This window comes from Anomaloglossus baeobatrachus, chromosome 2 (genome assembly GCF_048569485.1).
Source record: "Anomaloglossus baeobatrachus isolate aAnoBae1 chromosome 2, aAnoBae1.hap1, whole genome shotgun sequence".
In the NCBI taxonomy this organism is placed as follows: domain Eukaryota; kingdom Metazoa; phylum Chordata; class Amphibia; order Anura; family Aromobatidae; genus Anomaloglossus; species Anomaloglossus baeobatrachus.
Genome location: NC_134354.1, coordinates 159563199 through 159707377, shown reverse-complemented (window position 1 = coordinate 159707377; position 144179 = coordinate 159563199). Strand labels below are relative to the sequence as shown.

The window sequence follows — 144179 nt, the reverse complement described above, 5'->3', positions numbered from 1 at the left end:
CAACTTTTTAACTCACAATGCTTAATGACGCACTCCAGAAAAATGCTCTTTGCCTATAAAGTGCAGCATAAGTATTGATTAAAGAATTATGTAGCGGTTTGTATGTACCTTGTGTATAAATGCATTAATGAGAATCTGTCAGTAGTTTTTTCTTTCTATGTAGTTTCAGAGCAGCATGATGTAGGGGTAGAGTGCCTGATTCTAGTGATATTTCACTTACTGGATGACTTGGAACAGTTTTGATAGAATCCCTGTTTTCTTTGATATAGATATAGCAGTTCTCAGAATGCTAAAGGGTGCTTTACACGCTGCGACATCGCTAGCAATTGCTAGCGATGTCGCGAGCGATGGCACCCGCCCCCATCGTTGGTGCGATATGTGGTGATCGCTGCCGTAGCAATAATGTTCGCTACGGCTGTGTCACACGCACATACCTGTTCAGCGACGTCGCTTTTGCTGCAAAACAATCCCTCCTTCAAGGGGTAGGTGCGTTCGGCGTCACAGCAACATCACAAAACGGCCGTCCAATAGCAGAGGAGGGGCAGAGATGAGCGTCCGGAACATTCCGTCCACCTCCTTCCTTTCTCATTGCTGGTGGACGCAGGTTAGGAGATGTTCGTCGTTCCTGCGGTGCCACACATAGCGATCTGTGATGCCGCAGGAACGTCGATCAACCAGCGTCATGCACCACCAACGATATTATGAAAAGGAGCGATGAGTCAACAATGAACGATTTTTGACGTTTTTGCGATCGTTGATCGTCGCTCCTAGCTGTCACATGCTGCGATGTTGCTAACAACGCCGGATGTGTGTCACAAACACCGTCACCCCGACGATATATCATTAGCGATGTCGCAGCGTGTAGAGCACCATTTAGTTATATATAACCATGCCCACACCCCTGATTGGCAAGCTTCTTGTGCACACTAGATGCTTGCTGGCAATCTACAATCAGTGGTGGAGCAGAGTTACACAGATTAGCTTGACTGTCTTGCCATTGACACCAAGTCCATCAGTGATCAACTCCTGCTGATAAACCACTCATTTTATTGAAGAAACATCAAGCTGTTGAGCAAGTGACACATCCCTGGAATCAGGATCTCAGTCCCTTTAGTATTGTGCTCTTAGATTGAATAGCAAAAACCTGCTGACAGATTCCCTTTAAGTCATGTTTCATTGTTAGGTTGTTTGCCATCCTAATTCCTATATCTGTCACGCTGGTGACTAGGATGTGACTGGATAGGGACTAAGCTGGCCCTCAGACTAGGTAGCACCTTGAGCTGACCCTAAATCCAGAGGTACTTTTGATGGTAGTGAGGTCTGAGCCACCAGCATGTGCCTATTTGGTGTCCATAGCCCTGATGTAACACCCTCCACATCCACCACCCATGGGCCGGACCAAAACAGAAGTCACAACCCCCCCCCCCCCCCCAAAAAAAAACAACACAGACAGGGGAGACAACAAAACGTACGTGCACCAAAAAAGAAACACCAAGAGGGCTATAAGATGGTGCACAAAAGGTAAATGAGGTAAGGAGAAGGTAATTGAACAACAGGGTGACTTCCACACCACACAACTGAAGACAGCAGTAGCAAACACTTCCTTCACGCTCCAGAGCAAGCTCCAGAAAGAAACTGCTCCAATCTACTGGCAGTCAGTGAAGAATTAGCAGCTAGATCAACTGTTGATATATACTGCAAAGCCATTCAATATACCCATAAAAAATGATGAGGCAGATTTATAAAACCAAGTTTTACTTATAGTATAGTCATATGAAAAAGTTTGGGCAAACCTATTAATGTTAACCTTTTTTCTTTATAACAATTTGGGGTTTTGCAACAGCTATTTCAGTTTCATATATCTAATAACTGATGGACTGAGTAATATTTCTGGATTGAAATGAGGTTTATTGTACTAACAGAAAATGTGCAATCCGCATTTAAACAAAATTTGACCGCTGCAAAAGTATGGGCACCCTTATCAATTTCTTGATTTGAACACTCCTAACTTTTTTTTACTGACTTACTAAAGCACTAAATTGGTTTTGTAACCTCATTAAGCTTTGAACTTTATAGGCAGGTGTATCCAATCATGAGAAAAGGTATTTAAGGTGGCCACTTGCAAATTGTTCTCCTATTTGAATCTCCTATGAAGAGTGGCATCATGGGCTCCTCAAAACAACTCTCAAATGATCTGAAAACAAAGATTATACAACATAGTTGTTCAGAGGAAGGATACAAAAAATTGTCTCAGAGGTTTAAACTGTCAGTTTCCACTGTGAGGAACATAGTAAGGAAATGGAAGAACACAAGTACAGTTCTTGTTAAGCCCAGAAGTGGCAGGCCAAGAAAAATATCAGAATGGCAGAGAAGAAGAATGGTGAGAACAGTCAAGGACAATCCACAGACCACCTCCAAAGACCTGCAGCATCATCTTGCTACAGATGGTGTCAAGCCAAAAGCCGTTTCTGCAAGCACGCCACAAACAGAGCCGCCTGAGGTATGCAAAAGCACTTTTGGACAAGCCAGTTACATTTTGGAAGGAGGTCCTGTGGACTGATGAAACAAAGATTGAGTTGTTTGGTCATACAAAAAGGCGTTATGCATGGAGGCAAAAAAACACGGCATTCCAAGAAAAGCACTTGCTACCCACAGTAAAATTTGGTGGAGGTTCCATCATGCTTTGGGGCTGTGTGGCCAATGCCGGCACCGGGAATCTTGTTAAAGTTGAGGGTCGCATGGATTCAACTCAGTATCAGCAGATTCTTGACAATAATGTGCAAGAATCAGTGACGAAGTTGATGTTACACAGTGGATGGATATTTCAGCAAGACAATGATCCAAAACACCGCTCCAAATCTACTCAGGTATTCATGCAGAGGAACAATTACAATGTTCTGGAATGGCCATCCCAGTCTCCAGACCTGAATATCATTGAAAATCTGTGGGATGATTTGAAGCGTGCTGTCCATGCTTGGTGACCATCAAACTTAACTGAACTGGAATTGTTTTGTAAACAGGAATGGTCAAATATACCTTCATCCAGGATCCAGGAACTCATTAAAAGCTACAGGAAGCGACTAGAGGCTGTTATATTTGCAAAAGGAGGATCTACAAAATATTAATGTCACTTTTATGTTGAGGTGCCCATACTTTTGCATCGGTCAAATTTTGTTTAAATGCGGATTGCACATTTTCTGTTAGTACAATAAAGCTCATTTCAATCCAGAAATATGACTCAGTCCATCAGTTATTAGATATATGAAACGGAAATAGCTGTTGCAAAAACCCAAATTGTTATCAAGAAAAAAGGTTAACATTAATAGGGGTGCCCAAACTTTTTCGTATGACTGTATATGTACTTCGTTTTACAGAGTGATCTCAGGCATTTTCTTGCCAAACTCCAGTTAGCTGTACATAATAGATAATGGATAATTTTATGCCCAATACCTATTTCTACTAGAACCCAACAGACCAAAATATAAGGGCGGCGTCACACGCTACGATATATCGGGCGATATGTCGTCGGGGTCACGGATTCCGTGACACACATCCAGCATCGTTTGAGATATTGTAGTGTGTGACAGCTACGAACGACTGTGAATGAGCAAAAATACTCACCTCATCGTTGCTCGTTGACACGTCGTTCATTTTCATAAAGTTGTTCCTCCTTCTGAGCGCCGGTTGTTCGTCGTTCCCGAGGCAGCACACATCGCTCCGTGTGACACCCCGGGAATGACGAACACAGCTTACCTGTGTCCCGTCGGCAATGCGGAAGGAAGGAGGTGGGCGGGATGTTACGTCCCGCTCATCTCCGCCCCTCCGCTTCTATTGGGTGGCAGCTGTGTGACGTCACTGTGACGCCGAACGTTCCTCCCTTTACAGGAAGAGGATGTTCGCCCCCATAGCGTGGTCGTTTGGAAGGTAAGTCCATGTGACAGGGTAAATGACTTTGCGCGCCACGGGCAACAAATTGCCCGTGACGCACAAACGACGGGGGTGGGTGCGATCGCTCATGCGATCTCACGATAAATCGTCTCGTGTAACGCCACCCTAAGGCAATAAAGTCTTTCGGGGACACTCAATGTCCGTCATATGATCCAGCACTCTGTTACTAACTTTTTTGCTCTTATAAAATATAAGAAAGCTTACTAAGTATAAACAGATAAATAGGGTAATATTGGAGAAACAAAACTTACTTCTCAGTTTACAGGTTTTGTTAAGTGTGTTACATAGCAAAGTATTATATTACCAATCAGACAAGTGTGTTTGCACATGTAAACCCTGTTATCTGATCATCAAAGACTTTAGAAGAAATCTGTAAGAAACAAAAACATCTACGATTGTATTTTACATCATTTCATCACATAACAACACTTGTTTAGTCAATTCCTTGTTTTATCTTCGTAACTGAAATGAGCCCTCGCCCTTCCTGTCTCAGAGGTATAGAGCCGTCACAGCTTCCTGAGCTGGCACAGTGGCAACTTTCTTGTCTTCTATATATGCTATATACGGTAAGAATAATTTTAAAAAGCACAAAGATACTAGTTCATTTATTCTGACAAATAGGACTCTTTCAACAAGACCTCAGTGTATTAGTGGACAGCAAAGTCAACTTTAGTGACCAGTGGCAGGCAGCAAGGTAAATAAAATCATTGGATGCATGAGAAGGGACGGCTCATGATAAGAGTTTTGCCTTTTTCCGAGTTCTTAGTCAGGCCACACTTAAACCTCAGTGTATTAGAAGCATGTAAAATCATACTGTAGCTGAACTATGGAGGGTGCAAAGAAGAGCATCAAAGGTAATACAGCAGAGGTGAATATAGGTTTTCCTTCGCAATAGGCAAAAAATCAGTCTGGCACCCCTCCTCTACATAGCTTAAGGGGTTTTCCAGGGAGATAAAAAAATAATTTTAAAGACCATGTCCTAATTACTATAAGGATGAGATCTAGCTGTTCCCCAACCTCACAGTACCTGCAATTCAATATAGTGCTGGAGCTACTCCTTGGTGCTCCCCCTACTTCTGGGACATTACATCACCTGCCTGCTCCTCATGTCTAGTAACAGCCAGTCCACTGATAATATATGTTTCCCTGCAGTCTGCCATGCCCCACTATGCCCACTATTCTCAGACTTCAGAGAAACAGATAACAGTCAGGAAACACAGGTCGCTTATGAAAACAATGTTGTCAGAGTATTATACCACTTTGACTTGCGGTCCCTCACCTATTTGTGATAATGCAATGTGAAATACCGTGGCAGCTGACATGAGTAGGGGTGCACAGGTAGGGTCAAAACCTTAATAATAGAAGAGAAAGCCAGGCACTCCCAATATTCTATTTAATTAGGTGAGATTTTATTTGTGCAGCAAGTCCAGTAAATGGAGCAAAATGAAAGACGTTTTGGTCTTGAGCCAGACTTTCATCAATTTAATGTACTGCCGTTAGTGAAATTGCCTGCATTTGTGGTGTGGAGAAATGTCAGCAGTATCCACCGCTGCTGTACAGTGACAGATACCATTGACATCTCTCCACGCCAGCAATTACCTGACTGCCGGAGTGTCAGATTGCCGGACACGGTGGCACAGCAGCCTGACAGTCCTATAGCTGTGAGACTCGGAAACCTTAAAGGAGCCTTTATGGGAACCTTCTCAGTTGCTGGGACATCTGGAAGCTGTGAACCGTTACCAGAGTTCACAGCCTCCAGGTGTTCCAACAGCTATGAACTACAAGAACCTTAACACTAGAACTACTGAGGTAGTCATTTTGACTACTTTGCACCATGTATTTCTATATAGGTGTCACGAGTCCAGTAGTTCTAGTGTTAAAGGCTCTCTTAAAAACTAATTTAAGGTATCTTGGCCTCACAACTGCTGGGAGACCCCATGGTTGGGAGCTCCAGTAACCTTTTAGGTCACCAGAGCTCACAGCGAACACGTTTTGCAGCAGCTGTCAACCCGGTATCTTTAACCCCTTTACGACCGCCGATACGCCTTTTAACGGCGGCATATTAGGGTACTTTTTCCGATCCGCCGCTTTTTAACGGCGGTCGGAAAAAAGGGTCTAGCGCCCCCCAGAGTCAGAAAATTTCCGGGGTCTCAGCTGCCGGGGGTAGCTGAGACCCTGGAGATCATGATTCGTGCCGGTTTTTCCGGTCCCCAGTCACGTGATGACCGGTATACACCGTATACCGATCATCAAGTTATAGTAAATGACCGCGCCGGTAAAAAATGATTTATCTCCCATCTGGCATGATCAAACATGCCAGATGGGAGATAAATCTTTTTCCCGGTTCCCTCCGGTCCCCTCGGTATCCCCAAAGTGCCCCCCCCGACCCCCAACCCCCTCCCGAAAATCCAAGATGGCCGCGCGCACCGCCGAGCACAGCAGCGCGCCGGCCGCATTTACACTGTTCCTATGGTTTCTGTCGTATGTGCCATAACACATACGACAGAAACCTGCTCCCCAGGCCCCGCCGGGTCCCCCCCTACCCCCCCCCTGGTGTTCCCCGGTGTCATACATACCGCTGATCCCCCGCGGCCCCCTCCTCCGGCTCCTTCTCAGCAGACGCCGGTCACATGTGCCGAGCAGCTGACAGCTTCCTGTGCTGTGAGACGCTGGCTGCTGCTGCTGCTCGCACACTGCAGCTGTGACCCAGGGAGGGTGGGTGCAGATTCTTTGCACCCACTCTCCTCAAATGGAGGGTCTGCCCTACTAGAAAATGGGGGATACGTTCCCTGAACGTGTCCCCCATATTCTAGAAGGTCCAGAGTCGACGTGGGACGTCCAAATGGATTATAGTGGATTTTTTTTTTCTTTTCAATAAATTGGTCAATCAGGGAATGTTTTGGGGAGTGTTTTTTCAAATAAATTATTTTTTGTTGTCAATTTTTTTTTTTATTACTGTCAATTAGTTATGTCGGGTATCTGATAGACGCCGTGACATAACTAATTGCTGGGCTTGATGCCAGGTGACATTACACACCTGGTATCAACCCCATTCATTACCCCGTTAGCCAACGCACCAGGGCGCGGGATGAGCTGGGGCGAAGCGCCAGAATTGGCGCATCTAATGGATGCGCCACTTCTGGGGCGGCTGCGGCCTGCTATTTTTAGGCTGGGAAGAGTCCAATAACCATGGCTCTTCCCATCCTGAGAATACCAGACCCCAGCTGTCAGCTTCACCTTGGCTGGTGATCTAATTTGGGGGGACCCCACGTTTGTTTGTTTTTTTAATTATTTATTTATAAATAAAAAAAAAAAACAGCTTGGGGAGCCCTCCAAATTGATCACCAGATAAGATGAAGCTGTCAGCTGTGGTTTGCAGGCTATAGCTGTCTGCTTTACCCTAGCTGGCTATCAAAAATAGGGGGGACCCCACGTCATTTATTTTAATTCTTTTTTTTTTTTTGGGCTAAATACAAGGCTAGGCATCCTTTAGTGTCACATGAAAGGCACTAAAGGGCGCCAGCTTAGAATATGAAGGGGGGCGGGACGTTATATATGTTTGACATCTATCCATTCATCCATTGTAGCATTTTACGCTGTGTGCCCACAATCAGGGTTTGCAACGTTTTGGGCGCAGAGTGTTTTCCCTGCGTCCATAACGCTGCGTTGTGCAGTAGAAGCACAGTGGCAGGATTTTTAGAAATCCCGTTCCCACTGTGTTTCTTTTCTCCGCAGCATAAATCGACCTGTGGCGCAGCTTCCCGAGCCTCAGCATGTCAATTTATGCTGCGGAGATGAGTGTTCTTTGCAGGTAGAATAGAACTAAAGTCCACAGCAGCCTGAACCCAAATTGTGGGCATGGGCAGCTGCGTTCTCCCGTGGACAACACTCACATTTCTGCAGGAGGCTGACACTGGGTACTAGACGCCGTGTCGCTGGATCATGGCCACATAGCCTAAAGGCTACTTTACACGCTGCGATATCGGTCCCGATATCGCTAGCGTGGGTACCCGCCCCCATCTGTTGTGCGACACGGGCAAATCGCTGCCCGTGCCGCACAACATCGCGCAGACGCGTCACACATACTTACCTGCCCGGCGACGTCGCTGTGACCGGCGAACCGCCTCCTTTCTAAGGGGGCGGTCCGTGTGGCGTCACAGTGACGTCACTGAGCGGCCGCCCAATAGAAGCGGAGGGGCGGAGATGAGTGGCCGGAACATCCCGCCCACCTCCTTCCTTCCTCATAGCGGCCGGGAGGCAGGTAAGGAGAGGCTCCTCGTTCCTGCGGCGTCACACATAGCGATGTGTGCTGCCGCAGGAGCGACGAAGTACATCGTTACTGCTGCAGTAACGATAATCGAGAATGGACCCCCATGTCACCGATGAGCGATTTTGCACGTTTTTGCAACGATGCAAAATTGCTCATCGGTGTCACACGCAACGGCATCGCTAATGCAGCCGGATGTGCGTCACTAATTCCGTGACCCTAACGACTCCGCATTAGCGATGTCGCAGCGTGTAAAGCCCCCTTAACAGTGAGAAATTTGTTGCTACAGCAACATTTTTGTGAAGTACCTGTGGATTCAAAATGCTTACTATACTCCTGAATAAAATCCTTGAGGGGTCCAGTTTCCAAAATGAGGTCACTTGTGGGGGGTTTCTGATGTATAGGTGCCCAAGGGGCCCTGCTAATGTGACATGGTGCGCGCAATTTACTTCAACTTTTCCAAAATTCAAATAGTACTCCTTCCATTCCAAGCCCTCCCATTTATCCAAACAAAGGTTTTTGGCCACATGTGGGGTATCCCTGCGCTCACAAGAAATTAGATAACAACCTGTGGGGTACACGTTTTGTTGTTGCCTCTTGAAAAAGTGAAAAATGTGTCGCTAAATCAACATTTTTGTGAAAAAAATGAAAATTTCAATATGGCAACCTAAGCTTATCAAATTCTGTGAAGTATTCGTGGATTCAAAATGCTCAATATACACCTAGATTAAAGCCTTGAGGGGTCTTATTTCCAGAATGGGGTCACTTGTGGTGGACCTCCACTGCTTAGGCACCTCAGGGGCTCTCCTAATGCAACATGGCGTCCGCTATTGATTCCAGCCAATTTTGCAGTCAAATTGCACTCCTTCTCTTCTGAGCCCTGTAGTGTGCCCAAACAGTTGATTTCCACCACATATAAGATATCAACAAACTCAGGAGAAATTGCGCAATAAATTTCATGGTGATTTTTTTCCTGTTACCCTTGTGAAAAAAAAAGCTACCTGGTTGAAGTAACAATTTTGTGGTAAAATTTTATTTTTTTATTTTCATGGCTCAACGTTATAAACTTTTGTAAAGCTCCTGGGGGTTCAGGGTACTCACCAAACATCTAGATAAATTCCTTGAGGGGCCTAGTTTCCAATATGGGGTCACTTGTGGTGTTTTTTTGCTGTTTACGTACCTTAGGGGTCCTCCAAATGTGACATGGTGCCCGCAATCTTTTTCAGCCAAATTTCCTTTCCAAAATTCAAATATTGCTCCTTCCGTTCCAAGCCCTCCCATTTCTCCAAACAAAGGTTTCAGACCACAAGTGAGGTATCACCGCGCTCATAAAAAAGTGGGTAACAAACATTGGGGTCAAATTTTTGGAATTACCTCTTGAAAAAGTGAAAAAATTGATGCTAAAGCAACATTTTTGAGAAAAAAATGAAAATTTTCAATGTGACAACGTAACGTTATCAAAATCTGTGAAGTACCTGTGGATCCAAAATGCTCACTATACCCCTAGATAGAAGTCTTAAGGGGTCTAGTTTCCAAAATGGTGTCACTTGTGAGGGGTTTCTGCTGTTTAGGTACCTTAGCGGACATGTAAATGCAACATGGTGCCCGCAATCTATTTCAGCCAAATTTGCTTTCCAAAATTCAAATATTGCTCCTTCTGTTCCGAGCCCTCCCATTTGTCCAAACAAAGGTTTCTGACCACATGTGAGGTATTGGCGCGTTCATAAGAAAGTGGGTAACAAGTTTTGGGGTTCATTTTGTTGTGTTATTTCTTCTAAAAGTGAATAAATTTGGGGTAGAGCAACATTTTAGGTAAAATTTTATTTTTTGCTTTTTTTCATTCCACTTTTCTTTAGTTCCTGTGAAGCACCTGAAGGGTTAATAAACTTCTTGGATGTGGTTTTGAGTACTTTGAGGGGTGCTGTTTTGAGAATGGTGTCACTTTTGGGTATTTTCTGTCACCCAGGCCTCTCAAAGTCACTTCAAATGTGATGTGGTCCCTAAAAAAATGGTTTTGTGAATTTTGTTGAAAAAATGGGAAATTGCAGATGAACTTTGACCCCTTCTAACTTCCTAACCCCAAAACATTTTGTTTCAGAAATTGCGCTAATGTAAAGTAGACATGTGGGAAATGTTATTTATTAACTGTTTTGTGTGACATAACTCTCTGGGTTAAGAGCATAAAAATTAAAAGTTTGAAAATTGCAACATTTTCAAAATTTTCATCAAATTTCCGATTTTTTCACAAATTAAAGCAAAAAATATCGTTCTAAATTTATAACTATCATGAAGTACAATATGTCACGAAAAAACAATGTCAGAATCACCGGGATCCGTTGAAGCGTTCCAGAGTTATGACCTCATAAAGTGACACTGGTCAGAATTGCAAAAAATGGCCTGGGCATTAAGTACAAAACTGGCTTCGTCCTTAAGGGGTTAAGGGTGCAGGTGAAAGATACACACTTCATTATAGTGTGTGCCTTTCACCTGCCTGTCGTCCGTCCGTTCCCTGTGACCTTGTATCCTGCCTGAACCCGAACCCGTCCTGCTTGCCTGAACCCGACCCTGTCCAGTCTGAACCAAATATTCTAATATGCTATATATTATTTATACTGCACTTTGAATTCTGACTGATAATGCTATTAATTTGTATCTAAGAGGTTATAGATGCCTCTTATTTTTGTAGGTACCTTAGGTACCTATATGTGTACCAGGGTATATGGGTACCTATATGTGGCCACTTAAGTGAGGGTTTTAGACAACATTTTAAGGATTCTTGGGGCCTCATATAAAACATCAGAAAGGCCTTTTTTTGCTGTCTGCACTCTATTTCTTATACAGTATATGAATAAGGATTCATTATCTTGGGACATTAGATAATACTTTGTGCACTGAGCGCACTTTGCACTTTGTATGATATTGCCATCAATTATGCGGGCGTTACACGGTACGATCTATCGTGCGATCGTACGAGTGATCGTACCCGCCCCCTTCGTTTGTGCGTCACGGGCAAATCGCTGCGCGTGTCGCACAAAGTCAAACCGCCATCACACGTACTTACCTACTTACCTGCTGAGCGACCTCGCTGTGGGCGGCGAACATCCTCTTCCTGAAGGGGGAGGGATGTTCAGCGTCACAGCCACGTCACACTGCCGCCGGCCAATAGAAGCGGAGGGGCGAAGATGAGCAGGACGTAAACATCCCACCCACCTCCTTCGTTCCGCATAGCCGGTGGGTGACGCAGGACGCAGGTAAGCTGTGTTTATCATTCCTGGGGTGTCACACGGAGTGATGTGTGCTGCCCCGGGTACGATGAACAACCGGCGCCATGAAAAATAAAGATTTTTTAAAAATAAGCGACGTGTACACGACTCACGATTTGTGACCGATTCAGCGTCATTCGGAGGTGTCACACGAAACGACGTCGCAAACGATGTCGGATGTGCGTCACGAAAACCGTGAAGCTGGCGATGCATCACACGATAGATCGTCTTGTGTGACGCCCGCATTACACTTTATACTCTGTATTGCATTCAGCCATTCAGACAGAAATGATAGTTGTTTATTGTTTGAGGGACCTGATCATTTGGGCGGACATCATCCAGCGGTATCCAGATAGTTGCAGAATTTTGAATAGGCTCATTAACACCATCTGTACTTTTTTCTTTATATAATATTTATCTTGTTCTTCCCTCCCCATCCTATATCCTTATACCTTATTCCTTTTCTTTTATCTAAGAATAGGGACACTAGAGGGGCAGTGAGGATGAGCCGATGTTGAACGGGGGCACTGCATATTGTTCATCTATAGGGTGCCAACCTCCGCGGTCAGGTAGTAACAAATATCACGATACCAGTTTGTGGAAATTCACCTTTCTTTATTTCATTGCCTGGTTAGCCCTTGGGTGGATATTTATGAGTAATTCCATCTTTTTGTAATGCAGCACCCTGGGATATGCTACCCCAGTGATATGCTGGATCCTAAGGCTTTCTGGAACACCCTATGCTGACAACCCACACCTCACACACAGGTAGGGGAACATTCCCTGAGACCTGGGCGCAGCATGTAGACGGTTAACAGTGCTCAGATGTGAGAACCAATCCCTTAGCTGTTAGCCTGGGAAAGGGGTGTGGCTTGTGGGAAGCAACAGGTGTTGCTAGGCAGAGTTGGCAGAGAGGAAAAACGACAGTTGAAGGAGTGACAGTTGAAAGGAGCCAGTGAGTGAGAGGGGTGTGAGGATTGTGAGGAGACCCCCAAAAGGCGACTAGGAGGTAGTAGCCTGAGGGTAGACAGGTCCCAGGCTCTATGCACGAGGGGGTACTGGACCCCAGAGTAGACAACAGCTCCAAGCGGTCTGCTGATCCAGCCGTGTGTGGTGACTTCCAGGGTACCACACCACCCAAAGGCTCAGGGACACAGCCTCATATATAGGACCCGGGAGAGGGAACAGAGAAGTAGCCTACTGCACAAGGGACCGCGAGGCCTGTCATACTGGGCCCAGAAAACAAAGGAGCGGAGCGCCGCAGGTCACCAACAGCTTCAGGCAAGGGGACCATCAGCTCTGCATGTGCACGGCAGGCAGAAACCGCAGGATAACATCAGGGACTATGCCCTGAGACTCCAAGCAGCAATAAGGACATTAAAACATGTCGATCCTCTCAGTGCCAGAGAGGAAAACCGGATGCTAACAGAGCAGTTCATACAGGGCCTGTTGTCATCAGAGGACCGCAAGCAACTGCGCCTGTGGTCCCTTGAACATGCTGATGCGGACTTTGCAACTCTAAAAGATCGGGCTATCAAGGCGTTGCAGCCCCTGGCAACCTCAGACTCTACCCTGACGGTGCTACCTGCCAGTGTCCCTTCCTTGGAAGTGGAACCTGCCTCCACTACTGCAGCAAAGGCCAATGGGCAGGTTGCGACCCCTAGTGCACCAGAGGACCTGCGTTACCAAGTGCAGCGACTCAGCGAGGACGTAGCAAAGATCCTCAAAGCCATGCAGCTTGGTCCAGAGCCCAAGCCACCAGACCGTATCCTGCTTGCTGACTGCCCTGAGGACGTCCCGTGGATGAGGAACCGGAGGAGTCCCCCACTACGAGGAAGACCCACCGATCGCTTTTGTTCTTCAGGACAACCCATCTGCCGGCATTGCGGTAAAACAGGCCATCTTGCAAGAAGGTGTCCTTTAAATATGCAACCCCTGGGGCCAAGGGGACAAGGCCCAATGGAATGGCGTGACCGGTATGTGGGTGGACGTCCGATTCTGTCCATTACCTTGGACGGGATCCCCACTTCTGCACTGTTGGACACCGGTTCACAGGTACCCACCATTCCCTATGAGCTGTACTGCCATTACTGGTGTGATGAAGAACTCACCCGACCTGATCCAAGCCTCACCATATATGCTGTAAACGGGTTACCGGTAGAGCAGATAGGATTTAACGAAGTAACCATAAAGGTGGGGAGGGTGGAGCTTAGGGGTCAGGGATTGATTGTTGTTAAAACTGATGCAAATGATACAAATCCCCATGTGATCCTAGGTACCAATGTCATTGAAAATTGTTTGGGAGAAGTATTGTTCTTGCTCCAACAGATCGCCAAGACTGCTGATGCCAGGCAGCAGAGGGTCCTGCAGAAGGAGATTAAAGTCCTCTTGCTAAAACAACAGGTAAACCAGTCTGGTGGAGAACTGGGTAGTGTGCGGGTAATGGATTCTAACCCCATTGTGTTACCTCCAAGAAGTGAAATGATGGTGTGGTGTCGGGCATCCATAGGTCCTAGAGGGTGAGATTACCAGGCAGTGGTAGAGCCAGTGTACTCAGGGGACTGGTCCACAATCCTGACAGCCAGGGGGGTAGTCAATGTACACAAAGGGAGAGTTCCTGTACGTATATTAAATTGTGGGGATGAGGAAGCCAAATTGCCCAGGTACACTACCATTGGTAAATTGTTTACCGTCACTGAAAATGCCATTCAAGCAGCAGAACCACTTGCCCCAACAGACCTGGCAGATGAGCAATTAGCAAACTGGTGCCAGGAACTCCATGTTGGTACCGACTCCACGCCTTCTTACCAGAAGCAAGGAGTATACCGGGTTGTGCAGGAATATGAACCAGTCTTCAGTAAGCATCCATTGGCTTTTGGGAGAATTAAAGGGGTACAACACCATATCCCCACTGGGAACCATCCTCCCATCAGAGAGCGATACAGACCTGTACCACCAAAACACTATCAGAGGGCCAAAGAAATGCTACATGACATGAAGGAGGCTGGGGTTATCCGAGATAGTTGTAGCCCTTGGGCAGCTCCACTAGTCTTAGTGAGAAAAAAAGATGGCACCATGCGGATGTGTGTAGATTACAGGCAGATAAATCGCATTACACATAAGGATGCTTACCCATTACCCCGCATAGAAGAGTCATTAGCTGCACTCAAGACTGCTAACTACTTTTCCACCTTAGACCTTACTAGTGGGTATTGGCAGGTCTCTGTAGCAGAGGAAGACCGGGAGAAGACTGCGTTTGCCACCCCGATGGGCCTGTGTGAGTTCAATAGAATGCCGTTTGGACTCTGTAACGCACCTGGAACCTTCCAGCGCCTGATGGACTGTTGTCTGGGGCATCTGAACTTTGAAACTGTACTACTCTATTTAGATGACGTCATTGTGTTCTCCAAGTCCTACGAAGACCATCTGGAACATCTGGCAGCAGTGTTTGAAGCACTATCCAAGTACGGCATGAAGCTGAAACCATCCAAGTGCCATCTCCTTAAACCCAAGGTTCAGTATCTGGGACACGTAGTCAATGCTGAGGGAGTCGCGCCAGATCCAGACAAGATAACAGTCATCAAGAGCTGGCCAAGACCAACTACTATCAAAGAGGTACGTCAGTTCCTGGGCCTGGTAGGATACTACCGAAGATTCATCAAAGGTTACACCAAGATGGCTGCCCCCTTGCAAGACCTGGTTGTTCAACCCAAGAAAGGCAAGAAGTCTGATCCTCCATTCGAATGGGGCGAAAAAGAAGAAAGTTCCTTCAAACAAATGAAGTCGGCTCTGACGGGGGAAGAAATTCTTGCTTATCCAGACTACAACTTACCCTTTGTGCTGTACACAGATGCCAGCAACGTTGGATTAGGAGCAGTGTTGTCACAGGTCCAGAATGGGAGAGAGCAAATAATTTCCTACGCTAGCAGGAAGCTTCGGCCTACTGAGAGAAATCCGGAAAATTACAGCTCCTTCAAGTTGGAGTTGCTGGCCATGGTCTGGGCTATCACCGAGAGGTTCAAGCACTATCTAGCAGCCACTAAGTTTACAGTCTTCACTGACAATAATCCTCTTACACATCTAGACACAGCAAAGTTGGGCGCATTAGAACAACGCTGGGCAGCTCGGTTATCCACCTATGACTTTACCATCAAATACAGAGCTAGACGTAAGAACGCAAATGCAGATGCGCTGTCAAGAATGCCCCATTTGCAAGAAGAGGGAGAAGACATAGATGAGCTAGAAAAAATAGAGTAACCTGCCTTCCATCGCAAGAGAACATGCCAATGTCAACAAACTGGTTATAGACCAAAAGAGGCAACCTTGAAACCCTTATCACATTTTAGTTGGAAAGAGACACAGGACAGTGATCCCGCTGTCAGCTTAATCAAGAGATTGGTAAGCCAAACCGATTCTCGTCTTGCACCAGAGGCTCCACAAGAAGCCCAACATCTGTGGAAAAACAGAAATAAGTTGTTTCTCCACCGGGGAACACTCTGTAAATGATTCATCAATCCAAAAACTCACGAGATGAGGTGGCAAGTGATAATACCAAAAAGAGACGTCCCAATAGTGTTAGAAGCGTACCACAACGACGCCGGACACTTCGGTTGGAAGAAACTTGAGATATTACTCCGTGAAAGATTCTACTGGGTTGGAATGAGATCTTTTATCGAAAACTGGTGTAGAAATTGTGGTCCATGTGCTTTGAGAAGAAAAGACAAAGATAGTCAAAGAGCACCACTGCAGCCTATTGTTAGCAAACAGCCTCTAGAACTAGTCGCCTTAGACCATGTGAAGTTAACACCGAGTACCAAAGGTTATACTTATGCCCTTACCATTGTAGACCACTATTCAAGATTCCTTGTAGTAGTACCAGTCAAGGACCTAACAGCACAAACAGCAGTAAAAGCGTTTCAAGCCTACTTCTGCAGACCTCATGGTTATCCAGGGCAAGTAATTGCAGATCAAGGTCCAGCGTTTGAAGCAGAAGTTTTTCAAGAGTTCTGTAATATGTATGGTTGTAAAAAGATTCGTACAACATCCTATCACCCTCAAGGAAATGGAATGTGTGAGAAAATGAATCAGATCGCCATTGATATGCTAAAGACCCTACCACTGGAATATAGGAAGAAATGGCCAGAAAAATTGCCTGACCTAGTGGATATGTATAACAACATCCCCGTAGGGTCTACAAACTTCACCCCAGCTTATCTTATGCGAGAAAGACCAGGAAGATTACCCGTTGACTTAGACCTGGGAGTCCTAAACCCTGAAGACCATCCACAAAGTGATTGGAATACAGCTCGTCAAGCTCAATACAAGAAGGTTCAAGAGTGTGTTGAAAGGAATTTAGACCAAAGTAGGGAAAAGCAAGAAAGAGATTACAACAAAAACGCAAAAGCTGTACCATTGACAACTGGAGAAAGAGTGATAAAAAGAAAAAGAAGACTTCACAAACTTGATGATCAATGGGAAGAAGAACCTTTCATTGTCCAAACAACTTTGACAACAAAAAAGTCTGTATTATTAGCAAAGATGAAGGAAAAACATCAACAGCTGTTTCTAGAGACCATTTAAAGAAATGCCCAGAACAGTTAGCACCAAAAGAAAATACAGAAAGAATTGTAAATCTACCTCAACCTGAGCCAAAGAAGAAAATGATCCATACTGTATTAGGAGATTTCCCAGAAGATTGGCCACAATACAATGGAGCTATAGTCAAACCTTGTATCACCTTTCCACAAGTACCAGAAGAACCTGTACCAAGACAAGAAGAACTTGTACCAGTACAAGAACCAAAGAAATCTCAGGGGAAGTTGAACCAGAATGTTCTGCAAACATTGACCTTGTCAATCCTACAGTAAGGGTAAGAACACGTAGATACTTACCAAGTCAACCTACTGTACCAAGTGTAGTACAAAACACAGACAACATTGACACACCAGAGTTGCGTAGGTCAAACAGAAGCAACATTGGTCATCCCCCATCCAGACTAGGAGAGTGGGAATACTACTAAAGATGGTCATTAAATACATATTAACTGTATGTAAAATGTAAATAATGTATATTAAGCATGTTGACCCTACAGAGACCGACCTGTATGGACTTTTGGGTCACTAACAACTGTTTGTAATATTTAAGAACTGTGCCTCCCTTTGGGAAGAATCCAGGTTTTTCCCCATCCTTTGTTTTTATGGACCTACGCCACAGGACTGGCGTGGCACAAAAACATTTGTATATAGTTGCACACGTGGTGCTTTTCATTGGTATTACCCAGGAACTGAACTGAACCCTAAAAGGAGAGCCGGAAGTCACAGGGAAGGTCTGCAGCGGAGCAGGCTGAGACCCCCATCACCATCATAACCGGTGATGTGCTCCCTAGGACAGTCCCCACAGTGAACAGTCACCAGGATGTTCGGAGAGGTCCACCGGATAGTGGCCTCAGAGACTGTGGGTGGTGGGAAGAAAAGTGTACGGAGTACTAAACTGTTACAAATGTATATTTGTTATTTATTGCCATTCTAAAAATAATATATATTTTGCAGATTTTCTTGTTTTGCAGCCCGCGGACGTGCTGGTCTTAACCAAGGGGGAATGCAGCACCCTGGGATATGCTACCCCAGTGATCTGCAGGATCCTAAGGCTTTCTGGAACACCCTATGCTGACAACCCACACCTCACACACAGGTAGGGGAACATTCCCTGAGACCTGGGCGCAGCATGTAGACGGTTAACAATGCTCAGATGTGAGAACCAATCCCTTAGCTGTTAGCCTGGGAAAGGGGTGTGGCTTGTGGGAAGCAACAGGTGTTGCTAGGCAGAGTTGGCAGAGAGGAAAAACGACAGTTGAAGGAGTGACAGTTGAAAGGAGCCAGTGAGTGAGAGGGGTGTGAGGGTTGTGAGGAGACCCCCAAAAGGTGACTAGGAGGTAGTAGCCTGAGGGTAGACAGATCCCAGGCACTATGCACGAGGGGGTACTGGACCCCAGAGTAGACAACAGCTCCAAGCGGTCTGCTGATCCAGCCGTGTGTGGTGACTTCCAGGGTACCACACCACCCATAGGCTCAGGGACACAGCCTCATATATAGGACCCGGGAGAGGGAACAGAGAAGTAGCCTACTCCACAAGGGACCGCGAGACCTGTCATACTGGGCCCAGAAAACAAAGGAGCGGAGCACCGCAGGTCACCAACAGCTTCAGGCAAAGGGACCATCAGCTCTGCATGTGCACGGAGGGCTCAACTGGGACTCCTGTCAGCACCGGGACAAAGGAAAGTCAGTTGACCAGCCGTGCCAAACTGCACTTGCAACATCTGTGAGTAAATTACTAGTTAATCTGCAAGAACTGTGTCGTGTTTATTACTGGTGCACCACAAGGCGCAGCACACCTATATGGGACTTAAGCCCCTACTGGCGGAGGGTGCGAACACACTTGCTGCTATACTATCTGTCCCTAAAACCACAGCAGCGGCGAGATATCTTATTACCGCAACCCGCCAGTGGCGTCACAAGTGACATATAAAATAACCCTGTTACCGAGCACCCCCAGGTAATGGAACCGGGCACGGCCACCTGTGACGGTGATCCCCATTATCCACCACCCGGAATCGAGTATCCCAAGGGCCTGGGGTGTGGCAGCGCTCTGCAGTAATATACCACTATATGCACTTTATCACGGGGAGTTTAGTGTTGTGTATTTTTAACATCTATATATATAATTGCCTTATTCTGTCTGTCTGTCTGTCTGTCTGTCATGCTCCAAAATTGTGTCCTTACGGTGACATTGTGTCCTTACGGTGACACAAAGCTGATTGGCCGCTGGGCTCGCCATGGCCCCCCCCCCCACGGATTGGCCGCTCGCCCAGGCTGCGCCCCCACACGGATTGGCCAGCCGCTCGCCCAGGCTCCGCACCCCCACAGATTGGCCTCTCGCCCCGGCACCCTGCAGGCATTGGCAACTCGCCCACGCCACGCCCCCCTCACGCAATGCACGCTAGCTCTGGCCCCGCCCCCCCCCGCGCATTCACCGAACTGACACGGTCACGGAACTACGACTCCCAGGTGAGTACTGTACTCCCCCCCCCCTAACGGGAGCCCGCATCAGCGTACGCCGCCAACCCAGCCGACACTGACCCTCGCATTGCTGGCCTTGCCGCCGTATGCTGGTGTGGGCTCCCGTGCGAGCGGGGGACGGGATACGTTGGTAACCATGCTAGCATGGTTACCAGCTCATCAAGGTCCTGCAGCGGCGGAAGATCCACACGCACACACATAACAGCACACACACACACATACACACACATCAGATCACACTCACTCTCACAAACACCTCACACACACCTCACACACACATCGCATCCACACACTCACAGCATCCGGCGATATCGCTTGCTTCTCGGCCTCGATACTGTGCTGTGACCTTCCAGGACCTGACAGAGGATCACATGGGCAGAAGCATGTGGTTTCTCCGGATGTTGTGAGTATGAGCGCATATGTGCAATATCGTCAATGTGTGTGTGCGTGAGTGTATGCCATCGGGTGTGTGTGAGTGTATGCGATTGGGTGTGTGTGAGTGTATGCCATCGGGTGTGCGTGAGTGTATGCCATCGGGTGTGCGTGAGTGTATGCCATCGGGTGTGTGTGAGTGTATGCCATCGGGTGTGTGTGAGTGTATGCCATCGGGTGTGTGAGTGTCGGCAGAGGAGCACGGCATGCTGGAGGAGGCTGGGAGCAGAGAGGCTGATCTTGGGGAAGGCTGGGAGGGGGAGGCTGATGCTGAGGGAGGCTGGGAGGAAGGAGGCTGGGAGGAGAGAGGCTGATCCTGGGGAAGGCTGGGAAGGGGAGGCTGATGCTGAGGGAGGCTGGAAGGAGAGAGGCTGATGCTGGGGGAGGCTGGAAGGAGAGAGGCTGATGCTGGGGGAGGCTGGAAGGAGAGAGGTTGAGGCTGGGAGGAGAGAGGCTGATGCTGGGGAAGGCTGATGCTGAGGGAGGCTGGGAGGGGAAAGCTGATGCTGGGGAAGGCTGGGAGGACGAAGGCTGGGAGGAGAGAGGCTGATCCTGGGGAAGGCTGGGAGAGGGAGGCTGATGCTGAGGGAAGCTGGAAGGAGAGAGGCTGATGCTGGGGGAGGCTGGAAGGAGAGAGGCTGATGCTGGGGGAGGCTGATGCTGGGGGAGGCTGGGAGGAGAGAGGCTGGGAGGAGAGAGGCTGATGCTGGGGGAGGCTGATGCTGGGGGAGGATGGGAGGAGAGAGGCTGGGATGAGAGAGGCTGATGCTGTGGAAGGCTGGGAGGAGAGAGGCTGATGCTGGGGACAGAGAGGAGAGGCTGATGCTGGGATGAGAGAGGCTGATGCTGGGAGGAGAGAGGCTGATGCTGGGGGAGGCTGGGAGGGGGAGGCTGATGCTGGGGGAGGCTGGGACGAGGGAGGCTGGGAGGAGAGAGGCTGATGCTGGGGGAGGCTGGAAGGAGAGAGGCTGATGCTGGTGGAGGCTGATGCTTAGGGAGGCTGATGCTGGGGGAGACTGGGAGGGGAAGGCTGATGCTGAGGGAGGCTGGGAGGGGGAGGCTGGGAGGAAGGAGGCTGGGAGGAGAGAGGCTGATCCTGGAGAAGGCTGGGAAGGGGAGGCTGATGCTGAGGGAGGCTGGAAGGAGAGAGGCTGATGCTGGGGGAGGCAGGAAGGAGAGAGGCTGAGGCTGGGAGGAGAGAGGCTGATGCTGGGGAAGGCTGATGCTGAGGGAGGCTGGGAGGGGAAAGCTGATGCTGGGGAAGGCTGGGAGGACGGAGGCTGGGAGGAGAGAGGCTGATCCTGGGGAAGGCTGGGAGAGGGAGGCTGATGCTGGGGGAGGCTGGAAGGAGAGAGGCTGATGCTGGGGGAGGCTGGAAGGAGAGAGGCTGATGCTGGGGGAGGCTGATGCTGGGGGAGGCTGTGATGCTGGGGGAGGCTGGGAGGGGGAGGCTGATGCTGGGGGAGGCTGGGACGAGGGAGGCTGGGAGGAGAGAGGCTGATGCTGGGGGAGGCTGATGCTGGGGGAGGCTGGAAGGAGAGAGGCTGATGCTGGTGGAGGCTGATGCTTGGGGAGGCTGATGCTGGGGGAGACTGGGAGGGGAAGGCTGATGCTGAGGGAGGCTGGGAGGGGGAGGCTGGGAGGAAGGAGGCTGGGAGGAGAGAGGCTGATCCTGAGGAAGGCTGGGAAGGGGAGGCTGATACTGAGGGAGGCTGGAAGGAGAGAGGTTGATGCTGGGGGAGGCTGGAAGGAGAGAGGCTGAGGCTGGGAGGAGAGAGGCTGATGCTGGGGAAGGCTGATGCTGAGGGAGGCTGGGAAGGGAAAGCTGATGCTGGGGAAGGCTGGGAGGACGGAGGCTGGGAGGAGAGAGGCTGATCCTGGGGAAGTCTGGGAGAGGGAGGCTGATGCTGGGGGAGGCTGGAAGGAGAGAGGCTGATGCTGGGGGAGGCTGGAAGGAGAGAGGCTGATGCTGGGGACAGAGAGGCTGATGCTGGGGACAGAGAGGCTGATGCTGGGGACAGAGAGGCTGATGCTGCGGGGAGAGAGGCTGATGCTGCGGGCAGAGAGGCTGATGCTGCGGGTAGAGAGGCTGATGCTGGCGCAGCATGGCGGATGGAGCACGTTTGGGAGTGCGCAGCATGGGAGATGGAGCACGATGGGGGGTGCGCAGCATAGGGGATGGAGCACGATGGGGAGTGCGCTGCATGGGGGATGGAGCACGATGGGGAGTGCGGAGTATGGCGGATGGTGCACGTTTGGGAGTGCGCAGCATGGCGGATGGAGCACGTTTGGGAGTGCGCAGCATGGCGGATGGAGCACGTTTGGGAGTGCGCAGCATGGGAGATGGAGCACGATGGGGAGTGCGCAGCATGGCGGATGGAGCACGTTTGGGAGTGCGCAGCATGGGGGATGGAGCACGTTTGGGAGTGCGCAGCATGGGGGATGGAGCACGAAAGGGAGTGCGCAGCATGGCGGATGGAGCACGTTTGGGAGTGCGCAGCATGGGGGATGGAGCACGATGGGGAGTGCGCTGCATGGCGGATGGAGCACGTTTGGGAGTGCGCAGGATGGGAGATGGAGCAGGATGGGGGGTGCGCAGCATAGGGGATGGAGCACGATGGGGAGTGCGCTGCATGGGGGATGGAGCACGATGGGAAGTGCACACCTCCCCCCAACACACACACACACGCGCGCGCACTGCACAACACACCACACACACACACACACTGGGAACCACAAACAACTGCCCTACACAGACACCCACACACAGACAACGCTGCACACACAAATATACGCACATACCGCACAACACACACATTGCACAAAACATACCTCCCCCCAAAACACACCACACTCACACAAACCGCGCAACACACACACAACGCTACAGACACACAGCGCTCCACAAACAACGCAACACACAAACAACACCGCTCTCACCCCCCATCACACCCAGACAACACCCAGAACATGTACAGCGCCCTACACAAACACTTGGTAACTACACACAACAACATATATATATATATATATATATATATATATATATATATATATATATATATATAACAAAAATCATACATGAACTACACAATACGTAAATTCTAGAATACCTGATGCGTAGAATCGGGCCACCTTCTAGTATATTTATAAAAGCAGTATTTTTTAAGTTTTTAAGTAGAACTGTGTATGATACATTTTTAAATTTCTTTTCCCTACATTATTTCAATACTCTTCATAATCCTGTAAAGACCAACAATTTAGGGAGCGAAATTCCTAGAAACTACTTTAAGCTATACTTTTTTGAGGACAACCACACAAACCCCCGCAGCCTTAAGACCTTTGCTTCCTTTTTGGCCTGATCAATAGTCATCAAAAGACCCTTTTTGACAGACTTTAATAAAGAAAGAGTGAAAATTGTATCCTCCCCTGGAACGAAGGATTGCAAACCAGAAAAATTCCCCAAAAATGGATGAAAACCCCTATACCAAAATAAAGACATAGGTAGGTACAAGTATTTAAAAGAATATCAGCAAGGGGCAACATTTTCACACAGCCTTCCTGATTTTATGAAACAAAACACCTCATATATTGCTCAATTTCTTAGTTCATCCTCTCAGTCTGTTCATTAGTCTCAGGATAGTACCTTGAGGAAAATTATAATGTGATGATCTGGAACAGAAACTACACCAAAAATCTAATAAACAACTGGACTCCGGAAATAATGTTTTTGGGAACACCATGTAATTTAATGATATCAGAAATGAACAACATAGCTAAGTTCTTAGCAGTAGGTAATTTTAGAAGAGCAACCAAATGTACATCTTGCTGAACAAATCCACCACCACCCACACAAGAATAAATCAGTGACAAAGTCCATGGACAAGTGGGTCCAGTGCTGTGACATTATCTCATTAGGCAGGAGATAATCTTCTGGGGTCTGACAAGACATTTTAGACTGGACACAGACTCTGCATTTATGAACATACAGTTAGGTCCAGAAATATTTGGACAGTGACACAATTTTCGCGAGTTGGGCTCTGCATGCCACCACATTGGATTTGAAATGAAACCTCTACAACAGAATTCAAGTGCAGATTGTAACGTTTAATTTGAAGGTTTGAGCAAAAATATCTGATAGAAATTGTAGGAATTGTACACATTTCTTTACAAACACTCCACATTTTAGGAGGTCAAAAGTAATTGGACAAATAAACCAAACCCAAACAAAATATTTTTATTTTCAATATTTTGTTGCGAATCCTTTGGAGGCAATCACTGCCTTAAGTCTGGAACCCATGGACATCACCAAACGCTGGGTTTCCTCCTTCTTAATGCTTTGCCAGGCCTTTACAGCCGCAGCCTTCAGGTCTTGCTTGTTTGTGGGTCTTTCCGTCTTAAGTCTGGATTTGAGCAAGTGAAATGCTCAATTGGGTTAAGATCTGGTGATTGACTTGGTAATTGCAGAATGTTCCACTTTTTTGCACTCATGAACTCCTGGGTAGCTTTGGCTGTATGCTTGAGGTCATTGTCCATCTGTACTATGAAGCGCCGTCCGATGAACTTTGCGGCATTTGGCTGAATCTGGGCTGAAAGTATATCCCGGTACACTTCAGAATTCATCCGGCTACTCTTGTCTGCTGTTATGTCATCAATAAACACAAGTGACCCAGTGCCATTGAAAGCCATGCATGCCCATGCCATGACGTTGCCTCCACCATGTTTTACAGAGGATGTGGTGTGCCTTGGATCATGTGCCGTTCCCTTTCTTCTCCAAACTTTTTTCTTCCATCATTCTGGTACAGGTTGATCTTGGTCTCATCTGTCCATAGAATACTTTTCCAGAACTGAGCTGGCTTCATGAGGTGTTTTTCAGCAAATTTAACTCTGGCCTGTCTATTTTTGGAATTGATGAATGGTTTGCATCTAGATGTGAACCCTTTGTATTTACTTTCATGGAGTCTTCTCTTTACTGTTGACTTAGAGACAGATACACCTACTTCACTGAGAGTGTTCTGGACTTCAGTTGATGTTGTGAACGGGTTCTTCTTCACCAAAGAAAGTATGCGGCGATCATCCACCACTATTGTCATCCGTGGACGCCCAGGCCTTTTTGAGTTCCCAAGCTCACCAGTCAATTCCTTTTTTCTCAGAATGTACCCGACTGTTGATTTTGCTACTTCAAGCATGTCTGCTATCTCTCTGATGGATTATTTCTTTTTTTTCAGCCTCAGGATGTTCTGCTTCACCTCAATTGAGAGTTCCTTAGACCGCATGTTGTCTGGTCACAGCAACAGCTTCCAAATGCAAAACCACACACCTGTAATCAACCCCAGACCTTTTAACTACTTCATTGATTACAGGTTAACGAGGGAGACGCCTTCAGAGTTAATTGCAGCCCTTAGAGTCCCTTGTCCAATTACTTTTGGTCCCTTGAAAAAGAGGAGGCTATGCATTACAGAGCTATGATTCCTAAACCCTTTCTCCGATTTGGATGTGAAAACTCTCATATTGCAGCTGGGAGTGTGCACTTTCAGCCCATATTATATATATAATTGTATTTCTGAACATGTTTTTGTAAACAGCTAAAATAACAAAACTTGTGTCACTGTCCAAATATTTCTGGACCTAACTGTACATATCAACATCCTTTCAAGCATTCTGCCACAAAAAAGACATAGAAAGAGATCTCCAGAAGAGTCCAGATGCCCAGCCAAAACGGAATAAAGCACCTCCTCAATAAGACCTATGTGTAAGGCCCGTTTCACACGTCAGTGAAAAACACAGACGTTTTTCACTGGCGTGTAAAACACGCACATGTCCCTGCGTGTGCCGTGAATCTCGGCACACGTGGGTTGTCTAAGTGCAATCCGGGCTCCGTTCTCCGTGGCCCGTGATTGCACTTAGAGATTCACTCACCTGCGCCCGCTCCCGCTGTCCATGGTGCTGATCGCTCCCGCGACGCAGCATCCGGCCGGCGGTGACCCCCGCAGCAGCTGCTTCCGGATCGGCTGTGTCGCGCATAATGAATATGCGCGACAGTAATCAGCCGGCTTAGAAGCAGCAGGGAGAACGGGCTGCAGAGGACATCGCTGGACGCCGGGTGAGTTAAAATGTTTTTTATTTTAAAAGCACGTTTTTTTCTGGCACGTGTTTCACGGACCACACCACTGCGTGGTCCGTGGAACATCAGTAATGCGAGAAAAAAATGGACATGTCTCCGTGCAGTAATCACGCACACGCGGGTACGCTGCACGGAGACACGAGCAGTGAAAAATCACTGACGTGTGAGCAGACCCATTCATTATAATGGGTCTGCGTATGTCAGTGATTCTGGTACGTTTAAAAAAAAGCACAAACGTACCAGAATCAGTGACGTGTGAAAGGGGCCTAAAGGGGGAAGGATAATACACCTTGTTTTCAGGCAAACCTACCGGTGTACTGTCCTGAACATCCTGAATGTGCTGTCTGAGATCAATCCCAAGCGCACCCACCACCACCCCCTCACTTAGAATCTTAACAGTGATTTCGTACCTCAACTCTGGAACAAAACTACGAGACAGAGCATCAACTTTAAAATTCTTAGATCTGGGAAGATAAGTCAGAAAGAAATTAAACCGAGCAAAGAAAATATTCCACCGGGCCTGTCTGGTGTTCAGACATTTCGCAGCATTGATGTACAAAAGGATTTTATGATTTGTAAAGACTGTTACCTTATGTTTAGCCCTCTCCAATCAGTGTTTTCATTCCTCAAACGTTCTTTTAACTGCCAAAAGCTTATGATTTAGCTTTTGAGAACTTCTGAGAAAAAAAGGTAAATGGATCAGACAATGATTCTTTTTTTGTGAAAGAACAATCCCTTTCCCTAAAATGCCAAATAAACTGTGTAAACATTCATATAGAGAATCAAGTACCCATAAAAGTCACTACGGCTCTCCTCCAGAGTCATTGCGTAAGGGCAGACTTGCAAGCTCATTTTAGAGAACACTCACTCTTACCAATGGAGTGCTGTCAATAAAGACAAAAGACTACCTTTAATATGTAAATAGGAGGGCATAGCGGTGCACCAAGATATAGGCCACGGCAAGGGTGCACATAAAAAATTTTAGTGAATAACCGTGACTAAAGGCCCCGTCACATGCAGCGATATCGCTAACGATATCGCTAGCAAGCGTACCCGCCCCCGCCGTTTGTGCGTCATGGGCAAATTGCTGCTCGTGGCGCACAATATCGTTTGGAGCCGTCACGCGGACTTACCTGCCTAGGGACATCGCTGTTGCCGGCGAACCGCCTCCTTTCTAAGGGGGCAGTTTGGGCACTAAGCGGCCTCCCAATAGAAGCGGAGCGGCGAAGATGAGCGGCCAGAACATCCCACCCACCTCCTTCCTTCCTCATTGCCGGCGGCCGCAGGTAAGCTGTAGTTAAGTCATTCCCGAGGTGTCACACATAGCGATGTGAGCTGCTTTGGGAACGACAAACAACCTGCGACCTTAACAATCAAAGATTTTTTTGAAAACGAACGACGTGTCAACGATGGAAGATTTGATGAGTATTTTCCATCGTTAATGGTTGCTCGTTGGTGTCACACGCAACGTCGTCGCTAATGATGCCGGATGTGCGTCACGGAATCCGTGACCCCGGCGATATATCGTTAGATACGTCGTTGTGTGTGACAGAGCCTTTAGTCTTGATTCTCCTTGTTTACTTTGGAGCATTTGAATTTCCTACAGATGCTTCCTTTGGGCGCTTGAACCTATATACCTCATATATGTTTACATATTTCATCTTTCTGCAGAAGCAACATTACATTTACTATTTCGTAGTGGTCTTGTACTGTACATACAGCAGCACTTGGACTTTGTCCAATATATTGTATCTGTGGTTTTTCACACTGACTGGTTGATGCATTAAATTTATTTATTCACTGATCCTTGTAGGAAATTTCTCCACTGTGTATTCGTTGATGATCCTATTTGCATTCTACCAATATAAACAGTTTATTATTATCCTCTTCACTATTTTACAGTCTTTATACCCCTTGTACATGCATATTCCATAGTCTAATTACTATAGCTGTGTTTTATTTCTAATTCTTGTAGAGGCTTCCTCTGTAGATTTAGCCTTTTTTGACATTTTCCCTTGTATTTTAAGATTTTTAATCCATTATTTGTTCAGTAAAGATTTATTTTATTCATTTTGGCCACACTCCCAAGTTTTTGTAGGATTTTTGGCTGAGATCGGAGGGCTTTTAATGTTGATGGGCTATCACATATCAAGGTTTCGCCTATGTGACCTTGTTTGCATATTAAATAAAAATAGATTTTTCTGCAAATACTAAACAACACTCCTGGTGACTTTTTTTTCTCCTAAACCTATGTAAATGTTAGTGCAGTGTCAGTGTGTTATACTCACCCATCGCTGTCTTCTCCAGTATCCAGTGCCACTTATTCCAAGAGCCTTATATCAAGGATGACACTAGGAGCAAAAAGCAGCTGAGACCAGGTGAACTGGACCCGCGGGGATCAAGGAAGGTAAGCATTATTTTATTTCAATCAATTGTGATGCATCTATTCTTTGGAACATCTCCCTCAATAGTTACTCCTAAAATCACAATGTGGTATAATTATGCACACATATATTTATTTATTTGTGCCAATGTAACTCATTAAATTTGGGCTGTTTTACACATATCACACCATAATGATGGCCATCCAGGATCCATTTACCCTCTAGTTGCCATTTGATTCTTACCATTGTAGTTCCTCTGCGTCTGGTTGATCTAAAACAGAGCAATATCTCATCTGGCTTCCTACATAGCTCTGCTATGCTTCCAGCATGGACATAAAATGTTTTCTAAGTTTAGAATACAATCAATGCTTTTGTACATTGTATTGTCTCGTGTAACATGGCATAGGGTGGTAGCCGTGGGCAAGGTACTCACCTCCAACGCCACTGCACGTTACATGAAGGTGGGGGTCCTGGTTGAGTTTGGGAACCTGTGTTATGGGGTGTTACGCCCTTCCAGGTCACATGATGCCAGTGATTTTGGATGGTGAGGACCTGATATTGGACAGTTCAATGAGAGAGACCACCCCTTAAAAATAAACTCTTTACTGAGTAAAATCTCTGTAGGGATTATGTACAGTAGATAGCGGGGTGATATCTTCACACATGTTTCCTTTACAACATGGATCATTTTCATACATTCTTTTTACTTTTCCACACGCAATCTCTTTTCTTCTTCAAGTCTACTGTGCTTTAATAAATCTCAACTACTTCACAACAGCCCAACTCAGTACTACAATCCAGTTAGTGACCGTACTATTCTCAACCCACTGTTCCACGTCTTCATCCTTTTATAGCAGTTAGTATACCAATATGGCCAGACTTAGCTTTTCTACTTTTGACGCTTTAAAAACTCCCGCCCAGGACACTCTTTTTGTCTCAGATTCTGTTATGTTCTGGCCCATTATCTCTCTGAGTTATAAACTTGGGGCTTGGTGCATGCTAGGCGTCCTATTCCAAGACCTGTCTCCAGTCAATCACCTCTGTGCTTTGGTCAATTCTCTCTCTTCTTTCTGGATCACGCTATCAACTGTCCAGGTCTCTTCTCACATCAGGGATACCCTATTCATGTGGCTCAGCTCACTAGTCAGACCATAGTTTTTCTTTTACTACACACTGGAACCTATCTGATTTCCTGAGAGAAAACAGTCTCTGTAGCCTCTCCCATTCTGGACTAGTCCCAAACATTAACCTCAACTCTCTCTACTGTCAGGCAAAATTCAGTCTATAACTAATAATGCATGTAACAATACACATTACACATCATAACAGAACTTGTATCTTCAAAGGGGAACATGGGCAGTATGTCCATCTTCTTACACATGCACAGTGTTGGACTGCTATGAAAAGGGCCCACCAGTAAAATTGTCTGTGGTGGACTATCAGAACATATTACTTGATCCTCATTTAAAAACTTTACTATGCTTCTATATAATAATGCACCAGATAGTTTGTTAAATAAATGATGAGATGTTGAGATGTTGCATGTGTTGGCAGGTAATGAAGCACATGTATACTTCTCATATACGGTGGAGAGGGGGGAATCACCCTTGACCCTGTAGGCCTAGTCTTGCACACAGCTTTGCTTGACCAGTTATATCTTCTGCCATATACATCAATATAGCTGTAATTCTCATAGAACATACACTGAGTGCAGAATTATTAGGTAAGTTGTATTTTAGAGGATTTTTTTATTATTGATCAATAACTATGTTCTCAATCAACCCAAAAGACTCATAAATATCAAAGATTAATATTTTTGGAAGTTGGAGTGTTTTTTTTTTAGATTTGGCTATCTTAGGAGGATATCTGTTTGTGCAGGTAACTATGACTGTGCAGAATTATTAGGCAACTTAATAAAAACCAAATATATTCCCATCTCACTTGTTCATTTTCACCAGGTAAACCAATATAACTGCACAAAATTTAGAAATAAACATTTCTGACATGCAAAAACAAAACCCCCAAAAAGTAGTGACCAATATAGCCACCTTTCTTTATGATGACACTCAACAGCCTACCATCCATAGATTCTGTCAGTTGCTTGATCTGTTAACGATCAACATTGTGTGCAGCAGCCACCACAGCCTCCCAGACTTTGTTCCGAGAGGTGTACTGTTTTCCCTCCCTGTAGATCTCACATTTTATGAGGGACCACAGGTTCTTTATGGGGTTCAGATCAATTGAACAAGGGGGCCATGTCATTATTTTTAGGTCTGGGAGTTGAGCTTCACTCCATCCTCAACCCAAAAAGGTCCCACAAGTTCATCTTTGATGATACCAGCCCATACCAGTACCACACCTCCACCTTGCTGGCGTCTGAGTCGGAGTGGAGCTCTCTGTCCTTTACTGATCCAGCCTCTGGCCCATCCATCTGGCCCATCAAGAGTCACTCTCATTTCATCAGTCCATAAAACCTTTGAAAAATTAGTCTTAAGATATTTTTTGGCCCAGTCTTGACGTTTTATCTTATATTTCTTGTTCAAAGGTGGTCGTTTTTCAGCCTTCCTTACCTTGGCCATGTCCCTGAGTATGGCACACCTTGTGCTTTTTGATACTCCAGTAATGTTGCAGCTCTGAAATATGGCCAAACTGGTGGCAAATGGCATCTTGGCAGCTTCACGCTTGATTTTCCTCAATTCATGGGCAGTTATTTTTGCGCCTTTTTTGCCCAACACACTTCTTGTGACCCTGTTGGCTATTTGACATGAAACACTTGTTTGTTCGGTGATCACGCTTCAAAAGTTTGGCAATTTCAAGACTCCTGCATCTCTCTGCAAGACATCTCACAATTTTGGACTTTTCAGAGCCCGTCAAATCTCTCTTCTGACCCATTTTGCAAAAGGAAAGGAAGTTGCCTAATAATTAAGCACACCTTATATAGGGTATTGATGTCATTACACCACACCCCTCTTCATTACAGAGATGCTTATCACCTGATTTACTTAATTGATAGTTGGCTCTCCAGCCTATACAGCTTGAAGTAGGACAACATGTATAAAAATTATCATGTGATCAAAATACTCATTTGCCTCATAATTCTACACCCAGTGTAGATCTATTAGACTGGCTCCAGTAGAGCTCAGCTGTACTACACATTGCTCAGTTTTTACTACACAATGGAACTTGATCACAGCCACCAGAGAAGCTATAGGGTAAAGTGTCAGAATCTGAAATATGAACATAGCCCGATGCCGCCATGACAGTTGGTGACGTTTGTGCAGTACCCCTCCCTCTAAGACCCTCAAGACCTGATCTCCCAGGATGGAGATGATGAAATGACTTAATCAGATGCTCCTCTGCATGGATATCTGAGTCAGGTATCCAAGTCCTCTCCTCAGGACCATTACCTTGCCAAAGAACCAAGTACTGTAATGAACGGTGAACAAAATGAGAATCAATGATATTAGATTTCTGAAATTCCAATGACCCATCAGCTAAGACTGGAGGCAGTGGTAAAAGAAGAGAGTTTCCCAAACCCACAATTTTCTGTAACAAAGTTTTGTGGAAAAACATTATGAATCTTGTAAGATGCCGGTAACGCCAGGTGGAAAGCCAGTGGATTAATGACTGCAGTGATTCTGAACGGACTAATAAACTGAGGTCCTAACTTAAGTGAACTTAAGTGAAGGCACCTTAAACTTGAGGTTTGTTGTAGATGACCACACCAGATCACCCATACACAAGTTTGGACCAGGCACATGTCTACAATCAGCTGCACGCTTATAATTACAACACATGTTATGCAAATGCTGCTAAACCCTCTCCCATATACAGTCATGGCCAAAAGTTTTGAGAATGACATCAAAATTATATTTTCACATGATCTGTTGCCCTCTGTTTTTTAATTGTGTTTGTCTGATGCTTACATCACATACAGAAATATAATTGCAATCATATTATGAGTACCAAAAGGTTATATTGACAGTTAGAATGAGTTAATGCAGCAAGTCAATATTTGCAGTGTTGACCCTTCTTCTTCAGGACCTCGGCAATTCTCCCTGGCATGCTGTCAATCATCTTCTGGACCAAATCCTGACTGATAGCTGTCCATTCTTGCATAAGCAATGCTTGCATTTTACCAGAATTTGTTGGTTTTTGTTTGTCCACCCGTCTCTTGATGATTGCCCACAAGTTCTCAATGGGATTAAGATCTGGGGAGTTTCCAGGCCATGGACCCAAAATCTCTATGTTTTGTTCCATGAGCCATTTAGTGATCACCTTTGCTTTATGGCAAGGTGCTCCATCATGCTGGAAAAGGCATTGTTGGGCACCAAACTGCTCTTGGACAGTTGGGAGAAGTTGCTCTTGGAGGATATTCTGGTACCATTCTTTATTCATGGCTGTGTTTTTAGGCAAGACTGTGAGTGAGCCGATTCCCTTGGCTGAGAAGCAACCCCACACATTAATCATTTCAGGATGCTTAACAGTTGGCATGAGACAAGACTGGTGGTAGCGCTCACCTCTTCTTCTCCTAATAAGCTGTTTTCCAGATGTCCCAAACAATCAAAAAGGGGATTCATCTGAGAAAATGACTTTACCCCAGTCCTCAGCAGTCCACTCCCTGTACCTTTTGCAGAATATCAGTCGGTCCCTGATGTTTTTTCTGGAGAGAAGTGGCTTCTTTGCTGCCCTCCTTGAAACCAGGCCTTGCTCAAACAGTCTCCGCCTCACAGTGCATGCAGAAGCACTCACACCAGCCTGCTGCCAAGGCTGAGCTAGCTCGGCACTGCTGGTAGTCCGATCCCACAGCTGAAACAATTTTAAGATACGGTCCTGGCGTTTGCTGGTCCTTCTTGGGCGCCCTGGAGCCTTTTTTGGCAACAATGGAAGCTCTCTCCTTGAAGTTCTTGATGATGCGATAGATTGTTGACTGAGGTGCAATCTTTGTAGCTGCGATACTTTTCCCTGTTAGGCCATTTTTGTGCAGAGCAATGATGGCTGCACGTGTTTCTTTAGAAATATCCATGGTTAACTGAAGAGAAACAATGATACCAAGCACCAGCCTCCTTTTAAAGTGTCCAGTGGTGTCATTCTTACTTAATCATGACTGATTGATCGCCAGCCCTGTCCTCATCAACATCCACACCTGTGTTAATGGAACAATCACTAAAACAATGTTAGCTGCTCCTTTTAAGGTAGGAATGCAATGATGTTGAAATGTGTTTTGGGGGTTAAAGTTCATTTTCTTAGCCAATATTGACTTTGCAAGTAATTGTTGTTAAGCTGATCACTCTTTATGACATTCTGGAGTATATGCAAATTGCCATTAGAAAAACTTAAGCAGTAGACTTTGTAAAAATTAATATTCGTAGCATTCTCAAAACTTTTGCCCATGACTGTAGACAATTATTGTGAGACTAATTAGTTCTCCCCAGGTACCCCTGATGAATGCTACTACTGAAACGTACAGAACTGGGGATGATAACATAGACACAAAAAAAGAAGATATACCAGAAGATTCATGGCGGTGAAAAAAAGGCATCAAAACCGCATTAAAACGCATGTGGTTTTGAAGCATTACTTTGCCAGGAGGCCAGGAGATACAGATTTGGTGCAGGAATATGGTGTATAAATTTAAATACCAAATCTGCATCTCTTGGCAAAAAATGAAAAAAGAAATGGTTATGACGCCGTTTCAGTGCGATTTTCTGCCAGGAGGTGAAAATTTGCTGCTGAAATCTGGTGTTGTCATTTCAACACCAAATTTGCACCTCCTGGCCGAAAACCGCGGTTTTCTGCCAGGAGATGCAGGTCTGTGAACTGAGTGACCTCACCTGAGGCGAGGTTACTGAGTTAATGAGGTCACCTGAGATCAGTTCACCTGCGGTCACAGCTGGGGTACCATTAGAACCTCAAGCTATGACTGCAGATAAACTGAGTGACGTCACCACTTATCACTGCGGCTCAGTCATTCTCTGCCTGAAGCCCACAGCATGCCGTTATATTCTGTGCCCACGCACTGTGTCTACAGTATACAGAGCTTGAATCGTCATAGGACCTTGTGTGGATCAGAACTGGGTGTTTCTGAGGTTGATAAAGGGGAGAAAGATGGTATTTTTTGTATTTTATTTCAAATAAAGGATTTTTTCTGTCTTTTGTGCGTTATTTCTTTTCACTTACAGATTAGTAATGGGGAATTCCTAGACGCGAGCTGTGAGCTTTTTTTAAACCCTTATTACTTTGATTGCCACCACACCAGGGCAATCAGGACGAGCAGGGTAAAGTTCCTAATGGATCTAATGCATCTAATGGATGCAACAATCCTGGGCAGCTGCGGACTGCTATTTATGGGGCTGGGTTGGGCAAATAACCATGCACCTCCCCTGCCTGAGAACACCAGCCCCCAGCTTCAGGCTTTATCATGACTGGCTATTAAAATTGGGGGGCACTGCGCACCGTGTTTCAAAATTATTTACTTAAATAATTTTAAAACAGCCATATGGGGAGCCTCTTGTTTTTATACACAGCCAAAATAAGCACTCAGCCTGGGTCTACAGCCTGTAGCCGTATGCTTTTTATGTGCTGGGTATCGTAATATGGAGGGACCCTCTGCCAATTGTTTAATTTATTTTTACACTATAGGTACGCACACAGCATCTGTGATTGAAAGCAGTCACACATGCTGTCAAACAGAATGTCTGACTGCAAACAATCAGAGATGCTGGGACTGCCAATGGGCGGGCGAAGCAGTACATGTGCATGAGGTTAATGAGCAGCCCTGGAAGGTAGAGTTACAGCTGGGAGTGAGACCAATAAGTATAACGCACTTGCTCTAATCCCCCTATCATTTCTACCACCATTTCAAAGCCCTGGATTCGGGTCTCCATAGACTTATATGGGGACCTATGTCTGGGCAGATATCTAGGATCCATTCTGGGCAGGAACTGGGTTTTGTTAACCCCTTCAGCCCCCGGGCACTTTCCGTTTTTGCGTTTTTGTTTTTTGCTCTTTTTCTTCCGAGAGTCGTAACTTTTTTATTATTCTGTCAATCTTGCCATATGAGGGCTTGTTTTTTGCGGGACGAGTTGTACTTTTAAATGAAATCATAAGTTTTACCATATAGTGTACTGGAAAACGGCAAAAAAATTCCAAGTGCGGAAAAATTGCAAAAAAAGTGGGATCGTACAATAGTTTTTGGGATATTTTATTCACCGTGTTCACTGTATGATAAAACTGATGTATCTATGTGATGCCTCAGGTCGGTGCGAGTTTGTAGACACCAAACATGTATAGGTTTACTTGTATCTAAGGGGTTAAAAAAAATTCACAAGTCTGTCCAATAAAAGTGGCGCACATTTTGCGCCATTTTCCGAAACACGTAGCGTTCTTATTTTTTGGGATCTATGGCTCAGTGATGGCTTATTTTTTGCGTCTCGAGCTGACGTTTATAATGGTACCATTTTTGCGCAGATGCTACGTTTTGATCGCCTATTATTGCATTTTGCGTAAAACTTGCGGCGACCAAAAAACGTAATTTTGGCGTTTGGAATTTTTTTGCCACTACGCCGTTTACCAATCAGATTAATTGATTTTATATTTTGATAGATCGGGCATTTCTGAACGCGGCAATACCAAATATGTGTATATTTATTTATTTTTTAACCCTTGAATTTTCAATGGGGGGAAAGGGGGGTGATTTGAACTTTTAGGTTTTTTGTTTTTTTTTTTATTTTCTAAAACTTTTTTTTTACTTTTTTTTTATTTCACTAGTCCCCCTAGGGGGCTATAGCAATCAGCAATCCGATCGCTGATCGCTATCTGCTGATCACAGCAATACAGCTGTAAACAGCAGATTCAGTCACTTTGGTTTTCCCTCTGCTCTCGGCCGAGGGAAAACGAAAGTGAAACATCATAGCAGCAGGCGTCATCACATGACCCTGTGCTACGATGGCAACCACCGATAGTCACGTGATAACACATGTGACTTCCGGTGGGGGCGGCGGTAAGTAACAAACATGGCCGCGCGCATTTAAATCTTGCTGCCAGATTTTGGCAGCAAGATTTAAGGGGTTAATGGCCGCGGGTGAAAGCGATTCCACCCGCGGCTAGCAGGCACACATGTCAGCTGTTGAAAACAGCTGATATGTGTGCCGATCCACGCCGCCTGCCCGCGGCAGGGGGCGGGGCTTAACGGGACACGATCCTGGACGGATAGATCCGTCCAAGGTTGTGAAGGGGTTAAAAATCCTTTTGTACCCGACGATCCCGGGTATCTGTGGGTCCGCTCATGACTAATCCTAAATCATACAACAAGGGTCGTTGAAGGATTAATTTTGACTTTTAAGGCCCCGTCACACACAACGAGATCACAAACAAGATCGCTAACAAGTGAGTGTGTGACACCTACCAGCGATCAGGCCCCTGCTGTGAGATCGCTAGTCATTGCTGAATGGTTGGAACCATTTTCTTCAAAGGCGATGTCCTGCTGGGCAGGACGCATCGCTGTGTTTGACGCCTACCAACGATCTCCTACCACAGTCCCAACGCCCGCCGAGATCGTTATACAGGTCGCTGATCGTTACTGCGTCATTGGTAAGATCTGACTGTGTGACATCTCACCAGCGACCTCCCAGCGACTTACCAGCGATCCTTATCAGGTCACATCGCTTTCGGGATCGCTGGTAAGTCGTTAAATGTGACGGGGGCTTTCAGATTGCTACTTCCAATATGTGGCACTAGAGTTTGTCTTCTTGCTCCCTGAAGAGACAATTTGCATATTTTGGAGAGAAGCATTACAGCTATAAGTCTCCTCATTACTGAGATACTGGGTTGGTGTTTTCGACTACTTTTGGGTTGTTGTTTTTTTTACTAATGCCATCAACATGTTAGGGCCACGTGGACGGGCAGACCCAGGAGGTGGATCCACTGGGCCGAACACCTTAATGAAGGCAAGGGGTCCGGTAGCCGGAGCACTACGGGTAGCAGGACAGTCCGTGCAGAAGAGTGGAATGGAGAAGTCCCTGGGACCACGGAGTCACTGATGGTAGTCCGGGTGACGGAGCTCAGGTTCGGAGGCCGGGATGTGGTCAGGCAGAGTCCAGAACCGATGGAGCGAGAGGACGGATCACCACAGGGATCAGAGATGGTACAGACTGACGAGATGGCAGATAGTCAGCGTTCGGGGTTCGGGAATCAGCAGGACCGGATGGCGAGGCAGGAGCGGCTCTAGAAGAGAGATAGGTGAGTATATCACAGAGACACAAGGAGACCTGACTCCTAGCTTAGGAAACACGAAGAACAGGCCCCGCCCACTCGGACATTACACCCCTTTAAACCCTGTACCTGTGTGATCAATATCCTGTCTGTGGACGCTGGCCCTTTAAGAAAGGGTCAATGACCGCGCGCGCGCCCTAACGCGCATGCGCGAGGCCCGGGTGCCAGAAGCCAGTGCAGGGAGCGGCGAACAGGAGGCAGGGGAGCCGGGCTGGAGCGAAGCTGCCGGCGGACGCTGGGAGCGGGGACCGGGACGCCTGGGGATCCTAGGTGAGGAGGCCTAGAGGCTGTGGAGCGGGGAACGCCGGACAGAGGAGCCGGGGAGCGAGCCAGGGAAGCCGGGGAGCGTGGCAGGGGAGCCGGGGAGCTGGACAGGGGACCCGGGGAGCGTGACAGTACCCCCCCCACGCCCCCCTCCCCGCAACCGGGATAGGAAGGCACGTATCAGAGGAGTACCCACATTCTCCCGGGGTTCCCAGGACCTATCCTCAGGACCATACCTCGCCCAGTCCACCAAGAAGAACTGCCGGCCCCGTACGGTTTTCATGGCCACGATATCCCTTACCGCATAGATGTCGTCATCGGCAATAGGAGGAGGAGCCGAACTGGCAGCAGCGGAGAAGGAACCAAGGACAACCGGCTTGAGCAGGGAGACGTGGAAGGAGTTGGGTATCCTCATCGTGGCCGGGAGCTGCAGCTTGTAGGAGACCTCATTTATTCTGCTGAGGACTTTAAACGGCCCGATGTAGCGAGGGCCCAGCTTGTAAGATGGTATCTTCAATCGGACATACTTGGAGGCAAGCCAGACTAGATCTCCTGGAGAGAAACATGGGGGATCCAGACGCCTCTTGTCTGCGTGTCTCTTCATCCGAAGGGAAGCACGTCCAAGGGACGTCTTGACAGAGTTCCAAATTGTTGCAAAGTCACGTGCTACAGCATCAGCAGCAGGGACATCCGAGGAAGAGGATACAGGCAATGGGACGGAAGGCTGAAGCCCGTAAACAACATGGAAGGGAGAGCTAGAGGAGGACTCACTGACGTGGTGGTTATGGGAGAATTCAACCCAAGGAAGAAGCGTGGACCAGTCGCCGTGATGGGCGTTGACGTAGTGACGTAAGAAGGAGGTCAAGATCTGATTGACTCGTTCCACTTGGCCATTCGACTGAGGATGGTAGGCTGAAGAAAAGTCCAGAGTCACTCCCAGATGTTTGCAGAGAGCCCTCCAGAAGCGGGAGGTGAACTGAGTTCCTCTGTCGGACACAATGTGGGATGGAAAGCCATGCAGCCGGAAGATGTGCTGTATGTAAGCGTCAGCGAGTTCCTGGGCAGAGGGGAGTCCAGCCATAGGGACGAAATGAGCCATTTTGGAGAAACGGTCCACCACGACCCATATGACTGTGTGACCGGAGGACAGGGGCAAGTCCGTAATGAAGTCCATTGCAATGTGTTGCCACGGAACAGAGGGTATAGGCAGAGGCAGAAGACGGCCATATGGCAGATGTTTGGGCGTCTTATTCCTGGCACAAGAGGAGCAGGCTGAGACAAAAGAAGCGACGTCTGTGCGAAGGGATGGCCACCAGTAGTGACGCACAATTGTACTCCATGTTCTCTTCTGACCAGCATGGCCGGCTGTTTTCGAGGCATGGCCCCAGTGCAACACTTTTTGCCTGTCGGTCTCAGAGACATAGGTCTTCCCAGGCGGTATCTGGGCCAGAGTGACCGGAGCCACCGGAATGATTTTACTAGGGCAGATGATGGGCTGAGATGTCTCCTCCTCCTGCTCCAGGGGCAAGAATGACCTGGACAAGGCATCTGCGCGTACATTCTTATCCGCGGGTCGGAAATGGAGCTGGAAGTCGAACCTGGCAAAGAACAAGGACCATCTGGCTTGCCGTGGGTTCAGTCGCTGAGCAGACCGCAGGTATTCCAGGTTCTTGTGGTCCGTGTAAATGATCACGGGGTACACTGCTCCCTCCAGAACGTAGCGCCATTCCTCCAGAGCCAGTTTGACTGCCAATAGCTCTCGGTCACCGATGGTGTAGTTGCGTTCAGGCGCTGAGAAGCTCTTGGAGAAGAAACCGCAAGTCACCATCTTCCCGGAGGAGGACTTCTGCATGAGCACTGCTCCGGCTCCCGAGGAGGAGGCATCCACCTCCAAGGTGAACTGTCGGTTTAACTCCGGACGGTGGAGCACAGGGGAGGAAGCAAATGCCCGCTTCAGGGAGCCAAACGCGGCGTCGGCCGCAGGTGACCAGTCCTTTGGATTAGCCCCCTTCTTGGTCAAGGCGGAGAGAGGTGCAGTCAGAGCAGAGAAGTGAGGGATGAACTGATGGTAATAGTTTGCGAATCCCAGAAAGCGTTGGATTGCCTTCAGTCCAGAAGGAGGGGGCCAGTTGAGAATGGCAGAGACCTTCTCCGGATCCATCTGCAGACCGGTATCGGAGATCACGTAACCCAGGAAGGGAAGAGAAGACTGCTCGAAGACACACTTCTCGTACTTGGCGTACAGACGATTCTCCCTCAGTCTTTGAAGTACCAGCTGCACGTTCTCTCTGTGGGTCTGGAGGTCCGGAGAAAAGACCAGGATGTCATCAAGGTACACCACCACACAGACGTAGAGAAGGTCTCGAAACACGTCATTCACCAATTCCTGGAAGACTGCTGGTGCGTTACACAGGCCGAAGGGCATCACACAGTATTCATAGTGCCCATCGCGAGTATAGAACGCGGTCTTCCATTCGTCCCCTGAGCGGATGCGGACCAGGTTGTAGGCACCCCGAAGATCCAACTTGGTGAACACACGAGCTCCTCTAAACCGATCAAACAATTCGGGGATGAGCGGCAGGGGGTACTTATTTTTCACGGTGATTTGGTTCAATCCCCGGTAGTCTATGCATGGGCGTAGGTCGCCTTCTTTCTTCTTAACGAAGAAGAAGCCTGCTCCAGCAGGAGAGGAGGATCTCCGAATGAATCCCCTTGCCAGGTTCTCTGTGATGTAGGTAGACATGGCCCTTGTTTCGGCAGGAGACAGCGGATATATCCGTCCTCGAGGTGGTGTAGTTCCCGGGAGCAGGTCGATGGCACAATCGTAAGGACGATGTGGTGGAAGTACCTCTGATTCCTTTTTGTCAAAGACGTCCGCGAAGGACCAATAGGCCGAGGGCAGTCCCGGTAGGGACTCTGGAACCGGAGGTCGTCGGATGGGTTGTATAGTCTTCAAACAGTTCTCGTGGCAAGAGGAGCCCCATCGGGTGATTTCACCAGTGCCCCAGCTGACTGACGGGTCGTGTGTCCGTAACCAGGGGAGTCCCAGCAGGATTTGATTGGACATGTGTGGGAGGACGTAGAGAGCGATGTTCTCGGTGTGCAGGGCACTGATACGCAATTCCACCGGCTTGGTGATCCACGAGATGGTGTCAGAGAGGGGTCTCCCATCCACAGAGGCAATCACGAGGGGTTTGTCAAGTGGAGTAACAGGCACCTGGTACTTGTCCACCGTGGCCTGCTGGATGCAATTGCCTGCTGCCCCGGAATCGAGGTACGCCTCGGCCGTGAACCGCGTCTCTCCCGTTGTCACTTGAACAGTCCACGTAACTGGGTCTGAGAGAGTCCCAGCACCTAGGGTGGCCTCTCCTACCAACCCTAGGCTTTGGAGTTTCCCAGCCTCTCTGGACAGGAGCGTAGAAGGTGTGTGCTCTCTCCGCAGTAGAAGCAGAGGCCCTTGGCGAGCCGTTCTGCTCGGCGTTGTTCAGACTGCCGCAAACGGTCGATCTGCATGGGCTCGTGGACGGAGACACCAGATGAAGTTGACTGAAGTACGGCGGGCTTCTGCGGAGGAGAGGAATGCCGTATCGGACGTCTCTCACGGGACTCCTCTTTGGAACGTTCCTGAAAACGAATGTCCACTCGAGTTGCTAGGGTAATCAGGGCATCCAGGGTGGACGGCACGTCACGACCAGCCAGCTCGTCTTTAATTCGACCCGAGAGACCTTCCCAGAAGGCGGCGGTTAGAGCCTCATTGTTCCACCTGAGTTCCGAAGCCAAGGTGCGAAAACGGATGGCATACTGCCCCACCGTCATGGTGCCCTGACGTAGCCTGAGGAGAGATGAGGCAGACGCAGAGGCGCGTCCGGGCTCGTCAAAGGTGCCACGAAATGCCTGCAGGAACTCCTGGATGTTGGTGGTCACCGGATCCTCCTTCTCCCACAAGGGGTTCATCCAGGCCAGCGCCTCACCCTCTAGATGGGACATCATAAACGCGACCTTGGCTTGGTCAGAGGGAAAAAGGTGCGGCAGCAGCTTGAAATGGAGAGAGCATTGGTTGATGAAACCCCTGCAGGTCTTGGGATCTCCGGCGTACCGGGGTGGTGAGGCCAAACGAAGTCTGGAAGCATCCGAGGAGGCTGCCACGGGAGCTGTGGCCGTGGATTGTACAGTGGAAGCTCGAGATGCCGAGGATGTGACCGACGCTTGCAGCGTGTTCAGACGGGCGTCCACAGAAGTCATGAAGTTCAGCATGCGGGTCTGGGTCTCACGCTGGCGTGTGAGTTCTTCCTGCAAGGCCGCTAGTGCTTCGGCGGGATCCATGGCCTGTTCTTACTGTTAGGGCCAGGTGGACGGGCAGACCCAGGAGGTGGATCCACTGGGCCGAACACCTTAATGAAGGCAAGGGGTCCGGTAGCCGGAGCACTACGGGTAGCAGGACAGTCCGTGCAGAAGAGTGGAATGGAGAAGTCCCTGGGACCACGGAGTCACTGATGGTAGTCCGGGTGACGGAGCTCAGGTTCGGAGGCCGGGATGTGGTCAGGCAGAGTCCAGAACCGATGGAGCGAGAGGACGGGTCACCACAGGGATCAGAGATGGTACAGACTGACGAGATGGCAGATAGTCAGCGTTCGGGGTTCGGGAATCAGCAGGACCGGATGGCAAGGCAGGAGCGGCTCTAGAAGAGAGATAGGTGAGTATATCACAGAGACACAAGGAGACCTGACTCCTAGCTTAGGAAACACGAAGAACAGGCCCCGCCCACTTGGACATTACACCCCTTTAAACCCTGTACCTGTGTGATCAATATCCTGTCTGTGGACGCTGGCCCTTTAAGAAAGGGTCAATGACCGCGCGCGCGCCCTAACGCGCATGCGCGAGGCCCGGGTGCCAGAAGCCAGTGCAGGGAGCGGCGAACAGGAGGCAGGGGAGCCGGGCTGGAGCGAAGCTGCCGGCGGACGCTGTGAGCGGGGACCGGGACGCCTGGGGATCCTAGGTGAGGAGGCCTGGAGGCTGTGGAGCGGGGAACGCCGGACAGAGGAGCCGGGGAGCGAGCCAGGGAAGCCGGGGAGCGTGGCAGGGGAGCCGGGGAGCTGGACAGGGGTCCCGGGGAGCGTGACACAACAACAAGGCTTAGGAAAATGAAACAACAAAAAAAACAAATACTTCTTAGCTATGGTGCACAGATTTAGGTATGTTTCTGTATTTCATGTAACCCTATTTATACTCTGGACCAGAAAATATCCATATCTATTTATATTTAGAATTGGTTAATAAAGAGAAATAATGCCAACGACACAGGTTACAAGAAATTAGTTGTAGTAAAACGATAACAAGAAGACAGTAAATGGGCGTCAGTGCAAAATTTGTAACCGGAATGCCACCTACGTACTCATTATACTGTACAATGACTGTATGGCTTTACCTTATGCGGCAGAGGTCGCAGAGATCGGGGTTAGTGCTAGCTCTTTAGTATTATTAAGTATTAACTTTGTTAAAAAATATATAATTTCATTGTATTGCATATTTTTTGTTTTCACAATGCTTATTAATTAACGTATAGATTTTTAGAAATACCCTTTTTTGCAATGCCCTTTTAAAAACCTAAGGTTTGTGGCTAAACTGTTTCCTGTTACAGTACTATGAGTATTAAAGATAGTCTAGCCCTCGATGCAAAGCGTAACTGAACACACAAATCTTCAGTTACGTCTTCCTTTCTCAGACCCCACCTCTAGAGCTGCAATAGCTGAGAACAATTCAGTTGCAAAAAAATAATTTAATTTCCTGTCCTTCCTATTTTTTTCTGCTCTTACTTTGTGACAAGATGACAAGACCGTCTGACCCACTACGGAGTGACAGAGCTGGTAAGCATTGGCTGGCACATGATAACTGATGAGCTTTATTATCTCCACTTTCTCGCTTTTATATTTCTTTCTGTTTTATCTCTGGTTTCATCATTGGTTGCGATGCCACTAGCTACAAAAATGTATTAAGAAGCAAGGCATTTGTCAAGTTTGGTAGAAGAGATATGTATATAATGCAGCTGGGAATATTCTGTAATATTCTAGCAGTTTGTAGTCGTAAATTATTCATTGTAAAATTACATTATAATACGTCTACTCTTTAGGAACTTGGTACTGCATTCCTGCCTTGTTAGTGTCTTCAGGTTCATACATTACTGTATATACTCCCCAATGTGTCTCCATAGGAAACCCATAATTGCATTTGTCTATCTGACCATGTGTATACATGCTGTATAATGTTTGTAGTTATTTTTGACCATTTTGAGCTGTATGCTGAGACACATTTTTGACAGACTATATTAACATTGCCCAACAACACATATTACGGTCAGACTGAAATGCCTGTACATAGGTGAGCAATCACATACCTACAACCCTTTGCTGTGGAATTTGCAACAATAAAAATAATGCTTTATAATGTATATATATATATATATATATATATATATATATATATATATATACACAGTATATTACTAGCTGTAGTACCCGCCGTTGCCCGGGATAGTAACTGTATCTCTATCTCTCTCCCAGTCCCTGTCTGTCTCCCTCTCTATCTTTCTATCTCTTTCCCTGTCTGTCTCTCTATCTTTTCCCTATCTGTCTCTCTATCTCTCTTTCCCTGTCTGTCTCTCTATCTTTTCCCTATCTGTCTCTCTATCTCTCTTTCCCTGTCTGTCTCTTGCCCTGTCTATTTCCTGTCTCTTTCTTCCCTGTCTCTTTGTCTGTCTATATTATATCTAGATAGATAGATATATACAACCCTACATTATCACTCATACAAATATATAATATATAATTTATTTTTCACAACTTGATTTATATATATATATATATATATATATATAAAATATATAAAGCTGAGTGTATGTGTGTGTGTATGGATGTGTGTATGTCTGCTAAAGGAATCCGCACCGTCGTTTTTACAATCACGAAATTTTGCACAGACACTCCATGTGACTCAAGGAACGTCATAGACTATGTTTGGGCGGCAAAATTTAACTCCGCGCTTTACAATTACTCTCCAAAAATCCTGCTGCCATTAAACTGAATGGAGGTGGGAGCTATAGTTATTAATAGCAACTGTCAGTGGTTGCTATAGGAACAAAATAAACTGTTAGTATAAAAAGCTTATGTGTGAGAGAGAGACAGAAAAACACAGAGACAGACGGGGAAAGAGACCGAGATAGAGACAGAAAGAGACAGCCCTGGAAAGAGACAGCTGGGCAAAGAGACAGCTGGGCAAAGAGACAGCCGAGCAAAGAGACAGCAATGGAAAGAGACAGCCCTGGAAAGAGACAGCCCTGGAAAGACAGATGGGCAAAGAGATAGACAGTCAAAGAGACAGACGGGCAAAGAGACAGACGGACAAAGAGACAGACGGGCAAAGAGCTTAGAAAGAAACAGACCTAGAAAGAGACAGATGGGCAAAGAGACCGACGGTCAAAGAGACAGCCCTGGAATGGATAGACGGGGAAAGAGACAGACTGGAAACAGAAAGCCGGGGAAAGAGACAGCCAGGCAAAGAGACAGCCCTGGAAAGAGACAGCCCTGGAAAGAGACAGCCCTGGAAAGAGACAAACGGGCAAAGTGACAGACGGGCAAAGAGACAGACGGGCAAAGAGACAGACGGGCAAAGAGACAGACCTAGAAAGAAACTGACCTGCAAAGAGACCGACGGTCAAACAGACAGACATCAAAGAGACAGACCGGGAAAAAAACAGACCGGGAAAAAGACAGACCGGGAAAGAGACATGCAGGCTTTACACGATACGAGCTATCGTGCGATTGCACGAGCGATCGTACCCACCCTCGTCGTTTGTGCGTCACGGGCAATTAGTTGCCCATGGCGCACAAAGTCGTTAAACCGCCATCACACGTACTTACCTGGTGAGCGACCTCGCTGTGGGCGGCGAACATCCACTTCCTGAAGGGGGAGGGACGTTCGTCGTCACAGCGACGTCACACAGCAGCCGTTCAATAGAAGCGGAGGGGCGGAGATGAGTGGGACGTAGACATCCCGCCCACCTCCTTCCTTCAGCATAGCCGGCGGGTGTCGCGGGACGCAGGTAAGCTTTGTTCATCGTTCCCGGGGTGTCACACGAAGCGATGTGTGCTGCCCCGGGTACGATGAACAACCGGCGCCATGTTAAATAAACAATTTTTAACAACTCAGCGACAAGTACACGACTCATGATTTGTGAGTGATTCTGCATCGCTCAGAGGTGTCACACGAGACGACGTCGTGAACGATGCCGGATGTGCATTACGAAAACCGTGACCCCGGCGATGCATCGCACAATAGCTCGTCTCGTGTAAAGCCCGCAATAAACCGGGAAAGAGACAGATCGGGAAAGAGACAGCTCTGGAAAGAGACAGCCCTGGAAAGAGAAAGCCGGGCAAAGAGAAAGCCGGGCAAAGAGACAGCTTGGAAAAGAGACAGACCTGGAAAGAGACAGATGGGCAAAGAGACAGATGGGGAAAGAGACAGATGGGGAAAGAGAGAGACAGACAGACACACACATAGAGACGACACAGAGATTAGACAGATAGACTGATACAAATACAGAGAAATAGACAGACAGAGACATAGACACAGACAGACAAGGAAAGAGACAGACAGAGCGACAGAAAGACAGCGACACACATACAGAGACTGGGAGAGAGACAGTTTATATACATATAAATTAGATAGTGAGCAATAACTTACGGTATATATTATATCTAGAAAGATAGATAGCTAGCTCCAACCATATGAATATGTAGTATATTATTTATTTCCATTTCTTTATATATATATTAGTTAAAATAAATTATTTATTATATTTTTGCATGTGTGATGGTTGTATCTATCTGTCTGTCTATCTATCTGTAATCAATCGTATCCAGATTTCCAGAATTTTAGGGTTAATAATCATACATGAAAATATTATCAAACTGTTCTCATTTCCACTTTTCACCTTAAGACAAACAAAATGATCTGAAAATAATTTCCCGGATTTCCGAATCGGCTGGCCTGATATATCATAAATGAAAGTTCACAGATAAATCATATATCATTGTTCTCTATGGTTTTGGCTAAAATGTGAACTCAAAATAGTAGGAGTTATGACACATATTGGACCAGTATTAGTAAGAAGACAATTTTTAATTATTTTATTTTTGCATTCTTTGTACATTCTCCTAAGTTAATACCAAACTTTGTTGTCCGGCAATTATTTTTATTCTAGATGTTTAAAATAAGAAATGCAGCATTGCCACTCCGGGGGCTATTGATGTCCTATAGTCATTGCTCTATTCTTTGTTTACTATATGTACCGGTAGTTATGATATCAAAACAACAGAGCAGGTAACCGCTGCAGCCAATCACTGGGCTCCGGGGCTTGTGCCGTCTACATAGCAATTAGTGTTGACTTAGTGATTGGCCTAAAATCGGAATATTCTGCTTTCAAGAGTCTGCTCTTTATTAATATCATACACATCTATTCTTTTTGATTCTTAACATGGTTCTTATTTTTGAACTATAAGTCTACCTCCATTATTCTTTATTAAATTTGCCTATTAAGTCTTTTAAAGAGAATGTGTAGCAGGCACTACTGCCAAAGAGGAAGCCAAATGTTTTGGTAGTGTACAGCAGCTGCAGCAAGGTAATGTTTCGCACTGTGTTACTCCCCCTCAGGCCTCTTTCCTGTTATCCATGCGCATTCACACGTGTGACCCTGTCATTCACTCACAGTGATTAGGTTGGTTTTTGGGACTTTTTGGGGAGATGTCATTTTTCTTGACCAAAAGCACGGTGGGTCAATTAAATGACTATCCATACACTTACTTATTAAAAATGCATGCTGACCAATATTTTTATATGTTTTTGATTCAGTTTTAATACTCAATAACTCAGAAACTTGGTAAGAAAGACCCAGGGCCTTTGTATATTTAGATGTGTTGGTGTACAGCACCGCATTCACCCTGGGAGATGGTAATCCCATGTCATATAGCATCTGCTAGAAAATGCATTGATTCTTGTACAGGCAAGTGGTAGGGAGTATTACTATGCAGGAGAGTGGTAGGGAGTGTTACTGTGCAGGAGAGTGGTAGAGAGTATTACTGTGCAGGCACAAGGGATACAGTATAACTGTGCAGGCAGGTTTTAGGGAGTATTACTGTGCAGGAGGGTGGTAGGGAGTATTACTGTGCAGGAGGGTGGTAGGGAGTATTACTGTGCAAGAGGGTGGTAGGGAGTATTACTGTGCAGGCAGGAGGTATACAGTATAACTGTGCAGGAGAGTGGTAGGGAGTATTACTGTGCAGGCATGAGGGATAGAGTATAACTGTGCAGGCAGGTTTTAGGGAGTATTACTGTGCAAGAGGGTGGTAGGGAGTATTACTGTGCAAGAGGGTGATAGGGAGTATAACTGTGCAGACAAGTGTTAGGGAGTTTACTGTGCAGGCAGGTGGTATAGAGTGTTAGTGTGTAGGCAGGTAGGAGGACATATTATTGTGGTGGGCAGTATTACTGTGCAGGGAGGTGGTAGAGAGTATTACTATACAGGCAGGTATAGGGATTATTACTATACAGGCAGGTGTAGGGAGTTATACTGTAGTAGCAGGTGGTAGGGAGTATTACTGTGAAGGCAGGAGGTATAGAGTGTTACTGTCATAACCTACAAATTTCAGAAAAGGAGAGGTCCAAAATAAAGGTATATCCAGAATTTGCATGTATCTGGGCTGGATAGAGTTTTTCTGTTTTGCCACCATTGTGCACCTGTTCACTTTTGTATTAATAAATATCTTTGTATTTTACAATGTATCTTTTTGGTCCTTTTTTCTGAGTGGTTCCCTCTATCAATATATCTATTTCAATAGGTTACCACTTGTTTTGGTCTTCTTATAGAGTGTTAGTGTGTAGGCAGGTAGGAGGAAGTAGTACTGTGGTAGCAGGTGGTAGGAAGTATTACTGTGCAGGTAGGGGAAATGTAGTATTACTGTGCAGGCAGGTGGTAGGGAGTAGTAGGGTGCTGGCAGGTGGTATGGAGTATTACTGTGTAATGTGCATTTTTTCCGCATTTGTTATGCATTTTTTATGCATTTTTTACATGCATTTTCAGTACATCCTATAATCTAAAATAGCCTGTCCCCTAAATTCAAAGTTTGCATACCTTAGCGCATTAGAGTGCAGTTGTATATATTTTATGTTCAATTTGCAACTGGTCGCACTTGTCTGTTAGGAAGTGCAGACAATTTTTTTGTTTTATGTTGGCTAATTGTGCCTCCTAAAACTTCGGCCAACAGTGTGTCTGTTTATGCTAGAGAATGAAATTCATTGTACAGTGTTGTGGGGACCCTGACCACTACTCCTCTATTTATTGCTATCAGAGTCTGAGTGGGGATGTGCTGAAGAGCAGGAGTTTGGGCAGGCGGAATTGGGTTACACACACTACCACACTAAGTGATGTGTTAGTGAGCAGAGTGGTAATGTAGGTAGATTGCTCATCATTGATTGCTTCAAATTCTCATTGCAGATTCCATAGGCAACTTTATCCCATATTAGTAGAGTGTTGAAAGGAACACTTACTGACTCTGAACTTGTGAACGTAGTACTAGAGAAAAAGTTCCTCTAGCACCTCAAATATACAGTGCATTGAAAAAGTATTCCTACCCCATGAACGTTTCAACTTTTTTTGTTACACACAAACTTAAATATATTTTATTAGCATTTTATGTGATATACTGTACCAATACAAAGTAGCAAATATATGTGAGAGAAACTGCGGAGAATACAATTGTAGTCCTGTGGACAGATTCTCCCTTCTGGGCTGTAGATCTTTGCAGTTCCTCCAGAGTGACCATGAGCATCTTGCCTGCTTTTCTTATTAGTGTTCTCCTTGCTTGGGATTAAACAGTGCTACATGCCACGATCAGAGCTTGGGCTACTTTTTTAGAACTTAATCCTGTTTTAGAATTCTTTACAAAGTAATCCCTGACCTGTCCGGTGTGTTCCTTGGTTTTCATGATGCTGTTTGATCCCTAATTTTTTTAAACAAACTGAGGCCTTCACAGAACAGTTGTAGTTAAACTGAAAATAAATTACACATAAGTGGACTCAATTTACTAATTAGGTGACTTCTGGAGGCAATTACGGTAGTTACTCCGGACTTTATTTAGGGGTATCAGACCACAAGGGCCTGAATACAAATGCAAGTCACAATTTTCAGATTAATATTGTTAAATAATTTAGAAAACCATATATCATGTTAGCTAATACTGGCTATCTTGTCTGGGTATATCACATAAAAGGACAATAAAAAACATTTAAGTTTCTGGGTGTAACGTGATAAAATATGGAAAAGTTCATAGGGTATGACTATTTATTCAAAAGACTAAAATCAAATTCCTTCTGTATTGAAATCAATTAAAACATAGTACATTAATCCATGCCAGTAGTGGACAACCCCGTTAATTACATAAAAGTGACCACAAAACTAACATTCACTGGGCTGATTATTTCAAGCACAGCATGAGCGTAATGCAGCCCCCCCCCGTAGAGACACAGCATATATTATCAGTGTACACATCACTGACAAGCTGTGTGAGACCATACCAGTGGTAATGCTAAACACGCCTGACCTATATTGTCGCAGAGGAGCGCACTGCAGTGCAGCATGTATGCCAGTTACTGTGGAGCGCCAGCAGAGAACTATGAACAGCTTTGCACAATGCGTGACAAAGGTGGACCTTTTTTAATAGTGCTGTGACATTTGCCACTTCAACTCTCAATATAGGGCATATCAAAAAAAGTTGGGTTCAAAGCTGTTCACCCTCCATTGGGCTCCATCTGTAAAACTATCTTCACATCTTCAAATGATCTGTTGTACAAAGTCTCCAGGGTATGTCTGTGCTACAGAAAGAACAATCATGTAGGCTGTCTGACTGAATAGCTGATTACGGTCAAAAAGACTGCAAAAAAAAAAAGTACACTATATTCATACAGTCAGATGATGCGCACATGTGGCTGGTGCCATAGGAAGCCTCCAAGCACAGATCATCATACGGTTCCAGAGTGTTGGAGCCTTCAGACATTTGGCTTGTCCCTAAGAAAACACCAACCCTAATGTAATTGTATCTTTTCCCCAATATGTGCCCCTAGGACTGACAACATTTAAAGGGACATTTCGTGTAAAACAAGTCATTCTAACTACAGTGTATCTTTTGTTTAAAGTGACGCAAGGGCATTTCTTAGCCTGCGGGAGGGTTTTCTTAACACTTTTTGTTTAGAACAGTGCTGTTTTTCCTTCTTATCCAGACAGCGCTGGTACTGTTCCTTCTCACCATATGCTAAGATTCATTTTTTATTGATTTTAAAGAAGAAAAATAAGTGGCTATATATTAGTAAGTCAGAAGGGAGTGTTGTAGCCAGAGTACAGTAATAGTGTTTCCAAAAATGATTGCAATTGTTCCAAAAAGTAGCATTTTGTATTCTTCTTGTATATCTCATGTCACTTATGCCAAATATCCATAGCACTTACACTAGATCTGTCTCTATGCAATGTGTTTTTGGTGTTTATAATGACATTATACATTAGTAGACTTTTGTTTGTAGTCTGGAATAATGCATCCATCTACTGTATGTTGTTACATACAAATAGTAAAAATATATATATATACATTATATTGTGCAGTATACAGTAGTTATTTATTATAATAGGATTCTAATAATAGTAATCTTTATACAGCACCAACATATTCTGCAGCAAGTTACAATTTGTAGGTTACATCAATTGGCAAAATCAGACATTATATAGTAACTAATTAACAAGGCAAAATATATCACAAGATCTTACAATCTATGAGGAAATATTTTATGTTAAGTTGGCAAGTTTTTGTATTACTATATTTTTCCCCTACTCCCAATTGCCCCTACCTGCAATAGCAACTATGTACTCTGCAAACCCCCAATCCAGCCCTAAAAAGTAACTCAACAAGAAATATGGTGGTGTCACAATGTGACTGCAGGATAGCGAGGGACAGGCGGCTCCCATACTATCCCTCATGACACGACCACTCCAGGGCCGGGGGTACTCGGAACCGGGCCAGACTAGTCCGGGGACGTCAGTGGTGGCAGGGTTAGGCTCCGTGACGCTGGTGGTGTCTTTAAAGAAAGGAGATGATGATTGTATCATATCATACCCCTTTCACATGTAAAGCGCCATAGAATAAATGGCGCTGTAATTATTATTATTAATAATAATAATAATAATAATAATATATTTACAGTGGAATAAAGTCCGTGATGCCACCTGTGTTTTTTGCGGCTATGTGAGCCGCTGCTGCACAGTATGTTTCCCGGAGCAGGTGATGAGGGCACAGCTGAGGTGTTTTACTCCCCACAGGTAGAGTGAGGCCCCGAGATAACCGTTGATTAAATGAAAGGTCTATGAGGGCAGGCTGTGACGCAGGAGGAATGGCGGCGACACTGTGGCTTTGCAATAACAGTCTTTTACTCACTGTACCGATTCTCAGTTTACAGCCAGATTAGTCCACCACGGTATGCTTGGATCCTCAGTGATGGGCAACCACTGATCTCGAATAAGTCCGAGGCCAGTACCAGTTCTCCATTTTGTTTGCCTTTCTTGGCCGCCTCTCTGCGCTGACTTTCACCCTCCTGTCGGACCTCTAGTGGGAGTGTTGCCTGCATGGCTCCCTCCGGGAACCTTTAAAGGGATTTCTGCCTGCCTGGCTCTCGGGTCCTCTGTGACCCCCTTCCAACAGATTCGTGTGCTTCTTGTGGCCCAAAAGTGTATACAGCCACCCTGGCCTCCGGTGTTACTAGTATCACAGTGTTGAAGTATCGTCCTAACCTAGAGATTGGGACCCCGCTTGCGACCAATCCCTCAACTTAAGCTGTTGCTTGTCAAATACAATTATAGGGGGTCTGACCCACTCTGCCCCTAAGTCGCTTGGTTTCTCTCTTTAGTCTCCTCAGAGCCGAGCAGGACCCCAAGGGTCCCCACTCCTCGTCAGTCTCCTCCCTCCCTCTGACTGTCAACGGTCAACTGTCAACTTTCAAACTTAGCTCCGCCCATTTTACCTCAGACTGCTCACCCACTAAGCTCCTCCCCCTCTTCCCTGGTTCTAGATCTAGTGCACGGGGATTAAGTGCCATAACCAGATTACTAGTCGCAATGCATTATGGGACCTGCCCCAGCCTTGATCTAATGTGTGAGCTAATAATTGGGTGTCTGCAGGTCTTTTGGTATGTGAACCGGTAGATGACCTCTTTCTTATCCAGAATGGGGCACCACACTTCTAACTGAGGTGCAGTACCTCTGTGGCGACGGCAGCCTCAGGGGTGCCACAGTCACGCTAAAGGACCCAAGGCTATCCTTAACCTCAGGGTTGCTCTTCATGGTGAGGATGCCTGAGTCTCATTCCTGGCTATTCTCCTGACCAGGACTAATCTGTTCCCCCTCCCTGGAAAGAAGGTGCAAGACAGCAATGGCACCAGCGATAAAGATAGACAGGGAAAAAACAAATCTTAGACACACTGCAAACTCAAAGGAACAAGCAGTAAGAGAATAAGGAGAAAAGCAAGAGAAGTAAGGCAGCAACAAATGGACAACAAGGGTTAACACCACAACCTTTCACAGCAACAAAGTACTACAACCACCAGTAAGTCTGGCTCATACTACCTCTCCAGACCAGTATAGACTAGCTATAGCTGGCACTAATAGAATTGTTCAACCAGTATATATATCAGAGTAGAGAATGTGACTACCTACCTCTCAGCATGCAATTAAGAAGCAGGGAGTAACTCTTCCTAGCCTGTTTATGAACTACAAGTATGTGGGTCAACGCCCGAGTATTCCTGCACTCATCAGAGAATCAGAGAAGTTAGAAGTGTTAGAATCTGTTGTCTTCACAGATCCTGATGCCACCATGACAGTTGGCGATGCCTGCAAAAACCTCGTTGTGACAGGTGTTGAATCCAACTAATACATTTGTACGCATTACAACCACATTAAATGAGATATACTTTTGTAAGTAACATGCAAAATATGGTCAAACTTTGGTTGAAGGTTGAATTATAATTTTGGCTACTATGTTCTTGTGTAATGCGAGTACGGCATCTCCCCAAAGATCATGAAAAGTGCATCAACTAGTACTAATTAACAAATGTTGTTAATTATGTAGATGCCGTTTCATACTGAACAGTGGAGTAGTTTCACATAAGAACCAATCAGATTCCTCAACTCATGTGCCAGAGACGCTGTGAAATGTCATAGCTGAAATTGGTTAAAATGACCTACTACCCCTCTTTTGTTTTTTTTTTTTTACAGCAGCAGTGTTGATACATTTCATTCTTAATTTCTTTGTTCACACAGGAAACTGGATTTAGTTGATCATGAAATTATGATTTCACATCTATATTTTATAGTTGTATATAAACGCATCTTTTTAGGGCGGCCTCTCACACTCCCTAGCCGAACTAATTTCACCTAATCCCTCCACAACTTATCAGAAAATAACCCCACGTCAAACTCCATGGCACCCAAATGCATCTCAAGGCTCTGGCCAACTGGTCCAGGAAGCCATTATCTATCCCACATTTCCTTGAGATGGCTGGATTGTCATTGTAAATAAGCACTTGTACCTTGCCCCCACCATCTCATTATAGATTGTAAGCTCTCACGAGCAGGGTTGCCTTTTTTTCCTTTAAATATTGTATCTTCTATAACTGTTACTTGTTTGTATATGATCCTCCTGAATTGTAAAGCGCTGCGGAATATGTTGGCGCTATAGAAATAAATATTATTATTATTATCATGGTCTTTTAATGTTTAATGCTTGATTAGATTTGCATATTGTGCCACTTGGAAATAGAGATTGAAAACAGTTCACGGAAATTTTTGAAGTTAACATTTTCAGCAGGTTTTTACATACGGAAATACCTGTATGGATAAAAAAAAGATATAGAGATGATCTGATGTACCAGTCACGAAAAATCTAGAGTAGGAGTTATATGCAAATCAGTCCTGAAGTGCACTGGTGGGAGTCATTGCACCTGGAAAACATGTATAAGGGCTTATCCAGGACTTTATTTTTTTCCTATGGGGCTGAGAACTTATCAGCAAGTAGTTGCCAAATATCTGTCTGTTCTGCTGCTCTTGGCAGCGAGTCTCCAACTTCCTGTGATGTCACGTTAACAGAGCAGTTCCTTCTCTTCCGCTCTGTACTGTCACCGCCAACGTTGTGTTGACTGACAGCTCTAATCCACTGTGTTAGGCTGAGAAGGAATGACACTGTCAACATAACAACACAGTAAGTAGGAGAATCGCTACCCAAAGTCTATAACCACTCTGAGCTGTTCGCACAGCAGAAAAGGCAGGTAGTTAGCAGCTACCTGCTGATAAGTGCATAGCTAAATAGAAAACAAAAAGTCCTGGATAACCCCTTTAACACTAGAAGTCCCAGAAATTTTGAGTTACCCACTGAAGTCCCGAAAGAGGGTCAAATGACCCTTAGTCCAAACTGAATAGAACTAACTAGAAACTAAATGGCTAAACTCAATGGAAAACAACAACCTCCTGTGGTGTGACAGTAATGGCCTTAATTACAGAACAAAAGACGGTGATTATAGGATGTTAGCTAAAATCCTTCAGGTCATTCGACCCATCTCTGGATTCCAAAGGAAGAAATGTTAAATGACCCCTCTCTGGGACTTCTAGTGTTAAGTGCATAAGCACACCCTCAGTGCAATTCTACTCTGTTTTGCATATGACTTCTTTGGGAAATTTTTCATTGCACGTTGGATTTCTCTATATATTGGCATACATGAGCCTATATAGCCATTCCACTACAAATGTAGTAAATGTACTGATTGGTTATCGTTAAATAGTTTCTGTCACCAAGAGAAGCTATTTACTTTAAGTAATAAGTATAGTATAACCTGCAAAGGGATGGATGTGAGTGCACCCATAAGAGTAGCTCTCCAATCATAATCATATGCTCTCAATTCTCATTACGGAATAACACCTACAAGCTCCTTTTTAGGCCCCCTTCACATGTCAGTGATTCCGGTGCGTATGACGTCTGTTTTCATATGTACCGGAGACACAGACATATGCAGACCCATTAAAATGAATGGGCCTGGGCACACATCTGTTTTCACAAGGACTGTGAGTGCATTTTTCTCCGGCAGCACTGATGTCACATGGACCACACACTACTGTGATCCGTGTGACATGTACTGGAGATAACACGTGTCTTTGAATTAAAATGATTTTCTATACTCATAGCGCTGCTGTCTTCGGCGCTGCTGTCAGGTGCTTCCAGGTCTGCTCATTATGCTTACGAATATTCACTGCACCGCGGACCTGAAAGCATTAGTGCCGGAGACTCCAGCAGCGAGGACAGAAGTGAGTAAAAAGTTCCAGCTCTCCATCTGCTATTACAGATAGCACACAGTGATTACTAGTGTACCGAAATCACGGCACACGGATGGCCATACGCACATTCAACATGGCCGTGAAAAACATGATCGTTTTTGATGGACATGTGAAAGTGGCCTTGAGGAGGCTGGAAATAGAGGACTCAGACTAGTTTATTTATTCTTAATAAAAACAGACACCCAATTATAATATTTGATTTGTTTTTCGACTACATATACAAGGGAAATCATTTTTTTATTACAAACTCAGAAGATAAGAAGTTTTATATCAATTGGAATTTCTACTTTTTCTCCAGAAAACTAACAGTGTAAGTAAAGCCCGTGTCACGCTTGTGCCCGCGGTACACATGATTTATGTTGGTTAGCCATCCTGCGTATTTTGTAACCAGGGCACAAGACATCCTGTTTGTACTTCAACAAACCTTGCAAAATGATTGTCACACGCGCAGCTGCCTCAAGTTCCTGATTACTTTCCACATCTGAATATGTCACGTGTTCTTGACCTTGAAACTTCTGATTTCAATTACTGAAGTGTGAACAGTCATCTAACTCTAACTGTATTCTGTGCAGGTGTTCGTGACAGAAATATACTTTCCACTGATGATAAAACAGACAACTGCAAGAACAGAATCAAAAGAACAATGCTAAAATAAAGGTAAATACGCCATTGCATAATATGATTCCTTATAATAAAATCAGAGCATGTGATATTTTTAGCACACAGATTTGTAGCACAAGTACAAAGGGGGTAATGTTTCTTTAAGGGAACCTGTCAGGTCCAATATCCATCCAGAACCACGAGCAGTTCTGGGTGTATATTGCTAATCTCTGCCTAACTGTCCCAGTATATACTAGCATACAGTACATAAAAAGATCTTTAGAAAAAGTATTTCTAAAGATCCTTTATGATATGCTAATGAGGTCGAGGGCTAGTCGCAAGGGCGTTATTTCTCCAAACTAGTCCGCCCTCTTTGCATTTTAGCACGCCCACAGGGGTATGCTAACAGGCTATTCAATGCCCAGCTGTGAAACGCGTACCTGTCTCCATTGTCACCACCTCAGACGCCAGGTCTAGGCTCAGTGCACATGATCAGAAATCCTGGCCCTTTTGGTTATGCGCCCTAGAGCTCTCTGATTTTATTTTCCTCAAGCCAAATACTGCTGAGAAAAAAAAATTGCAGATCTACACTGACTCACTGACTAATATTGGTCCAAGTGCATTTACTTTTTTCTCACACTGCACTCGTCAGAGTTATAGGGCAGTGTGGGCGAACCCTAATCTCAATCATGTTCTCAAAGCAGAAGGGCTCTCAGTGTGGAGGCCAGGAGTCAGAATGCTATTAACCTGCAGATGAACCCCATATCTACAGGTTTATAGCGGTTTTTTTACATGATATGTTCCCTTTTTAGGTTATGTTCCCACGATTAATATTTGGTGAGGTTTTTGTGTTTTGTTGAGTTGTTTTTTTGGGTTAATGGGTAACAATTCCCAAAGAAGGGGTTAAGACATAAATTATTATGCTTAAAGAGAACCAATCACCAGGATTTTTGTATATAACCTAAAGCCAGTGCTATACTGGCACTATCAGGCTGATTCTCTACATACCTGTAGTGGTCAGCTCAGATGTATAGGTTTTGAAATCCAAGAAAGTAAAGTTTATAAAATCACTAGGTCATACCCATGTGACCAGAAAGGGCGGGGCCTCAGCCAACAAAGCTGATACCAAGTTATATGGGTATGACCTCACACAGGTCCTGTTAGTGAAAAGTTAAATCAATTGTATAATACTTATGCTAATTCTAACAGGGGGAGGGGATAAGTATGAATACCCCCCAGATATTATCTGATCCTCGGCTGCTGTCACTCAAGAAGCTGGTGATTTTATAAACTTTACTTTCTTGGATTTCAAAACCTAAACATCCAAGCTGACCACCACAGGTATGTAGAGAATCAGCCTGATAGTGCCAGTATAGCACTGGCTTTAGGTTATACACGAAAATCCTGGTGATTGGTTCCCTTTAGGAGGTTGGTGAATATATTGCAATTTAGTACCAAAATTGAAAACAAACAACCATTAACAACTAATTACTACAGGTACACATACATATAATATAAAGAAAAAAAAAGTCAACTAAGCCTATTTTACCCTAAAATAAGTACTATGCTTACCAATATTTGTAAAATTTGGTGAATTATTGATGTTGCAGATTTTTTGAAGCATTTCTTCTCCTATTAGCTAAATGATTTTACTTGCAATTTTTCCATGCATTGTTGAGTATGTTTTTAGTATGCAGTTTTATCACATTTTTTTACACTGTGATCCTTGCCTCTTTTGATACTTTCTGGTATTTGGCTTTGACAAAACTTTATTGGTAAATTCCTGCGTAGACTATAACACCTGGCGCTCCCCACACCCTCCCTCGCGCATCATACAACACCACTATTCTAGCCAAAGTAGTAAAAACGTAGAAGAAAAGCATTAGTGCAACTACAGTTACCGAACACGGCTGAACATTGGCGATTTTTGAGACAAGTGCTCGCGGTTTTGAAAACGAATCCGAATGGACAAGGCTTGTGCCGAATTTGAGATTGGTGAACATTTTTTGAACAAGTTGGCTCATCTCTAATTTGGACTTACTTTGTAACTAATCCTAACCTGATTTAAATCAAGATATGTTTATGGTTTCATCACTTGGCAGTTAATCTGTAGCAACTGTCTGATGTAATGTCACTGTTCCTCTTAAGCACTGGCTTTCTTACTTATTGAAACCGTCAGGCAGTGTGCTAATATCTGTTTGGACAATAGTAAACGTTTTTGTAATTACACAGAGTAAATTATATCTTGGCTTTGTACCCAATATTTACATGGTTTCTGTTTATAACAGAAGTCATAACACGGGATCCACTTTATGGGGAACCTGAGTTTCATTGGACAAAGTCTAATTTATAAATACTGTGTAATAGATGGAGTCATAAGAGCCTGGATATAAAGAAATTGCCCCCAGTATAGAGATCAGGCAGTGACATCTATAGTGATGAGGCCTTAAGCGGGCTTTACACGCTACGATATATCTAACAAGATGTAGGCGGGGTCACGTCGTTAGTGACGCACATCCGGCATCGTTAGTGATATCGTAGCGTGTGACAGCTACGTGTGACGGTGAACGAGCAGAACTACTCACCTTCTCGTTCATCGTTGACACGTCGCTCATTTTAAAAAAATCGAGCGTCCAGTTGTTCATTGTTCCCGAGGCAGCACACATCGCTCCGTGTGACACCCTAGGAACGATGAACTGCAGCTTACCTGCGTCCCGCCGGCAATGCGGAAAGAAGGAAGTGGGCGGGATGTTTACGTCCCGCTCATCTCCGCCCCTCCGCTTCTATTGGCCGGCCGCTGTGTGACGTCGCTGTGACGCCGAACATCCCTCCCCCTTCAGGAAGTGGATGTTCGCCGCCCACAGCGAGGTCGTTTGGAAGGTAAGTACGTGTGACAGGGGGTTACAGCATTATGCGACACGGGCAACAAATGCGATTGCACGATTAATTGTAACGTGTAAAGCAGGCTTAAGTTTAAGGATGGTAGACCACTCACATAATTGAACATACAGTATATAGAAAAGTGAGTACACACCTCATATTTTTGTAAATATTTTATTATATCTTTTCATGGGACAACATACTGATACTGACACTGAAACAATGTAGTCAGTGTACAGCTTGTGTAACAGTGTAAATTTGGCGTGGCCTCTAACTCAACACATAACCATTAATAAATATATAACCCACTGGCAACAAAAGTGAGTACACCACTAAGTGAAAATGGCCAAATTGTGCTCAATTAGCTATTTTCCCTTCCCGGTGTCATGTTACTCATTAGTGTTACAAGGTCTCAGATGTGAATGGGGAGCAGCTGGGTTATGTTTGGTGGTATCTCTCACACACTCTCTCATACTGGTAACTGGAAGTTCAACATGGCTCCTAATGGCAAAGAATTCTCTGAGGATCTAAAAAGAAGAATTGTTGCTTTACATAAAAATGGCCTATGCTATAAGAAGAATATCAACACCCTGAAACTGAGCTGAAGAATGGTGGCTAAGACCATACAATGGTTTAACAGGACAGGTTCCACACAGAACATGGTTGACCAAAGAGGTTGGATGCAGCATCATATCCAGAGGTTTTCTATCCAAAATAGATGTATGAGTTCTGCCAGCATTGCTGCAGAGGTTAAGGTGGTGGGGGGGTCAGCCTGTCAGTGCTCAGATCATGTGCCACACACCGCATCAAATGGGTCTGCAAGACTGTCATCCCAGAAGAAAGCTTCCTTTAAAGATGATGCACAAAAAAGCCCACAATTTGCTGATGACAAGCAGACTAAGGACATGGATTACTGGAACCATATCTTGTGGTCTGATGACACCAAGATAAACTTATTTGGTTCAGATGGTGTCAAGCAGGTGAGGACTACAAAGACAAGTGTGTTCTGCCTACAGTCAAACATGGTGGTGGGAGTATAATGGTTTGGGGCTGCATGAGTGCTGCTAGCTTTGGGAAGCTACAAGTCATTGAGGGAACCATGAATGCCAACATGTACTGTGACATACTGAAGCAGAGCATGATTCTTTTCCTATGGAAACTGCTCCCCAAGGTAGTATTACAATCTAATAATGACCCCAAACATACCTTCAATATGACCAATGCCTTGCTATAGAAACTGAGGTTAAAGGTGCTGGACTGGCCAAGCATGTCTCCAGACCCAAACCATATTGAGCATCTGTGGGTCATAATCAAACTGAAAGTGGATGAGCAAGGTCTCTAACTTCCACCAATTCCGTGATATCGCCATGGAGGATGGAAAAGAATTCAGTGGCTCCTGTGAAGCTCTAGTGACCTTGATTCCCAAGAGAGTTAAGGCAGTGCTTGAAAATTATGGTGGGCACACATAATTTTGAGACTTAGGGCACAATTTGGCCATTTTCACTTAGGGGTGTAGGCACTTTTGTTGCCAGTGATTTAGACATTAATGGCTGTGTTTTGAGTATTTAGAGGGAATAACAAATTAACACTGTTACACAAGCTGTACACTGACTACTTTGCATTGTATCAAAGTCTCATATCTTTAGTGTTGCCCCATGAAAATATGTAATAAAATAAATTTTTAGAAAAATGTGAGGGGTGTACTCACTTTTGTGATTTATTTTTTTTAATATATATATAAAATGATTGAATTACTCAAAAGGTCAAAAATGCTTGAGACACATGTTGTTGCTGTCTAAAGCAGTCTTAACTGGAGTAAGGGGTACTTTATACCCTGCGACATCGCATCCGGAATATCGTCGGGGTCACGTCGTTCGTGACATACATCCGGCGCCGGTAACGACATCGCAACGTGTAAATCCTAGATGCGCCGATAAATGATCGCAAAAGTGTTGAAAATCAATGATCTGTGTAGCGTCTGACATTTTCATAATGTCGGGTCGACCGCAGGTACGATGTTGTTTATCGCTCCTGCGGCAGCACACATCGCTGTGTGTAAACCCGCAGGAGCGACAAACATCTCCTTACCTGCTTCCCGACGGCAATGCGGAAGGGAGAAGGTGGTGGGATGTTATGTCCCGCTCATCTCCGCCCCTCCTCTTCTATTGGCCGGCCAATTAATGACGTCGCGGTGATGTCGCTGTGACGCCAAACGCACCTCCCCCTTGAAGGAGGAATAGTTCGGCAGTCAGAGCGACGTCGCCGAGCAGGTATGTGCGTGTGAAGCTGCCGTAGCGATAATGTTCGCATGTGCGACGGGGGCGGGTACTATCGCGCTCGGCATCGCTAGTCGATGCTAGTGATGTTGCAACGTGCAAAGTACCCCTAAGATTTGTAGCGAGACACATACAGAGGTGTGCGCCTCTTAATGAATCAGGTGCATTGTCGCCTGCCTATGTTTGGTCAGCATCAAAAAGAGGACGAAATACACACCTTCAATAAAATCTCTCTTGTGCTTTGGCCTCTAATAGATCCACAAGTGAAAATTAAAAAAGTTGAAATAAAAAAAAAAAAAGTTTTTTTCTGCTCTGCAACCACTAACATATTCTATGACCAGTTCAACATGAAATATTTGGTGAGAAGTCCTCTTTAGGCCTCCGACACACATCCGTTAAAAACGTGCGTGTTTTGTCCGTTTCCGTATATACAGGAGACACGGACAAACGTGCACCAATGTTAATCTATGTTTGTAGTCAAACTTGCGTTTTTCATCATGTCCGTGTGTCCGTGTCCATGATCCGTATGTGTTTCCGTTTTTCACGGCAGCATGTCCGTTTCCTGCACGGAACACGCACACATGGACACCATGAAAGTCAATGGTTTGGTGCGCACAAGTATGTGACACGGATGCATCTCTGTATGCTCCGTGTATGTTTTGTGCTTTTTTGTAGTGATGTCGGCTATTCTTTCTTTTTCTGTCTATGTTGGTCAATCTCCCTCAGTCCGTCGGTCGGTCTCTCTCTGTCTGTCGGTCGGTCTCTCTGTCTTGTTCTTCCCTCTCTCTGTCTGTTGGTCAGTCTCCCTCCTCTTTCATACTTACCGATCCCCGATCACCGGCGTGGCGCTGCACGACGTTCACACTGCTCCGGCGGCTTTAACTATTTTGAAAAAGCCGGCCGCTCATTAATCAATCTCGTATTCCCTGCTTTCCCCGCCCACCGGCGCCTATGATTGGTTGCATTGAGACACGCCCCCACGCTGAGTGACAGCTGTCTTACTGCAACCAATCACAGCCGCTGGTGGGCGGTCTATACTGTGCAGTAAAATAAATAAATAAATAATTAAAAAAAAACGACGTGCGGTTCCCCCCCATTTTGATACCAGCCAGGGTAAAGTCACACGGCTGAAGGCTGGTATTCTCAGGAAGGGGAACTCCACGTCATGGGGAACCCCCCAGCCTAACAACATCAGCCAGCAGCCGCCTAGAAATGCCGCATCCATTAGATGTGACAGTTCTGGGACTCTACCCGGCTTTTCCTAAATTGCCCTAGTGCGTTGGCAATCGGGGTAATAGCTGCCACTAAGTCCAAGATTAATCATGTCCGGCGTCTCCCCGAGATACCTTCCATGATTAATCTGTATGTTACAGTAAATAAACACACACAATGAAAAATCCTTTATTTTCAATAAAAAACAATAACCAATACCCTCGTTCACCAATTTATTAAGCCCCAAATACCCATCCATGTCCGGCATAATCCACAGAGGTCCCGCGTCGCTTCCAGGTCTGCTACATGAAGGTGACAGGAACTGCAGAAGAACCCCGCCGCTCCTGGCAGCACCATGCAGCAACTGATGTAAGTATCGCGATCAGCTGTGCTGTCACTCAGGTTACTCGCGGCCACCGCTGGAACCTCCAACTGTGACAGCAAGTCACCCGAGTGACAGCGATGAAGTCACAGGTGAGTTGCGGTCACGGGTGGAGGATCCAGCTAGCCGCGGGTAACCTGAGTGACGGCAGCGCTAATCACGCTGCTCACTTCAGTCACTCAGAGGATTAGCGGTCACCGGTGAGTCCTGCACAGGTGACCGCTAATCAGTATGTGACACAGACATAGCCGCGGTATGACAATGAAGTCGGGTGAAGTTCACCCAAGTTCATTCTCAGCGCGCTACTCTGTCTGCTGTCTGCGGGTATTCATCAACGACATTTTACATCACACACACAGACATTTCACACAGAAAACACATTCACACGTCAGTTTCAAATCTCACGCACACACGCGCATTACACACGCACACACGGCTAGCATACGCCGGTCACACAGATGCCACACGGACCATAAAAACGGACACAAAAACGGGACACGGACCCGAAAAATGGACCGTAACACACGTGCGTGCATTTTCACGGATGTGTGTCGGAGGCCTTAAGTTAAGTCTCCTAAGTGGTTTCTTGGTTTATGAGTCACTTGAGATATATTGAGTGGAGACTAGAGTAACCACAAAAATTTATATTCTTAGCTATACACAAAGAAGACTGAGAAATCCACCTAATAAAAATAAGACAGTGTGAAGTGCAATATAGAACAGTTCACATTTTGCAATTGAGTCCAATATCTTATATTTCTCGAAAAGTTGCTTTAACACTGCGTTCCTCTCCCCATTCAATGGTCCCGTTGGGACTTCCATCCAAATCCCCCGCAAAACGGGATTCAGATGTATGTGCCAATGGGGCTACTGACTATAATGCAGCAGACAGAGTCACCATGAGCTCTGTTGTGCACCATTTTTGGGGGTAAACGCTTACTGGAGGTGGACACCCAGACGTAGTAGACTACGTCTGAGTGTCCACCTCTAGTAATTGCATACCCTCAAAAATGGTGCATGATAGAGCACATGGCAGCTCCGTCTGCTCCTTTATACTCAGTGGCCCTATTGGCGCATACATCCAAATCCCATTTTGCGGGGGATTCTAATGGAAGCCCCGACTGGAACAGTGAATGGGAAGAGGAACGCAGCGTGAAAGCACCCTAAGGAGATGGAAGACAGTTACAGATGGAGATAAAAGAAAACATAAGCAGGGTACTATCTGCCGTCAAATCTACTGGAACTAGGCACGTGAATATTAGTCATGTCTATAAATACTGACACGCATATAATGCATGTATACAGAGAAAGTGGTATGCAAGGTTACAGAGTTAAAGGCTATGGAAACTATTTTTTTTCTTTTGCTTCCTAAATGCAAAATGAGGAACCTGTTAGTACATGACTTATGGAAGTAGTGTTAAAAGGAACCTGTCACCAGTTTTTTCCCATATAAACTGTGGCCACCACCATAAGCCTCTATATACAGCATTCTAGAATACTGTACATTAGTCCCCAAGCCATCCTGTATAACATAAAAAAGAGCTTTTATTATACTCACCTATGGGGCAGTCCAGTCCATCTTACATCGCTTCCTCTCTGCTTGTGATCGACATTCTCCTTCCCAGCTCCATGTGGATGACGCATCCTATGTCATTCACACAGTGTCCTCCATTACGCTCCTGCGCATGCACACTTCTCTCTACTCTGATGATATTGTAGTGTGTATGTGCGGGAGTTGTTTGACCACACCTATGCATTGCAATGCTTTGCTCTGCCCTGAGGCATTATCTACATGAAGAAGAGAAAGAGAATGTCGATTGCAAGAAGAGAGGAGGCACCGGATCAAGACCAGTGACACGGAATGGATCGGACTGCCCAACACAGGTGAATATAATAAAATGTCTTTTTTCTGTTTTACAGATTGGTCTGGGCACTTATATACAGTATTCTGGAATTATATATATATATATATACAGTTAGGTCCAGAAATATTTGGACAGTGACACAAGTTTTGTTATTTTAGCTGTTTACAAAAACATGTTCAGAAATACAATTATATATATAATATGGGCTGAAAGTGCACACTCCCAGCTGCAATATGAGAGTTTTCACATCCAAATTGGAGAAAGGGTTTAGGAATCATAGCTCTGTAATTCATAGCCTCCTCTTTTTCAAGGGACCAAAAGTAATTGGACAAGGGACTCTAAGGGCTGCAATTAACTCTGAAGGCGTCTCCCTCGTTAACCTGTAATCAATGAAGTAGTTAAAAGGTCTGGGGTTGATTACAGGTGTGTGGTTTTGCATTTGGAAGCTGTTGCTGTGATCAGACAACATGCAGTCTAAGGAACTCTCAATTGAGGTGAAGCAGAACATCCCGAGGCTGAAAAAAAAGAAAAAATCCAACAGAGAGATAGCAGACATGCTTGGAGTAGCAAAATCAACAGTTGGGTACATTCTGAGAAAAAAGGAATTGACTGGTGAGCTTGGGAACTCAAAAAGGCCTGGGCGTCCACGGATGACAACAGTGGTGGATGATCGCTGCATACTTTCTTTGGTGAAGAAGAACCCGTTCACAACATCAACTGAAGTCCAGAACACTCTCAGTGAAGTAGGTGTATCTGTCTCTAAGTCAACAGTAAAGAGAAGACTCCATGAAAGTAAATACAAAGGGTTCACATCTAGATGCAAACCATTCATCAATTCCAAAAATAGACAGGCCAGAGTTAAATTTGCTGAAAACACCTCATGAAGCCAGCTCAGTTCTAGAAAAGTATTCTATGGACAGATGAGACAAAGATCAACCTGTACCAGAATGATGGGAAGAAAAAAGTTTGGAGAAGAAAAGGAACGGCACATGATCCAAGGCACACCACATCCTCTGTAAAACATGGTGGAGGCAACGTGATGGCATGGGCATGCATGGCTTTCAATGGCACTGGGTCACTTGTGTTTATTGATGACATAACAGCAGACAAGAGTAGCCGGATGAATTCTGAAGTGTACCGGGATATACTTTCAGCCCAGATTCAGCCAAATGCCGCAAAGTTGATCGGACGGCGCTTCATAGTACAGATGGACAATGACCTCAAGCATACAGCCAAAGCTACCCAGGAGTTCATGAGTGCAAAAAAGTGGAACCTTCTGCAATGGCCAAGTCAATCACCAGATCTTAACCCAATTGAGCATGCATTTCACTTGCTCAAATCCAGACTTAAGACGGAAAGACCCACAAACAAGCAAGACCTAAAGGCTGCGGCTGTAAAGGCCTGGCAAAGCATTAAGAAGGAGGAAACCCAGCGTTTGGTGATGTCCATGGGTTCCAGACTTAAGGCAGTGATTGCCTCCAAAGGATTCGCAACAAACAAACAATTTCTATCAGATATTTTTGTTCAAACCTTCAAATTAAATGTTACAATCTGCACTTGAATCTGTTGTCGAGATTTCATTTCAAATCCAATGTGGTGGCATGCAGAGCCCAACTCGCGAAAATTGTGTCACTGTCCAAATATTTCTGGACCTAACTGTGTATATATATATATATATATATATGGGTTACAGTTGTGGCTGCACTGTATATGGAAAAAACCTGGTGACAGGATCTCTTAAAGGCTGTAAAGGTGCATGTCCCCAATAAAAATTCCACCTTAGTGGCAACCTGTCAGGTGCAATATGCACCCAGAACCACGAGTAGTTCTAGGTGCATATTGCTAATCGCTACCGAGCTGTCCCTGTACCTAGTAGTGACTCGCCCACCCCAGGGCTATGGGACACCCGGTGCCAGGCCGGACTAGTCCGGGGGTCATCAGTGGTGGCTGGGCCCGACTCCATACCCTGGTGGGGTCAATTAATATGGCTGGTGACTTGGGGGTGATTAAAGTTTATAATTCGTGACGCCACCTGTGGTTTGCGGCTATAAAGCCGCCGCTGCTGTATGAGGCCTCCGGGGCTGGTGGAATGGCAGCTTGGATGGTCCTGCTCCCCACAGGTGGAGCGGTGCCCCGGGGACACTGTTGGTGCTTGTAAGTGTCGATGTAGTTGCGGTGTAAGTGCAGGGCCGACAGGGCGGTGAAAGGACCGGACACAAACAACAGTCTCTTTACCTTTTCCTCTTTTACTTGGTAAACGGTTAGTCCTGGGAGACCGTTACAGGTGGTAGAAGGCTCCGGCCGGCCTGGAAGTAACTGGGGTGCTCTTTTTGGCCAGCTGAGTATGAGGCCTACTCCCTGTTCTTCCTTTGCTCTCATAGGACCCTGCACTCTGAATTAGCAATGGCCCTCTTGCTGCTGGGACTGGTGGTATGTCCATCTCCCTGTGTGGTAGGCTGCGCAGGTCCTCTCTGGTGCTTCTCTGCTGGAGTCCACACCGGGCCCTGGTAATGCAGCTGTACCTTCAGGTTGCTTATGGGCCAGGTGCTTGCAGCTCTCCTGCCCTTCGGATTCGGCTACCAGGGAAGGGTTTTACACCCTGGCAACCACAGACTCCGATGTCTAATTGTCTTCTTTGCCTCTCTGCCAATCCTGCTTTGCTGGGCCAAGCTATTCCAGCTCCAGGCCCCAGTCCACAGGACAGCACTACTCTGCGTCTTCACTCTCCAAACTTTCCTCTCAGACTGAACACTAACTCCTCCCTCAGGTCAGGCTTGAGGAATGCTCCCTGGAACTCCAGGTTCAGAGCTCCCTCTGCTGGCCTGAGGGAGAAACTGCGTTGGATGTTGGTACCTACTGGCCAATGATTTCCCCAATTACCTCCAGGCTCAGCATTAACCCTTTGGAGGGGCAATGCTGTTGTGGTGACCAGGTCCTGGGGCGCCACACTCCCCCTTAGTTAAAACCAGTACTCCCGGACTGAGGAAACAAAAACAAGAATATTTGAACATTTCATCCCATGGTGGGAGGCACATTTTCTTAAACATTACAACTTAAATAACAACTATAATGAGTCTAGTGTGGCTCCCTGCCGGGTGTCCATACACTGCTCCATGGGGGACCCGCCGCGATAAAACCCCCAACGTAGGCTCTGGGCGTGCGTCAGAGCATGGATGACCCCCCTCTATACACGCCGGACGGGTTTTTCTTCAGGGATGCTGAGCACACTGGTGCTAACTATGTACAATTAAAGTGTTGGCCACCCATAGTCCAGTGACCCAATTGTCCATTTACTTAATTAACCTAAAATAAAAAGCATTTTATACGAGACATTTCAAATAACTATATACACTCTGTTAGGTATTCTATTTTCTACGTTCTATACCTTGGAGGGGGCTGTCCCCGAGTGCTACGTTGGGACCTGCGTAGCTCTGGTGTCTGTCCCTGACTACTTTGAGTGTCTGCTACCTCAGTGCTACTGGTAGGCCTAACCCTGATAGGTATGCGTGATGGTTGCCTACGGAGTCTTAGATTCGCCAAGGGTACGACAGGTTTACCACTGGCAGGGGGTTGATTCTCCTGTTCCAACTGCTGGCGTGACATCTATTGTTGAGACCGACTTGTCTTCAGGTGGATCCGGGACCTCTTCTGCTGCTGGTTCGACCATTTGCGGGAATGTCAATACTGGTACCACTATAGCATTATTTATTTGGGTCCATGTTTTAGGGAATTTTCCAAGTATTGTTTGGATCATTTCTTCCTCTTTTTCTTGAATTTGGGGACTTTCTTGCACTTTTTCTACTTCCTTTTGGATTTTGCACCGTTCAGGTCACACTTTCAGGCGGTCTCTAGAAACTGCTTGATAGGTCTTGCCTTCATCTTTGCTTATGAGACACACTTTACTATTGTCAAAATTGGAGGGAATAATGGTGTAGGGTTCATTCTCCCACTGATCATCTAATTTATGCGTTCTCCGCTTTTTCTTGAGGACCTGTTCTCCAGGTGCTAAGGGAGTTGCTGGGGCTGTTTGATTGTAGTTCTTTTCTTGTCTCATTCTGGCTTGGGACAGGTTCTTTTCCACGCATTCCTGAACTTTGCAGTACTGTTGTTGTCGCTCTGTATCCCAATCTTCTATCTCTTGACACTCTTCAGGTGACACAGTTCCCATTTCAAAGTCTACAGGTAACTTGCCAGGTCTTGCTCACATTAGGTAAGCAGGGCTTCAGTTGGTCGAGTTTACTGGGATATTATTGTACAAGTCCACTAGATCTGGTAACTTCTCTGGCCATTGGTTTCTTTCTTCCAGAGTTAAAGTCTTGAGCATATCAGTAACCACATGGTTCATCTTCTCGCATAATCCATTGGTTTGGGGGTGGTACGGTGTTGTTCTTATTTTCTTACAGCCGTACATGTTACAGAACTCTTGGAACACTTCTGCCTCGAATGCAGGGCCTTGATCAGTCAGTACCCTTTCAGGATAACCGTGAGGCCGACAAAAGTATGCTTGAAATGCTCGAGCTGCTGTTCTGACTGTTTGGTCTTTCACAGGCACTACTACCAGGAAACGAGAGTAATGGTCCACTATGGTAAGGGCGTAGACAACATAGCCTGACCGGCTTGGTGTTAGTTTCATGTGGTCCAGGGCCACCAACTCTAGGGGCTGCTTCATGACAATTGGCTGTAGGGGAGACCTCTGGCTGGTATCATCCTTCCGCCTCAGGTTACATGGACCACAGTCTCTGCACCACTTCTCGACTGCCTTTCTCATGTGCACCCAGTAGAACCGATCACGGAGTAGGACCTTCAACTTCTTCCACCCGATGTGTCCTGCTCTGTCATGGTAAGCTGCTAGGACCATTGGAGCATCCCTATGTGGGACCACTATCTGCCAGACGAGTTCATTCATTCGCCAGTTGACATATCTCTTGCAGAGCTTGCCTTTGTAGAGAAACAGTCGTCCCCTCTCCTTCCACAGCTGTTGGGCTTCTTGTGGAGCATGGGGACCAAGATTGGTTTTGGCTTGTGCCAGCTTTTCTTTAACTGATCGGATGGCCGGGTCACTGTCCTGGGTTTCTTCCCATTTATGGTGGAGTAATGGGTTGATAGAAACCTCTTGCTGACTCGAGCGCTTTCTTCTTACAGCATGCTCACACTGGGAGACACCTTGCCCATGGAAAGCTGGTAACTCTATCTCTTCCAGTTCATCCAGGTCTTCTCTAGACTCGAGTAAGTGAGGCATTCTGGACAGCGCATCCGCATTGTTATTCTTCTTGCCAGCCCGGTACTTGATGGTAAAGTCAAAGTTGGACAGTCGAGCCATCCATCGCTGTTCTAGTGCACCTAGCTTAGCTGTTGCCAGGTGAGTCAACGGATTGTTGTCCGTGAAGATGGTAAATTTGGCCGACGCCAGATAGTGCTTGAAGCGGTCAGTCACTGCCCAGACAATCACGAGGAACTCCAGCTTGAAGGAACTGTAGTTTTCTGGATTCCTTTCTGTGGGACGAATCTTCCTACTAGCGTAAGCTATCACCTTCTCTCTGCCTCCCTGCACCTGGGACAGAACTGCTCCCAATCCCACGTTGCTGGCGTCTGTGTACAGTACAAACGGCTGGCTGTAGTCAGGGTAGGCCAGAATTTCTTCTCCAGTGAGAGCCATTTTGAGCCGGACAAAGGATGCTTCTATTTGGCTGTTCCATTCAAATGCAGGGCTTTGCTTCTTAGCCTTCTTTGGCTGGCCCACCAGGAAATCTTGAAGAGGCGCTGCTATCTTTGTGAAACCATCAATGAACCTTCGGTAGTAGCCCACCAGCCCAAGGAACAGCCGCACCTCCTTTACCATGGTGGGTCTTGGCCAGTCCTTGATTACTGTGACTTTCTCTGGATCAGGTGCCACACCTTCTGCGCTGACCACATGACCCAGGTACTGTACCTTTGGCTTCAAGAGGTGACATTTGGATGGATTTATCTTCAGGCCATACTCTGACAAGGACTCGAACACTTCTGCTAAGTGCCTCAGGTGGTCTTCATAGGTCTTGGAGTAGACTATGACGTCATCCAGGTACAATAGCACGGTTTCAAAGTTGTAATGGCCCAAGCAGCACTCCATCAATCTCTGAAATGTTCCTGGGACGTTGCAGAGCCCGAATGGCATACAGTTGAACTCGCAGAGGCCCATTGGTGTCGTGAATGCAGTCTTCTCCTTGTCCGCCTCTACCACGGGAACCTGCCAATACCCACTGGTGAGATCCAAGGTGGAGAAATAGTTAGCTGATTTTAAGGCTGCTAGTGACTCTTCTATTCTGGGTAGTGGATAAGCATCTTTATGTTTAATGCGGTTAATTTGCCTGTAGTCAACACACATTCTCATTGTGCCATCTTTTTTCTTTACGAGCACTAGTGGAGCTGCCCAGGGGCTACAACTATTTCTGATCACCCCAGCCTCCTACATTTCCCGTAACATTTCTTTGGCACGCTGATACTGTGCTGGGGGTACAGGTCGGTATCTCTCTTTAATGGGATGATGGTCACCAGTGGGGATTTTACCTGCCCAAAATCTAGGGGGTGTTTGCTGAAGACCCGCTCGTATTCCTGTACCACCCGGTAAACCCCATGCTTTTGGTGTGAGGGGGTGGAGTCGGTGCCCACATGCAATTTTTGGCACCAGTCCTTGTCTTCCGCCTGGTCGGACGGGATCAAGGGTTCCACTGCTTTGATGGTATTGTTACTGACAGTGTACAGTTTTGCTCCAGTGGCGTACCGGGGCAGTTTGGCTTCCTCCTCCCCACAATTCAGGACGTGGACGGGCACTCTTCCCTTGCGGACGTCTGCTACCCCTCTGGCTATCAGGACTCCAGGCCTACTTTCTGAATACACAGGTTCCACCAGGGCCTGGTAATCTTGACCCTTGAGGCCTATTGCTGCCCGACACCATATCAACATTTCACTTTTTGGGGGAATTGCAATGGGGAGAGGGTCACTTACCCTTACACTGCCAATTTCTTCTCCGGCCAGCTCTACCTGCTGCCTTCTCATCAGGGCTCTGATCTCCCTCTGTAGGGCACGCTGCTGCCCGGAGCTGGCATTTTCGGATGCCTGCTGCAACAAAATTATCACTTTGGTAAGACAATTTTCCATTACATTTGTACCAATGGTTAGCAGTGGGTTAGATTCCTTGTGATCAATATCTACAATTATCATCCCTTGACATGGCAATTCTACCCGCCCCACTTTAATGGTTACTTCCTTATACCCAATTTGAGGCAAGGGCTGACCATTACTGGCCACAATTGTTAAATCATCATCTGGGCCATGGTCAATGTCTAAATCAGCCCAAAATCTTTTGTACAGTTTATAAGGGATGGTTGTTACCTGGGACCCCGTATCCAGGAGGGCATTCAAAGGGATCCCATCCAGCACAATAGGAAGGACCGGTCGTCCTCCCACATACTTGCTGCGACAGGGAGTTGAGCCGGGATTTCTTACACCTGGGGGTTGGCTCCTGGCCCCAGGGTCGGCCCATTTAAAGGACAGTACCTCGCTATGTGGCCCGCCTGGCTGCAGCGACGGCAGATCGGTTGTCCAGCTGAATCATACCGGTCTGTGTCTTTTCCTCGGGTCGGCGGAATCCTCCTCTGCCGCATCCACGGGACGTCATCTGGACTGGAGGCCAACTCGATTCTTGCAGGCGATGGGGTCACTTGTAGAGACTGCACGGTCTTTGCAAGGGCAGCCACAGTCTTGGTCAGCTCCTGGACCTGTTGTCTGAGCTCGGCAGCAGGATCTTTATCCAGGGACTGTGCCTCGGCCCCTGCAGTGGCTCGGGTTGCAGGCACTAACTTCGGGTACGTGATAGCAAGTGGCCGGAGGGGTCCTGGGTCATTTGGTGTAGATTCCCTCAGTACCCGAATGGCCTGGTCCTTAAACTTTGCAAAGTCCAGAGCAGGGTTCTGCAGGATCATGATACACAGCTGGGTCCTGTGGGCGTCTGACAGGAGCCCTTCTATGAACTGCTCAGTTAGGAGCTTGTCTTCTTCACGTACACTCTCTGGGTCTACCTGTTTAACTGCTCTCAGGGCCTCCTGCAAGTTTAAGGCATAGTCCCGTATGCTGTCTGTGGCCCGTTGCTTGCACCCAAAGAATCTCATTTTTATTTCTGCTGCGGTGCGGGTGTCAAATGTACTCTTTAACTTAGCCAGTATCTGGGTTGCTGTCCCTTTATCTGTGTCAGGCCAGGACTTCACCACGCTGAGCCGCGCCGGCTAGCTGCCCCATTAATATGCCCACCTTCTGGCTCTCAGTCAAAGGATACACTCTAAACAAGCTGTGCAGTCTTTCTCTGAAGTCGCTCAGGGTATGTGACTCCCCGGAATACTGCGGTAGCCAGTCCGCTCCCGGAAGGTATTGCATGGTAAGCGGGGGCTGGGGCGACGATGACTGGGAGTGCATCGGCTGGTGCCGCGACGTCTTGGGCTACAGCACCCACCTGTCCTTCCTTGGCGTCGGACATCTTTCTTCCCCCTTAGTGGACCTTACCAGGCTCCGCTCTCTTTTTCAAATCTCTTCTGGGTAGAGCGGGGTTAAAAACCCTCCGCTCTGATGGCGCGCTTCCTTTGCGCTCTTTTTCAGGCACGCCCCCTTTCTTCCCGCACTTTGCAAGCGGTAATGGCGGTGGCAGTTTTTCAACAGTAAAACACACAGTCTTTTCATGCGCACAGTACCCGGTGGGGGCCGGGCACGTTATCCTGTTCATGACGCCAAAGTTGATTCGCCCACCCCAGGGCTATGGGACACCCGATGCCGGGCCGGACTAGTCCGGGGGTCGTCAGTGGTGGCTGGGCCCGACTCCGTACCCTGGTGGGGTCAATAATAGGGCTGGTGACTTGGGGGTGATTAAAGTTTATAATTCGTGACGCCACCTGTGGTTTGCGGCTATTAAGCCGCCGCTGCTGTATGAGGCCTCCGGGGCTGGTGAAATGGTAGCTTGGATGGTTCTGCTCCCCACAGGTGGAGCGGTGCCCCGGGGACACTGTTGGTGCTTGTAAATGTCGATGTAGTTGCGGTGTAAGTGCAGGGCCGAAAGGGCGGTGAAAGGACCGGACACAAACAACAGTCTCTTTACCTTTTCCTCTTTTACTTGGTAAACGGTTAGTCCTGGGAGACCGTTACAGGTGATAGAAGGCTCCGGCCGGCCTGGAAGTAACTGGGGTGCTCTTTTTGGCCAGCTGAGTATGAGGCCTACTCCCTGTTCTTCCTTTGCTCTCATAGGACCTGCACTCTGAATTAGCAATGGCCCTCTTGTTGCTGGGACCGGTGGTACGTCCCTCTCCCTGTGTGGTAGGCTGCGCAGGCCCTCTCTGGTGCTTCTCTGCTGGAGTCCACACCGGGCCCTGGTGGTGCAGCTGTACCTTCAGGTTGCTTATGGGCCAAGTGCTTGCAGCTCTCCTGCCCTTCGAATTCGGCTACCAGGGAAGGGTTTTACACCCTGGCAACCACAGACTCCGATGTCTAATTGTCTTCTTTGCCTCTCTGCCAATCCTGCTTTGCTGGGTCAAGCTATTCCAGCTCCAGGCCCCAGTCCACAGGACAGCACTACTCTGCGTCTTCACTCTCCAAACTTCCCTCTCAGACTGAACACTAACTCCTCCCTCAGGTCAGGCTTGAGGAATGCTCCCTGGAACTCCAGGTTCAGAGCTCCCTCTGCTGGCCTGAGGGAGAAACTGCGTTGGATGTTTGTACCTACTGGCCAATGATTTCCCCAATTAACTCCAGGCTTAGCATTAACCCTTTGGAGGGGCAATGCTGTTGTGGCGACCAGGTCCTGGGGCGCCACAGTAGCATAGATAATGAGATTTTTAGAAAAAGTATTTCTAAAGGTTTTTTATAATATGCCAATGAGGCCAGCGACTAGTCATGAGCGCGTTTTTTCCCCCGACTAGTCCGCCCTCTTAACATGTTAGTATACCCATAGGGGTGTGCTAACATGCTACTGAATGCAGCATCATCAGTGGTGATGTGCGTACCTGTGTCCGCAGTGAACGCTGAAGCTGAATGCCCTGCACTTCCAGTCATGCGCACTAGACTTGTCTGAAGCTGGAACGCGCACACCTGGCTTCATACTGCGCATGACCAGAAGTGCGGGGCATTCAGCTCAGCGTTCACTGCGGACACAGGTACGCACATCACCGCTAGTGACGCTGCATTGAATAGCATGTTAGCACATCCCTGTGGGCATACTAAGAGGGTGGGGTAGTCAGGGGGAAGTAACACCCTTACGACTAGTCCCTGGCCTCATTAGCATATCATAAAGAGCTTTAGAAATATTTTTTTCTAAAGATTTCTTTATCTACGCTACTAGATACAGGGAGAGTTAGACAGGGATTAGCAATATGCACCTAGAACTCGTGTTTCAGGGTGCATATTGCACCTGACAGGTTCCCTTTAATGAAAAAGTTATCCGGTCCCAATATTCTTTTTGAATTGATTGAACATGCTGTTCACTTTCTCTGCACACTGCCAATTAATAGAATCATTCAATGTTTATTTCCTGTGACTTCATATCTGTCCTGGTCATCAGCGTGCCAACCAGCCAGAAATTACAGGACAGTACATACAATGTAAAAATAGGGCACTTTATTCCCATGTTATGCGTCTGTGATTAATTTGAAGCTTAAGAGACTTGGACAGATAATCATGGCTGTAATTATCATCATTTTAAGTCCATAGTGAATGCAGCTGATATCTTCACATCAGATTTATGGTGTGTAGATATATGCCTCTTATAACCTTAAAAACGTATTATGTGTCTGTGATAAATAATGTCTGTCCTTGATTTTTTGTTAAGTTGTACAGAAAAAAAGAGTAAAATCAAGTTGGCGGCCGTGCTGGTGGTGCGATGAACAGACAAGCAATGCTCTTTATATGACACAGCTGATTACACGTCATATCACTGTAATCAGACCTGCGTCTGTGTGTCCGTCACATGACCAGGACAGATTCCATCCATCGAAGTAAACAATTAAGATTTTGTGGAATGACCGTAGGCAGAGATCTTGAAAACTGTGAGGAATTGATGCAGAAAGTATATGGAAATGTATAACTTTTCTTTATATAATGAGTAATGATAAGAGAGCACAAAAGTGTTTGAGTGCTGTTAACTCGAGCCGAGCAGGTTGGACGCTCTGACGGGATCGACTCGAGTAATGAGGATAATGGAAGTCAATGATTGGGCTTTCAGCCTACAGCAAGCCATAAACAGAGCATTTCCGGTGGAGGGCTGTTTTTACCCCAGTGAGAGCCATTCAGAGACTGCAGGCGGCACTCACTTGAGTGCCAGCACACATCATTCACTGAAGGGAGCCAGCTTATTGTGTAGGATTGTTCACGAAGAACATATCCGAGTACCCGTGATACTCGGACGAGCACCAAGTGTACCTGAGCACCTTGATGCTTGATCATCATTACTAATAAGGGTATGTGCCGACGATCAGGACTCACTGCGTCCTGGATGCAGCGGGTCCTGACCTCCGGGGCCGCGTGTCTACTCCGCAGGAGAACGCAGGAGACTGCAGCTGCTCTTACCCACGATCAGGCTTCAGTGCGCTGCGGTCTCTCGCTTGTGTTCTCCATATGGAGGACGCATGCAAATATGCAGCAAACAATTGACATGCTGCGGTCTCGAAAGACACACCGCAGGTCAGTGTTTTCTGCAGAAAAAACAAGCACAGTGGGCACGGGATTTCTAGAAATCCCATCCACTATGGTGTACTGTTCAATGTAGCGTTTTGGACACAGCTGAAGTATGCTGCGTACAAAACGCTGCAAACACTGATCGTGGGTATGCACCCTTCGTAATATTTGCTGAGACCAGAATAATGATTTTGGGGGAAAGCAGGCAGAACAGATTGAAGTGATTCCCTGCTGCTTTCAAAATATCTGCTTCTACAGGTATGCATGTATGCCAGAAGTTGGAGGAATGGGGGCACTAATTTCATTGGAGGATTTTTTGTAATGAGGATGACTATAACCTGGGATATAGAATCCCATGTACAGCTCTATACATCATTTCTTAGGTCTATGGTCCAGTCTAGTCATCATGTCTTCTGTCTCACCAGTGTGCATGAAAACACGCCGTATGGCGCCGGATTCAGCGCGATGTGATTTTTCGCCAGAGACAAAAAACGTTCCCCTCAGCGTTCCATCCGGCCACCGGACAAGCGAAAGCCGGATGGAACGCAAGGCCATTCGGCACAATCCGGCGCTAATATAAGTCTATGGGGAAAAAACAGATCCAGCGGCAATAGACGCCGGATCCATTTTTTTCAGGTTTTTGCCGGATTGTGCCTGATGGAAAAAACTGATGTGTGAAAGCAGCCTAAAGGAGTGTGTCAAAGGAGACACTTATGGCATATCCATAAGATAAGGTGGCAGCACTCACTATCCATTTGCCATTCTACTCTTCCTCAGCTGCCTGAGGAACCTGCATTCTTTAGGGGAGGGAAGGTAGGTTAATGCATGGAGGCAATCCCATAAGACCTCATTAAAGGAAAGTACGTTACTTCTTATGTTTGTGTTTAGCCCCTTATGTAACTTATACCTTTTGGTGCATTACAAGGTAGTAGCAGATTAGGGCTACCCTCTATAGATAAATGCATACATTTTTTACCATATAGGACTGCTGTCCCTGACATACCCCTTTTTATTTGTAGTGTAAACTTTGTCATTTTTATGAAGTATACATCCCTTGTGGTGTAAATTTCTGCGGTGTACATTTATATTTTAGGCACTTGCACTTTTTTACATCTGCACATCTGCACATCTGCACTTGTGTGTATATGTTGTTTGTCTTCTTTTAATGCATATCTAATGAATAGTTGTTTTTATCAATATAAAAGGAATTTTCCAGATACTAGTGAGACCCACATCCATAAGATAACCATAATTGTCTGATAGATGCACTAATCTCCAGAAAGTTGGTTATCCGATTCGTCAGTCCAGCCAGCGAGTGGAAAGTTGGCGGCGTGGCTCTCTCAATTCATTGTTTGTCGGAGTTCCGAATACAGGCAGGCTACTATTCTCAGCTGTAATTGGAAATCCCACTGTAATGAACGGAAAGAGCTGGTGCCTGCATTACAATGGAGGCTAGACGGTGTGCCAAATGGAGGGATCAGGCGAACCCTACTCATTAGGGTCAGTGGGACCCGTATCTATCACACATTTATGGCATATTCCTAGAATATTCTGTAAATGTTTCTTAACGGCAAGAGAAGCTGTGGAGAGATAAGGCACAAAATAGGGTCTTACCCGGTATGACACACGGGGGGTGAATCTAGGCTAAAACACTCACCTGGTAGGGTTGTGCAAGTCACAACCCCTATGTAGGCATGTAGTAAACGTGGAATGTAGCGGCCCCTCAGCGTTGAGGAAATTGAAGAGGTAGAGGATAAAGCAGGTTAAATGCCGCGCCAAACCACAGGAGTCCAGATGTTATTAGTAAATCCCTTTTTCTTTATTTTCACAGGTCTATGCGTTTCGAGGACATATCCGTCCTCATCCTCAGGACAATGTACAGAGAAAAAATAGTTTTTCTCTGTACATTGTCCTGAGGACGAGGACGGACATGTCCTCGAAACGCATAGACCTGTGAAAATAAAGAAAAAGGGATTTACTAATAACATCTGGACTCCTGTGGTTTGGCGCGGCATTTAACCTGCTTTATCATCTACCTCTTCAATTTTCTGTAAATGTTTCTTGTGAGACAATCCCTTTCATTTTGATTCCTGCTCTTTCTGTGCTAAGATTTCATATATATGATCCTATTCTGTGACTAACAGCTCTTCATGCACAGTCATAAGGGGAAGGCTGTCATTGTTGTAAAAAATGGCTAGAACACGCAGTAAATTAGTCTGACATAAGCAAAATGATCTGGGTATTTTCCCACAAGATGCATTGTGGGAAAACGTCAAGCGGCTGCAACAACTAGAAGAAGCTGCATCCTATTTTGCTATGTGTTCTTTATCTCATTCCTAATTAAAAGTACATGTTGAAATTAAATTATTAAAACAGGCAGAAAACGTTTATAATAAATTGTGACCTGGGCTTGAAGATAAAGATTCAGTAAATGTTAATTGCACAAGTAAAAAAATTCGGCAGAGTGAAGTGGAATGTCTTCTACCACCAAAGGAAATAACACGTGCGTGGCTAACCCCAAGAGGTGATCACCTCTAGCAGCACAAAGTCAGTGTCAGATGGGTTGTCTTCTGCTGAACTCTATGATCCCTGTTATGTCTGGGCCCTACTATTCTCATAACATAAGCCCACCAATACGGCTGTGCCCATGGCGTGGGCTGTTCAAAGGCAAGCCTGGTGCAGAATGAGATGGAGTGGTAATGATTTCACTAAGCAATGGAAAAAGCCATCTATTCTACACAAGATTATTTATGACAAATAATTTCCTGTGGCTTTGGCAAGGTTGAATGTTGGGTAATCTATCCTATCTGTACCATTTCAGGTTTTTATCGGACTCAAATGTATGACTCTTCTGGGTAACTTGTTAATATATATTTATAAACTTGGGTTAAAGGGAATCTGTCAGCAGGTTTTTGCTATGTAAGCTGAGGACATCATGATGTAGGGGTTAACAAACAAACAAAAGCAACTATGTTTTTGTTATGTGTGTGAGATATTGTTTACTTAAACTAATGGCTTTATTACCCAGTGATTATCATCACTGTGTTATCTGTGTGTGAGATATTGTTTACTTAAACTAATGGCTTTATTACCCAGTGATTATCATTAGAGGACTAGACACGCCCCCTGCTGTGATTGACACCTCACACTCAATGCACAATTTCTATTGAGAGCCTGGTGTACACAGGGCAGCTCCCTAGGCTCAGCTACATGCTTAAAACTCTTTGATTATGTGAGAACAGCTGAACCCAGTAATCTATGTGATACACCACTGGATTCAGTATCTCTTTGCCTACATTATGTTGCTATCAGATGAGGTAATAAAAACCTGATGACAGATTGCCTTTAAAGGCCCCGTCACACTAAGCAACATCGCTAGCAACATCGCTGCTAACGAACAACTTTTGTGACGTTGCTAGCGATGTCGCTGTGTGTGACATCCAGCAACAACCTGGCCCCTGCTGTGAGGTCGTTGGTTGTTGCTGAATGTCCTGGGCCATTTTTTAGTTGTTGCTGTCCCGCTGTGAAGCACAGATCGCTGTGTGTGACAGCGAGACAGCAACAACTACCGTAAATGTGCAGGCAGCAGGAGCCGGCTTCTGTGGAGGCTGGTAACCAATGTAAACATCGGGTAACCAAGAAGCCCTGTCCTTGGTTACCCGATATTTACCTTTGATACCAGCCTCCGCCGCTCTCACTGCCTGTGCTGCCGGCTCCTGCTGTGTGCACATGTAGCTGCAGGACACATCGGGTTAATTAACCCGATGTGTGCTGTAACTAGGAGAGCAAGGAGCCAGCGCTAAGCATTGTGCGCTGCTCCCTGCTCTCTGCACATGTAGCTACAGCACACATCGGGAAATTAACCCCATGTGTGCTGTAACTAGGAGAGCAAGGAGCCAGCGCTAAGCAGTGTGCGCTGCTCCCTGCTCTGTGCACATTTAGCTGCAGCACACATCGTGTAATTAACCTGATGTGTGCTGTAACTACGAGAGCAGGGAGCCAGCGCTCAGTGTTCGCTGCTCCCTGCTCGTGTAGCTCCGTGCGGTGGTAACCAAGGTAAATATCGGGTTGGTTACCCGATATTTACCTTAGTTACCAAGCGCAGCAGCTTCCACGCGGCGCTGGGGGCTTGTCACTGGTTGCTGGTGAGCTCACCAGCAACTTGTGTAGCCACGCTCCAGCGATCCCTGCCAGGTCAGGTTGCTGGTGGGATCGCTGGAGCGTTGCAGTGTGACATCTCACCAGCAACCTCCTAGCAACTTACCAGCGATCCCTATCGTTGTTGGGATCGCTGGTAAGTTGCTTAGTGTGACTGGACCTTAAGGGCAGGCTCAGTCTGTCCCATAAGGGCACAAAGGATCATCCTGTAAGTGCAGGCTCTGACACCGTAATGGCCTATAGGGGTCCTAAGGGAGGCAACTACATCTAAAGCTTACTTTGTAATCAGTTTCCATCAGACTCTATTTTTTCTGAGATGTTTTAAAATGAAACTTGATGATGATGACAGATGATATGTCCTGTGTGCAATGATAATAGCAACTTTATAGTGCAATTAAAATTGGTCACATATAGAGGATGTGTGTGGGCAGAATCCATCCGACACTGATTATGAGCCATAAACATTACCTCTTATTAAAGATTAACGAATACCTTTGCAGTATCTGATTTAGTAACCAGATCAGGATTCCATGACCACCAGTGAAAAGCACTGCAAACTGCTTCCTACGGGCAGACATCCCCTGCTCCATTTCTGACTAGCCGACCTAGTATGATATTACGTATGCATCATGCCACAACGATGCTGACTGACTATCAAAAGACGAACTGGGAATGCTGGCTGGTCGAGGGTACTTCACAGGACTCCTATTCAATGTGACCACTGGATCAGTGTCCTGTGAATCTATTTGCTCATCTCTACATCTTATTTTTCTCTTTCAATCCCACTTTGTTGGTAACAAATCTCTTAAGAGCTTAATTTGAGACACTTCCTTAAAATCACCCAGACTGATAAGATATCTCACATCCTGTGCTGTCTGCATTTAAACGTTGAAAATACACATGGTCTGTCTGTCATAGTAACTTTTATTTTTACATTTGTAAAATCATAATTTAAAGGAAATTGAAAGCGCTAATATGGCAAGAACGAGGGACGGACATATTATTGGTGGAACCTCTGCAGCCAAACAGGGGCCTAGGAGGTAAGGGGCCCATTCCCACCTTCAAACTAGGTGGAAATGTGCATTTTGATGAGTTATTGGACTGAAAATGGACCATATATTGTTTTTGCACAGGGGCCCTTTTCTGTCTGTGTCCACCAGTAGATGAACATATAAAGAATTTCAAGAAGTTTCAACATGGCAAAATAAGAATAAAAATTGACTTCTGTATAAAATTAGCTTGTTTTTTCTTATTTGAGAGCCACTCCCCTAGTCCCCCTTGCAGGTTGTTTAGGTGATGTGATGATGGGGCACGGCTGTCCAGCTAAAATCCTTAGCAAAATCAGCGCTCTACACTGTCTCTACATTAGGTGTGATGGAAACCGATACTGGTTTTGCTAATGAACTGAGCCAGAAAACCAATTTTTACCAAGTCAACAGTGAACTAGGACTGTGAAGAATGAACAATAAAGTCAATATGTTCACATTTCTGGAATTTTCTCAAATAGGCAACCCATTTAATTGACTCCCTTTACATTTTGTCTCAGTTTTGTGTCTCTCCAACTCTTGATGTTTTTTTTCTGACTCATTAGATTCTGATATCTTATATTAACTCAATGGAAGCTGGTTAGTTCTGATTAAATGATTTTTCCCTACCGGAACATGACGGGAGTCACAGTATGATTTTTTTCCGGCTTCTCTAGCTAGAGAAGCCGGAAAAAAATCATACTGTGACTCCCGTCATGTTCCGGTAGGGAAAAATCATTTAATCAGAACTAACCAGCTTCCATTGAGTTAATATAAGATATCAGAATCTAATGAGTCAGAAAAAAAACATCAAGAGTTGGAGAGACACAAAACTGAGACAAAATGTAAAGGGAGTCAATTAAATGGGTTGCCTATTTGAGAAAATTCCAGAAATGTGAACATATTGACTTTATTGTTCATTCTTCACAGTCCTAGTTCACTGTTGACTTGGTAAAAATTGGTTTTCTGGCTCAGTTCATTAGCAAAACCAGTATCGGTTTCCATCACACCTAATGTAGAGACAGTGTAGAGCGCTGATTTTGCTAAGGATTTTAGCTGGACAGCCGTGCCCCATCATCACATCACCTAAACAACCTGCAAGGGGGACTAGGGGAGTGGCTCTCAAATAAGAAAAAACAAGCTAATTTTATACAGAAGTCAATTTTTATTCTTATTTTGCCATGTTGAAACTTCTTGAAATTCTTTATATGTTCATCTACTGGTGGACACAGACAGAAAAGGGCCCCTGTGCAAAAACAATATATGGTCCATTTTCAGTCCAATAACTCATCAAAATGCACATTTCCACCTAGTTTGAAGGTGGGAATGGGCCCCTTACCTCCTAGGCCCCTGTTTGGCTGCAGAGGTTCCACCAATAATATGTCCGTCCCTCGTTCTTGCCATATTAGCGCTTTCAATTTCCTTTAAATTATGATTTTACAAATGTAAAAATAAAAGTTACTATGACAGACAGACCATGTGTATTTTCAACGTTTAAATGCAGACAGCACAGGATGTGAGATATCTTATCAGTCTGGGTGATTTTAAGGAAGTGTCTCAAATTAAGCTCTTAAGAGATTTGTTACCAACAAAGTGGGATTGAAAGAGAAAAATAAGATGTAGAGATGAGCAAATAGATTCACAGGACACTGATCCAGTGGTCACATTGAATAGGAGTCCTGTGAAGTACCCTCGACCAGCCAGCATTCCCAGTTCGTCTTTTGATAGTCAGTCAGCATCGTTGTGGCATGATGCATACGTAATATCATACTAGGTCGGCTAGTCAGAAATGGAGCAGGGGATGTCTGCCCGTAGGAAGCAGTTTGCAGTGCTTTTCACTGGTGGTCATGGAATCCTGATCTGGTTACTAAATCAGATACTGCAAAGGAACATGACGGGAGTCACAGTATGATTTTTTTCCGGCTTCTCTAGCACAGCAGATGATCAGGGCTCTGACAGCCATAAATCATTTAGTGCCCTGATGTCTGTCCTCATTTTCAGGATGGGTCACTATTTACGATGTGTTCATGATTCTTTATTCTAATAAATCTGTCACTACTATTTGTTGGTTCTCTACTTTGAAAATATAATCAAAGGATCATAGCATAAACTTTTGATGGAATATCATTATTGATTGTTACTGTTTTTATTCAATAAATATGATATTTAATATATCAGATTCAAAATGTATCACGTCAACATCAACAATTACAGTATTGAAAGAGCTAGAGATGAAATGTGGAGGGAGATAAGACTCCAATTCACTATGCAGTTTCCAGTTCAACTTTCATCAGAAATCACCTTTTTTCCTGAGTCGGTGTAAATGTAGCAAGACTTTTTAACAACACATGTTCCTTAGATTAAGAGTATAGTTGGTCCAGTACCAAAAGCTAAAATTTTAACCTGCCACTAAGAGAAAATGCATAAAAAAAATCCTCCTTTGAGACTATATTAGTCATTCATTGTGTTACCTGATTCAGGACTACGTTAGTAGTCCTGGATCAGTGTGGGTAGTATATATCAATCATAAATGAGAAATATGATGAGGCTATCATCCTTATTCTTTTCACCATATGGTAGTGAAAGGAAAGTTTCCAAAAGGTCCATCCATTACTAAAGATATTTAAATACATCCCAACTTGTTACATGTTTAGACCATGTAAAAACTTTATGCTTCCTATTTTGGGAAGAATATTGCTTATATCCATCAAAAAATATATAACATTGACATTCTCAAAAAAGTATTCTAGACCCAGACATTTTCAACTAGCCATAGAACAGATGATACATTTGATATAAAACAGGGGCTTCATCCATTTCTAGACCTACAGATGAATGCTGTGTGCATGTTTCATTTCCCCACTGTCCAGGGATACTAGGAGCATCCTTTGTGTGGCAAATTCTGATATTTACTTCTTATAAATTAGGTTCTAGTATAGTTATACATGTAGGACATATTGTCCTCCATCGGGCTTACTGTACATGTGGATTCATGTAAAAGAGTTAGTAAACATTTAATAATGGATGAACCGAAACCATGGATGTTTGGGTTCCACAGGTTCAGCTGATCTGTAGTTAAAAGTTTGGTTCGGTACCCGAACTTGACCACAAACACAATAGAAGTCAATGAGGACCCAAAAGTTTGTGTTGTAAAATGGTCATAGTAAGGGATAAGGGGCTACAAAGGGAAGAAAAATGGGGGTTAGAGCAGGGTAATTGCCCTGTAAACAAATATAGATAGGGAAATGACTTAAAGGGGCTCTTTCATCATGGCAATCATGGTTAAATAGCAATTAAAAGGAATAAAACAAACATTTTCAGAGTGCCACCACAGAACCAATATTTTAAGAGTACTCCAGCAAATCTTTTTTGAAGAGTACCACTAAAGAGCCTTTTTCAAGACTATCCCCACAGAGCCTGGTACAGAGTGGCCACACAGAGCCTTTTTTAAGAGTACTCCCACAGAACCTGGTGTAGAGGAGTAAAAGCTGTAACCTAAAGCGGGTTTTACACATAGCGACATCGCTAGCGATGTCGCTGGCGAAAGCACCTGCCCCCATTGGTTGTGCGTCACGGGCAAATCGCTGTCCGTGGCGCACAACATTGCTTACACCCGTCACACATACTTACCTGCCTAGTGACGTCGCTGTGGCCGGCAAACCGTCTCTTTTCTAAGGGGGCGGTTCGTTCGGCGTCACAGTGGTGTCACTAAGCGGCCGCCCAACAGAAGCGGAGGGGCGGAGATGAGTGGGCCGAACATCCCGCCCACCTCCTTCCTTCCTCATTGCAGGCGGTCGCAGGTACGGTGATGATCCTTGTTCCTGCGGTGTCACACCTAGCGATGTGTGCTGCTGTAGGAACGACGAACAACCTGTGTCCTGAAACAGCAACGATAATCTGGAAAGGAACGACGTGTCAACGATCAAAATTAGGTAAGTAATTTTGATCGTTAAGGGTCATTCCTGCGTTTCACACGCAACGACATTGCTAATGAGGCTAAATGTGCGTCACGAATTCCGTGACCCCAACAACATCTTTCTAGCGATGTTGTTGAGTGTAAAGCCCACTTAACACTGTCCCTTACTCGAGCAGCATCCTGTCCCAGCGCTAATCAGTGGATAATGTCAGCACCACCTGTGATCCAGCAGTTCTATAGGCTAGGTCATGTGGTGCGTCGGCCAATCACAGCCAAGCCAACACTCTGCATGGTTGTGATGGCTGTGAAAGTGCCCACAGCTGAAAAGCTTGTTGATTGTTGTGCTGCAGCCTTTGAATAAACATTATTCAGCATCCAATCAGCATCCGAACTCCAAACGCAAGCACAGACTTCCATGAGAAGTTAGTATTCGGATTTGAGCTCCAGACACTAGTTGTTCTGTACGGACCCCAACCTTTTCAGTTCGGGTTTGCTCATCCCTACAGTTAACATATTTTTCAATGTTTTTTAGCCACCTAATTGCCTGTGCATCCAGGTCCTGAGACCCCCACAGTTTGCTCAAAAACTATAACAGCTATCCTTAGCACAAATGGCATTGTGAGATACAAATAAGGTAACAATAGAGAATATATAACTGGTGGAGGAAGGTTGAATGTGACGAACTTTTTAAAGTCTTTTTTCAACCTATGTAAGTATATAACTATGTAAATTCTCAAGTCAGAAGTGTATAGCTAATGCCAAAGCGAGCACACATGGTGAAGCATGGATGCAACAAGCCTTTCACTTTCTATGGAATCCGTACTGCATACTGTGTACTCACTTGGGCAGGGGCTCTTGATGTAAGGACTTCTTAGCAATCTTTCAAATGACCGGTAGAGGTCTCATGACCCAGGTCCTTAGGTAATGAGGGGGCTGAAATATAAAAATATGTTAACTGGTTACTCTTTAAATATTAGATGAGTGGTGTCCCACTGCAGAGATGTATTATCCTGTATAAACCAAAGGGAGCAGGGATTGAAGCCATGTGGGTTACTTGGGTACGTGTTTTCTTAATAAAGTTCACAGTGTTTTTATGTTCGTTTGCAGGTGCACACCATGAATGTTTCCATTACCGTATTTCTATATTCATACTTCTGATTCACGTGACAATCACAAGAGTGTTAAAAGGGAACTTTCTTCTATTTCTAAAGGGTAAACATGCTTATTAATCATCACTGTGCCGTGTTTTACCAAACTTAATTTCCTCTATTGCCTTTGTCTGGTCAGCATGTCCCAATGCATTTCCTAATGCATTTGATTGTGCAAATGCCAATCACACTACTGTCCAAACAAGACTTGTGCCAATCGGCCATGATTATAGGATAACTAAAGCCACTTACAGCTCCAACAAGATTCCAGACCACATGCCAATGTTTCATCGAGATCCTGGACCAGACAGACACCGGAACAAACAGTTTTGTGCCAGGCAGACCAGTTGTGCTTGATCAGACCTTCGTTGGGGCACAATTTATGCCTTTCACACCTCAGATAAGACAGATATGTGGCTCTGATAAATTTGTGGTTTATAAAAATAGCACTTCAGATTATAAAAATGGACTGGACATGACAGTTAATATGAGGCTCATTGCCAGATTTTAATTTGTGTTGTGTGACTGAAACATGCTTGCTGCAGTAGAGAAAGCTGGGTATATTGACATAATGTTGTGGAAAAGATTTTGTATAAATATGTTGTTTTTTGTTTAATTTTTACAATTTTTATTTTGAGTTTTTTTCTGTAATTTGCAATTTCATTATTGAAATCCCTGCTCATTCTTCATTCTTGTGAATGGTTTCAGTCAGTAATTGACAACCTTCTTCGTATGAGTGTGCGCACCCAGATAACTGTCAGTCACTGAGTGGAACCACCCACTGGACTCCTAAGTGCAGAGAAGAATTATAAGTGTTGTCTCCTTTCAGAAAATCTTCATATTCAGCTGTAGTTTGTTATAAAGAAACATACTACTATTTTCTCATTGTGTCCAAGTCCATTTCTGAATCTCTGGCACTACTCCCAAACACTGAGCTCAGCGGCTCTGAAGGTTGTGTCTTGTCTACATTGGCAGCGCTACTGAGCTCATGGATTGGCTGCCGTGAGCAGCAAGAGAGTGAGTGCTAGACCTAGGAGTGGTGTATAAAGATTAGTTTGCTATCCTATCAAACGACAGGTGGGGATGAAGGTTTTCTGAAAGAGGACAACTACTTCATAGCAATTAACTACAAGATATCTTAGTTTTCTACTTATAAACTATAATTCTATCTGGCCAGCTCCTCTGTTTTAAGTGATTTTGCTAATGACCTCTGCAAATTCAATAGTTTACAAGAATATAGTTTTATAAATGATCAAGAAATTTCTATCTCATTGTAAAACAATCTTATTTTAGCCCTAATGATGGTGCATCTACTGCTGTCCTACCAGTCACTGCTTTCATTGTGATGTGGAATGAATGTCTTTCTATGTTCCTTAGTGTGATGTCTGTCTGAGCCCACTGTCTCAAAACGGCTATCTCAGGCAGACTAGGTACAAGCCACTCTGTTTGACAGAATCCTGAAAAACCCTCACACTCTTTAACCCCTATACAGGGATCTAGATTTACAAAGGGGTCCAAGAGATTGCTGCCTAAGGATAAGCTGCCATCCAAGGCTACGAACCAGAGGCAGGAATGGATATCAAGCAGGATTAAAGCTCAAGGATCACAAAAAGGATAAAATCAGAATCTGTTAGAGAAGTCATGGAGCCAAGTCAAACCCAAGATGACAGCAGGGTACAAAATCGACAGGCAGAAGAAACGTCTGAAAAAAAGACCGAGGTCAAACAGGAAAATACCAATACAGAGCAGGAGAACTACAAGACTTAACCAGGGAAGCACAAGCTATATCTGGCACCATCCATCAGAAAGCTGGAAGCTTAAGTAGGGTGTGGTGCTTTCTAATAGGCTGAAGCCAGGAGCTGAAAACTTTAGCTGGACAGCATACACACACCCACTGTGTCAGACTGGAAAGTACTTCAGGTCCCAGCCACTCTAACTTTAGAGGATGGGCAGAGCCTATGCTGTCCAGAGTTTCTGGCTCTGACTTCTCCTTTATCATCAGCACCACCTACAGAGTGAATATGGCAGCGCATCATGATAGAAGCAGATGTCGCAGGATCAGGCTCTGGTGGAGATATGACACTTACGTGCTTTTAGAAGATTCTTTATCATGTAAAGCTGTAGAATTATTAGTAATTAGTGTGCATTATTTAATATTTAATTGTATAAAAGGGAACAAAGACTGCGCTTGTTCTAAATCTAACAAGTTTGGTAATGACGACCACAAGACCAGCTGCGTCTGTAAGAAGAAGAAACTTTTTCATTTGAAATTATCTTATATGACGTTCAGTTTTCGGTTTTCCTTTTATCCTCCTGTCATGTAGAACTATCAATAGAACTACATTTTCTTCCAAAACATTTTTATTAAAGAGATGATGTCAAGGATTAGGTACAAAAGTTACTAAGTAAAAGTACAGCTGATTTGCTCATGTGGGTTATAAAGTGATCAACAAAATCGATACACAATGCAGTAACGTTGTGCAAGAGATTAGACAAACTAGTACCAAATGACAGTCATGGCCATGTGTTTTTTTGGCCTTTATTCCATCCTTTTCTCATGTCTTTTGCAAATACTGTAAGATGGCTTCCGTACACAATGTGGATGGGAGATTTGTATTACAGAGGTGGTTATTCTCTGTAATATAAGCCAGGAAGCAATCTGCAATACGTATAGTACTGAGATCATTAATAGAGCATCGCAGGGATTGGTTTACGAGCAATCAGAGAGATGGGTGGGACTGGCTGATCACATATCCCTACCTTGAAGCATGGTATGGTGGACATAAAGTCCAGGTGAATTAATTAGTGTCTGTGTATGAAGGTAAGAAGTCTTCCTGGGTGAAGTCTCCATGCTTGGACTGGTATGCTGAAGAAATACTTAAACGCCATTGCTAGGACCGTGTATCCTGTTTTCCCGCCAAGAAAGGCCATTTATTTTCCTTCTGTGTGGCTTGCCTTATGCAGTTTAATGAAGCAGCCTGGAAGTTTTGTTTAAAGTCTCCTCCTGTGCCTACCTCAAACACCGCCTAGTAAGCCGTATCCCTACAATACTCTTTGCATCCCTGGAGAGGGCATGCTCTTCATGAGTTCATGCTAGTTCTCTGCTCACTGCCACTAGTTGTGTTCATACTTTTGCTTCTGCTACCCTTCAAAAAGCCTGCACACAAAGGAATATCTGTAACTGCACCCCAACCTTAGTGGTCAAATATTACTGTAGTCTGACTTTTTTTTTAAAGAGGCCCTTTCACTTGCAATAAACATCTCCAGGTAAAGGAAAGATGCTAAGCTTTCTTTACAATGTTGGTCACTGTGGCACTTGTCGATCGTTTTAAAAATGGCTTAAAGCACCATTTCAGTGGGGGTTTTTATCAGCGCTGGGGAGGTGCTTTAACTCTAAGTCCATGCCCCATGTCTTATACTTATCCTCTGGTGTTTTCATCCCTTTTTGTCACCGCTCTACTCCCGTGGCGCCATCCTGTGCCCATAGCTGGAAGTCAGAATATACATCACAATTGTTCAATGTAAGTCTATGATAGCAAGAACGAGATCAGAACAAAGCTGTAGAGTTGTATGAAGTTGTGACCTCAGGCACGTTACATGAAAAACTGGAGCTGCCAGCTGGTCACAAATTGTCGGAGACCGACCAGAGGAACACTGGAAACAGATGAAGATGGCAGCAGATGGGTATAAGGCAGGGGGCAGGGGACTTACATGTATAGCACCACTCCTTTAAATGCTTTCTTAGAAGAATATAATAGCTATAATTCTGATAATATGTAAAGATGATACAGTTGATCAACACTTGAGATTAGGATGGAAAAATGTGTTTTTTTAGGATAGATTGGTTCATGTATTATGGCTGTTCTCCTTCGCGTGGTCATTTCCAATTCCTCTGTTGACCTTGATGGACGTGTCTTTCTCCACCATGCCATTAAACTACAGTATAAGTTGAAACTGATAGGAACAAAGAAGGAATAATAAGCCGATTACTTTTTTCTGCAATTTACATAATAATTTAAATTTATATGTCGTCATACGTGCATAAGATGTTTAAAGCTTTAGTAGGTTTTAACAATAAAAGCATGTTTTATGGAAAAATAAAATCACTTAATTCCGAGACCAAAACTTTTTTCTGTCATTATAGCTTTATGACAACTTATATTTTGAGAGATCAGATATATTCTCCAACAGCTCCATTTTGGGCTTCATGTAATTTGCTATACCTCGTTTTGCGAGATGGTACTTAGTATTTATATTAAATATAAAGAGCCTGCACAACCCCTCCCCCCACCCCCCATTGATGTCTGAACTCCAAAAGACAAGTTCACATATGTGTTTACATTGCGCAACAGCTGTTTGTTCAGACTTGGTGAAGTTGTGAAAGTCCCCTTGATTTTGAAACCGAAAAATTTGAATTCAGGAGCATCTGTGTGAAGTGTCTTATCTCGGCAGATGATGCTGGCTAGGCTACTTTCACATGGCAGTATTTTGGTCAGTATTTTGCATAAGTAACTGTAACCTACAGAAAAAAAACATAGAATGGAAATATTTTAACCTTGTCTGTGTTTTCGATCTACGTTTGGTGTTGGGTAATAGATACTTCCGTGTGAACATGGCTGTGGACAAATTAGAGTTGTTTTTACGTGAATAGTGAAAGTGTGCTTCTTTTTATTTGCACGTTCTTCCTTAAGGCTACGCCTCACTAAGCGACATCGCAAGAGACATCGCTGCTGGGTCACGGTTTTTGTGACGCAACAGAAACCTTGCTAGCGATGTTGCTGTGTGTGACATCCAGCAACGACCTGGCCCCTGCTGTGAGGTTGCCTGTCGTTGCTGAATGTCCTGGACCATTTTTTGGTTGTTGCTCTCCCGCTGTGACGCACACATCTCTGTGTTTGACAGCGAGAGAGCAACGATCTGAATGTGCAGGGAGTAGGAGCCGGCTTCTGCGGATGCTGGTAACCAAGGTACACATCGGGTAACCATGCAAAAAGCTTTGCTTGGTTACCCGATATTTACCTTGGTTACCAATGTCCGCAGCTTCTAGTAGCCGGCTCCCTGCTCCCTGCATACGTAGGCAAGGTACACATTGGGTAACTATAAGCAAAGTGGTTTGCTTAGTACTATGTTTACCAAGCACAGCGTTGTTACACGGTTCGCTGGTGGCTAGTGGCTGGTCGCTGGTCGCTCGTGAGATCTGCCTGTTTGACAGTTCACCAGCGACCATGTAGCGACGCTCCAGCGATCCCTGCCAGGTCAGATCACTGGTGGGATCGCTGGAGCGTCGCTTAGTGTGACGGCACCTTTAGGTTTAAATCATAGGAGAGATTTATCGACTGTAGATTAGATTGTGAGACTTTACTTAAATTTATCTCCCCTGAAATGCCAAAATGTCAATCATTCTGAATCTCACTTCTAGTGTAACAACCCTACAGTCTCCATACAGATCTCGTTTGATGATGTAGGCTTTGATTTCTGTCATTTATAGAGTTCATTTTACATAGTCTTTATTGAAAATGATGGTCCAAAAATGAAAAATATGAAAGACCCTTATTGTATTGTTGTATTGTATTGATATTGTAATAATTCAGATATACACCACTTTGTACCCCCAATACATGATGTCTTTAATGTGATGTGGAATCGAGCCTTACATAAAATATGCTATGATCTCTTTACCAACCGAGGAATGAGTTAATACGTTATTTGTCTTTTGCCCCTTTAAAAAAAAAACAAAAACACACACTTAAGTGATAAAAACAAACACCAGAGTAGACTTAAAGAGAACTGGACATCTGAAACATGCTGCTTAATCCATGGGTAGCGTATATCAGGCACTGGCTGTATGAATTAAAAAAATAAACAGCTGCACTCCTGAAACGCCAAGGTAGGCAAACATTAAATACATGAATTTGGACATGCTTTACAGTTAAGGAAATAAATTTAAAACTTGAAACACTTAGTGCATAAAAAAGGCCAGTTTAATGTGAGCCCAGCAGCCAGTGTCACGGCGTATCTCTTTTTGCTGGGTCCCTAACTAATGCCTCTACCTGGGCTGATAAAGCCTATAATTTTTTGGGTGAACAGGAACCTGCTAATAGAAAACTAAAAACCACTGGCTGCAGCAATGCATGTCCAAATTCCTGTATTCAATGTTTGCATGCCTTAGTATTTCAGAGTGCAGCTGTTTATTTGTCATGACTTCAGACTGAGCACTCCTTTCCCACCAGCTTAAAACAGTTTTTAATTTCCTATTAGCAGGTTCCATCCCTCCCATAAAATTGTAGTATCTTTCATCCCAGGTAGAGTCATTAGGTAGTGAATTAGCAAAAACAGATACGCCCTGATACTGGTTGATGGGCTCACCGAGATTGCACTCTAGACTTATCAGACAGGCGGCTCCCCGACAACCTCTCCCTATCCGATGACAGTGACTGACATGTCTCTGTCTATGTGCGCATATAGTATTCTCTATACACTGAGTTCTCCCTAGTGTCGACTGTAGGTAATACAAATTGTATTGTAAGGGAAAACAACTGGAATAATCCAGTACTAGGCCCTTTTTTACCGCAAGCCACAAAGTAGTGGCATGGTCTGCATGTTAGCTACAACACTAATAGAGTGTATAAACTATAACAAAAAAATAAGCAGAAAAACTTCAAACAAAATGGATTTTGAGCAGTCAATTGGCAATCAACAGTTAAAGCTCATGGGAAGGTTATATGGCAAATGAGTATAATTTTCACAGTTGGGTAATTGTATGACTATAGAAATATGCAATGCTAACACATGAGAATGAAGTGCTGCATTTAAATGTCAATATAGGAATTGATCTACAAGAAGAAGGTATCACGGCTTCTTGTTTTAAGATTGTTTTCAGATTGGAAGAGGAAGGGAACTCTCTTACACAACTTTCACACGGTTAAAGAAGGTTCATATGCAGTGAAAAAATTATCCTTCTAAAAATCAGCTGAGGTCAGGAATTGTGTATACTATAAAAGTAGCATAGACATAACTAAGTACCCAGAATTGTAGCTATACTTCCCTTTCACCAGGGCAAAAGTAGAGTTCACTAGCCCTCGCCTATATCTAAATATTCCAATACCACCAAAATAGAAAAACATAAGATGAGACCCCAGTTGGTTTAAAAGGTATAATAATAATCATTGTTAATCATTAAAAACGCAATAATAAAAGATACATATACACATACAGTTGAAACCAAAAGGTTACATACATTTTCTAAACAGATACATATGTGTGTTTTTCTCACTATTTGACATAAAATCAGAATAAACCTTTCCTGTTTTAGGTCAATTAGGAAACAAAATTATTTATATTTGCAAAAGCCAAAATAATGAGAGAGAGCCTATTCAGCTTTGCCTATAAATTTTCAATAGGATTGAGATTAGGGTTTTGTGATGGCCGCTCCAAAACATTAACTTTGTTATCCTTAAGCCACTTTGTAACTAGTTTGACAGTATGCTTCGGGTCATTGTCCATTTGGAAGACCCATTTTTGCCCAAGCTTTAAGTTTCTGGCTGATGTCTTGAGATGATGCTTCAGTATTGCCACATAATCCTCTTTTCTCATGATGCCATCTATTTTATGAAGTGCACCAGTCCCTCCTGCAACAAGACCCCACAAAAAGATGCTGCAACCCATATGTTTCACAATTAGGATGATGTTTTTAGGCTTCAAAGCTTCTCCCTTTTTCCTCCAAACGTAACGATGGTCATTATTGCCAAATAGTTCAATTTTAGTTTTGTCAGACCACAGGACATGCCTCCAAAAATTAAGGTCTTTGTTCCTGTGTGCATTTGCAAACATTAATCTGGCTTTTGTTTTGGAGTAATGGCTTCTTCCTGGCAGAGTACCCTTCAGGTCATGTTGATACAGTACTTGTTTCACGGTGGATACAATCTTACCAGCTGCCACCAGCATCTTCACAAGGTCTTTTGCTTTTGTAGTTGGGTTGATATGCACATGTCTGATCAAAGCTTGTTCAGCTCTGGTACACAGAACCCATCTCCTTCCTAAGCAGTATGATGGTTGGACATCCCCATCTTGTTTGTACTTTTGCATAATTATTTGTACAGATGAACACGGCACCTTCAGGTATCTGGAAATTGCACCCAAGGATGAACCAGACTTGTGCAAGTCCACAGTTCTCGTCCTGAGATCTTGGCTGATTTATTTTGAATTTCCCATGATGCTACACAATGAAGCAGTGTGTTCAGGTGTGCATTAAAATACATCCACAGGTGTGTCTCTAATTAACTCAAATGTTGCCAGTAACCTATCACAAGCCTCCAAAGACATGACATCATAATATGGGCTGTGACATATTGTTTATTGGCATAGTACTCTTAATAAATGTAAACTTTTGACTTTGCAGAAAGTAATAACAATGCCTTAAATCATTCTCTCTCTCTAAATAATCTGGTATTTGGCAAATACGGGAAAAGTTTATTCTGATTTCATGTCAGATAGTGTACATCTTATTTCAACTGTATATATATATTACGGACAACACAAGTACAGAAAAAATGACAGTTTCCTGGCATGTGCTGACAGTAAATAAAAGATGACTATAAACATGGAAAGGTAGTAGTTAGTTAAATAGTCTATAATTCATACATAAAAGCTTACATTGGTCACTTTATTGCCAAACAGCCAAAGGGATAAATAATAATTTTTAGATACATATACATAGAATGGAGTATAAATATGTATATACATAGTGGAACTGTAGGAACAAAGGCTAATAATATGTTAACAGGCCACATAAAAAAATGCATATTGCAATGATATAATGAGATACCTGTTATGTCCTGGATGAAGCCACGGTGCGAAACGCACGTCAAGTGTGACAGGCCCCTGGGTCCTTACTTTCATATTGATTGAGGCACACATAACAGGTATCTCATTATATCATTGCACAAGGCATTTTTTTTTCTATTACGTCTGTTCACATAATATTAACGTTGTTTGATTTATAGTTCCCCTTTATATATAGATATTTATACTCTGTAGTTACCTGATTGACCCATTCTATGTATATGTATGTAAAATATATTATATATTCCTACATCTGTATAGCAATAGAGTGACCAATGTAAGCCTTTATGTATGAACTAGAAGGTTGCCCGATTCTAAAGCATCGGGTATTCTAGAATTTATTGTGTAGTTAATGTATAATTTTTGTTATATATATTAGATGTTGTTGCGTGTAGTTGCTAAGTGTTTGTGTAAGGGCTGTACATGTTCTGGGTGTTGTCTGGGTGTGGCGGGGGGTGAGAGCGGTGTTGTATGTGTGTTGCGTTGTTTGTGGAGCGCTGTGTGTCTGTAGCGTTGTGTGTGTGTTGCACGGTTTGTGTGTGTGTGGTGTGTTTTGGGGGGAGGTATGTTTTGTGCAATGTGTGTGTTGTGCGGTATGTGCGTATATTTATGTATGCCACGGTGTTTGTGTGTTGAGTGTTGTGTGTGTGCGACGTTGTCTGTGTGTGTGGGTGTCTGTGTAGGGCGGTGTTTGTGGTTCTGTGGTTCCCAGTGTGTGTGTGTGTGGTGTGTTGTGCAGTGCGCGTGTGTGTGTGTGTGTTGGGGGGAGGTGTGCACCTCCCATCGTGCCCCATCCCCCATGCTGCGCACCTCCCATCGTGCTCCATCCCCCATGCTGCGCACCCCCCATCGTGCTCCATCCCCCATGCTGCACACTCCCCATCGTGCTCCATCCCCTATGCTGCGCATTCCCCATCGTGCTCCATCTCCCATGCTGCGCATTCCCCATCGTCCTCCATCCCCTATGCTGCGCATTCCCCATCGTGCTGCATCCCCCATGCTGCGCACTCCGAAACGTGCTCCATCTGCAATTCTCGCAACCCCAAACGTGCTCCATCCGCCATGCTGCGCACTCCCAAACGTGCTCCATCCACCATGCTGCGCACTCCCAAACGTGCTCCATCAGCCATACTGCGCACTCCCAAACGTGCTCCATCCGCCATGCTGCGCACTCCCAAACATGCTCCATCCGCCATGCTGCGCACTCCCAAACGTGCTCCATCTGCCATGCTGCGTACTCCCAAACGTGGTCCATCCGCCATGCTGCGCACTCCCAAACGTGGTCCATCCGCCATGCTGCGCACTCCCAAACGTACTCCATCCGCCATGCTGCGCACTCCCAAACGTGGTTCATCCGCTATGCTGCGCACTTCCAAACATGCTCCATCCGCCATGCTGCGCACTCCCAAACGTGCTCCATCCGCCATGCTGCGTACTCCCAAACGTGCTCCATCCGCGATGCTGCGCACTTCCAAACGTGGTCCATCCGCCATGCTGCGCACTCCCAAACGTACTCCATCCGCCATGCTGCGCACTCCCAAACGTGGTTCATCCGCCATGCTGCGCACTCCCAAATGTGCTCCATCCCCCATGCTGCGCACTCCCAAACGTGGGCCATCCGCCATGCTGCGCACTCCCAAATGTGCTCCATGCTCCATGCTGCGCACTCCCAAACGTGGTCCATCCCCCATGCTGCGCACTCCCCATCGTGCTCCATCCCCCATGCTGCGCACCCCCCATCGTGCTCCATCCCCCATGCTGCGCACCCCCCATCGTGCTCCATCCCCCATGCTGCGCACCCCCCATCGTGCTCCATCCCCCATGCTGCGCACCCCCCATCGTGCTCCATCCCCCATGCTGCACCAGCATCAGCCTCTCTGCCCACAGCATTAGCCTCTCTGCCCGCAGCATCAGCCTCTCTCCTTCCAGCCTACCCGAGCCTCAGCCTCCCACAGCCTCTCTTCTCTCAGCCTCCCCCCTCCCCCTCCCAGCCTTCCCCAGGATCAGCCTCTCTCCTCCCAGCATCAGCCTTTTCTGTCCCCAGCATCAGCCTCTCTCCTTCCAGCCTACCCCAGCCTCAGCTCCCCCAGCCTCTCTTCTCTCATCCTCCCCCCTCCCAGCCTCCCCCTCCCAGCCTTCCCCAGGATCAGCCTAGCCTACCGCAGCCTCAGCCTCCCCCAGCATCAGCCTCTCTTCTCTCAGCCTCCCCCCTCCCCCTCCCAGCCTTCCCCAGGATAAGCCTCTCTCCTCCCAGCCTCCTCCAGCACGCCGTGCTCCTCTGCCGACACTCACAGATCCGATCGCATACACTCACACACACACACACACACACACCCGATCGCATACACTCACACACCCGATCGCATACACTCACACATACCCGATCGCATACACGCACACACACGATCGCATACACTCACGCACACCCGATCGCATACACGCACACACCCGATCGCATACACTCACGCACACCCGATCGCATACACGCACACACCCGATCGCATACACTCACGCACACACACATTGACGATATCGCACATACGCGCTCACACTCACAACATCCGGAGATACCACATGCTTCTGGCCATGTGATCCTCTGGCAGGTCCTGGAAGCTCACAGCACAGTATCGGCGCAGAGAAGCAAGCGATATCCCAGGATGTTGTGAGTGTGTGGATGCGATTTGATGTGTGTGTGAGGTGTGTGTGAGAATGAGTGTGATCTGATGTGTGTCTGTTGTTATGTGTGTGCGTGTGTGTATGTTACGCCGCTGCAGGACCTTGATGCGCTGGTAACTATGCTAGCATGGTTACCAGTGCATCTCGTCCCCCGCTCGCATGGGAGCACACACCAGCATACGGCGGCCAGGCCCAGCAATGCGAGGGTATGTGTCGGCTGGGTTTGCGGCGTACGCTGATGTGGGCTCCCGGGGGTACAGTACTCACCTGTGAGTCGTGGCTCCATGACCGTGTCGGTTCGGGGAATGCGCGCGGGGGGGCGGGGGCAGAGCTAGCGTGCATTGCGTGAGGGGGGCGGGGCGTGGCGTGGCCGAGTTGCCAATGCCTGCAGGGTGCCGGGGCGAGAGGCCAATCTGTGGGGGGGCGGAGCCTGGGCGAGCGGCTGGCCAATCCGTGTGGGGGCGCAGCCTGGGCGAGCGGCCAATCAGTGTGGGGGGCGGGGTCATGGCGAGTCCAGCGGCCAATCAGCTTTGTGTCACCGTAAGGACACAATTTTAGAGCAAGACAGACAGATAGACAGACAGACAGACAGAATAAGGCAATTATATATATAGATTATAGATTATTTAATTAATTGCTACTACTTATCCATTTTTATAGTTATCTTTTACATTATATTACAATATAGATCAGGAAGCCTTGCCATTTTTTCTGTACTTGTGTTTTACTTTACTTAAAGTGGGGAAAAAAGTATTTAATCAGCCACCAATTGTGCAAGTTCTCCCACTTAAAAAGATAAGAGAGGCCTGTAATTGACATCATAGGTAGACCACAACTATGAGAGACAAAATGAGAAAACAAATCCAGAAAATCCCCTTGTCTGATTTTGCAAGATTTTATTGTCAAATTATGGGGGAAAATAAGTATTTGGTCAATAACAAAAGTTCATCTCAATATTTTGTTATATATCCTTTATTGGCAATGACAGAGGTTAAATGTTCTCTAAGCCTTCACAAGGTTGGCACACACTGGTGGTAGTATATTGGCCCATTCCTCCATGCAGATCTCCTCTAGAGCAATGATATTTTGGGCCTGTCACTGGGCAATGTGGACTTTTAACTCCCTCCAAAGGAGACTGGCACTCCAGGACCTTCATATGCTTCTTCTGAAGCCACTCCTTCATTGCCCTGGCAGTGTGTCATTATTGTGCTGAAAGACCCAGCCACATTTCATCTTCAATGCCCTTGCTGATGGAAGGAGGTTTTCACTCAAAATCTCACAGTACATGGCCCCATTCATTCTTTCATGTACACGGATCAGTCGTCCGGGTCCCTTTGCAAATAAACAGTCCCAAAGTATGATGTTGCTACCCCCATGATTCCCAGTAGGTATGGTGTTCTTTGGATGCAACTCAGCATTCTGTCTCCTGCAAACATGACGAGTTGTGTTTCCACCAAACAGTTCTACTTTGATTTCATCAGACTATATGACATTCTCCCAATACTTTTCTGGATAACCCAAATGCTTTCTAGCAAACTTCAGACGGGCCCGGACATGTACTGGCTTAAGCAGGGGGACACATCTGGCAGTGCAGGATCTAAGTCCCTGGCGGTCTAGTGTGTTACTAAAGGCCCCGTCACACACAGAGATAAATCTTTGGCAGATCTGTGGTTGCAGTGAAATCATGGACATATTGTTCCATTTGTACACAGCCACAAACCTGGCACTGATTGTCCACAATTTCACTGCAACCACAGATCTGCCGAAGATTTATCTGTGTGTGTGACAGGGCCTTAATGGTAGGCTTTGTTACGGTGGTCCCAGCTCTATGCAGGTCATTTACTAGGTCCTTTCGATTTTGCTTACTGTTCTTCTCATCATTTTGACCCAACGGGGTGAGATCTTGTGTGAAGCCCCAGATCATGGGAGATTATTAGTGGTCTTGTATGTCTTCCATTTTCTTATTTTTGCTCTCACAGTTGATTTCATCACACCAAGCTGCTTGCCTCTTGCAGATTCAGTCTTCCCAGCTTGGTGCAGGGCTACAATTTTGTTTTTGGTGTCATTCAACAGCTCTTTGGTCTTCACCATAGTGGAGTTTGGACTGTGACTGTTTGAGGTTGTGGACTGCTGTCTTTTATACTGATAACATGTTCAAACAGGTGCCATAACTACAGGTAATGAGTGGAGGACAGAGGAGCCTCTTAAAGGAGAAGTTACAGGTCTGTGCAAGCCAGAAATCTTGCATGTTTTAGTTGACTAAATACTTATTTTCCACCATAATTCGCAAAAAAAAAATCTTGCCAAATCAGACAAGGTGATTTTCTGGATTTCTTTCCTCATTTTGTCTCTCTTAGTTGTGGTTTACCTATGATGTCAATTACAGGCCTCTCTCATCTTTTTAATTGGAAGAACTTGCACAATTGGTGGCTGACTAAATACTTTTTTTCCCCACTGTATATATCTATATATATATAATTGCCTTATTCTGTCTGTCTGGCTCCAAAATAACGTAATTACAGTGACAACCGTCATCACACCACGTGCGCTAAAAAGCCTGCGACCAACGGCTCAGCTAACTAACAGCCCAAACTACGGACCGACAGGATGATGCACGACACTTTTCCACACACCCACACGGAGCCCCGACTTCCTGGTGAGTGCTGCACCCCCGGGAGCCCCCACCGGCAACCCAGCCGACACACACCCACCACTCACCTCCGCCCCCCGCACACATTACCCCACTCGGCTCCACCCACCCGCACTCTGCCCTCCGCATGTATACACTGAACACACACACACACACATGAACAGTCACCTGTCCCCAGTTATGCAGTCCCCAGCACTGACGTCCTCAGCGCCATGGCCCCGCTCGGCTCCACCCCTCCCGCACTCCGCCCCCGCACACATTAGCCAGCTCGGCTCCACCCCCCGCACTCCGCCCTCCGCATGTATACATTGAACACACACACACACATGAATAGTCACCTGTCCCCATCCATGCAGTCCCCAGCACTGACGTCCTCAGCGCCATGGCCTCGCTCGGCTCCACCCCACCTGCACTCTGCCCCCCGCACACATTACCCCGCAGGATGGGGGCACATGTCAGGATGGTGGCTGCACCACGATGAGGGCACATACCAGCATTGGGCCACATCACAGCATCAGCCCACATACCAGGATGGGGGCCATACAGGGATGGAGACTATACCAGGATGGTAACCAGTTTTTCGCCATGGACAACTGTACGTTGAATTTTCAAGAGTCACAATGAGATCCAACATCAAAGTGCAAGTTGTTGACACCCAATTACAAGGAAAGTTACTTACAGATAGTGAAAACGTCTTCACACAAAATGTGGTGTACAAAAATATTTTTACTTAACTTTACACTGTTCATGGTCTTCTTTCATTACAAGCCATGGACATCATTAAACATTAGACTCATCTATTAAAACTGTTCCATCTGTTGTTTGTCATTTTAAAATCAATAAACAATTCTAAGAATACTAAATGAAACCTAACTCACCCAGTCCATTCATTACCTTATTATTCAATCTGCTAACCTACATACACATTCTAGACTACCCGATACGTTAGAATCGGTCCACCTTCTAATATATATATATATATATATATATATATATATATATATATATATATAAAAATCTCTTTATCAATGTGTTTTCAATGATTAATACATATTATACGTTTTAATCCAATTTAACTTGCATCTTATATTCGTCTGTTTTGGTGATATTTATGTATTTATGCACATGACCCATGATAGTGCGAACTTCTATATAGGTGTTATTATAATATCTAAATACAGTGCCTTACGAAAGTATTCAGCACCCTTTAATTTTTCAACCTTTTCCCACATTTCAGGCTTCAAACATAAAAATGTTAATGTTATGGTGAGAATCAACAACAAGTGGGACACAATTGTGAAGTTGAACAAAATCTATTGCTTATTTTAAACTTTTTAAAAAAATAAAAAACTGAAAAGTGGGATGTGCAATATTATTCGTCCCCTTTAAGTTAATACTTTGTAGTGCCACCTTTTGCTGCGTTTACAGCTGCAAGTCGCTTGAAATTCTTGCCCATTCTTCCTTTGCAAATAGCTCGAGCTGAGTGAGGTTGCATGGAGAGCGTTTGTGAAAAGCAGTTTTCAGCTCTTTCCACAGATTCTCGACTGGATTCAGGTCTGGACTTTGACTTGGCCATTCTAACAATTGGATACGTTTATTTCTGAACCATTCCATTGTAGATTTTGCTTTGTGTTTGGGATCATTGTCTTGTTGGAAGACAAATCACTGTCCCAGTCTCAGGTCTTTTGCAGACTCCAACAGGTTTTCTTCAAGAATGGTCCTGTATTTGGCTCCATCCATCTTCCCATCAATTTTAACCATCTTCCCTGTCCTTGCTGAAGAAAAGCAGGCCCAAACCATGATGCTGCCACCACCATGTTTGACAGTGGGGATGATGTGTTCAGGGTGATGAGCTGTGTTGCTTTTACGCCAAAGATATCATTTGGCATTGTGCCCAAATAGATCAATTTTTGTTTCATCTGACCAGATCACCTTCTTCCACATGTTTGGTGTGTCTCCCAGGTGGCTTGTGGCAAACTTTAAATGACACTTTTTATGAAACTTGGTGATGTGTTCAATACCTATTTCACCCACTGTGCATCAAAGTTGACAATCAACGCACGCTCAGAAGACCAGGGACTAACCTAGGCCCTGAAACGGACGTTACTGTTGATGCTTTATTTCATGGTGGAGACAGAGGCGGTGACAGTGATGGTAGAATCTGTCCCTGATAATGTCCCATTTCAGCATACACTGGGGGTTCTCAAACAAAATGTCATCAAAACTGAAGTAGGTAAAAAAAAAAGCATTTAATGTAGATTAGAAAGGAAATGGTGTTAACTTTTATTTAATTTATATTACAAAAGCCATTAGATTAAATAGACATTTAGGAACAATATTAGTCTTTGTTTCGGACCACCTCTGTAACTTTATCTTGTTTTAGGAAAGTCTTTTATGGGTTCTTGACATTTAGGGCTCATTCAGACGTCAGTTTTTTTCATGTACGAGAAAAAAGGACCGAGTTTCATCAGTGATTTTCTTCAGAGCTTCATCAAAATAAAAAAAAAGTTTCTACACCTTTTCCTATGTATCAGTCAGTAAAAAACGGACAACACACGGATGGCATCTGAATGTTGTCAGATTTTTTCACTAACACATAAAGCCCCGTCACACACAGAGATAAATCTTTGGCAGATCTGTGGTTGCAGTGAAATCATGGACATATTGTTCCATTTGTACACAGCCACAAACCTGGCACTGATTGTCCACAATTTCACTGCAACCACAGATCTGCCGCAGATTTATCTCTATGTATGACAGGGCCTTTAGACTTGCATTGCTGATTTGATCTGACATCTAATCAATAACGGACACGTCTCTGTGATTTTGCATGGATCATTGTCAGGGGGAAAATAGTACACGTAAACAACCCCATAGACTATCATGGGTAAAAATGCTGCTGTGTAAAAAAAAAAAGTATAGCACTCATACGTGAAAATCTAATGTGAGAATGAGACACTAAAAATAAAAGTGATGGAACTTACCTGGACGAAGTCCACATACAGTTTTTCCCCGAAAATAAGACCTACCCCAAAAATAAGGTCTAGCAGGAGTTTTCAAGAAGACTTAAATATAAGACCTACCCCAAAAATAAGACCTAGTCATTGTTCACTAATGACGTGTCAATGCAGCTAAAAAAGTGAAAGAATACTGCAGGACACTTCATTATAGAAAGCAGACACCCCCAAAAGAGAGAAGAAAGTGGAGAGAAGACCCCGCAATCATACTCACCAGATGCCAATTGGGAGCAGTGGAACGCATCAAGGACCTGCTGCGGAACGCACACCCACACACATCAGATCACACACACATCAGATCATACATACATACAATGACACATCAGATTGCACAAACACACACCATATCCAGCAATATCGATTGCTTCCGGGCAGCATAACAACCTGCGATGCAGTGTAGTGGAGCTCCAGGACCTACGGGTGGAATGCATGGAGGACCCAGTGGTGGAACGCATTATAGAGATGAGAGCAGTCCCCTGCTGGCTGTAAGCAAGTGGTATCACTGGATGAGTGTGTGCTTGTGTGATTGTATGTGCAACCTCGAGTGTGTGTGTGTGTGAATGTGTGTATGCCATCTGATGTGTGAGTGTCGGCCAGAAGGATGGGAGGATGGTGTGCAGCATACCTGCTCAGAGTGCCCACCAGAGATTGCAGGAGGACTTGGGAGCCACTTAGACGCCCAGGGTCTGGTAAGTATAACTCTCCTGGGAAGGGAATCTGCATTTCTTTTTTTGGGGGGGGAACTTTCCCCCAACAATTTTTTCCTAAGAATAAGCCCTCCCCCTGAAAATAAGACCTAGCGCTTTTTTAGTGGCAAAAAAAAAAAAAGACAGTGTCTTATTTTCGGGGAAACAGGGTAGCATGAGGGCAGATAATACAACTTCAATATACACCCTTGCTCACTTAGGTATTATCAATTCACAGGTTGTCACAATTCCCTATGGACAATATGGAATGTTAAATATACCAGAGATAAGTCAACCTGTTGATATGTCATGAACGTGATCCATGGGAGTCATCTGAATTAAATCTTCTAATCTAACGACTTGTACTGTTTAGTTGTTGTGCATTATAAACCCTTCACAACGTATAAGGAATCCTAATTGACAAAGGAATGTGTTTTTATTTTATTAATAATAACTTGGATGAACATGGTCTTACTACTTGCCGTTAGGTTTGCACATTTGTTGTCATCATTAGAGGATGTCGGACATATACCGCAAAGAATGACTATCTTACTTATGAAATTAGTCAGTTAAAGCATTAGCTAACACATTGCATTTACTACTATAGGAAATATCTCAATTCTGGTTTCTTAACCACAATTTTCTTCAAGTTACTGAATATCTTCCCTACAAATTATTAGTACCCTGGTGTAGGTGTGTCGCCCTGGGAAGGGGGTACTTGGTCCCGGGCGGTTGCAAATGGGAATGTCACTCTGGTGGCCATTGCTTGGGCTTCCTTTGTAAAAGGGGGTATTTACAGGGGAGATAAGAGTTAATGTTTGTGACGCCACCTGCGGGTTGCGGTTAATGGTGGGGAACCGCCACTGCTGAACGTGGGTACTCCCAGAGCTGGTGGTGGATGCAGCAATGTTGTTGGGCTCTCCGCAGGTAGGGCCGTGCCTGGGAGATGTGGCAGGGTAATAACGGAGACCGTATTATGTTTTCATGATTTTTTTTAGTGTTTCTTAAAGCCAGAAAGTTGACATTTGAAATTACTTTAGTTTTGTGCCATGTCTCTGATCTGCTTTTTTTTTAAACAAAAGTAAACAACTGAATGAACATCCTCAGAGCCAGATGAGTCCATAATTTTGGCCAGGGGTTGTATTTAGCATATGATTAGCTATGCAGATTCTTGTCATATTAATGCATTGTTACTGTTTTGCTCTTCAAAATCTAAATTTTTATAATTTTGTTAGTGTTTTGTAAATCTACTTTTGGCTTTCAAGACTGCATGAGTCCTACTGGGCATGCTCTCAATTAGATTCAAGCATATCTCTACCAGAATCTGACCTTAGGTCTCTTCTACAAGTTTCCAATGTTGATGCATACTAATCGACTTCTTCCACTCTATCCATAAATGTTTGATTGGGTTGAGGTCTGGCGACTGTGGGGCAAATCCAGCACCTCTACTTCATTGTCACCGAACCATTTCTTCATCAGTATCAACCTATGCTTCAGGTCGATTTCCTGCTGGAACACTGTGTTGTCCATTTCATACCCATAGTATAGAGACCACCATCAATCCTGGTCAAGTATCCAATCTCTGTGAAACAACCCCATATAATCAGGCTCCCTCCAGCAGACTAGACAGTTCCTACAAATTCTTAATCCATTAGTCCCTTTATACCTAATTTCTTCCAGACCCATTTGCAGTTATCAGTAGAGATGAGCGAACAGGTCCCGGTTCGGCTCGAGGTCGGTTCGCCGAACGGAGGTCCCGTTCGAGTTCGGCTCGTCGAACGTTCGACGAACCGAACTCGAACTGCATAGGAAACAATGGCAGGCAATCACAAACACAGAAAAACACCTAGAAAACACCCTCAAAGGTGTCCAAAAGGTGACAAACAACTCAAACACATGGGAAAGTGACAAGGACATATACTCATGCGAAAACAAAACAGCTGGACAAGGAAAAAGAGGAGGACACACAGATATAGGCATGGCACGCCCTTCTAAAATCATGTAAAACACCGCAAGGTGACTCCAAGCGTAGTCTCCCTTTTTTTCCAAAAATTGGGCCCCACACACACCCACCCATTCAGTGGCAGCAGTTGGGCCCCAGTTGTACAATTCACAGCTACATTTGCATCAAGCACATTCAAAAATACGCCATTCTTATCCGTCCCCAGGATGACACCGGGGTAGGTAGCAAAGTCTTTCCTGATCCCAGCTCTGTTCATCTTGGCTTCTTTTAAAAACACAGCAAGCAAGGGTTACTCCAAGCGGAGTCTCCCTTTTTTCCAAAAATTGGGCCCCACACACACCCACCCCTTCAGTGGCAGCAGTTGTGCCCCAGTTGTACACTTCACAGCTAGATTTGCATCAAGCACATTCAAAAATACGCCATTCTTATCCGTCTCCAGGATGACACCGGAGTAGGTAGCAAAGTCTTTCCTGATCCCAGCTCTGTTCATCTTGGCTTCTTTTAAAAACACAGCAAGCAAGGGTTACTCCAAGCGGAGTCTCCCTTTTTTCCAAAAATTGGCCCACACAGACACCCACCCCATCAGTGGCAGCACTTGGGCCCTAGTTGCAAACAGGATGTTTTGATTTGCATCAAGCACATTCAAAAATACGCCATTCTTATCCGTCCCCAGGATGACACCGGGGTAGGTAGCAAAGTCTTTCCTGATCCCAGCTCTGTTCATCTTGGCTTCTTTTAAAAACACAGCAAGCAAGGGTTACTCCAAGCGGAGTCTCCCTTTTTTCCAAAAATTGGGCCCCACACACCCACCCATTCAGTGGCAGCACTTGTGCCCTAGTTGTACACTTCACAGCTACATTTGCATCAAGCACATTCAAAAATACGCCATTCTTATCCGTCCCCAGGATGACACCGGGGTAGGTAGCAAAGTCTTTCCTGATCCCAGCTCTGTTCATCTTGGCTTCTTTTAAAAACACAGCAAGCAAGGGTTACTCCAAGCGGAGTCTCCCTTTTTTCCAAAAATTGGGCCCCACACACCCACCCATTCAGTGGCAGCACTTGTGCCCTAGTTGTACACTTCACAGCTACATTTGCATCAAGCACATTCAAAAATACGCCATTCTTATCCGTCCCCAGGATGACACCGGGGTAGGTAGCAAAGTCTTTCCTGATCCCAGCTCTGTTCATCTTGGCTTCTTTTAAAAACACAGCAAGCAAGGGTTACTCCAAGCGGAGTCTCCCTTTTTTCCAAAAATTGGCCCACACAGACACCCACCCCATCAGTGGCAGCACTTGGGCCCTAGTTGCAAACAGGATGTTTTGATTTGCATCAAGCACATTCAAAAATACGCCATTCTTATCCGTCCCCAGGATGACACCGGGGTAGGTAGCAAAGTCTTTCCTGATCCCAGCTATGTTCATCTTGGCTTCTTTTAAAAACACAGCAAGCAAGGGTTACTCCAAGCGGAGTCTCCCTTTTTTCCAAAAATTGGGCCCCACACACCCACCCATTCAGTGGCAGCACTTGTGCCCTAGTTGTACACTTCACAGCTACATTTGCATCAAGCACATTCAAAAATACGCCATTCTTATCCGTCCCCAGGATGACACCGGGGTAGGTAGCAAAGTCTTTCCTGATCCCAGCTCTGTTCATCTTGGCTTCTTTTAAAAACACAGCAAGCAAGGGTTACTCCAAGCGGAGTCTCCCTTTTTTCAAAAAATTGGGCCACACAGACACCCACCCCATCAGTGGCAGCATTTGGGCCCTAGTTGCAAACAGGATGTTTTGATTTGCATCAAGCACATTCAAAAATACGCCATTCTTATCCGTCCCCAGGATGACACCGGGGTAGGTAGCAAAGTCTTTCCTGATCCCAGCTCTGTTCATCTTGGCTTCTTTTAAAAACACAGCAAGCAAGGGTTACTCCAAGCGGAGTCTCCCTTTTTTCCAAAAATTGGGCCCCACACACACCCACCCCTTCAGTGGCAGCAGTTGTGCCCCAGTTGTACACTTCACAGCTAGATTTGCATCAAGCACATTCAAAAATACGCCATTCTTATCCGTCCCCAGGATGACACCGGGGTAGGTAGCAAAGTCTTTCCTGATCCCAGCTCTGTTCATCTTGGCTTCTTTTAAAAACACAGCAAGCACGGGTTACTCCAAGCGGAGTCTCCCTTTTTTTCAAAAATTGGCCCACACAGACACCCACCCCATCAGTGGCAGCACTTGGGCCCTAGTTGCAAACAGGATGTTTTGATTTGCATCAAGCACATTCAAAAATACGCCATTCTTATCCGTCCCCAGGATGACACCGGGGTAGGTAGCAAAGTCTTTCCTGATCCCAGCTCTGTTCATCTTGGCTTCTTTTAAAAACACAGCAAGCAAGGGTTACTCCAAGCGGAGTCTCCCTTTTTTCCAAAAATTGGGCCCCACACACCCACCCATTCAGTGGCAGCACTTGTGCCCTAGTTGTACACTTCACAGCTACATTTGCATCAAGCACATTCAAAAATACGCCATTCTTATCCGTCCCCAGGATGACACCGGGGTAGGTAGCAAAGTCTTTCCTGATCCCAGCTCTGTTCATCTTGGCTTCTTTTAAAAACACAGCAAGCAAGGGTTACTCCAAGCGGAGTCTCCCTTTTTTCCAAAAATTGGGCCCCACACACACCCACCCCTTCAGTGGCAGCAGTTGTGCCCCAGTTGTACACTTCACAGCTAGATTTGCATCAAGCACATTCAAAAATACGCCATTCTTATCCGTCTCCAGGATGACACCGGAGTAGGTAGCAAAGTCTTTCCTGATCCCAGCTCTGTTCATCTTGGCTTCTTTTAAAAACACAGCAAGCAAGGGTTACTCCAAGCGGAGTCTCCCTTTTTTCCAAAAATTGGCCCACACAGACACCCACCCCATCAGTGGCAGCACTTGGGCCCTAGTTGCAAACAGGATGTTTTGATTTGCATCAAGCACATTCAAAAATACGCCATTCTTATCCGTCCCCAGGATGACACCGGGGTAGGTAGCAAAGTCTTTCCTGATCCCAGCTCTGTTCATCTTGGCTTCTTTTAAAAACACAGCAAGCAAGGGTTACTCCAAGCGGAGTCTCCCTTTTTTCCAAAAATTGGGCCCCACACACCCACCCATTCAGTGGCAGCACTTGTGCCCTAGTTGTACACTTCACAGCTACATTTGCATCAAGCACATTCAAAAATACGCCATTCTTATCCGTCCCCAGGATGACACCGGGGTAGGTAGCAAAGTCTTTCCTGATCCCAGCTCTGTTCATCTTGGCTTCTTTTAAAAACACAGCAAGCAAGGGTTACTCCAAGCGGAGTCTCCCTTTTTTCAAAAAATTGGGCCACACAGACACCCACCCCATCAGTGGCAGCATTTGGGCCCTAGTTGCAAACAGGATGTTTTGATTTGCATCAAGCACATTCAAAAATACGCCATTCTTATCCGTCCCCAGGATGACACCGGGGTAGGTAGCAAAGTCTTTCCTGATCCCAGCTCTGTTCATCTTGGCTTCTTTTAAAAACACAGCAAGCAAGGGTTACTCCAAGCGGAGTCTCCCTTTTTTCCAAAAATTGGGCCCCACACACACCCACCCCTTCAGTGGCAGCAGTTGTGCCCCAGTTGTACACTTCACAGCTAGATTTGCATCAAGCACATTCAAAAATACGCCATTCTTATCCGTCCCCAGGATGACACCGGGGTAGGTAGCAAAGTCTTTCCTGATCCCAGCTCTGTTCATCTTGGCTTCTTTTAAAAACACAGCAAGCACGGGTTACTCCAAGCGGAGTCTCCCTTTTTTTCAAAAATTGGCCCACACAGACACCCACCCCATCAGTGGCAGCACTTGGGCCCTAGTTGCAAACAGGATGTTTTGATTTGCATCAAGCACATTCAAAAATACGCCATTCTTATCCGTCCCCAGGATGACACCGGGGTAGGTAGCAAAGTCTTTCCTGATCCCAGCTCTGTTCATCTTGGCTTCTTTTAAAAACACAGCAAGCAAGGGTTACTCCAAGCGGAGTCTCCCTTTTTTCCAAAAATTGGGCCCCACACACCCACCCATTCAGTGGCAGCACTTGTGCCCTAGTTGTACACTTCACAGCTACATTTGCATCAAGCACATTCAAAAATACGCCATTCTTATCCGTCCCCAGGATGACACCGGGGTAGGTAGCAAAGTCTTTCCTGATCCCAGCTCTGTTCATCTTGGCTTCTTTTAAAAACACAGCAAGCAAGGGTTACTCCAAGCGGAGTCTCCCTTTTTTCCAAAAATTGGGCCCCACACACACCCACCCCTTCAGTGGCAGCAGTTGTGCCCCAGTTGTACACTTCACAGCTAGATTTGCATCAAGCACATTCAAAAATACGCCATTCTTATCCGTCTCCAGGATGACACCGGAGTAGGTAGCAAAGTCTTTCCTGATCCCAGCTCTGTTCATCTTGGCTTCTTTTAAAAACACAGCAAGCAAGGGTTACTCCAAGCGGAGTCTCCCTTTTTTCCAAAAATTGGCCCACACAGACACCCACCCCATCAGTGGCAGCACTTGGGCCCTAGTTGCAAACAGGATGTTTTGATTTGCATCAAGCACATTCAAAAATACGCCATTCTTATCCGTCCCCAGGATGACACCGGGGTAGGTAGCAAAGTCTTTCCTGATCCCAGCTCTGTTCATCTTGGCTTCTTTTAAAAACACAGCAAGCAAGGGTTACTCCAAGCGGAGTCTCCCTTTTTTCCAAAAATTGGGCCCCACACACCCACCCATTCAGTGGCAGCACTTGTGCCCTAGTTGTACACTTCACAGCTACATTTGCATCAAGCACATTCAAAAATACGCCATTCTTATCCGTCCCCAGGATGACACCGGGGTAGGTAGCAAAGTCTTTCCTGATCCCAGCTCTGTTCATCTTGGCTTCTTTTAAAAACACAGCAAGCAAGGGTTACTCCAAGCGGAGTCTCCCTTTTTTCCAAAAATTGGGCCCCACACACCCACCCATTCAGTGGCAGCACTTGTGCCCTAGTTGTACACTTCACAGCTACATTTGCATCAAGCACATTCAAAAATACGCCATTCTTATCCGTCCCCAGGATGACACCGGGGTAGGTAGCAAAGTCTTTCCTGATCCCAGCTCTGTTCATCTTGGCTTCTTTTAAAAACACAGCAAGCAAGGGTTACTCCAAGCGGAGTCTCCCTTTTTTCCAAAAATTGGCCCACACAGACACCCACCCCATCAGTGGCAGCACTTGGGCCCTAGTTGCAAACAGGATGTTTTGATTTGCATCAAGCACATTCAAAAATACGCCATTCTTATCCGTCCCCAGGATGACACCGGGGTAGGTAGCAAAGTCTTTCCTGATCCCAGCTATGTTCATCTTGGCTTCTTTTAAAAACACAGCAAGCAAGGGTTACTCCAAGCGGAGTCTCCCTTTTTTCCAAAAATTGGGCCCCACACACCCACCCATTCAGTGGCAGCACTTGTGCCCTAGTTGTACACTTCACAGCTACATTTGCATCAAGCACATTCAAAAATACGCCATTCTTATCCGTCCCCAGGATGACACCGGGGTAGGTAGCAAAGTCTTTCCTGATCCCAGCTCTGTTCATCTTGGCTTCTTTTAAAAACACAGCAAGCAAGGGTTACTCCAAGCGGAGTCTCCCTTTTTTCAAAAAATTGGGCCACACAGTCACCCACCCCATCAGTGGCAGCATTTGGGCCCTAGTTGCAAACAGGATGTTTTGATTTGCATCAAGCACATTCAAAAATACGCCATTCTTATCCGTCCCCAGGATGACACCGGGGTAGGTAGCAAAGTCTTTCCTGATCCCAGCTCTGTTCATCTTGGCTTCTTTTAAAAACACAGCAAGCAAGGGTTACTCCAAGCGGAGTCTCCCTTTTTTCCAAAAATTGGGCCCCACACACACCCACCCCTTCAGTGGCAGCAGTTGTGCCCCAGTTGTACACTTCACAGCTAGATTTGCATCAAGCACATTCAAAAATACGCCATTCTTATCCGTCCCCAGGATGACACCGGGGTAGGTAGCAAAGTCTTTCCTGATCCCAGCTCTGTTCATCTTGGCTTCTTTTAAAAACACAGCAAGCACGGGTTACTCCAAGCGGAGTCTCCCTTTTTTTCAAAAATTGGCCCACACAGACACCCACCCCATCAGTGGCAGCACTTGGGCCCTAGTTGCAAACAGGATGTTTTGATTTGCATCAAGCACATTCAAAAATACGCCATTCTTATCCGTCCCCAGGATGACACCGGGGTAGGTAGCAAAGTCTTTCCTGATCCCAGCTCTGTTCATCTTGGCTTCTTTTAAAAACACAGCAAGCAAGGGTTACTCCAAGCGGAGTCTCCCTTTTTTCCAAAAATTGGGCCCCACACACCCACCCATTCAGTGGCAGCACTTGTGCCCTAGTTGTACACTTCACAGCTACATTTGCATCAAGCACATTCAAAAATACGCCATTCTTATCCGTCCCCAGGATGACACCGGGGTAGGTAGCAAAGTCTTTCCTGATCCCAGCTCTGTTCATCTTGGCTTCTTTTAAAAACACAGCAAGCAAGGGTTACTCCAAGCGGAGTCTCCCTTTTTTCCAAAAATTGGGCCCCACACAGACACCCACCCCATCAGTGGCAGCACTTGGGCCCTAGTTGCAAACAGGATGTTTTGATTTGCATCAAGCACATTCAAAAATACGCCATTCTTATCCGTCCCCAGGATGACACCGGGGTAGGTAGCAAAGTCTTTCCTGATCCCAGCTCTGTTCATCTTGGCTTCTTTTAAAAACACAGCAAGCAAGGGTTACTCCAAGCGGAGTCTCCCTTTTTTCCAAAAATTGGGCCCCACACACACCCACCCCTTCAGTGGCAGCAGTTGTGCCCCAGTTGTACACTTCACAGCTAGATTTGCATCAAGCACATTCAAAAATACGCCATTCTTATCCGTCCCCAGGATGACACCGGGGTAGGTAGCAAAGTCTTTCCTGATCCCAGCTCTGTTCATCTTGGCTTCTTTTAAAAACACAGCAAGCAAGGGTTACTCCAAGCGGAGTCTCCCTTTTTTCCAAAAATTGGCCCACACAGACACCCACCCCATCAGTGGCAGCACTTGGGCCCTAGTTGCAAACAGGATGTTTTGATTTGCATCAAGCACATTCAAAAATACGCCATTCTTATCCGTCCCCAGGATGACACCGGGGTAGGTAGCAAAGTCTTTCCTGATCCCAGCTCTGTTCATCTTGGCTTCTTTTAAAAACACAGCAAGCAAGGGTTACTCCAAGCGGAGTCTCCCTTTTTTCCAAAAATTGGGCCCCACACACCCACCCATTCAGTGGCAGCACTTGTGCCCTAGTTGTACACTTCACAGCTACATTTGCATCAAGCACATTCAAAAATACGCCATTCTTATCCGTCCCCAGGATGACACCGGGGTAGGTAGCAAAGTCTTTCCTGATCCCAGCTCTGTTCATCTTGGCTTCTTTTAAAAACACAGCAAGCAAGGGTTACTCCAAGCGGAGTCTCCCTTTTTTCCAAAAATTGGGCCCCACACACCCACCCATTCAGTGGCAGCACTTGTGCCCTAGTTGTACACTTCACAGCTACATTTGCATCAAGCACATTCAAAAATACGCCATTCTTATCCGTCCCCAGGATGACACCGGGGTAGGTAGCAAAGTCTTTCCTGATCCCAGCTCTGTTCATCTTGGCTTCTTTTAAAAACACAGCAAGCAAGGGTTACTCCAAGCGGAGTCTCCCTTTTTTCCAAAAATTGGGCCCCACACACCCACCCATTCAGTGGCAGCACTTGTGCCCTAGTTGTACACTTCACAGCTACATTTGCATCAAGCACATTCAAAAATACGCCATTCTTATCCGTCCCCAGGATGACACCGGGGTAGGTAGCAAAGTCTTTCCTGATCCCAGGTCTGTTCATCTTGGCTTCTTTTAAAAACAATGTAAGCAAGGGTTACTCCAAGCGGAGTCTCCCTTTTTTCCAAAAATTGGGCCCCACACAGACACCCACCCCATCAGTGGCAGCACTTGGGCCCTAGTTGCAAACAGGATGTTTTGATTTGCATCAAGCACATTCAAAAATACGCCATTCTTATCCGTCCCCAGGATGACACCGGGGTAGGTAGCAAAGTCTTTCCTGATCCCAGCTCTGTTCATCTTGGCTTCTTTTAAAAACACAGCAAGCAAGGGTTACTCCAAGCGGAGTCTCCCTTTTTTCAAAAAATTGGGCCACACAGACACCCACCCCATCAGTGGCAGCACTTGGGCCCTAGTTGCAAACAGGATGTTTTGATTTGCATCAAGCACATTCAAAAATACGCCATTCTTATCCGTCCCCAGGATGACACCGGGGTAGGTAGCAAAGTCTTTCCTGATCCCAGCTCTGTTCATCTTGGCTTCTTTTAAAAACACAGCAAGCAAGGGTTACTCCAAGCGGAGTCTCCCTTTTTTCCAAAAATTGGCCCACACAGACACCCACCACATCAGTGGCAGCACTTGGGCCCTAGTTGCAAACAGGATGTTTTGATTTGCATCAAGCACATTCCAAATCAACAAGCATTTACTCTCCCCAGGATGACACAGGGGTAGTAAATTCCTTGTGGATCCATGACTTGTTCATTTTGATGAACGTCAGTCTGTCCACATTGTCACTGGACAGACGCGTGCGCTTATCTGTCAGCACACACCCAGCAGCACTGAATACACGTTCAGAGACAACGCTGGCAGCTGGACACGACAAAATCTCCAAGGCGTAAGTTGCGAGCTCTGGCCATTTTTCTAGGTTTGAAGCCCAAAAGGAGCAAGGCTCCAGTTGCACAGTCATGGCATCGATGTTCATTTGGAGATACTCCTGTATCATCCTCTCCAGCCGTTGACTATGTGTCAGACTTGTTTTCTCTGGTGGCCTTGCAAAAGAGGGTCTAAAAAAATTATGAAAAGATTCCATAAAATTGCTGTTACCAGCACCAGATACGGTCCTACTGGTACGGGTAGACTGTTGAAGATGACGAGACCGTCCCATGTTTGTCAAGTTACAACTGGGAGATTCCCTCCCTGCACCTGCACGGTTGTTTGGTGGAAAAGCCGAGCTAAGATCGAGTAACAGCTTCTGCTGATACTCCTGCATACGTGCGTCCCTTTCTATGGCTGGAATTATGTCACAAAATTTGGACTTGTACCGGGGATCTAATAGTGTGGCAATCCAGTAGTCATCATCACTTCTAATTTTGACAATACGACTGTCATGTTGGAGGTAGTGCAACAAAAAGGCACTCATGTGTCTTGCGCAGCCATGCGGACCAAGTCCACGCTGTGTTTGTGGCATAGAGGTGCTACCCGTTCTTTCTTCCTCTGACATCTCCCCCCAACCTCTTTCAACTGAAATTTGACCAAGGTCTCCCTCATCCGCTGAGTCTTCCATGTCCATGGACAGTTCGTCCTCCATTTCTTCATGTTCTCCTGCACCTTGCTCAACATTTCACCTGCTACTATGCGCTTTTGTCGATCCCTGTCCCCCATGGTCCCATGCCTGCTGCGTTGGTGATGATGAACGTCTGGACCTTGGTGATGTTGTTGTCCATTGCGCATATGAATCCTCCTGTAGTTCCTCCCCTTCATGTTGTCCCACCCCCTGACTCCGAATAGTGTTTAGTGTGTGCTCCAGCATGTAAATGACTGGAATCGTCATGCTGATAATGGCATTGTCAGCGCTAAACATATTCGTCGCCATGTCGAAACTGTGCAGAAGGGTGCATAGGTCCTTGATCTGAGACCACTCCATCAGGGTGATCTGCCCCACCTCTGCATCTCGTTGGTCCAGGCTATACGTCATGACGTATTGCACCAGGGCTCTGCGGTGCTGCCACAGTCGCTGTAACATGTGGAGAGTTGAATTCCAGCGTGTCGCCACATCGCATTTCAGGCGATGAACCGGCAGGCCGAAAGACTTCTGGAGCGATGCAAGTCGCTCTGCTGCGGCGCTTGAACGGCGGAAGTGAGCAGACAGTTTTCGTGCCCTGTTCAGAAGGGCATCTAGGCCGGGATAGTGTGTTAAAAATTGCTGGACGACAAGGTTCAACACGTGAGCCATACAAGGTACGTGTGTCACCTTGCCCAGGCGAAGGGCCGCACCCAGGTTTGCAGCATTGTCGCACACGGCCTTACCAGGCTGCAGGTTGAGTGGAGACAACCATTTATTAAACTCGGACCGCAGAGCTGACCACAACTCCTCAGCTGTGTGACTCTTATTCCCAAGACATGTCAAGCTAAAGACCGCCTGATGCCGTTGCGCTCTGCTGCCAGAATAGTAATGAGGCGTGCGTGATTCCTTCTGCGCAGTGAGAACGCTGGTGGCCTGACCAGGCAGGCTTGGGGCGGAGGTGGAGGACCCAGATGAGGTGGAGGATGCAGAAGCTGTGGCGGAACTTGGACAGACAGAGGATTGACACACAAGTCGTGGGGACGGCAAGACTTGTGCAGCAGACCCTTCACCATCTATCACCATAGTTACCCAGTGCCCAGTCAGCGACATGTAACGTCCCTGTCCATGCTTACTGGTCCAAGTATCGGTGGTGAAATGCACCCGTTCACACACAGAGTTTCTCAAGGAAGCGGTGATGTTGTGTGCGACATGCTGGTGTAGCGCGGGCACACCTTTCTTAGAGAAGTAGTGGCGACTAGGCATCTGGTACTGGGGCACAGCGACAGCTCTCTAAAATCCTGTGTGTCCACTAGGCGGAAAGGCAGCATTTCGGTAGCCAACAGCTTACAGAGGGATAGAGTCAACCTCTTAGCTTTGTCATGGGTCGGAGGAAGTGGCCTTTTATTTGACCACATCTGAGGGACAGAGATCTGGCTGCTGTGTGTAGACGGTGTTGAGTAGGGTGTCCCTGGAAAAATGCAGGTTTGTGAGGAAAGTGCAGGCGGAGACATGATGTTGCCTTCATCCAACGTTGGTGCTATCGATGTCTGAGAGAGCTGTACACACTCACTTGTTTCCCCTTCCAAACCAACTGACGACCTACCAAGCAAACTGCCTGTTGCGGTTACAGTGGTGGAAGTTTTGCGTGGAAAAACAGGTGTGACAGCTGTCCCCACAGTCCTAGAAGATGAAGAGCGCGCGGATGCACTGGAAGGGGCGGGCGGTGGATGGTTCGCTCCGCTAGGCCACATTGCAGCACAGTGAGCTTCCCACCGGGACCTATGATATTTATTCATGTGACGATTCATGGAAGAAGTTGTCAAACTGCTGAGGTTTTGACCTCTACTAAGAGAATCATGACAAATTTTACATATCACATGATTTGGGCGATCTTTTGCTATGTCAAAAAAGGACCAGGCTAGGCAAGGCTTAGAGGCCATGCGACCTGTTGATCCACCCCGAATAATGCTCAGAGGCAGAGTGGTGGCTGAGGATGCAGTTGTAGACGTGCTACCAGTGCTCCGACTCTGTCCAGGAAGGCGCAAGGTAACTTCGTCGTCGGTTGCATCCTCCTCCACCGCCTCTGTTGACCTCCTCGAGTGCCTGACTGGGGGTTGACAGTAGGTGGGATCTAGAACTTCATCATCAATTGTTGTGTTTGCACTCCCCTCCCCCTCAGACCGAGCCTCTTCTTGCCCTGACCGAATATTTAAGTTGTCATCCCAATCGGGTATCTGCGTCTCATCTTCATCAGTATGTTCCTCATTGTCTATAACCACAGGTGTTACAGTTTGTGACAAAGGGTCAACATTATGCTCAGAAACTTGGTCCTTACGGCCTGAATCAGAGTCACAAAGGTTCTGGGCATCACTGCAGACCATTTCCTGTTCTGTACTCACTGTAGCTTGGGAGCAGACCTCTGATTCCCAGGCTATAGTGTGACTGAACAGCTCTGCAGACTCAGCCATCTCAGTTCCACCATACTGTGCAGGGCTGATGGAGACTTCAGAGCTGGGAGAAATCAAGTGTGATTGGGATGACAACTCAGAGGACTGGTGTTTTTTGGATGCGGTACTTGAAGTGGCTGAGAGGGCACTTGTTGGACCACTTGAGATCCATTCAAGCATTTTCCTTTTTTGCCCATCATCTACCTTTCTTCCTGTTGTTCGTGTCCGTAAAAAAGGGAGCACATCGGATTGTCCACGGTAAGTAGTAGACATCTTACTTTTGCTGGTAGATGGTCTATCTTCAGCAGATGATAATGGAGCTTTGCCACCTTCACCACAGACAAAACCTTTTTTGCCTTTTCCACCACGCCTCTTCCCCTTTCCACCAGCATCTGTCATTTTGCCACTCATGTTGATTGCGACAAGATTGTGGACTGAAAATGTGGTAGTAAAAATTGAGAGGTGGTGAAGATTGCAGTGGTGGTCTAGCTTTATTAACAGCAGAATAATAAAGAATAAATATCCCTGACAATGCAACTACGGCCCTTAAACTGGCAGCAAAAAATGCTAGTATAATGGCTTAGTTATAATGAGTTGGAGTGTGCAACGCAGGCAGATGCGCTCTGCAAATGTCTTTGCACTAGTGGGACTATAGCAAAGTCCAATAGCCACAGATAAGATGCCACTAGGTACACTGAGTGTTTGCTAGTATAATGGCTTAGTTATAATGAGTTGGAGTGTGCAACGCAGGCAGATGCGCTCTGCAAATGTCTTTGCACTAGTGGGACTTTAGCAAAGTCCAATAGCCACAGATAGGATGCCACTAGGTACACTGAGTGTTTGCTAGTATAATGGCTTAGTTATAATGAGTTGAAGTGTGCAAAGCAGGCAGATGCGCTCTGCAAATGTCTTTGCACTAGTGGGACTATAGCAAAGTCCAATAGCCACGTATAGGATGCCACTAGGTACACTGAGTGTTTGCTAGTATAATGGCTTAGTTATAATGAGTTGGAGTGTGCAACGCAGGCAGATGCGCTCTGCAAATGTCTTTGCACTAGTGGGACTATAGCAAAGTCCAATAGCCACGTATAGGATGCCACTAGGTACACTGAGTGTTTGCTAGTATAATGGCTTAGTTATAATGAGTTGGAGTGTGCAACGCAGGCAGATGCGCTCTGCAAATGTCTTTGCACTAGTGGGACTATAGCAAAGTCCAATAGCCACGTATAGGATGCCACTAGGTACACTGAGTGTTTGCTAGTATAATGGCTTAGTTATAATGAGTTGGAGTGTGCAACGCAGGCAGATGCGCTCTGCAAATGTCTTTTCACTAGTGGGACTATAGCAAAGTCCAATAGCCACGTATAGGATGCCACTAGGTACACTGAGTGTTTGCTAGTATAATGGCTTAGTTATAATGAGTTGGAGTGTGCAACGCAGGCAGATGCGCTCTGCAAATGTCTTTGCACTAGTGGGACTATAGCAAAGTCCAATAGCCACAGATAAGATGCCACTAGGTACACTGAGTGTTTGCTAGTATAATGGCTTAGTTATAATGAGTTGGAGTGTGCAACGCAGGCAGATGCGCTCTGCAAATGTCTTTGCACTAGTGGGACTATAGCAAAGTCCAATAGCCACGTATAGGATGCCACTAGGTACACTGAGTGTTTGCTAGTATAATGGCTTAGTTATAATGAGTTGGAGTGTGCAACGCAGGCAGATGCGCTCTGCAAATGTCTTTGCACTAGTGGGACTATAGCAAAGTCCAATAGCCACAGATAGGATGCCACTAGGTACACTGAGTGTTTGCTAGTATAATGGCTTAGTTATAATGAGTTGAAGTGTGCAACGCAGGCAGATGCGCTCTGCAAATGTCTTTGCACTAGTGGGACTATAGCAAAGTCCAATAGCCACGTATAGGATGCCACTAGGTACACTGAGTGTTTGCTAGTATAATGGCTTAGTTATAATGAGTTGGAGTGTGCAACGCAGGCAGATGCGCTCTGCAAATGTCTTTGCACTAGTGGGACTATAGCAAAGTCCAATAGCCACGTATAGGATGCCACTAGGTACACTGAGTATTTGCTAGTATAATGGCTTAGTTATAATAAGTTGGAGTGTGCAACGCAGGCAGATGCGCTCTGCAAATGTCTTTGCACTAGTGGGACTATAGCAAAGTCCAATAGCCACGTATAGGATGCCACTAGGTACACTGAGTGTTTGCTAGTATAATGGCTTAGTTATAATGAGTTGGAGTGTGCAACGCAGGCAGATGCGCTCTGCAAATGTCTTTGCACTAGTGGGACTATAGCAAAGTCCAATAGCCACGTATAGGATGCCACTAGGTACACTGAGTGTTTGCTAGTATAATGGCTTAGTTATAATGAGTTGAAGTGTGCAACGCAGGCAGATGCGCTCTGCAAATGTCTTTGCACTAGTGGGACTATAGCAAAGTCCAATAGCCACGTATAGGATGCCACTAGGTACACTGAGTGTTTGCTAGTATAATGGCTTAGTTATAATGAGTTGGAGTGTGCAACGCAGGCAGATGCGCTCTGCAAATGTCTTTGCACTAGTGGGACTATAGCAATGTCCAATAGCCACGTATAGGATGCCACTAGGTACACTGAGTGTTTGCTAGTATAATGGCTTAGTTATAATGAGTTGGAGTGTGCAACGCAGGCAGATGCGCTCTGCAAATGTCTTTGCACTAGTGGGACTATAGCAAAGTCCAATAGCCACGTATAGGATGCCACTAGGTACACTGAGTGTTTGCTAGTATAATGGCTTAGTTATAATGAGTTGGAGTGTGCAACGCAGGCAGATGCGCTCTGCAAATGTCTTTGCACTAGTGGGACTATAGCAAAGTCCAATAGCCACGTATAGGATGCCACTAGGTACACTGAGTGTTTGCTAGTATAATGGCTTAGTTATAATGAGTTGAAGTGTGCAACGCAGGCAGATGCGCTCTGCAAATGTCTTTGCACTAGTGGGACTATAGCAAAGTCCAATAGCCACGTATAGGATGCCACTAGGTACACTGAGTGTTTGCTAGTATAATGGCTTAGTTATAATGAGTTGGAGTGTGCAACGCAGGCAGATGCGCTCTGCAAATGTCTTTGCACTAGTGGGACTATAGCAAAGTCCAATAGCCACGTATGGGATGCCACTAGGTACACTGAGTGTTTGCTAGTATAATGGCTTAGTTATAATGAGTTGGAGTGTGCAACGCAGGCAGATGCGCTCTGCAAATGTCTTTGCACTAGTGGGACTATAGCAAAGTCCAATAGCCACGTATAGGATGCCACTAGGTACACTGAGTGTTTGCTAGTATAATGGCTTAGTTATAATGAGTTGGAGTGTGCAACGGAGGCAGATGCGCTCTGCAAATGTCTTTGCACTAGTGGGACTATAGCAAAGTCCAATAGCCACGTATAGGATGCCACTAGGTACACTGAGTGTTTGCTAGTATAATGGCTTAGTTATAATGAGTTGGAGTGTGCAACGCAGGCAGATGCGCTCTGCAAATGTCTTTGCACTAGTGGGACTATAGCAAAGTCCAATAGCCACGTATAGGATGCCACTAGGTACACTGAGTGTTTGCTAGTATAATGGCTTAGTTATAATGAGTTGGAGTGTGCAACGCAGGCAGATGCGCTCTGCAAATGTCTTTGCACTAGTGGGACTATAGCAAAGTCCAATAGCCACGTATAGGATGCCACTAGGTACACTGAGTGTTTGCTAGTATAATGGCTTAGTTATAATGAGTTGGAGTGTGCAACGCAGGCAGATGCGCTCTGCAAATGTCTTTGCACTAGTGGGACTATAGCAAAGTCCAATAGCCACGTATAGGATGCCACTAGGTACACTGAGTGTTTGCTAGTATAATGGCTTAGTTATAATGAGTTGGAGTGTGCAACGCAGGCAGATGCGCTCTGCAAATGTCTTTGCACTAGTGGGACTATAGCAAAGTCCAATAGCCACGTATAGGATGCCACTAGGTACACTGAGTGTTTGCTAGTATAATGGCTTAGTTATAATGAGTTGAAGTGTGCAACGCAGGCAGATACGCTCTGCAAATGTCTTTGCACTAGTGGGACTATAGCAAAGTCCAATAGCCACGTATAGGATGCCACTAGGTACACTGAGTGTTTGCTAGTATAATGGCTTAGTTATAATGAGTTGGAGTGTGCAACGCAGGCAGATGCGCTCTGCAAATGTCTTTGCACTAGTGGGACTATAGCAAAGTCCAATAGCCACGTATAGGATGCCACTAGGTACACTGAGTGTTTGCTAGTATAATGGCTTAGTTATAATGAGTTGGAGTGTGCAACGCAGGCAGATGCGCTCTGCAAATGTCTTTGCACTAGTGGGACTATAGCAAAGTCCAATAGCCACGTATAGGATGCCACTAGGTACACTGAGTGTTTGCTAGTATAATGGCTTAGTTATAATGAGTTGGAGTGTGCAACGGAGGCAGATGCGCTCTGCAAATGTCTTTGCACTAGTGGGACTATAGCAAAGTCCAATAGCCACGTATAGGATGCCACTAGGTACACTGAGTATTTGCTAGTATAATGGCTTAGTTATAATGAGTTGGAGTGTGCAACGCAGGCAGATGCGCTCTGCAAATGTCTTTGCACTAGTGGGACTATAGCAAAGTCCAATAGCCACGTATAGGATGCCACTAGGTACACTGAGTGTTTGCTAGTATAATGGCTTAGTTATAATGAGTTGGAGTGTGCAACGCAGGCAGATGCGCTCTGCAAATGTCTTTGCACTAGTGGGACTATAGCAAAGTCCAATAGCCACAGATAGGATGCCACTAGGTACACTGAGTGTTTGCTAGTATAATGGCTTAGTTATAATGAGTTGGAGTGTGCAGAGGACACGAGGGTACAGTGCCAGGATTTTGGGGCTCTGGGTAGAGGAATGGAAGCCTGCCTTTCTATCCCTCCTAATAGGGAAATGCAGGGAGGAAATCCCTGACCTTGGCTACACAGACGCTGGCGCTGTTTTCAGGACCTGTCACCTTAACTCTGACCCTGCCGGTTTGAGCCCTTAAAAGGACTGCTATAAAGTGCTCTCCCTAAGCTGTCTAACGCTGTGTATGCAGCGCATACAGCTGTATCGGCGATAGGACTCAGGAGGACGGAGCTGCAACAGTGATGTCTGACACCAAAGACACAGAAGGCAGATAATGGCGTCCTGGAAGAAAATGTCCGGTTTTATAATGCAGGGACATGTGACATGGACATCCTATCACACATGCCGTTGCTTCTCTGGCTCAAAGTCCACTTAGCTGTGTGTGTGTCTAGGATTGGCTGACATGCTGGCCCGCCCCACAAGACGCGCGCGCTTAGGGAAGGAAGACAAGAAAAAAAAAAAAAAAATGGCGATCGCCATTATACAAACAGCAGTGATCTGAAGGCGCTGTTCACGCACACTATACACTGAAATTTCATAATAGTGTGATTCACAGAGTGACTTACACTATTACAGCAGAAACCAAGCTAGGATTTAGCTGTTTTTTTGCTGCTAGAACCGTTCTCGAACGTTTCTAGAACTATCGAGCTTTTGCAAAAAGCTCGAGTTCTAGTTCGATCTAGAACAGGCCCCAAAATCACTCGAGCCTAGAACTGGAGAACCACGAACCACGAACCGCGCTCAACTCTAGTTATCAGAGTCTAGTCTATGGAGTTTCATCTCACCACTCCAAATCAACTGTTTTCAATCTTCTACTGTCCCCTTTTGGTACTTTTTTGTATGCTCGAACTGACACCTCTTATGACAATATTGATGTTGAGACATCTTCACCTTTTTTCGGGCCACCATTCCAAACTTCTGTAACATATGTCCGATGTTACTTCCAGGGATATCTGTGATCTCACTATTATGAAGCATATGAGCCACCTCCACTGCCGTGTTTGTTGATCTAGAACTTATAGACTTTGTGATGAGCCAACTTGTTGACCTCGATATTTTTCCTGGACATCCACCTCTTGGCTTTTGAATAAATGGATGGATGGACTTCATTTCATATTCTTCCAACTGTGATGGGACTAATATGATGCAGTTTGTCAATTTTCTTGTCTGACCGCTATCAATGAGCTGGATGATGCTTATTCTCTTTTCTTGGGAAATTTTATTCATGGCTGCTCATGATTTGAAACAGTGACCTTATACTTATAAATCAACTGAGACAGTAGAGAATGTGAGAACAGATGGTAATTTGTAGTAAACAGGAGAAAGATTTTTTTCCACCAGTGGGAGCAACACAGTAACAATGCAGTGAGGTGACAAGAATCTGCATAGCTAATCATATGCTAAATAGATTCAGGTCACATTTATGTATAAGATAACCAAGATGATTGTCTATTAAATGATGGTAGTCTCATGATCGAAGCTTTAGTGGATGGTGAGATATGGAGCCGGAAAGTCAAAAGTTCAAAATATTGTTACCCTTTTGCTCCTCAGTATGTGTATACAAAAACACTAGTGAAAGGGTAATGGAAATGTGTCATCTGCTCATGCATTTCCAGTTGGAACAATTAATAAATAAATCCCCTTAAAATTTGATGATGTACCAGTATTGTGTTTTATGAAAAATAATATTCTTGAAAAAAATATTTAAAATAAGTGCTCTTGATACAAAAAACAGACGTCAAGAGAGCAGACACATCCTTTTTATGGGGTAAAAATGTCATAATCAGAAATAGCTATATGTTACCAGAAGTGCCTAAATGCGAAAATTATAGGAAGTGGACCGGTGTGATGTTTTGTTTCTTCGTATTATTCAAGCATTCTTTTAATCTTATTTTTTTTATAATGTTTCCAGTGAATTGGTGTTCATTCTGAAGGTGTCATATGTTTAGCAATATAATGAAACCAGCAAGTCTTTCATGTGTTTCATCAGTATTTCTGAACGTTTTGCAGGTACTTTCGAAATCAGGAAGTTATCATTATTTACTGGTTGCTTTATACTATACAATGAATAATTTTCTATGGCGTGAATCTGGGGTAGAGAAAAAAACGTTGTGGTTCTCCCACAAGGCAGGAGATGTTTTCATCTCAAGCAGCCGCTATCCATGGTTTCCCTTATTATGTACTCAGAGTGAGACTGTTGTATATTGTACTACTGTACATTAGGAAAGAGAAGCTGCAGATGTCTCCTGCCCTCAACTTCCTCCTGTACCATTTTAATTTATAAGCTACTGAAGGCATGTATATGATATAAATTATAACATTTCACAACTCCATACTATATTAAGTGGTTCAAGGTCACACAACAAGCTACTTTTATAGTATAAGGACATTAAAAGTATTTTTTTATAATGAAAGTTCACCATAATTCTTTCAATATTCGGAAATAGACCTTAGGGCACATTGTTATTTTGGGTTCCATGCCATTGTGTAGTTGCTTTTATGACATACATTCTGATTACCTGGCTTGTGATAGATTGAAAGCAATGCCATACCCTTTAGAATATTGTTGGACAAACCTGCCGATATCAACAGTGGAATGGGTATGGAGGTGCAAGCCAAATGGTCATTGGGGAGATGTTGACCGGGCATGTCCTATTTCAGACTGCCAATAGCACTGTCCTCCTGGATAAAAGCACTGGCCAACATATTGCCAGGGGTTTATTCATAGAGAACACAAGAACGCTCTTGTGTATGAGAGTCGTCTGAGATGACTGTTAGCCGAATGATTGGCCAAAGCATCATTCAGCCACCAGCCATTTAATATGTTTGGCCGGCTTTTTTCTGACTTGGTTTAAAACTATACAGCTACTTACCTTATATTCCATTATCTTGCAGGGGTACTTGTGTAAGCCAAGTTAAAACCATCATAAAACGGAACCATGATGAATTTGAACAGCTTACCAAATGAATCCCATCCAGACAATGAGACATTAAATATGCTTGAAAACAAAGCTATCATGGTGGCTTTACCAGTAGTGTACTCATTTGTAACTTTAGTAAGTATTCCCGGAAATGTAATTTCACTTTGGATTTTGGTATTTCACTCTAAACCCCTCACATCTTCAGTAATTCTTATGATCAACCTGAGCATTACAGACCTTGCACTCGCCTTGCTTCTTCCATTTCAAATACACTACCATGCCAACAAGAACGATTGGATATTCGGGAAGGAACTTTGCAATGTGGTGACAATTATGTTTTATGTGAATATGTATGGTACAATATTAACAATCATGTTAATAAGCCTGGAGCGGTACTTGGGCATCGTCCACCCAATGAAATCGAGTATATGGAGGAGAAAAAGGTACGCAATTGGAGCGATTTTGCTAATTTGGCTCGTGTTGCTGGTTGCATTGTACCCTATGGAGTCGACGGATCTAATGTACGAAGTAAAAGATCTAAATATCAGAACATGCTTTGATGTTCTCAAATGGAACATGTTGCCAAGCCTCTTAATCTGGGCAGTATTCATCATTGGACTTTTCCTTTTCTTTTTTTTAATACCATTTATAATTATTGTGGTTTCTTATGTCCGTATCATTAGGAAGCTGATTCAGACGTCCAACAGGCATGGTACTGGTTATGAAAAAAGATCTATCAACCTTGCTATATTTGTCCTCATAGTGTTCATCACCTGTTTTGTACCAAACAATCTGATTCTTCTGCTGCACACAATTGTCCGCCTGTTCTATGGTAAGAGTTATTACTATGCTTACAAGTTGACTCTTACATTGAGCTGCTTAAGCAGTTGTGTGGACCCATTTCTCTATTATTTTGCTTCTAAAGAATTTCGTAAGAAAGCATTGGAGTTGTTGAATTGCAGGTCTCGAAGTTTTAAACAGTGTGTCGTAAGACGAGACAGTGTGTTCTCTGCTCTGACCTTTTCCAGTGGACAGTGTGAAACCTTACAAAATGGGAACAACCACAGGTACGACAACAACCAAGTGAGCGACATGTAGACATTTGACTCACCTTTTATACGAGCTGAGGGCGCTGAATGTTACTTTTCTACTTGCATCTTAGAGGGAATCAGAATTTGAACTAAGAACATGGGACTAAAAAGGCAGCACTTCTTTCGAGAGATGGTTTTATGATGAAGTTCAAACATTGAGTGGTTCATGAAATATTAAAATGTTGGCATTGGAAATACTGTACAAATGTCTGTAATTTTTAAGTTTGGGTAAATAAAATTAAGTACATATGTACTTAAGAAAACAAAGTACTTGTGTCAGGACTTCAAGGGAGCACATCATGTCGGATAGCGCTACTAACAAGCAAACAGAAGGTTAATCTGCCAATTAATAGCATTAGAAAGGTGCACAGCCCCTGTTTCTAAAGTACAGCTCCGAGAAAAAAATTAAATTTGTTCCTCTCATGAGTCGCTACCTTTGTCATACAGGCGTGTTGGCTAGAGTAAACAGTGATCAGCGGTTGTAACCACGCCCGGCACTTTGATTGACAGTCGGGTATGCAGTACATCAGTGCAGAGACGACTGTCAATGAAACTGTTGGGTGTGCTTACAGCTGTCACTCACAGTATACTGAGTGGTGACTGTAGCCTCTCCAGGCACACCTGAGTGACTGAGACGGTGGCTCCTGGAAGGAATGAAGGTCATTAGGTGGCCGGGTGACATTGTAACAATATTATCCTGCAGATTAACTCCATATTTTCAGGTTAATAGCATTATCCCACATGACAGATTACCTTTAAAGATAAACATTCATTATTTTTTTTTAATTTAAACTGTGTATTTTCTATGATTGCCGCTGTATCAATGATTATGGATCTGTTTTTCTTTTTTTGTTCTGGTCACTCTGGTACAAAATTATGCCCCGTAGTAAAGAGACAAATCATCTCTTCATCCAACACATTTAATAGAAAAAAGACATGGATCGCAAATCCCAAATAATACAATGATCTAAAGCCATTAGGCAAAAAATTAAATAATAGAACATCAGGTTCTTAGCTGTACTTTCTGATCAGACTCAAATTAAGCCCACTGCCACGTCACGGCGAAACTCTGAGTGGGTTCCTAATCAAAACCTTATAGTGTGGCACCGTGCACTAACCACTGCTGCAGCGATAAAGCAACAGCAGGGCAGGTGACCTGGTGCCTCACAGCACCCATGCTGCAAGGCAAAGCCCCCATGGCTCCAGGCCACACCACCCCACTGACAGGAAATTACCACAAAAGGTGTCACCAATGTCACCATGGATGTGCGATCCATGTCCTTTTTCTTTTTAATGTGTTATTTATTATTCTACACGCTCTGCTTTTTGCTTGGATCAGTCCCCCCCATTCGGCACAGGTGATTTTAATCAGTAGGAGACTGCAAGAGGGGTCAGCCTTTGTTGCTCCCAGTTCACATATGGGAGTCTGTGGTAGGTGAGTGTGCAGGTCCTCTTACAGTGTGCTGGTACTGTGTGGTGACACCTTTTGTGGTGATTTCGTGTCAGTGGGGCGGTGTGGCCTGGAGTCATGGGGGCTTTGCCTTGCTGCATGGGTGTTGTGAGGCACCAGGTCACCTGCCCTGCTGGTGCATTGTCGCTGCTGCCGTGGTTGGTGCACAGTGCCGCACTTTAAGGCTTAGATTAGGGACCCACTCAAAGGTTCGCTATTACTTGGCAGTGAGCTTCTTATGCACTGATCAGAATGCACAACTAAGAATCTCGTTCTAGTATTTCATTTTTGCTTAGCGGCTCTAGATCATTGTATGATTTTGGGATGTGCGATCCATGTCTTTTTCTACCTAGTGTGTCATCTCTTCATCCAACTTAGCGTATGCCACAGAGCTTCCGTCATTGATGAGAAAAAGCAAATGCCTGCAGAGAAGTTCTGTGGTACATGTCCACAAATTTGACGAGAAAATGCGCATAACGTTTGAACAGAACAATTTATAGACTTATTGGAACAGCATTAATTAGAAGAGGTACTTAGTTTAAGAAATTTAGTGATATGTCTTCCTTAAGTCTTCTATTTTACTAGCCTTTGATCACTGCTCAACATTGTAATGTCATTTGGATTGATAAATACAAGAAAAACTGCAGCTATACATACTGTATGTGTCCATTGCTACAATTATGAGCCAATTGTAATTACACTTTATATTCATTTTTTTTTTACCAGTTGTGGATTTAAGCCAACTCATTCATTTTATAAGTAATAGTAACGCATGTATATAAACTTTTGTAAATAAAATCTATATAACCAATTCTCGCGTGTTGGTGTCCCCAATTTAATTGCAAAGTAATCAGGAGAAAATGGATCACACAATTTGTTGTGTCATTTCTCCCGCTTACGCAATGTTGTTAGAAAGTGCTGTTTGGGAAAATGGCAGGACTCGTAAAGGTAAGGAATTTTAAGGTAAGATAAAAACAGCTCACAACACCTTCAAAGCAATGAAGATTCAAATCGGAAGGCAATTTCAAGACAAAATACAGTATGAATAGTTATTACATATTACAAACTGACATATATTAGACACCAGGAGCATCTCTCAAGCGAGTGGCAAATGTTGGCAGCAGCAGACTCAATTGTGCAGAAGTACAGTAGCATGGGGGTTAAGGGGTCATAATATTAGTAGACAATGATACTAGGGTCAAAACCATATGACTTGTAGTTGCCGCTAGAGTAAGAGCCATACCACTTGTTCATATCTTTAATAGACCATTTTATTATTGCTAGTGCCACTATTTATAAAATGGAGACTCAAACTGTAGCTATTATTCAAGATTAGTGAAGGGTAAATCCAAACTATAAAGTTCAGGGTCCCTGCACGGATTTCAATAGTATGAATCAGCTCACCGTGGAAAAAGCTCAGTCTTGATTTCGTCCTGGAGCACGGACAGGCACCGCCACAGCCCAAAATAATGCAAAAGATGAGGATGTCCAGCTCTTCAGGCAAAAAAATCACGTCTTTATTTTATCATGCAGACACAAAGAATGACATGACCAGCACAACGCGTTTCAAGTGAAAGCACTCACCCTTAATCATGAACCCTTAATCCTGCACGGATGCCGAACATGGAATTCTCAGGGAAATCCATGTTACTATTCGGGTGTGGCCACTCGGATAAAAAAAAAAAAAAAGGAAAAAGCAATATGGACATTAAAGCAAAAAAATTATACTAATCGAATTGTCACACGGCTTTCAGCCAAATAAAGCAAAAAGCAAAAAATCTGGTTATTGGGCCCTCCCCAACCTAAAAATATCAGTCCACAGTCACCCCAGAACTGGCACATCCATTAGATGTACCAATCCTGGTGCTTTACCCAGCTTATCCCGATTGCTCTGGTGTGGTGGCAATCAGGGTAATATAAGCGGTTAATGACAGCTGTGATTTATCAAAAAAGCACAGCTGTCATCATGCTCAAGGTTAGTAATGGAGAAGGGTCTATGAGCCCCCCTATTATTGATTGTGTAAATAAAAAGAAATAAACTCAAAACACAGAAAAATCCTTTATTTAAAATCCAAGCAAACAAAAAATCCACAATCTTTCTCTAATTTAGTAACTCCTCAAACACCCTGCAAGTCATATGAAATCCACACCATGACGTCCCACAATGATCTCGGCTCTTACATCCTGAGATCACAGTGCGCGGTCATATTAAAAAATTCGACTGAGCACTGTGGCATCAGGGAAACACTGATTTAGCTGCAGCTAAGAGAGTGGTGACATCAGTGAGTTCACCTGAGGTCATAGCTGTTGGCACCCTGTTGGTACCTGTTGGTGAACTCACTAGAGGTGAACTAATTGAACTCAGAAAACACCTCAGGTGAACTCAAATCCAGTAATCTGGCATTCAGGTGATCTGGATTCAGTTCAGTGAGTTGTCCTGAGGTGAGTTCACCTAAGGTCACAACTGGGGTACAGTGAAAACCCCAGCTCTGACCTCATGTGAAGTCATTGAACTCAATGCTGGATTACCAGATTACGCTATGTGTATGTTTTTCTGCAAGGAGATTCAGATTTGGTGCAGAAATATCTGAAACCAAATGCTCAATGTGCGCACATTGCCTAATCCGGTAATCTAGCATTGAGTTCAATGAGTTCACCTGAGGTCATAGCTGAGGTACCTTGGCAACCATCAGCTGCAACCTCAGGTGAACTCACTGATATCACCACTGTCACAGCTGCAGCTCTGTCAGTGTGTCCCACAGGCTGCAGTAATCAGTCACGTTTTCTAATGTGACCACACACTGCAACCTCAGGATGTCAAGAGCTGGGATAATCCAGGATATCATGGTGTGGCTTAAATCTAACCAGTATGGTTATTTTGGGGGTTAATCAATTGGAAAGATTGAGTGTTTTTTTAAATAAAAGATTTTTCTCTGTGTTTTGCGCTTATTTCTTTTTACTTACATAATTAGTAAAGGGGGTGTCTCATAGTCCCCTACCCATTACTAATCCACATTTTCTCAGCAGCTGTAATTTTTTACAAATTACAACTGTCATTAACTCCTTATATTAACTCAATTGCCACCCCTCCAGGGCAATCAGGATGACCCAAATAAGCACCAGGATTGACGCATATAATGGATGTGCCAATTCTAGGACAGCTGTAGGCTGCTATTTTTAGGTTAGGGAAAGCCCAATAACTATGGACACACTGGGCCATAGCACACAGTACACATGAGGGGCATGACTTTGGCGCACACCAAGTATTCACCAGAGCCTCTGATAGTGAGGGTGGAAGCAACCGGTAGCAACCAGGTGCTACTCAGGGAGACATGGTGCTGCAACAGCTAGCCCCAGGTGTACAGACACTGACAGTCTCAGATAACACAGTTGCAGCCGGAAAGGCTGATGCAGCAGGTATGGTCGCAATGGATTGATGCAGCAACGGCTTTAGCAGATACAGCTGGTACGGATTGGTGAAGCAGCGGGTATGGCAAATGCAGCTGGTAAGGATAGGTGCAGCAGTGGATATGGCAGGTACAGCTGGGGCGGTTAGGTGCAGTAGCGGGTATGGCAGTTACAGTTGGTATAGCTGGGTGCAGCAAGGGATATATCAGGTACTGGAACACAGACATGTGTTAGCAATATGGTACACAGCAATAAAGCAGCAGCAACACAAAGGACCTAACAACTAACATATAGATCACGTTGCCCAGGCACTTCCCAAAAAGGGGAGGGTGCTTTGTTCCTCTCAGTCACAGACTGAGAGGGACTTCCAGGCTAGGGCATGCTGGCACTTTAAGAATAGGTGCTCCCAGGAGGCCTGTGTGGCATGAGTAGGTCTAGGTAGCTGGTGGCAGGGATCAGGGATGGGGCAGCCACCGCTGAATGGCCAGGAGGGTGAGTGTGCTGGTTTCCCCACAGGAGGAGGGTGTCAGGACAGTGCACGGACATCGGTACCTGAGTTACAGTTGTTATCAACACTGTGGGTGATCCCACAGCATTTTTTTTAAATTATTTATTTTTTTATTTATTTTCTTTTTAAAAAAAACTCTTGCCTTGCTTGAATCCCCATTTTGCTTCTTTTTGCAGCTCCCTAACCTTTACTAATATCATTTTATAAGACTTAAGTTCAGTTTCCTTAGACTTATATGGGATTCGGCTTCCGGGGTCAAGTTCGGATCAAGTCTGGTACTAAACTAGTCTTTTATTTTTTTTAAGTCCGGCTGGACCCACCGAAGCCAAACATCTGTGGGTTCGCCCACCTCTTTTCAAGATACAAAAAAATTGTGGACCTCTAATATTAATAATATGGAAGTACTATTAATATGTGTGGTTTGTGGTGGCCACAAACTTTGGTTATCAAGCCATAAGTAGTACCATCTTTTGTAAAGATGGCTGATGCAGCATGCCCACACAGGATGTACACCAAACCAGAGGCAAGATCATAAGCAATGACAATAATAATTTGAAACAAACAAATAAATCACTATGCTAGTACACTAGAACTTAATTCTTGTTCAGGCGAGAAGATACTACAACCAAAAACGTTGCTTTACCCTCAGCAATCTCAGTTTCAACCTCAGCACTGAGTGCCGACACCACCAATCCCTTCTGCTTTATGGGCACAGGTTCCTCACAAGGTTCCCCCCCACCCGGAAAACTTCTGGACAAAGCATCAGCCTTAGTGTTTTTGGACACTGTATGATAAGTTACATAAAAGTTAAACCTGTTAAAAATAATGACCACTGAGCTTGTCTCAGTGTGAGAAGTTTAACCGGCTCAAGGTTTATAAACAGTAATAACACTAACAGGATGACTAGCTCCCTCCAAAAAGTGTCCCCACTCCTTGAACGCTAATTTGATAGAGAGAATTTCCCTATTACCAATGTCATAATTGCGTTCGGACGGAGATAACATCTTGGAAAAGAAGGAACATGGACGAAAGTTATCAACAGACGGACCTTGAGACAATTTCCACTGTGAAGGGTAAAAAAAACATCAGGTTGTATAAATACGGGTGCTGACGCGAAGCATTTTTATAGAGAGTCAAATGCGTATAAAGCAGTCTGAAACCAGTTAAAAAAGTCTGTACCTTTTTTAGTCATGTTCGTCAGAGGTCTTGCTATGGCAGAATGTTTTTTAATAAACTTCCTGTAATAATTAGAGAACCCCGAAAAACGTTGTAGTGCTTTAAGGTTTTCAGGATGGTCCCATTTTATCATAGCCTGTAACTTAGTGGGATCCATCCTAAAACCAGATTTGGAAATTACATAATAATAATAATAATAAAGTTTTATTTCTATAGCGCCAACATATTCCGCAGCGCTTTACAATTCAGAGGGGACATGTACAGACAATTTGAGACAATACAACAAAACAAAATTAAGATACCAGGAGGAGTGATACATAACCCAAAAACGGAAGTTCAAAAAAGTCGAATACACACTTTTCTAATTTAGCACATAACTTGTTCTATCTGAGAATTTGTGAAACCTGTTTAACATGTTTCAAATTTGACCAAAAATCCTGTGAATAAACGAGAATGTAATCCAAGTAAATGATAACAAATTTCTTCTACAGGTGAGCAAATACATCTTTGACAAAGTGTGGAAAAACCGCAGGCACATTGATCAGGCCAAATGGCATCACCAGATTTTCAAAGTGACCCCCCTGGAGTGTTGAATGCTGTCTTCTATGCAACCCCCTGTGGGACCAGAATACAATTATAAGCCCCCCTGAGATTGAGTATGGACCGTTAATCTGATTGACTAGGTCCGGAATGAGTGGCATAGGATAAGGGTCCCGAACCGTAATCTAGTTAAGCGCATGGATATCCAAGAACAGACGCCGTCCGCCATTCTTTTTTACAAAGATGAAACTTGCAGTCATAAGGGACGAAGATGGCCTAATGTGACCATTAGCCAAGCTCTCCGTTATGTATTCCTTGAGAGCTTGTCTCTCAGGATGTGACAGATTATATAGTCTGCAATTGGGCAAATTGGCCCCTGGCTTCAACCTTATGGTGCAGTCACAATCCTAAGAAAATACATCACCAAACTCTGAGAAAGGATCTGGAATACTGGTGGTTATCAATGAGATACAGGTCCCTAAACAGTGTTCATTACGGTAATAGCTCCATTTAATTATGTCCTGGGTCTTCCAGTCATAACTAGTGATGAGTGGACTTGCAGGTAACCGGGACCAGCGGGTCACTGTTATCTGGTTTTTAAAATCCGGATCTGGGCCGGATTCCAGTCCCCATATAAGTCTATAGGGACCAGAATCCAGCAATTAAAAATTTTGGTAGAAGGGATAGGGGAACAGGAGCAGGCAAACTGTACTTACCGTGGCTCTGGGGTGGCTCTATGCTGCTTCCAGACCGTGCATTATCTTCAGAGGCCACTGATTACCTTCATTGCAAATGCACTGCTTTCCCTGCTTTCCCCAGCCACCGGCCGTCCTAGCGTATGGGATGAGTTGCAGTCAGATGTGCCCCCAGACTGTGTGACAGCATCTGCCTACAACCAATACAGACCTGGTCTGTGGATCTATATCATATAAACATAAAAACATAAATAAATAAATAAAATAATTAGTGTAGGGTCCCCCATTATTATGATACCCATCACAAATAAAACATACGGCTACAAAGTGCCGCCCCCAGCCGTGCGCTTATCTTGGCTGGATATCAAAATAGGAGGACCCACATGAGACTTTTAAATAAACAATTTAAAAAAACAGCATGTGGTCTCCCCCAATTTTGATACCTAGCCATGATAAAACCTGACAGCTGGGGGCTGGTATTCTCAGGCTGGAAAGACCCATGGCAATTGGGAGCCCCCCAGCCTAAAAATAGCAACCTGCAGCTGTCCCAAAATTGTTGCATCCATAGATGCGACAATCCCAGTGATTTAACTGGCTATTCCCGATTACCCTAGTGCAATGGCAATCAGGGTAAATCAGGGGTTAATAACAGCACACAACCATCATCAAGGCAAAATTACTGATGGGTAGAGGTCTATAAGACGCCCATCACTAATCCTATAAGTAAAAAGAAATAAACACAAATACAGAGAAAAATCTTTTATTTGAAATAAAATACAGCACCCTCTTTATTAACCCCAAAAAGAGCCTTGAAGTCCTGCCGTAATCCATACGCAATCTACGTGACAGAGCCGGCCAGGAGGAGGGAAGTGCGGGCAGTTCCGCACTCCCCGACCCCTGGACGGTATTGACACTGGTAAAGGGCTGGCAAGCAGTGGGGCAGGCTCCAAATTTTAACAGTGATAGTGTTGGCTGGGTGGAGGGGAGTGTGGACAGCCCCACACTCCTTACCCCTGGCCGGCACTGTCAGTGGAAAAGGGCTGCTGGGGTGATGGGCAAGGCCCCGCACTTTAACAGTGATAGTGTCGGCCACGGAAAGGGTGTGCGGGTCTGCCCCGCACTCCCTGACCCTCGGCCGGCACTGTCAGTATTAAAGGGCTGGCGGGGTGCAGAGCCAGATCTGTCGTGGGACATCGTGTGGATTATAGTGGAACTTCAAGGTTCTTTATTGGGTTAAAGAAGCTGTCCAGTTACCAAAACTGATCTTTTTTTTTTCTGATAAATCTTGCTAATATGTGCCTCTCCACACATCTATTTTATTTTTTCAGCAATATTACCTTTTATCGTGGTCTAGCAGCACATCCTCATTGCTGGCTCCAGCTCTGATGGGGTTAATCTCTCTTCTGACTTCCTGGGTTCAGTTCCTACAACTCCCATAATTCTTTGTGGCTCTAGGGCTGCATCTAACACACCCACTGTATCTAACACACCCACTCACACCCACTCAGCTCTCTTCTCCACCTAAAGACCAAAGACTCCTCCCTGCCTCTTCCCAGTGTGGATGCACTGAGAGCAATCACAGCAGACAGCAGAAGCTCGCAGCTCTGCACAACCAAGGGAAGAAAGCGGTTATCTTCTGCTTGCTCTCATATAGTTCATAGTCTGTGTGTGTGTGTGTGTGTACAGAAATTATGATTAGTAGCCGGCGCAACATGTGAAAAAAATAATTGGGGGAAAAAAAATTAAGGGGTCATGAGATTGCTTTTTTCCCTCTTGCCTAGTCTGTGTGTATCACCTGTGTGGCATGCATTTTGCCGCCTACTTTCACATCAGCGATTTTTTTGCCTGTAGGCAAAAAAACGCAAACCGCATATGACCGGATCCTGTGGATTAAATGTGCAACGCATGCAACCGTTATTTTACCGGATCCTTCTGCAGCGGGACACAGAATTTATCGGCCGACACTGGAGTCAGCTGACTCCTGATCTCACAGCCTGCACACGCTGCAATGGCTGCAGGTTAACAACAATCACTGCCTGTTGCCGATCATGTGTCACCGTGTGCGGGCTGTGTGTACAGGAGTTCAGCTGAGTTCAGATCAGCAGACTCCAGTGTCGGCCGATCAGGCTGGGGCCACACGGGGATTACTGCGATCCCCTCGCATGACACTCGGCTCACGCTGGCAGTACAGCAGAGCTGAGTGTCATGCATGTGTCCCTGCAACTGAGGTCTGACTGTGCGAGCGGACCTCAGCTGTGGGGGGTGGTCCGGCACTCAGGAGGGGCGGGCCGGCACTGAGGAGGGGTGGGAGGGATTTCTCTCCCTCTCTCCTCCGTAGTCGGTTATTGAGATTCTCGCTCTTCACTCGCGGTACACCGATGTACCGCAAGTGCAGTGCGATTTTTGTCTCAACCCATACACTTGAATGGGTAAAAGAGAAAGAGTCTTGCATTACAATTGCAATTGCATCCTGCGATTGTTTTCTCGGTTCGATTAGGGCTGAGAAAATAATTGCTCATGTGCGCTGAGACACAGGCTAAAATTGGTCTGAATGGAATGTGATGTTTTATCACACTCTATTCGCACCGTTTTTCTCAGTGTGTGGCTTAGGCCTTACTTGTTCTGTGTCCCCCTGCATCCATCGCAGCGTGGGCGGGCTGGAGTTCAGCTAAGTTCAAATCAGCTGACTCCAGTGCTGGACTGAACTCAGGTGACCTCACAGCCCGCACATGCTGCGATGGATGCAGGGGGACACAGAACAAGTAATCGGCCGACACTGGAGTCATCTGATTACTTGTTCTGCTGGCGCTGTGGTCATGAGTAGGCATGAGTGAGATGTAAAATCCTCTGGTGCTCGATGTGCGAAGCCCATGTCGATTTTTTTTTTTAAAAAAAAAAATTCATTAAAAATAAAAAAAAAGAAAAGCCTAGGGTTAGGGGTAAAAAATAAAAGTGTGGGCTCCCGCTGCATTTTCTATTGCTAAGGGTAACCCAAGCAGCTACTGGCTGCTAACTCACGCTGCTTGGTGTTACCTTCACTGGCAATGGAAAATCCAGGAAAGCCTTTTTTTTTTTTTAATAAAGGTTTTTGCCTAAAAACTTTTTTAAAAAAATGACGTGGGCTTCACTATATTTTTTGTACGCTTGCCAGGTACACCAGGCAGGTACGGGCTTCCCTCAACCCCCAGCTGCCTATTTGTACCCGGCTGGGAACCAAAAATATAGGGAAGCCCTTTATTTTTAAATTATTTCATGAATTTCGTGAAATAATTAAAAAAAAAAAATGACGTGGGCTTCGCTATTTTTTTTTGTGTCCAGCCAGCTACAACTAGGCAGCTGGGGATTGGAATCTTCAGCGCAGGGTGGGCCAAGCTTTCTGGCCCCCCCGCTGCGAATTGCAGTCCACAGCCGCCCCAGAAAATGGCGCTTTCATAGAAGCGCCATCTTCTGGCGCTGTATCCAACTTTTCCAGTGGCCCTGGTGGCAGGTGGTACGATGGGTAATAAGGGGTTAATACCGGCTATGTTTTACGAACTGGTATAAAGCCCAAGATTCTTAATGTCAGGCCATTAAGAATCTCCAATAAAGGGTTAAAAAAAAGACATCACACAGAGAAAAATACTTTATTAGAACTAAATACACACATTAGGGACTCCATGTTTATTACTCCCTCTCACCCCTCCACGATCGAGAGATTTCTGTACTGACTATGCCAGAAGAGAGAGAGGGAAAAGAGAGAGAGAGAGGGAAAAGAGAGAGAGAGCGATAGAGAGGGAAAAGAGAGAGAGAGAGGGGAAAGAGAGAGACAGAGAGAGAGAGAGGGGAAAAGAGAGAGAGGGGGAAAAGAGAGAGAGAGAGGGAAAAGAGAGAGGAAGGGAAAAGAGAGAGGGAGGGAAAAGAGAGAGAGGGAGGGAAAAGAGAGAGAAGGAGGGAAAAGAGAGAGAGGGAGGGAAAAGAGAGAGAGGGAGGGAAAAGAGAGAGAGGGAGTGAAGAGGGGGAAGAGGAGAGGGAGGGAAGAGAGTGGGGGGAGAGAAGAGGGGGGGTGCTCTGTCACCACCTTGCTCTACTCTGTGACTTGTGGTGCAGGTGACAGAGTGCAGACAGTTGGTCCCATGCAGCAGGACAGGTGACAGAGCAGAGCGGTGACATGCTCTGCTCTGACACATGCGGTGCTGCATGTCACCAGCTTGTCAGTGTCTAGCTGCATCCTGTGGTGCTGGTGGGAGGAGCACATGATCACACTGCCCGTTCTCCTGACATAGGAGCAGAGAGGGCGGGTGGAGAGTGAGATCAGTACTTACGTGACAGGGGGGGTTTCAGCTGAATAAACCCCCCTGTACTCCACACTGGCGCCCCGTGCCTCACCATCTGCCGGACGATCAGCCCTCTTCACCGCTCCACACTGGCGATCTCCAGATCCTCCCCTCAACGCTGGGCTGTGACGTGCGGTAGTCACTGCCCACAGCCCAGTCAATCACTGTGAGTGGCGCCAGCATCCTCTGACGTAACTGTCAAGTCTGAGAGCCTGGAACTTGATGGGACGTAAGAGGATACTAGAGGCCGCAGCAGCAGGGGGTCATGTGACCGACACTGAGCGTGCAGGATAGCGCCACTCAATGCCAGAACTGCAAATAGAGGCCAATGCAGAAAACGCCTATAATGGTAAGTTAAACTCATAGACAAAATAAAAAAAATGGGTGAACCACCCCTTTAATAAAGAAGGGAAAGTAGCGCTGCAGCCATGGGGACGTGGTAAGTATGTACTGCTTTAACCCTTTTGCTTCTTTTTTTTTACAGTAGTCAATCCCAGCCATGCCAATACATGACATGGCTGTGATGGGCAGAGAGAAGATGGTTTTTGCAGTCCGATCATTTACCAATCCCTGGAAAGATTGCTGGCTTTTGCGGTAAATGCTCAAAAGTCTAATCCCGATTTAATACGGCCAAAGACCGTATGATTTTAACATTTTCCGATCTTTGTCATTCAGGATTGCTCATCTCTAATTATAACTCTGCCTGTAAGCAGCTGGTTTTGAGCGCTACGTAAAGCTAAATCATGCAGCACAGTATGATGTTTGTGAGATATTCACACCGCAAGGCACGCCCTATACTCTCTGGTGTTTGGTAGATTACACAAATAGATTATACTGCCTGTATGCAGCTCTTTTTGAGCGCTACGCAGAGCTGCTGTCAAACACAGTTTTACACAAAACTCGCCTCAGACGCTGTTGTTGTGGAGTTTACCTGTTGCCTTATTGTTTCCACCCTGCTCTTGTTTTCTTACTAATCTCTTGTTTTATACCTCTGTGTATGTATGCTGTGTGACAGTGTTTTGGTTTCCCCTGTTTGTTTATTTCTGTATGTGACATCACATTCCTGTCCCTGTGAGTTTGAAAGAGCACCACATGCTTGAAATAAAGTTGGTTTTATGCAATTTTGGAAAGGTGCCAACAATTTTGTCTGGCCCATTTTTGCTTTTTTGTGTGAAATTACGGTATGTCCAATTTGCTTTTTTTCTCCATATGTTTTTGTGTTTTTTTAAGACACACAAAGGAAATAAACATGTGTATGACAAAACATGTGTAAATTGCAATTATGTTCTTGGAGAAATAGTTCATTTTCTGGAACAATTTCAAAGGTGCCTACACTTTTGGCCATGACTGTATCTGAGACGTTACCATCTCATTTTATCTCTTATACTCACCCTTGTGCAATTTTTACATTTTAAGAATTTTTTTTTCTTATTGTCTAACTGTAATTAACATGAGTGAAAGTTGATTTTTAATTTTGCATAAAATGCTGTTCCACATTCTTATTTTTTTGCGTTTTTTCATAGCCACATTAAGCCTATTTGACTTCTCTCGTAAACCTATTACACTGAACACTTCAATTTTTGTTATACTGAACCACATAGAGCTGATGTGCCTTGCCAAAAAGTTCCATTGTTGTCTCATCTGTCCATATGACATTTTCCCAGAAGCCTTTTGGCTTGTCAACATATAGTTTGACAAATTCCAGTCTGGATTTTTTATAATTTTTTTTCAACAATGGTGTCCTCCATGATCATCTCCCATGAGTCCACTTTGACTGAAATAACGACGGATGGTACGATCTGACACTGATGTTCCTTGAGCTTGAAGTTCACCTTTAATCTCTTTAGGAGTTTTTCTGGACTCTTTTGTTACCATTCGTATTATCTGTCTTTTTGATTTGCCATCAATTTTTCCTCCTGTGGCCACATCCAGGGAAGTTGGCTACAGTCCCATGGATCTTACATTTCTAAATAATACTATGTGCAAGTGTAGTCACAGGAATATAAAGCTGCTTGGAGATGGACTTATAACCTTTACGTATAACATGCTTGTCTATAATTTTCTTTCTAATCTCCTGAGACAACTCTTTCCTTCACTTCCTCAGGTACATGTTGAGTGTGTTGCACACCATGTCATCAAACAGCACAGTGAGTATCTGTAGCCCTACATACAGGTCCACTGACTGATTACAAGATTGTAGACACCTGTGATGCTAATTAGTGAACACACATTGATTTAACATGTCCCTTTTGTCACATTCTTTTCATGGGTACCATCATTTCTATCCAGGCCTGTTTCATGAGTTTTATTTATTTTTTTTAAATTCTGTGGAAGCAATGCTGAAAACCAATGTCTGACTTTCATTTGTTAATTTTTCATAGATTTTTTAATTTATTATTACTTTTGTCAGACTCAAGTTATTTCTGTGACCATTGTGGGCTTTTCTTTCATAAATTGAGGGGTACCAATAATTTTGACCACGTGTGTACATTATTTACATGGGATACAAGCATACAAACTACTATCAAGGATTTTACAAAGTAACTGTGCTTTCTGCCATTAGGAAAGTTTATAGATTGAAGATCATGGTACACTTGCTGTTCCTTCCATCCCTGCAACAGAACCAAAAACAAACTGTCCCAAATGCCAACAGAAGTAAAAGGAGTGTGCATTTTAGAAGAGCACCCAGTTCCAACCATTGGTGCAGTACCTGGATGCTCTCTGATCAAAACTTTTGATTTTGTGAATACATTTTTTTTTTGTGACACAAATATTGAAAAAATGTTGTTTTTTGGTTTTAATTATTTTTTAACTAATTAAATTAGGATAACTGTGATAAGTCAGTACAGTCACTACAGTCTAGTGTGGACACCTAAAATGTGAAAGCTTTTGCATTTTTCTTTAAAATGTATTTCATTTAAAAAAATATATGTTTTGCAGTGGGGACTTTTTTTATTACTTTTTGCTCTGAAAGTGCAGTCAGAGGTTTTGTCTCAATTAGAGATGAGCGAACCGGTCCCGGTTCGGCTCGAGGTCGGTTCGCCGAACGGAGGTCCCGTTCGAGTTCGGCTCGTCGAACGTTCGACGAACCGAACTCGAACTGCATAGGAAACAATGGCAGGCAATCACAAACACATAAAAATACCTAGAAAACACCCTCAAAGGTGTCCAAAAGGTGACAAACAACTCACAACACAACACAAACACATGGGAAAGTGACAAGGACATATACTCATGCGAAAACAAAACAGCTGGACAAGGAAAAAGAGGAGGACACACAGATATATGAGTATATGCAAGGAAACATCGATTCCATTATTGTGCAACTTGAGCCCTGCTCATTTTAGGCTTCCAATCCTGATAAATTGCCTGAGCTCGCCACGTACGCCTTGGGGATCTTGTCGTGTCCTGCAGCCAGCGTTCTCTCGGAACCTGTCTTCAGTGCTGCTGGGGGTCTGCTGGCAGATAAGCACACGTGTCTGTCCACTGACAATGTGGACATGGCTCTCAGAGGACTTTTCTTCCCCTGGCTCAGCTAGGGGAGGCGAAAGGCACGCGTATTTTTGAGAGTGCTTCATGCAAAGCATCTTTTTCTTTTTCAAAAGGGGGCTCAACCGATGCCAGTCAAGTGGGGTGTGTGTGGCCCAGTTAGTGGAAACGAGGGAGACTGTGGTTGGAGTCCCCTCGCTGTGTTTCTAAAAGAACCAAGATGAACAAGTCATGGCTCTCAGAGGACTTTTCTTCCCCTGGGTCAGCCAGGGGACGGGAAAGGCA

General features: G+C 45.2%; 1 protein-coding gene across 1 annotated transcript; it reads left to right on the top strand.

The window, feature by feature from the left end:
* The first annotated feature begins 43724 nt into the window (after positions 1-43724).
* P2RY8 (P2Y receptor family member 8) lies at positions 43725-129422 on the top strand. The gene is made up of 3 exons (XM_075333464.1): positions 43725-43894; positions 57069-57153; positions 127199-129422. Exon 3 carries the CDS (start codon positions 127243-127245, stop codon positions 128320-128322), a length of 1080 nt encoding a protein of 359 aa, XP_075189579.1. The 5' UTR covers positions 43725-43894; positions 57069-57153; positions 127199-127242; the 3' UTR covers positions 128323-129422.
* Positions 129423-144179: the final 14757 nt, after the last annotated feature.

Excerpts from the sequence above, each read along its gene's own strand:
- P2RY8 (XM_075333464.1), top strand. The coding sequence starts at position 127,243 with ATGATGAATTTGAACAGCTTACCAAATGAATCCCATCCAGACAATGAG.